This window comes from Macaca nemestrina, chromosome 14, assembly GCF_043159975.1.
Source record: "Macaca nemestrina isolate mMacNem1 chromosome 14, mMacNem.hap1, whole genome shotgun sequence".
In the NCBI taxonomy this organism is placed as follows: Eukaryota; Metazoa; Chordata; class Mammalia; order Primates; family Cercopithecidae; genus Macaca; species Macaca nemestrina.
The window spans coordinates 76,900,038-77,044,216 of record NC_092138.1 but is presented as its reverse complement, the minus strand read 5'-3'; the positions used below and the strand labels follow the sequence as shown (position 1 = coordinate 77,044,216).

Here is a 144,179-nt window from a genome sequence, read left to right as displayed (position 1 = left end):
TTCCATTACATGCATTTACCATGTGCTGGACTCTACATGTAAAACTTCACTGACATATAACTGCTCACGTTGCAGAAGTTTTTGATGTATATATACATGTACATTAATATTTTATAGATATATATGGTGCCTGAACATTTAATATGTAGGTGAACTGAATTGAGCTTAATCTTGAAATGATAGAAATAGTATTTGATTGTGCACATGTACCCTAGAACTTAAAGTATAATAATAAAAAATAAAAAAATAAAAAATTAAAAAAAAATAGTATTTGAACCAAACTTTCTTGACTCCAAACACTGTGGAGTTTCCATCCACTAAATCATTAAATCATTGCTTCTCAACTTTGGTAGCACATTGGAATCACCTGGGAGGTGACAAATTTCTGATTCCTGGGTCAAACACCCAGAGATTCTCACATGATTGCCTGGGGTATGCTCCAGCCTGAGAATTTTTGAAAGCTCCCCGGCTGATTCTAATGTACTCCAAAGTTGAGAACCACAGGTTCACACCATAACTCCACGTATTAGTCTCTTACTGCTGCCATGACAAATAACCACACACTTGTTGGCGCAAAACAACACACAATGATTTTCTTAGTGTCTGTATTCAAAAGTTCCAAATGGGTATCACTGAGCTAAAATCAAGGTGTCAGCAGGGCTGTGTCCCTTTCTGGGGGTTCTGGGGGAAGAATTCATTTCTTGCCCTTTTTGGCTTTGAGAGGCTCTGCTGCATTGCTTGGTGTATTAGTCAATTCTGTTATAAAGAACTACCTGAGACTGAGTAATTTATGAAGAAAAGAGGTTTAATTGACTCACAGTTCTGCTGGCTATACAGGAAGCATGGCTGGGAGATCTCAGGAAACTTACAATCATGGTGGGAAGGCAAAGGGGAAGCAAGCACGTCTTACCATGGCAGAGCAGGAGAGAGAGAACAAAGGGGAAAGTGCTATACACTTTTAAACCACCAGATCTTGTGAGAACTCCATCACGAGAAAAACAAGGGGTAAGTCTGCCCCCATGATTCAGTCACTTCCCACCAGACCCCCTCCTTCAACATGTGGGGACTACAGTTTAACATGAGATTTAGGTAGAGACACAGAGCCATATCACTTGGCTTGTGACTCTCTACCTCTGTCTTCAAAGCCAACAACAGCGGGTCGACTTGTTCTCACATAGCATCACTCTGACCTCTTCTACCTTCCTTCTCCTACCACCCATGTTATACAGGATAATGTCCCTCTTCTAAGGTCAGATGATAAGCAACTTTAATTCTATCTGCTACCCAGTTCCCCTTTGCCATGTAAGGTAACATGTTCACAGGTTCCAGGGATTAGGACATGAACATCTTCAGGGACCATAATTGTGCCTACTACAGTTGCAATTTTAAATTAAAAAAAAAATCAGAATTTCCCTTCTACTGCACCTGCTCACTGTGGGTGAAGCCAGCAAGTGGTGTGTTCTTTTACCGGAGAGTCAAGTCGTAGCTGCTGGGTATATGAAAACATCTCCCTTCTGTTCCTCTCGTGCTCCTTTCCCACTAGTAAGAAGAGCAGTGAGAGCCTGTCATTCTCTGGGCTTCCCACAGCTGCTGTCACACCACTTGAAAATAGAGCCCAGGTGACCAGCGTTCCCAATCCATCCCTAGACAAGGCAATATGTGAGCTGCCATATGCTCCGGTGGGTTCCGGCTGACACTGAGCAGGTGTATGGCATCCGGGCCAAGCATCTGGAGGGCGGCAGACTCACAGAGGGGAGGTACCGTTTTCAATTTACCGAGGGAAGAGCTAGGAAATAACAGAGGGCTGGGTGTATTTGTGTCTCTCTTTCTCTTGTTCCCTCTCTCTTTCCAATCATTTCTTAAGAAAAGAGGCTGGTTCTGGTTTTCATTCTGAAAATCCAGGGAAACACTTTGAATATATTGCTGGTGCTGATTTAAAAATTATTCTCTGAGTTCTCCAACATTCAGAATCCATCAATTATCAAGATGCAGAAGCTTCCAAATATTTATAATGACAGCACTATCATTATGCTAAGCTATTATGACAGGAAGGGGAGGAGAGCAGTTTAACCCCCATCAAGGTGTATGTGTCTAGGTGTGTTTGTTTTCTGTACATTAATTTAGGATTCCCGTAACAAGTTTGTAATGTACAGTTACATCGAAATGACAATTTCTTACTCATGGAGACCATTGTGCTTACGAACCTGAGCATTTTTATTTCTAAACATCTACAAATGACTTTTAAAATTAAATATATCACATACGATGATGCCTGGTCAGGGGAAGAGAGGAAAAGGAAGTTAAATGAATGATTCCCTGTTCACAACCAGAGTTAACTGACACTGGCTCCGAAGAATTCATCTTAATCAATGTTATTGCCTCAGTTCCCATAAAAATGAGTGATTGGGACACATAAAATACACTATCAACTTTTACCAAAACTAAGCAGTTTAGACCATTTATTTCCATAAAACAGCACTGTGTATCATATGTCAAGCCAATGCATTTTCTGTGTGACTGACTTCGGAGACTGTGTGGGTTGACAATCTAAGTTCTAATTATTTGCACCCTCCTGTCTGTTCTTGCACGACACGGGGCTCTCCCAGAGGAGTGTCAGAAAGGACGTTACGTGGGCTGATGGGAAGCAGCTGAAAAAGATCCACTGGGCTTTTTCATGCAGATGATGCACAGAGCAGAGAGGAGCCAAAGGGGATCGAAGAACCCTGATTGGAAGGTTCGAGTGTGTTCCATCTGTTACTGCTCTAGTCTTTTCATTAATGCTGTGTAAAGGCAAGCAGAGTCACAGCTGGTGAAAAGATATCTGCTTGACAGGCCTAAAACCTGCATCTCCTTTCCCCTGGCAGGACCAGATATTTGTAGGGACCTTGCAACTGTCCACCTCAATTTCAGGTCAAAAGGTATAGTTAAGCTCTCTTGTGTGGTAGGGGAATAAGCATAACCTTGGCTGATCCAATGGCCTTGGGTTTCTATCACAGCCCTTCCACTTTTTCACAGTGGGTTCATCAGAACATTAGCTAAACTAAAGGTCAGCATCATCATCTGTAAAAAATGGAAATATAATAATGTTAAATTCTAGTGCTATAGTGAGGCATACCTATGAGACCTCAGTAAATACTGCTTCTTTCTTCTTTTTTCTTTCACATTCTCTTTGCTTCATATGGATAAAGCAGTAAAAATTGAAAAAGAAATTTAATGAAGCAGCCAGTTTTATACTTCTGATGATTAAAAAAATGAAACTTGCAAACAAGAGTTGGACTAGAGCCTTCCAATGGTTTCAATCTTGAATCCACATGTCTTTTTTCATGGTTTAGAGAGCACCAATCTAGAGGCAGAACGTCTGGATTGGTATTCTAGTTCTAGCACTTACCAGTTGTCTAATCTTTTTTTTTTTTTTTTTTTTTTTTGAGACGGAGTCTCGCTCTGTCACCCAGGCTGGAGTGCAGTGGCTGGATCTCAGCTCACTGCAAGCTCCGCCTCCCGGGTTCACACCATTCTCCTGCCTCAGCCTCCCGAGTAGCTGGGACTACAGGCGCCTGCCACCTCGCCCGGCTAAGTTTTTTGTATTTTTAATAGAGACGGGGTTTCACTGTATTACCCAGGATGGTCTCGATCTCCTGACCTCGTGATCCGCCCGTCTCGGCCTCCCAAAGTGCTGGGATTACAGGCTTGAGCCACCGCGCCCGGCCTAGTTGTCTAATCTTGAATGAGTAATTGAAACCTCAGTTTCATGGTCCATATCATGAAGATAATTGTTCCCACTTCATAGGGTTGTTATGAGGATCAGGCAGGTTAATATATGCAAAGCATTTAGAATAGTGCTTGCCACATAGTGTTTGTTTGTTCAAGTATTTTAGTGTTACTGTCCTCACCTTTGCTCCTCATTTGGGCAGTTCATTCATTCCCATTGAAAGGTGACTGTTAGGAGCAAGAAGATAAAAGAAGAATCTCTTCCTGGCTTTTGGGTTTCTAATGCCTTCTTCTTAGGGAAATAGAAATAACTCAGGATGAGTACAATTATGAATCTGAATGACACTTCCTGCCTCTGAGACTAGAACAGAGTTCTGCGGCTGGGAATAAGGTGCAGGTAAGTACAATATGTTGGCAGTCACCTAAAATATGTCCCACTGGCTGACTTCACTGACCCGGTGTGGGGCTGAAGCCCAGTGGGGAAAGGGATGATACAGACCCCTAGATGTGTTTGTGAAATGCAGGAGCAGAGGAGACTTGTGCTTCCTTTACAAGCAGAGTCCCTGGGAGGACCACACACCCCTAAAATAATGATCGTGCTGTACATTCAGGTGGACAGAGCTTGGAGAGCCTCACAGAAATTTTCCATACTACAGCCTCATGTGGGCAGAATGATTTGCTTGCACCCAAGAGGGAGACACTGTTATCAGCTGGAAAAGCCAGAAGTGAAGAAGGCTTAAGGACTGGAAAAAGGGACAACTTTGGTGATCCCTATGCACTAAAGATCATGGATCAAATGGCATGATGGATGTTTCAACAGATGTCAGCAATGGACAGATGACACTGAAGACCAGATGCCTCCTAATCCCAGAGGAGAGCAACACGGCAACTCCCCTGAACTTGGATGCCCCCCAGGAAAAGGGTGGTAATGCTCAATGGACTGAGATTAAGTTTCTGCATATCTCTACTATTGGGGAAATGGGGTTTTTAAATATTACTAGGTTCAATTTCAGAAAAGTTTTGAAAAACTTCTTTCCCTTACACGTTGAAGTTTATAGAGCAAGACTCATACACATTACATGTAAAAAGATTTATGAAAATATTTTTAAATTAATAACTGGATAAACTTTTAAAAATATTTAAGAACTATGCACATGTAGAATTTAGTAATCCCACAGATTGGAACACATTTTTAAATATCATGTTATGTAATAGTTCAAATACATAGTACAAAGAAATAGAATGAATCCCCACATACCCATCTCCTGTCATCAATAATTATCAATTCAGGCCCAATCTTATTTTATCAATCCTCCCCAATAACTCCAAACCCAAATATCTAGATTATTTTGAACCATCCCAGACATCATATTGTTTCATTAGTTCAGTAAGTACCCCTAAAAATAAGGATTTTTGAAAGAACATAACCATAATACTGTCATTAATTCCCATAAACATTTATATTAATCCCCATAAATATTTGACACTGCCTGGATATTTAATATCATCAAATATCCAGGCAGTGTCAAATATTTAATATTGTCAAATATCCAGGCAGTGTCAACTATTCCTGATTTTTAATACATTTGTTTTTATTAAATTTTTAAAACTTTTTCTTCAAATCAGGATCCAAAAAATTTTCACATATTGCATTTTTACAGTTTCTTAGGTCTCCTTTAATCTAAAGCTTCTCCCTCTTTTTTTTTTTTTTAATAGTTGAAGAAATCAAGTCACTGGGGCTGATTTTGCTGTTTACATTCTGGATTTTGTTGATTGTGACCCTATGGTAATATTTAATATGTCCTTCTGCACCTAGGTGTCCCATAATCTAATAATTACACCCAGAACTGGATCTGACTTAGGTCAGTGTTTTAGTTTAAAAAACCTTCACAGATGGTGTTTCATAATTCCAACAGGAGACCATAGTGTCCACTTTTCTTTTTGTGAAGTTAGGAGTTATTTATTATCATTATCTAGATCCACCGTTTTACTAGGGGCTTGAAAAATGGTATCTTCTAATGCTTTTCACCTTCATCTGTTACTTGGGATACTTTTATAAAAATAAGCTTTCTTTCATCAAATATTTGGTTAACCTGAGATTGTATAGAAAAGCAAGTGGAATTCTTGATTCTCTGTTTACCAGGGTATTAGTCTATTTTCATGCTACTGACAAAGACATACCCGAGACTAGGCAATTTACAAAAGAAAGAGCTTTAATTGGACTTATAGTTCCACATGGCTGGGGCGGCCTCACGATTATGGCAGAAGGCAAGGAGGAGCAGGTCACATCTTACGTGGATGGCAGCAGGCGAAAAAAAGCTTGTGCAGGGAAACCCCACCTTATAAAGCCATCAGATCTCATGAGACTTATTCACTATCATGAGAACTGGGCAAGAAAGACCCACCCCCATAATTCGATCACCTCTGACCGGTCCGTCCCACAAAATGTGGGAATTCAAAATGAGATTTGGGTGGGGACACAGCCAAACCATATCAATCAGTTTTCAGAAAAATGAAAAATTGTTTTTTTTAGCATTCTCCAAAGATTACCAATGACTTTTTTCTCTTTAAATATAGTTGTAGTGTCATTGATTTTTCACTTTTGATGTATTTCTATTTATACATGTATTACTTCTATAGATGCTCAAATTGCCTCATCTTCGTCCAATGGTAATCACTTTACATTGGCCTCTTAGTCTTTCATGGCCCCAGTAGTTTCTGAGAGCTTCTTTACTTCCTGGTATGATACAGTGTTGCCAGCACATTTTGTACCTTTCTTGTCATGGAGCTGGAATCAGTTATTTCTTCCAGCAGCCCTGGCTCCTCTAGGAAGACAAGATATTTAGAGAACATAATTTGGGTACTGGTAGTGTCTCCAGCTACTGGATTGGTTATTATTTTTGTCTTTTCAGTGTACAAAGCTATATGTCATGAATACAACTGATATTTCCAGTTCAAATTGCAACTTACAGAGGCTTTATTTAACTTCTTTGATTTTATAATTATATGTCTTTTTGTCCTATGCTAAAAGTCTTGGGTCCTAATGACAGTAATTATGTTAAAGTACTATTGCTTTATTGTATTATATTGTATTAAATATATATCATAAATTATATGCATAATAGTTTTAGAATAACAATGTCAACATTATTGGTCACAATATAATCCTACAAAATAGTTCAAGATTTTCTTTTTGCAGTTTTTTTTTTTTTTTGTCCTTAGGATACTTCCTGCTAAAGTTGTACACAGAGAGGTTAACTCTGTTTTAAATCACTTGAGAATATTCTTTTCTTTAGGTTTTACCAACATATTAATACCAAGTTTTTTGTCCTTCTGTTTTTGGGAAATATTTTTTTCATTTTAAAATTTTACTTTGTTTTATAATTGTGGAAACAAAGTTTATTTCCAAAATTCTAGCTTCTATGCCTATCCTTTTTACCTGATCAGCTCTCTTTCTATGTATTTCACTTTCCAGTTTCATTGTCATTAAGTTGATATGAGGATGAATTGAGTGCACAGAAAGTAAACAGCCTATTTCTTAAATATTCAGTAAATGGTAGCTATCATTATGGCAAGGCATATGACTAGTTATTGTCTTTGAAGTTTCCAAACTTGAGTACTCTCTTCCATATTCCCTTGAGTGGTAATTTTTAGTTTTGATCGATCACTTGTTTGTACATCTGAGTCATCCAAAACTGCATCTTCAGAAACATTAAGCTTCTACTTCAGTACAAATGTGTTATGGCATTCTTCTGGTCACATATAAATAAAGTTGGCAGGAAAACTGCAAAGGTGAAGAAGTCCAGTCTTTCATGTCAGAAAACCCTGGATTCAAATCTCAGATCTCATATTTAGTAGCTTTTTGTGAGATCAATCACTTGGCCTATGTGAGCCTTAATTCTTCACATGTATAATGGTAAAAATGATATCTGCTATTATAATTGCAAGAATTAGATGCACTGATGCCTGGAAAGCAACCCACATGGTACCTGGAACATAACTGGTGTTTTAAAAAAGTTTCTTTCACTTTTTTAGCTTAATCTATACTAACCTTTTTAAAGCTTAATCTATACTAATCATCCCAGCTATAATTGAGAACAGATAGGTCTGCCTTTGATTTACCAAATGCCTGCTTTGTTTCCTTCTTCCAGAGAATTTATTCCTGTACCAACTTCCATTCATTTTTGTGCTGCTGTACACCTCCAGATCTGTTCTCCATTTTTCTCTACCATGCTCTGTGCCCTTAGACACAGACCTGTATGGAATGTATTCTATCAAAGGGCTCCCATATCCTCTACCTTTCTGTTGAATTTGATCAATGGGAGCACCAGCAGGAGACTGGAGAGTTCATCAGGGAAAGTATTCCTCTAGCTCCCTTCCTGTAGGGGTGCTTCTCCTTGACTAGCTCCTCTTCTCTCTGGAAGTCCTGCACTGGCCCTTGTTGATTTCGCTAACTCTATCTACTCCTTTGTAAGTAGTCCCTTTATTAAACTCACTTCAATTTTCCCATTTGAGTGGTGCCATCTGTTTCCTGCTAAGACCTTGACTGGAAATTGATACAATTTCCAATCAAGAAAATAATTATGGGATTGTTAGTCTAATGGGTACACTTTGCCTCAATTCCTTCAGTTTTTCTAAAATCTTAAACTTACATTTAAATAACTGGAAAGCAAAATACCTAGACCACAGTAAATTATCCCTAAACAGCAAGTCACTCAGTGAGTTTTGCTTTAACTTCTATACACTCAGCTTTTAACCAAGGGTCAACACAGGAATGGTTATATGCTATCTCCATTCCTGTATCTTCAATAAATGCACTGTTAAAAACAGCATCCATTATCATGACCAGTGTCCCTGATGTGATGACATGGGAGGGGCACAAGATTTGGAGTGAAAAGGTACAGGCTGGGGCTCCTGCTGTGTAATTTATTAGTCACAAAATCATATTTCTCTTAACTTCAATCTATCCTTCTGTAAAATAAGGCAAATATAGATTTGTGAGTAGTAATGGGAAAAAAGAGTTTTTAAACCAAAGAGCTTTATAAATATTCATGCATAGTATGAATATATTAAATTTATTTAAAAATTTAGCACAGGTAAAAGGTGGATGTTTTTGCTTGTTTTGCTAAATAATTGCTGAGCTTCGTTTATCCCGCTGAAAAGGAGAATATGACTCATTGTGATTTTACATATATTTCTGGTTTAATTTATAAGAAATGCATGATTAACTGTAGTATTTTATTATATTTTACTCGTGTTTTCATATATTTTTTACTTTCTATTTTATTTTCATTTATTCATATTTTGATAAAATTATGGTACATGTATGTTTTATTTTAAGGCATGTAAAATTATTTTTTGGAAGAAGATGGAATCTAAACAAACAAGGCAACACATTTTTAACACAAAAGAGAATTTGTTCATGATCATACTTCCTTCTATTTGCAGATTTATTTGTCTTTCCGCAATATTCCTCTTTAATTCTATACTCAAATAATGTTCAGAGTAACAGTTCCAACCTCCTATATTCATGATGCATTATTTGGAAATCAGCAAGATTCACATTTATCTACCTATTAAAAATAGAGAAAAGATGTTTTATATATGTAAAACACATATAAAGATCTGTAAGGTATATACCTATATCTAGATATAAATATAAATACCTTACAGTTTATTAACACCAGAAGAATGGGAAAAAGAAGAGAAAGAGAAGAAAGAAAAGAAGGAAGAGGAGGAGAATGTATGTGGGAAGAGGGAAATTGCCATCTTCTCAGGAGTTCAAGTGAGCATTTTAACCTTTTCTCAATGTTATTTCCCAGGAAATGGTACAGAATTATTACCATCAGTACACACATTTCTGCCCATTAACATTTTTTTATTGGTTCTTGTCTACCATGTGACTCTGTTCATAAATATTATATTCTTATTCTACAGAGAGAAGAGCTCAATTCAGATCTCTCTCGGCCAATCACCACTACTTTCGGGAGACCATAGCCTTTCTCCAAGTCAAATCTGTGGCTGTGAAACTCCATCTCTTAATTTGTAAAGCAACAGGACAGGTGCTAGAAAACAAGCCTTATCTGTTAGAATAAAGTGCAATTACTGACCTATAGAACTATCACTTTGTGGTAGGCAAAAGAAAGATATTAAGTAAAGAAAAAGTGTAAATGTGTCTACTGTCAAAAAGAAATATACTACTATCTGAGATAGTATACCTTCAAGTGGAGATGGAAGATTTTTACATATACTCCCCAGGCTAAACAAAGATCTTATTTGTGCATGGTCAAGTATGATTTACCAAGGAAGGGGGCTCACTGTCCTATCTGAAACATCCTTTTGAAAGACACCTGCAGTACTATTATGCTACAAAAAGCACCAGGTCATTAGGGGCTCTGTCAATCAACTGACTGATTCCTCCAGATATGACTGGTGAATAAAGAAGGCACTTTTCAGTTTCAGACTGAAAGTCACACTCCACCTGCTCCAAACCCTGGGGTTTTGAGAAAATGAAAAGTTAACCTAATCTACTTCCATGCTAACAGAAACATTTGGTTCTCAAAGCCAGACTTAGGAATTCTTTTGTCCAAGCAGAAGTCAATTCTCAGGAATGTCTGAAAACTCTTCTGGATTCCTTTATCATTTCATCATAGTTGGTTTAGAAAATATTGGTAGAGAAATATAGTAGCTAGTGCTCTATTTAAAAATTAGTAAATAAAACGCTTACCTTTCTGAACAACTACAACTAAATCACCAAACTCTGAAAAATTTGATTACTTGCTCATCTTTTTAGTTTTTTCCTCCTAACCTGTATCATTCGAAGTTTCACAGACAGCAGAATTGAAAAATTCTACCATGAACACCAGAATGCCAATCATCTAGATTCTATCATTTACCTTTACTAGACTTGTTTTTATCACATTATCTATTTACTTATCCTTATATACATCCATCATTTTACCTTATTTTTAAGGCATTTTGAAGCAAATTGCAGACATCTGACTATTTCCCTCCAAATACTGTACCACGCACATCATTAACTGGAGTTTAATATTTGTTTGATAGTTATTTTCTCTGGATCTAAAATTTACATACACTGAAATGCACAAATCTTAACTGTACTTTTGCTGAGTTTTGAGAATCCATATATCTGTTGTAACTCAAGCCCCCATGAAGATATAGAACATAATAATCCAGAAAGTTCTCTTTCCTCGCTTTTAGTCAATTGCAACCCATGCTGCTTTCTAGGAAGTTACTCTTGTTCTAATTTTTTTTCAGCATACGTTACATTTGTCTGTTCTAGAATATTATATAAATGGAATTATGCAACATGCATACTTTGTATAAGGCATCTTTCACTTAGCAGAGTGTTCTGGAAATTCATCCAATTGATGCATGTACATATCAGTTACTTTTTCCATATTGTTTAGTAGTGTGCTATCATACGCCTATACCAATTTGTTATCCGTTTTCACAGCGTTTAACATCTGGGGTCTCCAGTTTGTGCTATTATGAATAAAGCCACTATAAACATTCTTGTACAAGTTACTTTTACTTTGTCTTAGGTAAATAACTAAGGTTGGAATTGCTGGGTCTTTGAGTACTTGGAAATTTCATTTTATAAGAAACTTATAAGACCATTTTATACTCCCACAAGCATTGTATGAGGGTGCCTCTTGTTCCGAATATTCTCTAATAATTGTTACTACCAGTCATTGTAATTGAAACCATTCTCATGTGAATGGAGTGGTATCTCATTGTGGTTTCAATTCGCATTTCCCACTTGACTAATGATGTTGATCAATTGTTCATGTGCTTCTTTTGTGAAATGTATATTAAATTATTTTTCCCATTTTTTATTGGGTACTTTATGTTTTATTACTGAATTGTAGGAATTCTTCGTTTTGGAGACCTTTTGTCAGTTTTTTGCTTTGCAAACATTTTCTCTTAACAATTTACTTTCCTAATATCTTTTATTCAATGTGGAATACACATAAGAGTAGATATCCTTGAATTATTCGTGATCTAAGGGAATGCATCTCATATTAAATGTAATGTTGGCTGTAGGCTTTTTAATGTGACCATTATACTGAGGAAATTCCTTCTATTCCTAATTCAAGGCAAGATTTTTTTCTTTAATCATAAGTGGATAATAAATTTTGAGTGCTTTTAAAAATAATTATTGAAAAGATAACTTTCTCTTTTATTCTGTAAATATAGTAAATTATATTCTTGATCATCAAATGATAAAAGTAATCTTTCATTTTTGAGATAAACTCTACTTGATTGTGGTGTATTTTTTTTTAAGATAATCATGATTAGATTTACTAATATTTTGTTCAGTGTTTTTGGCTTAATTCCCAAGAGGGATCGTTAATGGTAATTTACTTTTTCTATAATATTTCTGTCAGATATTGGCAATGGGGCTATACTTACCACGTAAGACTAATGGGAAGTATTTTCTTCTTTATTTTAATATAGTGTTACTTTTTAAAGTTTGATGCAATTCACAAGCACAAACATCTGGGCCTAGAATCTATTTTATGGGAAGGATATTGATAATAGCTTAATTTTTTAACAAAAATGGGGATATTCAGATTCTGTTTCATTTACTGTCAGTTTTGGTAAGTTTAATTTTTTTCAAGAAAGCAATCCATTTCATCTAAGTTTTAAAATCTTTAGCATAATAATGACTATCAGATATGTATTGCTATTCTTATATTACTGATGTTAGTAATTTGTGTCCTTTTTCTTTTTCCTGATCAATCTAGCTACGAGGTTATCAATTTTGATGCTCCTTTAAATACTCAATTTTTCTCTATATTAATTTATTCTTTCCTCTTTCACTAATTTTCACTCTCTAATTTCTTGGAATATTTATGATTTCTGTAGAGATCATTAAACTTTCCTCCTTTTCTAATGTTGGCATCTTTTACAGTTATACATTTCCATCTAAGTATTGCTTTAACTGCATTTCACAAATTTCCTGTTGTATTTTCAATACTATATTTAGTTCAAACTATTTTCAAATTGCCCGTGATTTCTCCCTTAATTCATGAACTATTAAATGCTGTGTTGTGAATTTTTAAACATCTAAAATTTTCCTGGTGTGAATGTTTTATAATGTCAACTTGGCTAGGCTCAACTGCATTTCCCAGAATTTCCTTTTTTGTATGTTCCTAGTTATGGCGTGCTACAAGGGAGATTCTTAGGGGTAATTAGAAGGCTATAAGGAAAGCAACAGTTATTTTGCAGCTCACACAAGCTGTTACTAATCCACTGATTGACTTCATTGGTATGAAGCAGTAGCTGGACCTGCAGTTGTTCTCCTGGATCTTCCTCCAGCTTCTCTGACTTATAGGTCAGGTTCGTGTGTTTAGTTCAGTGATAAACAATCCTGGCTTCTGTAGTATTCTTTCATCACTATGTCAGAGGCAACAAGAATGGTCATAGGTTCTAGTCCATCTTTGTGGGGTTCCAGCTTGTGCTTGTCTGATTCAGCCTGTTTGTGATTCTCCCTTCCTGGCTGCCTGATCTTGTGGACCGTAAGCTCCACCATTGGTTACAGAGATATTAACCTTACTGTGACCACTTAGCCAACTCTCACAATTATATTAGCCAATTCCCTGTAACAAATATGGTTGTGTGTATACGTAATGTTTGTGTGTATGTACATGTGTATGCTATATGATTTCCTATTGCTTGAACTGCAATTGATAACATCTAGATATTAATAATTTTTAATTCAATTCCATTGTTATTAGATAATATATGATATTCACGCTTTTACATTTGTTGAGACATTTTCTGGCTCCAAATTTGGTCCACTTTTGTGAATGTACCATGAACCGTTGAAAAGACCATGTATTCATCAGGTGTTCAGTGTTGTGTATTATGAACATCAAGTATGTTAAGGGATTTGATTATATTGTACAGATCATTGATATCTTTACTGATTTTTTTGTTTGTTTAGTTGTTCTATTAGTTTCTCACAGTAGAGTGTTAAAATCTTTACTGTAGAATTGTTTATTTGTCCATATACATATGTTAATTTTTGCTTTACGTATTTTGAAAATTTGTTTTTAAATAGAAACAGATTATCCTTATATCTTCTACTTATTAGTTAATATATGTGACCAATAAAAAAATTAAAATGACAGGCTCCATATGATCCCACAGAAACATCCTTCTGCTAGCGCTGCTTCCAAATATTTGAAGACTTGGTTTCAATAGGATACAGTAATTACATCTCTCTTTGACGGTTAGTTTTATGTGTCAACTTGGTTAGGCTGTATTCAGTACCTAGTTATTCATTTAAACACTTATCTAGGTGTGGCTGTAAAGGTGTTTTATGGATGTTGTTAAAATCTACAGATAACTGACTCTAAGTAAAGAAGATTATCGTAAATAATCTAGGTGGGCCTCATCAATCAGTTGAAAGGCATTAAGAGTAAAACTGAAGCTTCTCTGAAGAAGAACTTCTACCTGTAGACTGCAACTTCAGCTGCTACCCAAGATTTGCCAGCCTGCCAGCCTGCCCTAAAAATTTGTCCACACTCAAATAGACATGAGTAGAAAGAACATATAGGATGGAGCCATTGTCTTTGGCTGTAGACATTTGGGAAAACTTCCAGGAGAGCTTAAGTTGGAACCTGATGGACTTTGAAGGTTGTGGTGCTGTTTTTCAGGCAAGAGATGGTAGAAGGCAATTTACAATTAGACACTTACATATGCAAGACAAAGGGATGTGAAAAACCCTCTGTGGTGAGGGAAAGAACACTACAATGAGGCTGGAACCTAAGGACAGGATTAAAAGTGGCAAGAGATGGGAACAGAATGGTAGATTAAAGCTTGATCATAAATGGCCTTGAAGGCACTGCAAAGAATTCTAAATTTTTTTCCCATGGTTTTTAGCAAACCTTAGGTTTTGGAATAGGGTGTGGAATGATCAAATATATATAAATGGGTAATTTATGCAGATCTGGTCATATCATTCTGTTGCTTATGTAATTAGGTAACGGTTTGGCAGGGGAAGGTTAAGAGGTAAGGTTATCAATTAGGAGTCACACTGTTCATCACAGCATACTGGTTTGCAGTTTTGTCTGGATTTGTTTCCTTTAGATTCACTCTCAAGCCCTTTTGACCAGTGTGGTCTTCAACCAAAGCCCATCTACTCCATTTCTTAGAAATGCAGGACAATAGGTTGAGCCCAGAGCAACCAACAAGGCTAGATGAATACTATTCAGGTTAAGTTCAAATAGTAAACAGAGACAGTTCACGTCAAGTAAGTCCCAATGGTAGGTCTGTGCAAGGAAATTCCAGCGTTTGGACAGGTCAAGGCAGGAGAGATAATGATGTTTGAGAGCAAGGCACACAAAAGCAACCTTTGATTCTAGAGCAAAGGCAGTTCATTGTCTGCCCTCTGTTATGCTCCCAGCTCTGCATGGTGAGAGCAAGGTTCAGGGGAATGTGTCTGCAGTTAGAATTTCTAAGTTGCACTTTGCCTTTTATTAAGAAAGGTGTCGAGTTGCCAGGCTTTCCAGGTCATTCTTACATTATTCATGTTTACACCGCATCCTCAATGATTCCAAGGCAGTGGAAATTATGCCTGTGAAAAAAGCTAAAGATAAAAATACATAATCTTTCAACAATTATCAACAATTATTACATAACCCAAATTAGAGTTAGTGTAAAGTGGGAAAACAAGAACACTTTGGAAGTGGGAAGGCACGGGAGGAAATTAAATAGCATTATGTGAAAAGTGGCCATGTTTAAATACTGTTGCTCAATGAGAGGAATGAAGAATGTATCATTTTTTACTTTGAGTCTCAATGATAAAATTATTCTACACATTGAAAGCAGTGGAGCTTCTCAAGGAGAGATTCAAAAGAGACCTGCCTTATCGAGTAAATAGCAGATATTTTCAGAGTATGTTGTGAATTAAAAACCTGCATATAAGTCAATTGATAAAGTGCCCAAAGTGAACATTGAATGAGGATTTAAAGATTGATAAAGAGATTGACATTCCATGGCTGAATGGCTAGGGAGAAGAACACCAAGGAACACATTGAAAAAAATAAGAAAGTTGACTATGTAAGGAAAAGAGGACCCACTGTGTATACATGAAGCCTCCTGCTACCCTCTCCTGTCTCTATGCCAGCATCACAGTCTTTCAAGGCCAGTGGAGTCATTGACCTTGAAGGTTTATTCCTATACCAGTCATCAGAATAGGCTGCCAAAATGCAAACATCAATGGGCTCAATATCTACTGCTTTATGTCAATGTTCTCTGTAAATCTTTGTAGCCAGAACATTCTACCTACTTCCTTCCTGTGGTTGTTGCCCAAAATATAAAGCCTCATAGTTATATTTCCTTACTCCTATTTGCATCCTTTTACTGCTCAGATTTTCTTTGAATTGGTCCCAACCTTACTACTCCTCTGTCTTTCAAATGTTCCTAGTAACTTCTGGAACCCTTCATTATAAGCAAATCTTCCCATGGTAACCTCATCATATATTAGTTTTTCTACCTGACCATCCCCTCCCAAATATATGGTTCATCCACCTTCTTATGAAAACTCTTATGCCTACAGTCTCTATCCTCACTCATCACTGTCCCCTACAGGTTTCATGGTCCCTCCCCTTCATTCATTATGAATTCTGGTCTTGCATAAACTTCTATGCCATAAGAATTACTGTAATTTCCATGTTGATGAGCCATCCTGCATCTAATATCATTAGCCCTTGTGGCCTTCACCTTCACTTCATTTCATTCCCACCCAGTCCTTCACTTCTATGATCATTTTCTAGACCTTGTCATCACCTTGAATGTTTCTTTTTCTGGAATATTAATCCCTTGTGATTTCTCTAATGGACCACCTTTCAGGCCCCTCAATATCTTGCTCCCCTTTTAACTGTCTTTCAATCTTCTTGGTACCTTGAATATTTCATTTATTCCCAGTCTGTCAGCTGTATTCTAGCCTCTCAGCTTTTCCTATCCAATCTGGACCCCATAATGAATCATTGAACTACTCTCTTGCTAGCACCCGCAGTGCTTTCACCCCATCTTTTCACTTTGTCACTTAATATAAATGCAACTTTGGCTTACTATTTAAGTTTTAAATTTTCTTTCCACTTTTACACCTGAATGTTGACTGCTTCTTTCTACAAAAGTGTGCAACCATAGATTGGCAACTCTAGAAACTCATTCTCTCCAAATTGAACAAAGTGTGGTTCATCAGTCTGTTTACCGACTCTTGATCATCCCCTTTTTCTATTTCTCACTTAAGCCCTTCCAAACCTTGCCTACTTTTAAATATCCTACCCAACACCCACCCTCTTTACTCTCAGCAACTGCCTCTTAATTGTTGTAGAAGACGGAGGTTTTTCAATCCCTGTAACCCTGTAACTACCTTATCTACATTCACACTAACTGCCCTCCTGCAGTCTCAGAGATTGAGTTGTCTTTCCTATTTTTTTTTTTTTTTCTGAGACAGAGTCTCACTCTGTTGCCCAGGCTGGAGTGCAATGGCACGATCTTGGCTCACTGCAACCTCCGCCTCCCGGGTTCAAGCAATTCTCCTGCCTCAGCTTCCTGAGTAGCTGGGACTATAGGACTACAGGCACCTGCCACAACACCTGGATACTTTTTTGTATTTTTAGTAGAAACAGGGTTTCACCATGTTAGCCAGGACGGTCTCAATCTCCTGACCTCGTGATCTGCCCGCCTCAGCCTCCCAAAGTTCTGGTATTACAGGTGCCAGCCACCGCACCCGGCCTCCTTCCTTTTGATCACAGCCAGCCACTCATCTGAGTCCTTGAGTATGTTCTATCCCTGTCTCCATTTGAACCTGACTTTTTCAATCATCTAACTCCCCTCCTGAATTACTCTTTTATTCCTTCTCCTGAGCCAATAAACATTTTCAAGTTTCTCCCATCCTAAAAGAAAGGAGAATATCTCATGAATCTTACATATCCCTGTAGTGACTGTCCAATCTCACTCCTCCTCTTCTAAATTCAGGCCTCTCAAACATCTCCAGAATAGTCTACACTCACTACTTCTGCTTCTTCACCTTCCACTCATTCTTCAAGACATTGCCGCCATGCTAATAAAACTAGCAAGAGTTAAAGTTATCAGTATCTCTGAATTGTCAAATACCTTGGGTATTCTTAAATAATTCCAGAATATATATACACACACACACACACATACACATATACACATATATACATATATATTATATATACGTGTGTGTATATATATACGTTTATGTATATATATACGTGTGTGTGTATATATATATATTCTATGCACAAAACTTCAAATCAATACCCAGGGATCTACTAGATAATTTTTCATACCTATTCATAAAAATTCAAATCACTACCCAGCTTTCTACTGGAAAATTTCATTAGCATGTCCCACAAACACCCTAATGTCAACAGGTGCAAAACTGAGCTTACTAATTCTCTACTTGAGCTGGCTCCTCATCTAGTTTTACCCATCACAGATACTGGCACTGCCATTCACCCAGTCACAGAAGGCTAAAAGTTAGGAGGCATCATGGCTAATCAATAAAGACATGCCAATTTAGCTCCTCAGTATTTTCTAGGATATGTTCTCTCTTTTCTATCTCAAATAGCTATCCATCTGTATCTTCATTATGTTTTATCTATAAAATTTCAGCAACGCATCTATGATTTCCTTGTCTCCAAACTTACCTGACATAGCTCATACTGCAGAGTGTACTTTCTGAAAATATACATGAGACAATGCCACTTCCCTGATTAAACCTTTCAGTGGTTCCCCATTTCTTGCAGATAACATTCACTATATCCTTCATGGTACAGCCCTCTGACAGAACTTTCCCCCATTTCCAACTTAGCATTTTATCCTTCAACATCATATTGTTTATAGCTTCCCCTACATCATATTTCTCTAACTTTGATCTTTTAATTGAACTGAAATCTCTGCTGAAATGCCCTTCTCCGACACTTGTCTTTGCCTGATTACTACACTTTCAATCTTTTACCTTCAAATTCTATATTAGTTCCCTCAGAGTACATTTTCCAGATGATTTCTTCTTTGTGTTTTCATAGTATCCTATACATAGCTCCACTAAAATGGCCATGGTTGAGATTACCAGTGAATTCTACCTGCCAATTCCAGTGATTGTTGTAATTTTCCTTAAACTCTCTACAGCCTTTGGAAAAAACGAACATTTCTCTCCTTTTTTCAAATACTTTCCTGTTTGCTTCTGTGACATCAGTCTTTTTTTTTTTTTTTCCTCCTACAGCTGGCTGATGCTTTTTGGTTTCTTTTTCTCCAGTGCTTCCAGTCTGGATGTTGGAATCGTCACCCCTCTTCCATATCAAAATCTATTCCTGAGCAATATTATCCACAATATAGGTGAATGCCAAGTATACGTGATAACTCTTACATCTGTGTCTCCAGTGTGGACCTCTCTTCTGAGCTTCAGACCTGGATATTTAATTACCATTTCAAACTTAAAATGTTCCTAAAAGCACTCTTGATTTATAATTTCTTTTCTTCCCCAGACTTGCCTATGCAATTTAATGGCAACACCATGCACTGGTAGTTTAGTCCCAAACTTAGAAGCCATCTTTGGGTACTCCAGTTCTCTTACTCTTCACTCCAAATATATCTCAAATCTAACCATTATTCAGTATCTCCACTGCTACAACGTCAGTCCAAATCTCCATCCTCTCTCACCTGCAAGGACCTCTTAACTGTCTCCCTACTTCAGCCTGAGTCCCTCTTGTTCATTCTCTACTATGCATAAAGTTGGATTAAATCATACATTAAGTCATATCAAATCTTTGTGTAAATCCCTCCAATAGCTTCCAAATGCACTTGAGATAAAAACCAAACTCCTTAATGATGACCTGCAAAGCCCTGGTGATCTGGGCCCCTGCGTCTCTTGGACCTCATTTCATTTCACTAATTCCTTCATTTCACTAATTCCTGGCCTTATGTCTCTTTCTTTCCCCCTCTTTTTGATATTTTCCACTTCAACTATGTTTGCATTTGAGTTGCTTTTTCCAGGCAGGCCTTTCTTCTCGTCATGCACCCTTGTCCTAACCACACTTTCTAAAATAGCTCAACCCTGTACTCTATTCATTCTCTATCCAATTATCCTCTATTGTCTGTATAACACCACTTTCTGAAATAATCATATTGTAATCACATGTGTATGTCTTTTTATTATTTTCTGTAAGTCTACATGAGCAGGGACCTTGTCTGTCTTGTCACTGCCATTCCCCATGGTCTAATACAGTGCCTGGACTATTTATTGTAGGCATATGTGCTGTCCCACTGCCCCTTCCCACAATGGATTGTGAGCTTCTTGAGGCTACCCTAGTGCTTTCTAGCTTAATAGTTGGCAAAGGGGTTGCTAAACAAATGTTCATTAAATTAATGAATGAGTAAATAAACATGCCAGTGTGAATAAACTCATGCTAGCTACACTGGCAAAATATTATGATCTGTCCCTTAGGGTAAAAATTGGAAGCTTACGTCAGTACTCAATATGTTATTTATGGTGTATTATATATAAGTATGCCCAAGCCAACTATGAATTAAGCCTTATGTAGTTCTCATGCCAGGGTGAAGATTCAATAATTTTCAACTAATCCCTTGTTATCTGCTATAGAACCCTGAATTAGAAGACTTTTATAGGCATGGGGCTAGAGAGACATCTGGTCTGGGAGATTTAAGCCTTGTCTTGGTTACTCTGGGGCCTGGAGGTAGCTAACGAGATAAACATTCCCCTCACACAAGGGCTGGGTTAGGTCCATTCCCGTCAGGGGTACATGTCATGTAATTTCACTGAAGTTATTTCACAAATCCAGTGAGCCAGTCATTCTTTTCCTCCAGTCATGCTTTTATTTGTTTTCCTCTGGTTGATGTTCTCTGGTCCAAAGACCAACTACGAATAACCACTGTGGTGGTTCCATACCCACCAGAGAGGTTACCCAAGGAGATATAATTTGGAGAAAAAGAAATAATTTGGCATTTAGGTTTATCTCTTGGATAAGGAAAACCAGTGGAAACAAAAGGGAAAATTGCCAGGGAAAAACCATTTTCCATAATTAACAAATTGACCAAGACTTTGGCTTGGTTTTACTAGAATGCTCTAATTTCAATACAAGAATTTGCTTCCTAAATAGCCTAAAGGGAATGAAAGAGAGCCATTTTCAGAGCCCTTGGAGAGTTTTTCATCCACACCGTGCCTGCTCATGAACTTGAGTGAAGTGAATCAATCATTTTGTGGATTTTTGCCTAGGGAAGGAGACAGGGTTGTGGTGCGGTAGAGTCTACCTTTGAGGGTGTGAGGAAGATGCTAACTAGTCCCTTCTTTGGTTCTCTTCTCTCACTTCATTATTGGCAATTCCATTCTTCCAGTTCCAGTTCCAGAAGGCTTGGAGTCATTCTTGGCTTCTCTCTTTCTTTCACACCCTTCATCCCAATTATTTGAAAATGCTGTCAACTCTACCTTTCAAATATATTGCACATTCAACAATTTTTACTCACTTCAACAGCCATTACTTAGGTGTAATTCACCACCTGTATCACCTAGATTATTGTAAAAGCTTTTTAAATAGTCTATCTGCTTTCATTTTTTTCCTTACTTTCCACAGGTGTTGAAGTCTATCTGTTCTCAATAGCCAGAGTGGCCTTTTTCAAATATAAATCAGATCGCATCACTCTTCATAGAATCCCCCCAGTGGCTTCCATCTCATTTAGAATAGAAGCCAACATCTTTACAATGGTCTGCAGACTCCATATGATTAGGACCCTATAATCTCTCTGATCTCATCTCCTGCTAGTCTCTTGCTCACTCACTCCTCTCCAGCCACTCTGTCTCCTTGCTGTTCTTCAAACTTTCCAGCCATATTCCTGTCTCAGGACATTTGTACTTACTATTTGTTTCTGTTTAAAACATTCTTCCTCAGATGTAAACCTGACTGTCTTCCTTACTCCTTTATGTCTTTACTCAAAGTTTCTGCCTCCATGAAACTCTTCCTACTGCATGTAGGCAACTCCCCACTACCCCACCAATATTCCCTCACCCCTTCCTGTGCTTTTGTTTTCCTCTGTGGCACTTCCCTTAATCTGCCACACATACTTTGCTTATTGTTTATATCTCCTGAGAGAATGCGAATTTTCACAAAATCATGTGTTCAGTCTGTTTTGTTTGATCTTGTACCCTCAATACCCAGAACGTCTGAAACACAGGAAGCACCAAATAACCACTTACTGAATGAATAAGTTATCTGAGGATTGAAATTCTAATGTACAATGGAATATGCAGTGTACATGGCAAATGGTAGGTGTCCAACAAATATTAATTTCTAGCCTCACTGTCATATTGATTATCGTCTGCCATAATAATTCTTTGGAATGGCATAGTATTATGGAAACATGAACAGATTCAAAAAGAAGTTCATCTTAACTCATAGATGGATGATGCATACTGCATTATTTATAGAGTCAAAGGGCATCCCAAACATATAAGAATGTACACTTTAGTCAAAATAATAACACATTTGATGATTTTACATTTAACCCAGACTGCGTGAGTGGTAGCATGACAATGACAAATAAACCAAATGACAATGACAAATAAATTAAAAGTTCAAATTTCTAGACTTTACTGAGAATGAGAAGAAATAACTACAGATGCCCCCTCTCACATGGCAAAATAGAAAGTATTAATAGTTGGATTCAAATATTAGCCCATCTCTCCTTAGCTGTATTTCTTGGGCAGGAAATTTAGTTTTCAGCACCTCAGTTTCTTTAACTATAAGATGGGGATATATGTCCCTTATTAGGCTATTTTAGGGATCACAGAAATAATACATATGAAAGGATATATCTCAAAGTTTAGGTGATGGAAAATAACAACAGAAATTAATTTCCACTAATCAAAAGTGTTATCCTGATACTGTTTTCCATTTAGTTGTATACAACAACTAAAGAGAAGTAAGGTTACTTGGAAAAGAGCTTATCTTGTGTGTGTGCATGTTATATCCTCCCTCTACAGTAAAAACAGTGGCTGTGTGTTGAGATTCTGATTCTCTCCTTTGATATGTGTAACAACCATAGGAGGTGTATATAGCAAGCATACTCTAGAGGTAGAAACCAAGGGCCAGCATGATTAAGTTCTTTGACCAACATAGCACAGCTAGTAATAGACTGAGCTCAAGCCTCCTGACACTGTGCCCTGACCTGTCTCCCCTACACCACACAGGGCTTAGTGTAGAAGACTGAATTATCCGGAAGCTTCACATGGCTGTTTTACTTGTAGTTTGGCACTTGGTTTCCTGATTTGTTTCTTTTTAAGACTATAAGTACCTCCAACTAGCAACTCTGAATGATTCATCTCTGTATTCGCAGGACCTACCAATGGGCAAAGCGCATGGTAAGTTCTTGAGACTTGTTTGCTGATTTAGTGAATAAGCACAGGGCCTGAGTAATTCATTAGAAGATGGGGAGCCTGTGCAACATAGTGAGACCCTGTCACGACCCCCCAAAAAATTTTTTTAAATACTGGCTGCGGGTTATGCCACACACACACTTGTAGTTCCAGCTTCTCGGGAGGCTGAGGTGAGGGAATTATTTGAACCCAGGAGGTCAAGGCTGTAGTGAACCATAATCATGCCACTGCACTCCAGCCTGGGTGACAGAGCAAGATCCTGTCTCTTAGAAAATTAAAACATAAAATAAAATTTAAAAAGAAAACAGGGTTATTGAGCTGCTACAATGAGCTCAGGACAAACCTCTCACATCACACAAACACAACCTGGGTATCTGGACACCTGGCTAACTTGAAGGTCCTTCATGACATGGTCTGGGGGGTCACCCTAACGTGGACCTGTCACTTCATCTAGGCCAACTCAGCACTTACTGCCAAGACTGGGCTGTTAATATAAAAATATTGTGTAAATTATCACATCCCTGGTAAACCCAACACACTACTGAATGCAGAAAAAAATGTATTTTAGCTCAGGTTCTAGACACATGATTTATATATGACACCAGTTATTATGGACAATAACCTTAAAAGCTAGCATCTATGTAACAAATTACAGTTTTCAAAATATTTTCACATCTATCCCTTCTTTTCAATCTCACAACAGCCATTCAAGGCAGCTCTGATTCACCTCCTCTCACATTTGGGTGTACCACGGCTCAGAGAGGTTAAGGGCCCTGTCCAAGAACACACAAATAAAAACAGTAACTTTGCTTAATGGGTACCTGCTCTGGGCCATATGCTCTGCTGAGTACATCATTTGTGTTAGCTTTTTTAATCCTCAAAACAGCCTTTGACGAGGTAACATTGGGTTTCATATATTTTACATAAGGAAGGTGAGGTTGAAATTTCCCAAAGTTGCACAATTACTAGGAGACAAAGTCGTGATTAACACTCAGGCCAGAGTCTGCTCTCCTGCCATCCTACTAGGTTGCCCAGTGTGGAGCAGTAAGTGGCAGAAGAAAAAGCTCAACTGTGATGTTCTGACTTTACAAGCAGTGCAAGCCAAGAAACCTGTGAATTTATCTCTAGTACTCCACTCCTAGATTTTCTCCTCTTAGTTGAAACTTCCATTTGAAAATTTCTTGAATTTCAATCTGAGTGGAATTTCTACTGGTGCTTTTCCTTAAAATGAATGCCTTAATTTGGCCTTCTTCTGACCCATCTTATGTCATAATGACAATCTCAACTTCCTAAACACAGTTTTCATTCTGTGGCCATGATTCAAGACAGTAAATGGCTCCTTATTCCCTACTATATGAAGTCTAAATTCCTAACCTGGGCTTTGCCTGGCCATCTCAATGTACTTTTTCCCAACACACACCTTCTTTATCAACAAGCTCCTCCTCCTTCCACGAAGTCTTCTCTCACTGCACCTGACCCACCCACCTCTTTCTGCTTCAAACCAGTGGTTTTCAAGGATCAATGGCATTAAAAGAAGAAGAACGTTTTGGCAACCCCCAATTTTTTTATTTTTCCAAGTATGGACCTTGAAGAAACAGCTACTTTATACCTTCATGATCATTCCACAAAATAAAGACAAAATTAAAGAAAAAAAGCTAAAGAAAAAATAATAGGGGCAAAATAAAGAACAATGTGTCACAAGGAAAGAGAGTCGGATATATTTGTATTTAACAGATATATATAGTATCAGAGGGAAATAAAATATAGTATAATAATCAGATTATATATGTTCTACAACACACATATGTGTACTGACATTAAAACATTGTCCTGATTTTCTCTCCATTTTGAGATGGTTTGATGAATATTTCATCACTGATGAGCATCTGCCAGAGTGTAAGCATTTGGTCTCCAAGTCCACTTAAATTCAGGATCAAGATCACACTGAATATATCTTCTATTATTTCTTAGGTTTTATTCCTCCATTTTTAGCTACACAAGCTCCCTGAGTGCAGAGACCACATCTTGTGCTTTCTCTACATTCCCTACAGGACTTAACTAGAGCAGAACCACTCACAGGGGAGACCACAATGTATGTGGGTTCATATACAATCAAGACAACTTGAAATATTGCAGGCAATGCGTTTTGGGGAAAAATTACCCCTTAAGTGAAATAAGAACAATGCATTTCACTGTATATTAGATCTCTGGAATACTGCCCTCAGGCCTGACCTTTCAGTGATGCCCAACTTCACAGAGCCCATTCACCTGAAGCCTCCTTCACTTATCTTTCCAGTAAGTCATTCACTCACTGTGCCCACCATTCTCTCAGGGAGGGCAGGAGAGATTGTCCTAAAAGAGACACATCAAAGCAAGACACTACTTTGACCTCAATAATCAGTTTGTGTTCTTTAACAGAACAAGAAGGTAGGTTTTCCAGCAAGTAATGAGACTGTGTCTGTGTATAGTGAAAATGGTATTTACAGAAAGAACGAAACACTGCATAAGATTTCTGGCAGTGTGTGGGAATCCACAAAATATTCTCACCCAATTAAACATTTAATGAGGCCATCTTGAAAAAGCTGTTGTCTCTGGTTATAGTTAGTGTTTTCCCCTCCTCAAAGCCTTTATTTAGGTGTCATAATGCCTGGACATATCTTGACCACTCAGCATTCCCCTCTTCTCCTTTGCTCTCTGATACTACATGTTTGGTTAATGGGCTGTGTCTCATAGCTCTCTCCCTCACAACTCTTGCCCCCTCTCTCATACTGACCATCCACTAGTTCCAGTCTTGGTCCATTATTTATCATCTATTTAAATTCTAATATGCGTACCTTCATTGAGATCTAATGCAAATCCAGCTTCAGCTTCTAAGCTGATACAAAGTGTTGTGTATACACAGTCATGTGTTGCTTGATGACAGAAATTTTTTGAGATATTCATCATTAGTCAGTTTCATAATTGTGTGACCATAGTGTACTTACATAAACCTAGATGATATATATGTTTGTTTACATATAAACCATGTAGGTTTATAGCAAAAGCAAATATCTCCAACACCATTACTGAATATTAATCATTTCCCCTACTTGGTCTGCAATGCCAATATCAAGTGCCTTATGTCAGGTTATTATGTATGCTCCATTATAAACTTATGGGACCACCATCATATATATATGTGGTCCATTGTTGACGTCATTATGTGGTGCATGATTGTGTGTGTGTGTGTGTGTGTGTGTGTATTGCAAGCTAAGCACTTCACAATGATCATCTGATTTAACCTTCGCGATATCCCAGTGAGATAGGTTTTGTCATCCTCAGGTTACAGATAAGTACACTGAGCCCCAGAGAAGTAAATTAACTTGCCTAATGCAACACAGGTATGATGAGATGGAGCCAAATCCTGGTCGGTCTGACTCCAAATGTTCTGCACTTTTTCTCTAGCCACTACGTTGTACCAGATGGCCAGTTGTTTTTAAATACATAGAAGATTGCCGTCTGAAAAAGAAACAAGCCAATAACTCTCCATCCCTTAGCTGATCACCAGCGTAAAGCCAGGAGAGATGAGTGGAACTGCCAGTGAAAAATGCTCCACAAGGATCGCTTGTCTTTAAAACTGGCCCACACAGGAACTGCTTCAGAATGATTAGGAGACTAAATTACAGATGGCAATGAAACAGTTCAGTGATGGCTTGAGTTAAGCCAGATCTAGGTTAGTTTTTATTCTACCAACCTCACAGGAGAGTGATTGTGCCAATTAAGAGAAAAACCATGGATACAAGTACACAGCCCAGTGCCTGGCCCATATCTTGGGCCTAATGCATATTTGTTTAATCCCTTTGACATTCAGATACAGTTTCTTACACAAAACTTCATACATTTGTCCTGTTACATATTTCAGACATCATATTGATATCTTGTTGATCTCCATAAAATAATAGCAATTTGAGGGTCTGGAATGGTAGAAAGTCTAAAAAACTAGGAGAAACTTGAATCTACAATAGAGTCATGAGATGGTTCAGAAAATTATGTGAGTCTTCTGCCCTCATCCACGTTGGGACCACATCATCCAGTAAGAGCTGAAAGAAAAATGCCTTCAGTCTTTGGTGGAAATGGTCTGTTACAATTGCACTCCATAAAGTATGTGCTTCCACCACAGAGTGACTCAACGGGCAGCCACTGAACTACGAAGAAACAGGTCTACTGGGATTTATATTCTGGCATTCTAGCATCTTTCAATCAGAGAGCAAACCAACTCACATTTTCCTCCCACATAAATTGCCTTTGTTTTCTTTCTATTGGGAAGCCTGAACCTGTCAGATAATGAGATTTGGAATGTCTGATTGTTTCCCATGAACCTCATGAAGGAAAGCATCATTCCCATAGACAAGTGCCCTGTGCAAGGAATTAATCTGGAAACTTGGAAACTTGGTTGGTAGAAATGGCCTCAATGTGAGAGTTTAAATAGACAGCCACAGTGCCTTATTTTAATAGTGTTTCCTCCTGTTGCTTCTGTGAAAGGGTGACATCCATGACCAGGTGACAAGACATCTGCTGATTCTGCCAGATCACTGGAAGAATTGCATCCTTTAAATGAGAAGCAACATGATCCAGGAAAAAGAATTACAGGAATATAGACGAGAGAAAAGTTGCTGAGAGATGAGAAAGAATGATCAGGAAAGCATAATGGCAAAGTTTTTAGAATGTGGAGCTTGAGGGAAAGTCACAACTCAATTCTCCAAAAGTTAAATGACCTTAGATAAATTACTTGACCTCTCTGGGCCTTGGTTTTGGAATTCCCCTTCTGTAAAAATGAATAGGATAATACCTACAGAAAAACAGTTATGTGGGCTACTATACATATATTTTAAAATCTAACAAAAATTCAGAAATTCAAACATATCAATCTATTTGACCTAAGTAAACTGCTATTTCCAAACACAAAGCCAACAGTTGTTTCATCTCAGACATTTCTGGTTAAAAATTGACTGGAAGGGAGCAGGTAGCATAATCTAACAAAATATAGGCTAGTTTAGGAGACAATACTCAGAGTTTCTCCTTTTAGTTGGTTTGTTTCTATTGTGATTGGAGTGAGGGAGTGTATACAATGTATTTTTATACTATAAGAAAGCAAATAAGAGGGTGGCTTATTTTTCCACAATTTATACAGTTTATTTCCTGTGGTATCTTGCTTTATGCTCTCTCCCATGTTGACAGTAACAAACAACATGATGTTTTTTCCATCCCTCTGAAATAACAGGATACGATAATGGCATGTTAAGGACAGACCTCATGATGGGAGGGTGTTTACATGCTTATATTCTAAGAGAGCTAATTACCATATAAGCATAAAATTATAATCAAATAACATTTAGTACATTTCTAGGGAGCATAGAGAAATGCTTCCATTAACAAGAAATAGTAGATGAAAGCAATTAATGCATCAATGCAGAAGTTCTGGTTACATTTTATTACTTTAGTGTTAAACAAAATATAACGTAAATAGTTCCCCTGACTGTCCTCATCCTCACCAAGAACAGAGATTTTGCAGGAGATGGGACATGGGACAATTTTCTCATGAACATTGGGGACAGTTTTAAATAATGACCCCTGCGACCTCCTATGAGGCTATGTAGTTTTCAAGAGTTTTGCTCGTATCATCTTATTCGATCTTCACCACAAATTGGTAAGAAAGGCAGTTCAATTTAAAGAGATGAAAACTGAGTCACAGGGAAGTTGACATTTGCCCACCTTCACCCAGCCAGCAACTGTCAGTTCCAGGACTGGCATTCCGGTTCCATCCCACTGCCTCCCCAACACCCCAGAAATGGGAAACAAAATACCCATTGGTTGTTTATATAAGATTTGGGGACTACTTTGAAGGAAAATTATGTAGCCAACATAAATGATGGGTTTCCTGGATATCATGTTTAGAAAAGAGGAGATATGTTACAGAAAAATAATCAGCTTCCATTAAAAATATGTATAAACTCTAAGGACCTGTAGGGATTTATAAATCTATGCTCTCATCCAGTTTCCCAATACTACTGGCATGAATCTTATGATAAAGTTGTTACTCCCTTAGTTTTTTTTTCAGTTCTAGACAGAGAAAACTTTCCAAATTTCAGAAGAGAGAATATCATTAATATAGACTCATGCATCACATGGGTTTGCAATGAATTTGAACAAAATCAATTTAAATAACATTTACAGTGTTGTTCGAGTGTCTAGAATTTTAATGTTCTGCTTGGTGCTATCGTTTTAAGTTGGAAGAAAAAAGGAAAAGCAAAAGACAACAGAAAATCATAGGATAACAAACCTTAAAAGTAATAATGAAATTCAATCCCAGTGTGTTTCACTATTAGGTAAGTAAGATAACACAACTGAAATAATGGGTAAAATTATTGCAAGTTGAGTCTATTGGGGATAAAATTATGTGACTCTCAACACATGCTTACAGGGCTGAAGATCCACCTAGGGGCCATGTCCTAACTGAGGCACTTAGGGTGACAGTCACTGCCAAGGGACAGGACCAAGACACACAGCACACATTCATAGACATCTAAATTAAACATTGAATTCTACAACCACAGTGGTACTTACAGATCAGGAAACTCAGGGTCCACCTTTTCAAGAAGAAAAATATCGGTGCTAAAGTGGATAAATGCCAAGCGTAATGTCACTTGGCAACTAAGTGTCAGGGATAGAACTAGAACTTGAACATCCAGATTCTCAGTGAATACCTTGTGACACTAGACCATGTATTGTATACGTGTATACTTACCTCCACTCTCAAAGTCTTATATAGTGAGTATTACTTCCATGATCAGAAAAAAAATTTAATGAAGGAAAAATAGGAGGCACAGAGAAGGTGGTCATGCTAGGCTGTAGGGAGATGAAGGAGATGAGCTTGGAAAGAGAAAACATCGGTAGGAGATATGGTATTGGAGATGGTATTTGAGATGAAGGTGGGTGAGAACAGGTGATGGGAACATAGGAGGCAGTGGCAATGGGAGCAGACTATGTGGAACATATTGTGGAGCTCTGTAGAAGGGTGTAGACTGGACGTCATTGATGGAAGACCTTATTTCCCTTTATGCCTCACTACTTTATGGGGTTTCATATTTTGGAATAAAAGAAGAGAGAGGACAGAGGGAAGAAAAGGAAGGAGGAAGGGAGGAAGAAAGAAAACGGAGACAAATATGAGGACAGGGCAGGCAGGGTAGCTCACACTTGTGATCTCAGCAGTCTGGGAGGCTGAAGCAGGAGAATCACTTGAGCCTAGGAGTTCAAGACCAGCCTGGGTAACCAAGACCCCATCTCTACTATATATATATATACATAAAGAGAGAGAGAGAGAGAGAGACAGGAAGTTGAAATCACATTGTAGAAATTTTGCACTGTCAATTCTTAGAATGTTGCACTGTCAAATTAAATAGCTATTTAATTTATTAAATAGTATAAAGTCATTGAAGGTTTTGTTATGGAAGCTACTGAATTTCAGTTATATTTCAGAAGGAGCATTATATCAACATGAAAAAGATTAACTGGGAGGTGAAAAGACTGAACATATGGAGGTTAAAGATTTCTTATCTTCTTAATTTTAATATTTTGGTTTAAATTTCCAAAACTGAATTAGTGAATTATTTTGAATGTGGTAGGTGCTCAAGAGATATCTAGCTTTTTTCTTAATGTTTTACAAGCCCTGAGTTTATAAATTCTATGAAAACTAGTTTAATTGATTATACTTAAATTTGAATCAAAATTATATACTTAAAAAGCTATGGTTTATTTTAACAAATATAGTCAACAAAATTAAAATAAAAATATTAACTTCTAAATATGATTTAAAATTCATAATCTCCCTGCACAGAATTCTAAAAAACATACTTTTCCAATCAAACTAATGAACACAAAGAACTAAGATCAAATAAGTTCTCACTGTAGCCAGTGACTGGCAATTCTGCTCTCCAACTTTCAGGACACCACACGAGTCTTCACCAAATAGGTCTTCAGAGACAAAATCTATCATAAAGCCAACCCTGAAAATGACCAATGGAGTGTGGAATTGCATAATTCCTAGTCTCTGCTTCAATTAACAAGAGGGGGCATAATGTGCACTATGTAGAGATGAAACCCTAGGCTCTTGGTGGGTAGGATGTAAAGCTCTGAAGCTAAGGAGAAGAATAAAGGATAGCCTGAATCGCAGATGGTAAATAAGGTAGAGAAAAATCTCATGAAATAATTAAGTAACAGAAAAGGAATGAACAGACAAAAGCAAACCAGTGAGAGACAGATCTATAGAAATTACCAAATCAACCATGTGGCCTTTAGAATGAAGGGATCATTCATGTGTTGCAAAAGATTAAGTGAATCTGCAAGAGCTATAAAACCTGGCTTTGCTGGGAAGACAATTCAAAGCTGTACGGAAATTCATCTAACACACCAACAAACATCCGGTGACATTACCAGGAGTTCAAAGATGATCTTTGCCTGGAGTTGGGGCATTTAGGAGAAATGGCTTAGGATCCTTTAGGAGCAAGATACATAACAGCAATCCTATAAAAATTAAAAGGTAAGCAGGTAGTGAAGAACTCACTGAGGGGAAAAACACACCTGACCTAACAACAAGTTATGGAAAAGTCAATTGTCCAGTGTGACTAATGTTGATTTCATACCACCTTATAGAACTATTGAATACTTGGATTCTTCAAAACTGTCAGAGAAGTTCTGCATGTGGTATTTTGCACCCTAAAGGAATAATCTGTTACAGGGTATTTGCCACCCTTTTTTTTTCCCCATTTGATAAGATTTTTCCTTCCTCTACTCATATGAGAATTGTACTGTGAAAATATATTCTATTCATCACTATTCCACAGAATCAAGGGCATTGCTCGCCTCAGAACCCCACATCTTCTGTTTTTGTGCCTGGGCTCCCAGGAATTCCAGAGGGAGACTAGTAACATATCAGGTTTTGCATCAACCACTGGGAAGTACAATAGAAATTGGATGGAGAAAGTAAAACATATGCACACATACACACATACCATATGCCATATACATGCACATACACAGGCATACACGTATACACATATGCACACACACGAACAGAGAAATAGTGTCAAAATTCACTTATGAAACGAAAGGATTTTGATTCTTCTTCTTTTGAAGATTCTGGAATCATCTCTTGAGAAAATTCACACTAAAAACTTATCTGCCAAGGCAAGGACTAATTACATTGGAACACAATGAATATAAACAGAAAGGGTGGAGTTCAGACACAAGAAAGAGAAGATAGGTTACATTCCTAATATCAGTAGTAGGCAAGTAGTAACTTAGCAAAAAAAAAAAAAAAGAAGAAGAAAAGAAAACAAAAACAACGAATAACATAACGGCTGCAATAAGAGAGAGGCCACCCATGATGGCACATCTGGAGAGGAGAAATCAGAAGATATGAATGAAGAGTCCAGTCAAGAAGATGCTAAATGACCGATAAGGTTGTCTTTGAAAAGGATTTAAAGTTAGAGGATGAAGAAGACCCAGGAATCTCTACAACAGTTTCTTCTGTGTCAAAGGCATTGATACTTTTAGTGCATGTAAGACTTTTTCCCAGGTTTCTCTTAGAACTGTCTCCTCAGTAGGAAACACAGGGTACAAACTTATCATGATGATGACCATTTCCTGGAGCAGATGGGGCATGGTGAAGGGAGCAGAGGGTAAAGATCCCATTTTTCAGGTTTCTCCCCAATCGTCTCAGTTTGGTGTCCTTCTCAATTCAGTCATCAAGCAAAATGAGCAGAGACATGTCACGTTCAGGAAATGCACAGAGGTTAAATAGCCTGCTGCCATCTGTCCCCTATTAAGAGCAATCGTTTGGGTGTGGAGCAACTCCGAAACATTTTCCTGGGCTGGGCAGTGAATTCAGTCATTTGACATGGCTAATTGCTGCTCTCCTGCTTGGTTATTGTCCTCGTTCAAGGTCCTTCCATATGGACATTCTTATAGGAAGGAATCTCCCATCCCAGAAGAGATAAACCAGGATAAAATCAGGAATCCTGTTAAAAAGGGTTAAAGGTATTTTTCCAAAGACAGATTGGACTGATGGACAAAAGAGTCACTCAGTCTTGCACACTGCCAGACATTTAATGCTAGGCTGATGGCCTATGTCACAACAAAGAAAGGAGGCAAGTTGGAGTTTCAGCAACAAGAGCCAAAAAACACCAACTGATTGCCATTCTCTCATTCTGAAATGCCCTTCCTGCAAATATTCATTCCTTACGGCCCAGTCATACCTATCCTTTAGAGTCTAGCCCAAGTGCTACCTCCTGCAGGAAGCCTTCCTAGCTTTATGCAGCTGAATGATATTTCTCTGTCCTCTCAATTCCTGCGATGTATGCTTCTGCAATCTGTGCAGCATCTTCATTAAAATCTGTAGTGTTTAAGAGCTCAGGTCTGAAGCCAAGCTTCTTTGGGTTTGTAATCTGATCTCTTTGTTGCAATTTCCTTATTTGTAAAATGGGATAAGATTAGAAACTACCTCACTGGGCTGTTGTGAGGACAACGTGAAGTAACCTTTGTAAAGTGTCTAGGGCATGGTAATAACTATTAATACATAGGTGCTTACAATTACTATCACTAGTGCAAAAAGCTGTATGTCTCAGTCTCAGTCACTTCTAATGGAAGTAGCTCCTTGAGATCAAGATCTGTGCTTGATTAGTCTTTCTTTTCTTTTCTTTTTTTTTTTTTTCTTGGAGACGTAGTCTCGCTCTGTCACCCAGGCTGGAGTGCAGTGGCTCACTGCAACCTCTGCCCCTGAGTTCAAGTGATTCTCCTGCTTCAGCCTCCTGAGTAGCTGGAATTACAGGCACCTGCCACCTTGCCCAGCTAATTTTTGTATTTTTAGTACAGACGGGTTTTCACCATGTTGGTCAGGCTGGTCTCAAACTCCTGACCTCATGATCTGCCTGCCTCGGCCTCCCAAAGTGCTGGGATTACAGGCGTGAACCACTGCGCCTGGCCTTTTTTCTTTTTTGAAACAGGGTCTTGCTCTGTTACCCAAGCTGGAGTGGAGTGGTGCCATCACAACTCACTATGGCCTCAAACTCTTGGGCTCAAGCGATCAGAGTAGCTAGGACTACACATCTGGCTAATTTTTTAACTTTTTGTAAAGATGGGGTTCTCCCTGTGTTGCACAGGCTGGTCTTGAACTCCTGGGCTCAGGCTATCCTCCTGTCTCTGTCTCCCAAAGTACTGGGATTATACACCCAGCCTGATTTGTCTTTTTGTTCCCTAGAAAGTACAGCACAGATCTTAGGACATAATGACAAAAATAAATAATGAATATAGCATTCATTTATTTTCAAATGTTTGCATTTAAGGGTAGAGGTCTTGGGCAACAGGCAGCAAAGAGGGAAGACAGACAAGACCAGTCAGGGGAGACCTCAGAGGACTGACCATTCTCTAGGCTGGCTTCTGCCAAAGTACACAGATGTACCAAGAATGGAGTCAAATGGATTGGCCAAATTCAGAAAAACATCATCATTATGGGAGCTAACCCATTAGAAAGAAGGTGGCAGTGATAAGCCCCTGTAGAAAGAGAGACTCAATGTAAGACAGGAGTAAGTTATTTTGAACCTATTTGTTGAAGGGCAACACAATAGTATGAGAATGATTTGCAGAGACCATAGAGTCAATGATACTCAAAGCAATGTACTAAGTAGACTGAGTTTTATGGTTAGAAAGATTTGAAAGAAAATCTTGTCTGCACATGTGACAAGTTATATGGTATTGGGCTAGTTATTTAAACATATTTGTAAATGCTAATAATGGCACCAAACATTCAGGATTGGTGGAAGGAGTAGTAAGTAGCCAGTCAAATGTTAGGCCCATCACAGACACTCAAAATGGACATTTATTCATGTTACTGTTATTATACTTGGCAGCCTAGAAAGTAGCCTGTGAGCATAAGATTCAATTCCAAGTCCTAGGGATGGTGGGCTTGTCACAACCTGGGATGATGGTGGACTGGCTGGGGATGGACTCAGGATCTGCTGCTGGCAAGGATGGAGAAGGCAGAGGCAGAGGCTTCAGCTCAGCCCTCCATCTTAACATTTTTGCAGACAAATTGACTATATCAATATTCTTTGATCCATTTCCCAAGAACAGCCCTACCTTCATTTATTGGAATCACCCAACTAGAAAGCATAATCCTGTGGTGCTTCTTTTGAAGGTGGGTTAAGCTGGGAGCTGGGGCAAGGACAAAAAAGGAAAAGCCAGTTAAAGAGTAGAGATATTTGGGGGAATGAGAGACTACTTGAGTTGAAGTGATATAATTCCACAACAGCTTGCTGAAAAATGAGAAAATCACTCAATACACATTGCCAAACAGCCGCTTAGATTGATTTTTTAAAAGCCTAAACCAACCAAGTTGTACGGTTGTCAGAATTGTGTAGCTGAAGCCACAGACTGTGTTGCTTTAAGAAATAATGGATGGCTTCAAGCAAATACTTCAAGCAAGCACTTCTAATGGGCCAAAGAATGGCACTGAGAATTCTAAAGGGAAAGGTGGCAGAAATAAAAATAAGCAGATTTGCTGAAGCTGCTTTTACCTATATTTTACTGAAGGAACCCCACGTTCTCTAAGATTTATGTAAAGTTAAATTCATAGTCACATCCAAAAAGGGACCCTAAAAAGCAAAAAAGAATTACAAGTATTTTTTCCAGCAGAGTTGTGGCTATTTAGAAGTACTCAAGTACTCAGGGCAAGTAGTTGAAAGACTATATATATATATATCTTTTTTTTTTCTTTTCTTTTTGAGATGGAGTCTTGCTCTGTCGCCCAAGCTGGAGTGCAGTGGTGTGATCTCGGCTTACTGCAACCTCCACCTCCCAGGTTCAAGCAATTCTCCTGTCTCTGCCTCCTGAGTAGCTGGAATTACAGGCACACACTACCACGAACGGCTAATTTTGGTATTTTTAGTAGAGACGGGGTTTCACGATGTTGGCTGGGCTGATCTCGAACTCCTGATCTCAGATGATCCACCCGCTTTGGCCTCCCAGAGTGCTGGGATTACAGGCGTGAGCCACCGCACCCAGCCAAGATACTATTCTTTTATTTTGGATTTTAGCAGTGGACAGACTTCTGGGCATTTTTTTTTTTTTTTCCCCTTCACATTTTCTTCGAAAATCATGGGGCCATGACAGAAATTAGCTGAAGACAAAAATGACAGCTCATTGCTGACTCTTGTTTTTTTTAAATTTCTCTAAATGTCTTCACCTGCAAATTAAAATACATTCTCGTTTTAACTGGTTGCCAAGAACGGAAACCAAAAAGGGAGACCTAGGAAGGAGGACAAGCCTTAAAGGGCAGGATGGACAACAGAAAACCATTGACTAAACTAGAGCTGCCTCTCCATTCATCTGCCAAGCCCTGAGGCCTCCTCATGCCATAACTTCACATGATTGCATATCCCAGGGACAATTTAAGAATATATAAAATTTATTTTTATCAAAGCAATTCATGTTCACATTTTAAAAATCAAATACTACTAAAAGGTATATAATAAAACATTGCATTCCCCTGGCCCACCCTACAGTCTGGCCCCAGGCAACAACTTTAAACACTAGTTTCTTCTTGTATCTTATCTCTAACAATATACTCACAGTGTTCTTTTTCTTGTTTTAGTTTTTAAAGATATTATTTGTGAATATCCGGAGATTTTAGTGGGTGATTTAGTTCTATTATATTATTTCACCTCTCCTTCCATCCTCCCAATATAGATATTGTTTCAGTTGTCTATGTTGGGGTCACAAATTACCCCAAATGGAGTGGCTCACAAAATAAAATAGTGGTTTATTTGTCATGGTTCTCTGGATTTGCGGGGGGGTTCTTCTGTTGGTCTTACCTTGCTTCAATTATGTGACTGCATTCAGATAGTGGATGGGCTGGGAGCTGGACTTAGCTGGGATTTTGCTCAGAGGTCCTTAGTTCTCTTTTACATTTCTATCTTGGACTTCCTCAGGGCATGGCAGTCTTGAGGCAGCATTCTAAGAGGAATGCAGCATTCTAAGAGGAAACATTCTAAAAACTTAAAAATGGAAGCTGTAGGATCTCTTAAAGTCAGGCCTCAAAGGGCTCCAGCATCACTTCTACCACATAATATCAGTCAAAGCAGGTGACAGGGTAAGCCTGGACTCCAGAGCAAGGAAAGTTTACCTCTTGTTCATTGCAAAAGGCATGCAGAATGGGATAAACTGTTGTAGCCATCTTTATAAATAATTTACCATGGCTCTATCTAAGTGTGTTTCATCAATGTCAGTGTTTAAACTATTATTTAAATATTACACATGGCACAGCCAAGTTTAACAGTTATACTTCTAATTTTTTACAATATATTTATTTTTGCTAGGACTAAGGATTACCTTGTTTTGTTTTTGCCATGAATAGCCTTCTCTATACCTATGCTTAACTTTTTTTAAAATCAGATCAGTCATATGTTCACTTTTCAAATGCTCAAACATAGCAGATATCAGACTGCCAGTAAAGCTCCTTCCCCTGAGTTCTCTATCCTCCACCTTTCTGCTTCAACCTGAATTGGCTACCCTCTATGTCTTCCCAATAAAGACTAGAAGAGATATTAACATTTTGGGTCTTTTCAAAGCTTATTTAATCTCAAAACTAAAAATTTCAGAGTACATAATTTACACAGGAATAAAATTATGACTTTACAAGCATAAGTTTTCACGATGCTGAAGAGTTGGGAGGAGGTTTAGTGAAGACACTCTAACTCTAATGAGTTCAGAGTTTTAGAAGACATGGATAAAAAGGTGAAACAATGAATGTGGCCAACTAGTAAGAAAATAATAACTAGATTTACATGATTCTTGCAGTAAGTGTTAAGGACAAGTGAAAGGGCTTACTTCGTTTTGAAAGATGCAAAACAGATATATTGGAAGTAGTGCCGTAATTTTTAGAAGACATCAAAGAGAAAACGGAACCTTACAATCCATATTGTGTTTCTGTGTTGCTTAAAAAGAGAGAATATTTCAACTCTGAAAATGGAAGACAAAATACGGATGTGAGGAGGAGACAACTCTCTTAGTCTTGGCTTCCTGATTTGTATATTTCAGGTATGATTGCCTAGTTCATATATTTTGGAGGAATTGAATAAGATAATGTAGATCAGGTGGCTAGTCAGTGTTTACACATTGAAAATTTTAATGAATAATTATTCTTATTAAGAGCTTACCAAATAGATTATTAAAATTCTGCCAGAAATCTTTGAAATATGCTACAAATATATGCAATGTGCTTTGTCTATCCCAAGTAGATTTCTGGAACAAATGATAAAAGTGAAAATTTGTGACTCCTTCTCTAAGAGAAGAAAAGATTTGAGAAAAATGATATGCTAATGAAATATAATATACACCTTGTTAAGCTTTCTATGTAAAATAAGATTATCAGAATGGTATATTTGGGAAGAACTACAGATATGGTATATCAGTCCACATCAAAACATTTTATAATGGCTCCCTTTAATAATTGTAGTTAAAGTATAGAAATAAGAATATCTTGGCCGGGTGTGGTGGCTCACACCTGTAATCCCAGCACTTTGGGAGGCCAAGGCGGGCAGATCACAAGGTCAGGAGATAGAGACCATACTGGCCAACATGGTGAAATCCCAACTCTACTAAAAATACAAAAAAATTAGCTGGGTGTGGTGGTGCATGCCTGTAGTCCCAGTTACTCAGGAGGCTGAGGTAGGAGAATTGCTTAAACCCAGGAGGCGGAGGTTGCAGTGAGCTGAGATCGTGCCACTGCACTCCAGTCTGGCAACAGAGTGAGACTCCGTCTCAAAAAAATAAAAGAAAAAAAAAGAATATCCTAGCAATATAATCCAGAGGATATGTAACTGAAAGAACCAATATTACTGTATGCTAATGAAGGCATGCCACAGGGCTCTGTCTTAGCCCTAAATTGCTCTTTCATTCATTAATGCAAAAGTCCTTTATTGAATACCAGCTATGTGCCAGGTGTTGTACTAGGTACTGGGGTATAGCAAGGAGCAAAAAGAAAAAAAAAAAAAGTTAATTTTTTAAAACTGAGAACTTAGCTAAAGGCATAGAATGAATGTTGGAGCCACATCCTCTTTGACACAAAATTGGGCCAGGGAGTAAATGTATTGAAAGGAAGGATTCAGATTTAAAATGATGTCAACAGATTGTAGTTGATCAACTCTATTTCATTGTGTTCCTCTGGAGAACTTATGTAATATCTTTGAGCTTTAGTTTCTTTGTGTATAAAATGGAGGTAATAACATCTGCTGATTGGCTTGTTTTGAGCTTTAAAGATAATGCATGTAAAGAACATAGCACAGTGCCTGAAAATATGCTAGAGGCTTAAAAGATAGTGGCTTTCATTAATACAGGAATTATTTTTCTACAAAGGATCATTTGTTCATGCATGCAAGGATTCTCCGAATGTACCAGAAGGCCAAGAGATGTAAGTCAATTGATTGAAGTTCAAATAATGAGTCGTTAAGAGGATCAGCACTTAAATCCATCTCTCCTTATTTCTGATTTTAAAATTTATATTCTATCCAGAAGTGAACAATGTTTGATATTACAAACTCCTGTCATATAGAATGCAATTATTTAAACGGTTTTAGATATGGTAACTTGAGAGTGTGGGAAGATATTTTGGAGCTCAAAGGAAAATTTCTTTATATCCACATTGGAATTTCTGTGTTTCTGTCATATTAGGCTAGTTAATATTATTGCAAATCAACATTCTTTTTAAAATTTGATCATATTCCTTTCATCACTAAATTGTCCTACCCTGTCAATAAAGGTCTTCTATAACTGAATGAAAGTTAGACGAAGAAGATAAGTCAGTATAGCAGGAGCAGCTTTTCCCCAGCAGTCAAAGGATGAATGGGCTGGATGAAGTCAGGTAAGATTGAGTGTGTACTATCTGATAAGGAATAGACCAAGTATCTCACATGATCCTCATGACAGCCTAATGAAGGAAGTATTTAGTATCTACCATCCTCATCTCTTGAGTGAGGAAATAGGTTCAAAAAGGATGAGTGACTTTTCAAGTGATACAATTAGTAAATGCCACAAACGAGACTCAAATCCAAGTCTTATGATTTCATTTCCAATGTTCTTTCTCCTTCACCACACTGCCTCTGGCACATTGCTCTTTCTGTGATGAGCCATAGGGTCCTTCACATTATTTCAAAATAATCTGCTCACTAAGTACGTTATGCTTGGCTAAGGCCTATTTTCCAGAGGATGGTCTCTTCTATTGGGCTTTTTCTTTAAGTCAATAGAGCAACAATGAAAAGTTTAGGAAATAGGTTTTTAAGCTATTAAAATCTCACCATCTTAGTACTATTTTGATTGTGTTTAAATACATTCATATTTTAAAATAGTTATCCTCCCGTTCTACATACAATTTTGTATCATTTATCTATTTATTCACTAAATGCATATTTATTGAGTGTCTCCTATGTGTCAGGCACCATTCTAGAAGCAGAAACTACAGCAGAAAATAAAAACAAAGTCCCTGATCTTGTTGAGATCACATATGATGGAGGAAACAGACAATAAACAATACAATTAGTAAAATATATTGTATGTTAGATGATAAGTGCTAAAGAGAAAAAAGGCAAGTATAGAGGGTAGAAGTTTAGGGGAGATAGGAATGCAACTAAAATTTTAGATAGTTTCCAAGAAACACTGGTTGAAAAGTCAATAACTTAGTAAAGACCTGAAGGAAGTGAGAGAGTGAGCCTTATGGCTATCTGTATTGTGACAGGGAGATGATCTCATGACTTCACCCCTTTGTTTGATTCCTATGATTGTGTTAAGTTACATGGCAAAAGGGATTTTGTAGATGTGGTTATGGTAACTAATCAGTTGACCTTAAGATAGGGAGACTATGCATGTGGACCTAATCTAATCGCATTAGCCCCATTAAAGCAGAATTTTCTCAAATTGGTACCAAAATTATAATAATTAAAAAAATATTTAAAGTGTGAGAGGAACACAACATGAGGGATATTGTTCCTTGGTTCATTGCTAAGACAGAGGGAGCCACAAGGAAAGTCCTGGAAGAGGTCTCCAGGAGTTGAGAGTGAATCCTAGCTTACAGCCAGGCCAGGATGAAGATGGGAACCTCAGATCTATAATTGCAAAGAACTTAATTATTTTAAAACCAGAATATACCATATTATTCCCAGAGTCTCCAAATAAAAGTCCAGATGTCCTTTGTCTAGATTTCAGTGTTAAGGGATCCTAAGCAGAGAACGCAATCCAGCCCCATCTAGACTTGTGGTATTTATAACTGTGAGACAATAAAGGGGTGCTGTTTTAAGTGGCTATGTTTGTGCTATCATACTGCAACAGAAAACTAATATATAAGGGAATAGAAATAAAAACTCCCTGCCACAGTTTCATGTCAAGCATATTTGAGAAACAGGGCCAGTGTGTATGAAGTCTACTGAGCCAAATATAAAAACTTAGAGAGGTAAGAGCACCAAGTCATACCTGTTTTTCTAATGATAACTAAGTTCTCATTAGCTACACAATAATCTCATATGTACCACAATTTACTTAGACCTTTCACTCTAGTTAATTTTGCTACTTCAAGTGTTATATATTATTCTACAAAGTCATACCTGTTTTTCTAATGATAACTAAGTTCTCATTAGCTACACAATAGTCTCATGTGTACCACAATTTACTTAGAGCTTTCACTCTAGTTAATTTTGTTACTTCAAGTCTTATATATTATTAAAGTATATTAGATACTATTATAATAAATACCTTCATACATATAGCATTTTTCTTTAGTTTGCTCATTTGTGTTTCAAAAGATTGTTATTTTACAATAATATTTGCTCATAATTTTGCTGGACCCTTGCAAGCATTGAGGTGTGTCTTCCTTTTTAGGTTTTCCTACCTTAATAAGTAAAAGAGTAGCAATACTTAACAATGTTTTCTATGAATACCTATAAAAATAAATACTTCTTCCAATTTGTTTCCTCATAGCATTTTTATTAATTGATTTTTGAAAAAGGTAATATTGTTTATTAAGTTACTGATATAGGTGAGGAAATCAGTTGAAAGACGTTTCAGAATTTTTTTGATTATAACTTGCTGTCCTTTAATCCCTGGTGTCTCAAATTTCTCACCTATGAAATAAAGACAGAGTCTGCTGTCATATAAAAAAAAATTTATAAAGCATTTACATCCTTGCATTTCTTCCTATTAACTTACATGTACATATGTACTTTTAAAACAAGAAACAATATTGCATAGTGCAAGGAACTGCATTGGGATTAGGTAGATCTCAACCATTTTAGCATGCTGTATAACCTTGTATAATTTACCTTATTTCGTTGTCACTTAGTTTCTGCATCTATATAATGAGTAACTTGGCATAATGTTTTAGCTAGTTTCTGCGTACCATTGGTGTCTATGTTCTTTTATAACAACGATCTACAAAGTCAGACATGGGATCTGGCAAATTCTACACTCTCTGCACAGACACAAGGAGTCCACAGGTGACCCCAAAGTGAATTGTTATTCATCAACTCTTTCAGATAGTCCCTTTCATCATTCCATATTTCTCCTTCTTTTCTCAGTCACCTCTCCACATAGTTACATCTTACCTTCTTCTTTTACAATAGAAAATTATGCCTAGGTGTCTCTCACTTGTCTGCTAAAAATACTACTGATCAAAAAATTACAGACATTTTAAAATGAATATTTATGCCATTGAAAAGCATTACCCCAATAAATAGCACTCTGAGAAATTTAACCAACGCCCAAGCAGTGAAAACACGAATAAATGAGGAATGAGTGAAAAGAATGATAAAACCACAAACCTAGAAAACACTAAAAATCATAAATAGATAATGAATTCTACTTTATTTCAATGTATTTGATAAGATATATGGATGATTTTCAAGGAAAAAGTTGGTTCTTAAAAAAATAGAAATAAATAGAAAATCATAAAAATAATTGAACAGGTGCCAAAAGAATATTACTAAAGCATACATCTGGCTAATTTTGTCTGTGAATTTTTTCAAACTTTCAAGATGAGAAAAATTACACTGCTTTTAAAAATATGTATTTACATAGAGTTATGAAAAAGTTTCCCAGTCATATCAAAGTTTGCATAATTCAAATAATAAAATCTCAAAAAATCACAGTAAATGAAAACTACATATTGATGCTTTGTTCCTATGAGAATCCTAAATAAAACATTATTCAATTCTATCAAGCAGAATAAAAATAAACCCTCTATTATTACTGAAGTTTATTCTAAGAATTCAAGGATGGTTTAACATGTGAATTACACTAACAAATTGATTTTGATACAATTCAACAGTATCTGTAATTACTGTTTAAAATTTTTTAAACTTTAATTTTAAATTAATAGTACATGTGCAGGATGTGCAGGTTTGTTACATAGGTAAATGTGTGCCATGGTGGTTTGCTGCATAGATCATCCCATCACCCAGTATTAAGCCCAGCATCCATTAGCTATTCTTTCTGATCCCCTCCCTACTTCTACCCTCTACCCTCTGACAGGCCCCAGTGTGTATTATTCCCCACCCATCTGTCCACGTATTCTCATCATTCAGCTCCCACTTACAAGTGAGAACATGTGGTATTTGGTTTTCCGTTCCTGTGTTAGTTTGCTAAGGATAATGGCCTCCAGCTCCATCCATGTCCCTGCAAAGGACATAATCTCATTCCTCTTTATGGCTGCGTAACATTTCATGGTATATGTGTACCATATTTTCTTTATCTGCCCTATCATTGATGTGTATTTAGGTTGATTCCATGTTTCTGCTACTGTGAATAGTGCTGTAGTGAACACATGTGTGCATGGGTCTTTATAATAGAATGGTATATATTCTATTATATACCCAGTAATGGGATTGCTGGGTCAAATGGTATTTTTGCCCCTAGGTCTTTAAGGAATTGCCACACTATCTTCCACAATGGTTGAACTAATTTACACTTCCACAAACCTTTTATAAATAGAATACAGAAACAAAATTCTTCACCAAAGATGAGGCTTCTCCTTACTAGTTTTCAATACTGGATTGGAGACCTTAGTCAATTAATAGGATAATAAATATTGATAAGAATGTATCTTGAAAAGGAAAAACACATGTTATCCTTATTTGAAAATAATATTCTCATCTACCCAAGTGCAGGTACCATGTCTCTTATGCATATGGTTTGGCTCTGTGTTTCCACCCAAATCTCATCTTGAATTGGAAAAATCCCCATGTGTTAAGGGCAGGACCAGGTGGTGATAATTGAATCAAGGGGGTGGTTTTCCCCACGCTGTTCTTGTGATAGTAAGTTCTCACAAGATCTGATGGTTTTACAAGGGACTTCCTCTTTCACTTGGCTCTCACTTCTCTCTTGTCTGCCACCATGTAAGACATGTCTTTCACCTTCTGCCATTATTGTGAGGCCTCCCCAGCCACGTGGAACTGTGACTCCATTAAACTTCTTCCCTTAATGAATTACCCAGTCTCAGATATGTCTTTATTAGCAGTGTGAGAACAGATACAGTTCATTGATACCATAGAGAGTGGGGTGCTGCTACAAGGATACCTAAAGTGTGGAAGCAACTTTGGATCTGGGTAACAGATCCAACCTTCCCTAGGTTGGAACAGTTTGGAGGGCTCAGAAGAAGACAGGAAAATGTGGAAAAGTTTTGAACTTCCTAGAGACTTTAAGGAAGACAGGAAGATGTGAGAAAGTTCTGAACTTCCTGGAGACTTGTTGAATAGCTTTGACCAAAATGCTGATAGTGATATGGACAATGAAGTCCAGGCTGAGGTGGTCTCAGATGGAGATGAGGAACTTGTTGGGAACTGGAGTAAAGGTGATTCTTGCTATGTTTTAGCAAAGAGACTGGCATTTTGCCACTGCCCTAGAGATCTGTGGAATTTTAAACTTGAGAGATATGATTTACAGTATCTGGCATAAGAAATTTCCGAGTGTCAAAGTGTTCAAGAGGAAGCACAGCATAAAAGTTTGGAAAATTTGTAGCCTGACAATCGCATAGAAAAGAAAAACCCATTTTCTGGGAAGAAATTCAAGCCAGCTGTAGAAATTTGCATAAGTAATGAGGAGCCAAATGCTAATCACCAAGACAATGCAGAAAATGTCTCTAGGGCATGTCAGAGACCTTCATGGCAGCCCCTCCCATCACAGGCTGGAGGCCTAGGAGGGAAAAATAGTTTCATGGGATGGGCTCAGGGATCCCCTGCTCTGTGCAGTCTTGGGATATGGTGCCCTGTGTCTCAGCTACTTCAGCTCTAGCCATGGCTAAAAGGGTCCAAGACACAGCTTGGGCCATTGCTCAGAGGGTGCAAGCCCCAAGCCTTGGTGGCTTACACATGGTGTTGAGCCTGCAGATGCACAGAAGTCAAGCAATTGCGGTTTAGGAACTTCTGCCTAGATTTCAGAGGATGTATGGAAATGCCTGGATGCCCGGGCAGAAGTTTGCTGTAGAGGTGGGGCCCTCAGGGAGATCCTCTGTTAGGTTAGGGTGGAAGGGAAATGTGGTGTTAGAGCCCCCACACGGAGTCCCCACTAGGGCACTGCCTAGTGCATCTATGAAAAGAGGGCCACCGTCCTTCAGATGCCAGAATGGTAAATCCACCAACTTGCAATGTGAACCTGAAAAACCCACAATCAACACCAGCCCATGAAAGCACCTGGGCTGGGGGAGCCCACCTCTTGCATCAGCATGACTTGAGACATGGATTCAAAGGAGATCATTTTGGAACTTTAAGGTTTAAATGACTGTCCTATTGGATTTTGGACTTGCATGGGGGGGTCTCTGGCTCCTTTGTTTTGGACAATTTCTCTAATTTGGAATGGGTGTATTTACCCAATACTTGTACCTCCATTGTATCTAGGACGTAACTAACTTGCTTTTGATTTTACTGGCTCATAAATGGAAGAAACTTGCCTTGTCTCAAATGAGACTTTGGATTTGGACTTTTGAGTTAATGTTGGAATGAGTTAAGACTTTGGAGGACTGTTGGAAGAATACGATTGTGTTTTGAAATGTGAGGACATGAGATTTGGGAGGGGCCTGGGTGGAATGATATGGTTTGGCTCTGTGTCCCCACCCAAATCTCACCTTGAATTGGAATAATTTCCATGTGTCAAGGGAAGGACCAGGTGCAGATAATTGAATCATGGGGGTGGTTTCTCCATGCTGCTCTCGTGATAGTAGGTAATCATGAGACCTGATGATTTTATAAGGGCCTTCCCCCTTTTGCTTGGCTCTCACTTCTCTCTTGTCTTCTGCCATGTAAGACATGCCTTTTACTTTCCATCATGATTTTGAGGCCTCCCCAGCCATGTGGAACTGTGAGTCCATTAAACATCTATCCTTTATAAATTACCCAGTCTCAGGTATGTCTTTATTAGCAGCATGAGAACAGACTAATACACTTATTTAACAATATGCACTGAGGATCTAATACTTTTAGGAACACAATAGGAGTTCTGATATTTTTTGAATGTTTTCTCCTTGCCAGCTGGCAAGAAAGTGACTGGCTGCAAGCAAGGAAGAAGAGCCCTCATCAGAACCCAATCATGTTTGCACCCTGATCTCAGACTTCGAGCCTCAGAAACTGTCTGGATCCTAGCACAATTACCTGTCTCATTGCAGAACCTCGATAATCATTTGCTGATTGAATAAACTTCCTGCTGTGGTGAATGTGCCCACACAGACTCATGCATATCTAGAAATAGTATTAAACAAAAAGGAGAAAAAAAAAGGCCTACTATACAAACATTGAGACAGATTTGGCTCTCAGTTGGATAAATATTTATTGTAAAGTTTTCTGAGTACTTTCTGTGCACTACTTTTCTAAGCCCTCTACATGAATTATCTGATTTAATGCTCATGTCAAAACCTATTAGGGCTGGGTGCAGTGGCTCATGCCTGTAATCCCAGCATTTTGGGAGGCCAAGGCAAGTGGATCACTTGAGGCCAGGAGTCCAAGACCAGCCTGGCCAACATGGCGAAACCCCGTATCTACTAAAAATACAAAAAAATTTGCCAGGTGTGGTGGTGTGCACCTGTAGTCCCAGCTGCTTGGGAGGCTGAGGCACAAGAATCACTTGAACCTAGGAGATGAAGGTTTCAGTGAGCCAAGTTCGTACCACTGCACTCCAGCCTGGGTGACAGAGTGCGACTTTGTCTGAAAAAAACACAACAAAACCTATGAGTTAGGTATTATTGTTATCAACCCCTTTGCATCTATACCTGGCAACATACTGACACAGTTAGTAGCAAATTCTGGCAGAATGTCAGCAATATGGCAGAATAGGAGTTTCCAGCATTTACCCCCTGGTAGAAATATCAATTTGAGCAGCCACACATGCACAAAATACCTTCAAAATAGTTAAGAAATCCAGGTGAGAGATTTTGGCACTTAAGTGGAGCACAGAAATAAGACAAGACACAATAAAGTGTAAGAAGGATGTTCCACAATATCAACATCAGCCTCCCCACTTCTGCCAAGCTCACACAGCATGACATAGAGAACTATACCCTCCATATGAAGGAAAGAGACTGAAGTAAGTCCCTGAATTCCCTGAAAATGCCAATACAAAGCCCATTCCAGTGAATTGCAGTGCCAGGGCAGCCCCCATGGACCCAGGCTCCAGACCTCCCCCAGTGGACTCAAGCCCAAGAACAGCCCCAAAGTCAGACCATCATGTCTGGACCCAAGCTCCAGGTCCGCCTCTGTGGATTCAGGTGCCAGCCATACCCACCTACTTACCCAGGCACCAGACACCAGACTAACCGGTAGCAGCAAGCTTGCCCATGGACTACTTGCCATCCCTCACAGAGTCTCTGGACAGACTGACTTTTGAAGGGCTTTCCCTGCCAAAGCCAGTCTATAAAGATGGAAAGAGGTATCTCCTTCTTTAATGGCACAGACACAAACAGAAGGCCACAAGATTCACACACACACACACACACACACACACACACACACACACACACACATCAAGATAATATAACACCACCAAAGGAACAAACTAAGAAATGAAGATTTATAAACTGCCTGACAAATTCAAAATAATCATCTTAAAGAAGTTTAGTGAGATACAAGAGAACACACTTAGACATCTAAATAATATCAGGGAAACAGTACACAAACAAAACAAGCAGTTTACAAAGAAATACAAGTAATTAAAAAATAACCAAACAGAACTTATGGAGTGTAAGAACACAATGCCCTAACTAAAAAATTTAGAGAGACCTTCAACAACAGACTCACATCAAGAAGAAAGAAATCAGTAAGCTTGAAGACAGGCCATTTCAAATTACCCAGTCACAAGAACAAACAAAGACAAAAACAAAAAGATGACACGAAAGAGAAAAGTAAGACTGTAGGACTTCTGGAATACCATATGGCAAACAAATCTATGCATTATGAACATCTTAGAAGCAGCATAGAAAGGGAAAGGGGCAGACAGCTTATTTAAAGAAATTTTAACAGAAAACCTTCTGAATTTGGAGAGAGAAATAAATATCCACATCCATGACGCACAAAGAACCACAAATATATTAAATATAAAGAGATCTTCACAAAGACATATTATAATTAATTTTTTAAGTTAAAGAAAAAGAGAATATTAAAGGCAGAATGAGAAAAGTAACTCATCACATCTAAAGGAACCCTCATAAAACTATTAGTGTATTTCTTAGCAGAAAGATTGTAGGCTAAGAGAGAATGATATGTTTCAAAGTGCTGAAAGAGAGAAAGAAAAAAAAGAAATTACCAACCAAGATTATACCTAGTCAAGCTGTCCTTCAAAAGTGAAACAGAGATAAAGGCTTTCCAGAAAAACAAAAGCTGAAGTTAATCACCATTAGAACTTCCTTGAAAAGAATGATAAAGGGAATTCAAGTAGAAACAAAAGAACAGTAATTAACAACATAAAAACATATGAAAGTATAAAACTCACTGTAAAGTTAAGAATATAGTCAAATTCAGAATACCCTAAATACTGTGATGGTTGTATATCACTTTTAACTCTAATATAAAAGTTAAAAGACTCAAGTATTAGAAATTATCTATAGCTACAATAATTTGTTAATGAATAGACATTTTAAAAATATAAATTTTGGCAACAATAACATAAAAGGTTGAGGAAGGAGAAGTTAAAGTGCAGACTTTTTGTATTCAATCAAAGTTAAGTTGTTATTAGCTTAGACTAGATTGTGTTATAACTATGCAATGTTTTACATAAGCTTCATGGTAACCACAAAGAAGCCTGTGGTAGATATACAAAAGATAAGGAGAAAATAACACTAAAAAAAATCATCAAATTGCAAAAGAAGACAGCAAGATAAAAAGAAAAAAAGTCTAAAAACTATGGAAAATTGTCATTACTAATTACTTATAATAATTACCTTGCATAAAAATGAATTAAAATCTCCAATCAAAAACAGAGTTGATAAATGCATTTTTTAAAAAACAGATTCAACTATATGCTGCCTACAAGAGATTCACTTTAGCTTTAAAGACACACATAAGCTGAAGGTGAAGAAATGGAAGAAGATACTCCATACAAATGGTAATTAAAAGAGAGTAGGGGTAGCTATTCTCACATCAGACACATAGATATAAGTCAAACATTGTCACAAGAGACAAAGTCAATCATTATGTAATGATAAATGGTTAATTCATCAAAAAGACTACAACAATGGAAAAAAAATATATGTAACCAATATTGAAACACCTAAATTTATTAAGCAAATAGTAACACAACTAAAGGGAGAAATAGCAATACAATAATAGTTAGGGATGAAAATTTACCACTTTCAACAATGGGTAGATCATTCTGAAAGAAAATCAATAAGAAAACAGTGGACTCAAACAGTACTGTAGACTAAATATATCTAACAGACATATACAGAACATTCCATCCAACAGCAACAGCATATATCTTGTTTTCAAGTGCACACAAAACATTCTCCCAGATAGATAATATGTTAGGCCACAAAACAAGTCTTAAAAATTGAAGAAGACTGAAATCATATCAAGCATCTTTTCTAGCCACTATGCTATAAAACTAAAAATCAACAGAAGCAAAATTTAAAACTTTACATATATATGAAAATTAAACAACACATTTTTGAGCATCCAATGAGTCAAAGAATAAAAACAGAATCCCCAAAATGTCTGAGACCAAGAAAAATGGAAATACAACAGACTAAAACTTAAGAGATGCTCCAAAAGCAGTTATAAGAGGAAAGCTTATAGAAGAAAATAAAAAAGGCTTCAAATCAAACCTCAAGAAATCAAAGTTTGCAAAAAGAAAAAAAAGGGTCTGAAATCAAACCTACATTAAAAAAATAAAAAAGGCTTCAAATCAAAAACCTAACTTTACACCTCAAGGAACTAGAAAAAGAACAAGTTAAGCCAAAGGTTAGCAGAATAAAAGAAATAACAAAGATCATAGCAGAAATAAATGAAATAGAGATCAGAAAAACATAGAGAAGATCAAGGAAACTAAGAGTTGTCCTTTGAAAAGATAAAATTGACAAACCTTTACCTAGACTAAGAAAAAGAGAGATGAGACTCAAATATATAAGATTAAAACTTAAAGAAGTGTGCAATGGTTTGAATGATGATGCCTTCTCCAAAATTCATGTGGAAACATAATCCCCAATGCAACAGTATTACAAGTATTATGGTTTGAATCTGTGTCCCTACCCAAATCTCATGTTCATTTGTAATCCCCAGTGTTGGAGTTGAGGCCTGGTGGGAGGTGATTGGATCATGGGGGTAGCTTCCAATGGTTTAGTACCATTCTCCGTTGGTACTGTATAGTAAGTAAATTCTCAGGAGATTTGGTTGTTTAAAAGTGTGTAGTACTTCTCCCCTCTCTCTATTCCTCCTGCTCTGACCATGTGAAGAGCAGCTTTGTCTTCTGCCATGAGTAAAAGTTTCCTGAGCCCCCAACCCTCAGCCATACTTCCTGCACAGCCTGTGGAACCATGAGCCAAGTAAACCTCTTTTCTTTATAAATTACCCAGTCTCAAGCATTTCTTTATAGCAGTGAGAGAATAAACAAATGCAGAAAATATATGACCTATAGAAGGTCCATCTTCATGAATGGAATTAGGTGCCCTCATAAAAGGGCCTGATGGACAGATTTCTCCCCTTTTCATCTATTCTGTCCAACTCCCTTATGGTGAAATAGCATCCCTCACCTTAGGAATACACAGCAACAAGCCCCGTCTTGGAAGCAGAAAGCAGCCCTCAATCCTGCCAGTGCCTTGATCTTGGACTTCCCAGCTTCCGCAATCATGATAAATTAATTTCTATTGTTTATAAATTAACCAGTTTGTGGTATTTTTATAGAAGCATAAATGGACTAAAACAGAAATTGGTACCAGAGAAGTGGACTGTTGTTACTGTGTGTTACTGTTGCTGTAAAAAATACCTGAAAAATATAGAAGCAGCTTTGGAACTGGGTAAGGGGTAGAGGCTGGAACAGTTGTGAACTGCATGGTAGAAAAAACCTAGCTTGCCATGAATGGAGCATAAAAGGGGATTCTTGAGAGAGCTCAGGAGAACTGTAGGAAAAAAAAACACAGTTTGAGAGATTATTTAACTGGTCATAAACAGAATGTTGGTAGAAATACAGACAGTAAGGCCATTCTTATGAGGTCTTAGATGAAAATAAGAACTATATTACTGGAAACTGGAGGAAAGACCATTCTTGTTACAAAGTGGCAAAGAACTTGGCTGAATCGTGTCTGTGTTCTGCTTTGCAGAGGGCAGAATTTAAGAGTGATGGACTAGGATATTCGGTGGAACGACTCTCTAAGCAGAGCATTAAGGGTGCTTTGTGGCTTTCTTAACTGTTTGTAGTAAAATCTGAGAAGAGAAAAGCAAGTTAAATATGGAATTTATAACCAAAGGGAAACAGGATGTAAAGACTCAGAAAATTCTCAGCCTAGTCATGTACAAAAAAAGGTATGTTTAGGAGAGAAAATCCAGGGTCTTATCAAGCAACCACATAATAAAGAGATTAGCATAGGTAGAAGGAAACCAGGTGCTCTTCATGAAGACAATGGGAAAACAATACCAAAGGCACTTCAAAGATTCTCAAGGCTGCCACTACCTTTAGAGGCCCGGAGTTCTAGGACTTTGAGGGCAGAATGATTTCAAGGGAGAGATTCAGGGAACCCTTGGGAACTTTGGGCTCATTGTCCAGGATTACCTCAATTCTCTGCTCCCTGCATTCTGCTCCAGTGCTCCTTGGCTACTCTAACTGTGGCTCAAGCAGGACCAGGTGCAGGTTGGGCCACCACACCTGAAAGCACAAGCCATAGCCTTGGCATTGTCCACTCTGTGGATGTGCATAGTGTAGAAGCTGAGGAGGCAGGGCTACCTCCACCTAGATTACAATGGATGTCTTGGACAGCCTCAGGGACCAGGCAGAGACATGCCCTAGGGATGGGGCCACTGCAGAAAGTCCTCACTAAGTGAATGTTTAGAGGATTCAGAGGGGCAGAGCCATTCCCCAGACTACATACCTATAGAGCCACTAGCATGCAATACCAAACTGGGAAAGCCACAGGCTCCTGAGTCTAACCCATGAGAACAGTGGTATGGGCTGTGTCTAGCGAAGCCTGAAGGCAGAGTTCCCTGTAGCCTTGTAAACTCATCTCCTTCCAATGTGTCTGGCACGTGGGACATGGAGTCAAAGAAGATTATTCTCCAGCCTTAAGATTTAATGTTGCTTTAGCAAAAGAAACAATCAGCAGAGTAAATAGGCAACCCACAGAATGGGAGAAAATCTTCACAATCTATACATCTGACAAATGGCTAATATCAAGAATCTACAAGAAACTCAAATCAGCAAGAGAAAAGCAAACAATCCCATCAAAAAGTGGGCTAAGGACATGAATAGACAATTCTCAAAAGAAGATAAACACATGAAAAAAAATGCTCAACATCACTAATTATCAGGGAAATACAAAGCAAAACCACAATGGTGATACCGCCTAACTCCTGCAAGAATGGTAATTAATAATAATAATAATAAGAAGAAGAATAATAAGAATAGATGTTGGCATGGGGATATGTTGAAAAGGGAACATTTTTACACCTTTGGTGGGAATGTAAACTAGTACAACCACTATGGAAAACTGTGTAAATACCTTAAATAATTAAAAGCATATTAACCATTTGATTCAGCAATCCAACTTCTATATATCTACCCACAGGAAAAGAAATCATTATACTAAAAAGATACCTGCACACACATGTTTTTAGCAGCACAATTCATAATTGCAAAAATATGAAACTAGCCCAAATGCCCATCAATCAATGAGTGGATAAATAAAATGTGGTATATCAATACCATGGAATGCTACTCAGTCATAAAAAGGAATGAAATAATGGCATTTACAGCAACCTGGATGGAATTCAAATCGTTATTCTAAGTGAAGTAACTCAGGAATGGAAAACTAAACATTGTATGTTCTCACTCATAAGTGGGAGCTATGAGGATACAAAGGTATAAGAATGATACAATGGACGTTGGGGAATCGGAGGAAATGGTGGGAGGGGGTGAGGTATAAAAGACTACACATTGGGTACAGTGTACACTGCTCAGGTGATGGGTACATCAAAATCTCAGAAATCACCATTAAAGAACTTATTCATGTAACAAACACCATCTGTTCCCCAAAAATCTATTATATTAAAAATATAAAAATACATAAAAATAAATTTAATGTTGCTCGCCCTGTGGGGTTTTGAACTTAATTAGGACCTGTTACTCTTTCTTTTTTCCTTTTTCTCCCTTTTAGAATGGAAATGTCTATTCTATGCCAGCCTCACCACTCTATTTTGGAAGTATATAACTTGTTTGATTTTACAGGAAAACTTGGAAGAAAAATTGCTTAAAGAAAGGAAGCTAGAAGGAAATTTGCCTTCAGGTCAATGTGAGTCTCACCCTTATGTGATTTAGATGATATTTATGTGAGATTCTGGACTTAGACTTTAGAGTTAATGGTCACATGAGTTAAGACTTTGGGGTCTATTGAGATAGAATAAATGTATTTTGTATGTGAGAAGGACATAAATTTTAGAGGACTGGGGGCAGAATGATATTGTTTGAATGATGATGTCCCTTCCAAAATTCATGTTGAAACATAATTCCCAATGCAACAATATTAACAAGTGTGGCCTTTAGGAAGTGATTGAGTTATAAGGGCTCTGCTCTCATGAATGGAATTAGATGCCCTTACAAATGGGCTTGATGGAAGGAGTTCTCCTCTTTTCACCCCTTCTGTCCCTTCCTCCATGTGAGAATACAGCATTCCTCTTCTATGAAGGGTGCAGCAACAAGTCACCATCTTGGAAGCAGATGGCAGCCCAAACCAGACATCAGATTTCCCAGTGCCTTGATTTTGGACTTCCATGCCTTCATAACCATGAGAAAGAAATGTATATTATTTATAAACTACCCAGTCCATGGTAATTTATCATGGTAGCAAAAACTAAGACATGGAGACATTACAACTGATATAACAGAAATACGAAGGATCACAAAAGGATACTATGAACAATTATACAATAACAAACTAGATAAACTAGAAGAAATGGATAAATTCCTAGAAACATATAACTTGCCAAGACTAAACCATAAAGAAATAAAAAAATCTGAAAGGATCAATAATAAACAAGATTGAATCAGTAATCAAATACTTCCTCCATCCACAAAACAAAACAAAACAAAAAACCCAAGATCTCATGGCCACTAAGCACCTGAGAAGAATTAATGCAAATTTTTATCAATTTTTAAAAAAAATTGAAGAGGAGGGAATACTTCCAAACTGATTTTTTCAGCACAGCATTATCCTATTATCGAAGCCAGACAAGGATACTACAAACAATGAAAATTACAGGCTTGTTTGCCTAATTAACACTAACGCAAAAAAAAAAAAAAAAAATCCTCAACAAAATACCAGGAAATAAAATTTAATAGTGTGTTAAATTATATATACCACGATCAAATGGGATTTATTCCTGGCATGTAAAAAAGGTTCAACATACTTAAATCAATCACTATATTAACAGAATAAGGGATTAAAAATATATAACTATTTCAATAGATGCAGAAAAGGGCATTTGACAAAATTCAAAATTCATTTGTAATAAAAAGTTATTTAAAAATTAGCTATAGAAGAAACATATCTTAACACAATAAAGGCCATGTATGATAAGCCCACAGCTAATATAATACTCAACAGTTAAGAGCTTAAACCTTTTCTCTTGAAGATTATAAACAAGACAAAAATATCCACTCTTGCCACTTCTGTAAAACATAGTATTGGAAGTCCTAACCAGAGAAGCTAAACAAAACAAAAAACAAAAAGAAAATTCATCCACGTTGTAAAAGAAGTAAAATTGTCTGCAGATGACATGATCTTATACATGAAAAACCATAAAGATGCTGCCAGAAAACCATTCAAACTAATAAATAAATTCAGAAAAGTCACAGAACACAAATTCAACATATAATAATCAAGTGCATTTCTATACACTAATGACAAACTACACAAAAAATACATTGAAATAACAATCCCATTTACAACAGCATCAAAAATATTTAGGAATTAATTTACCCAAGGAGGTGAAAAACCTTGTACTAAAAACTATAAAACATTGATGGAAGTAATTGAACATCACCCAAATGAACAGAAAGATATTCTGTGGTCATGGATTGGAAGAATTAATATTGTTAGACTGTCCATAACCCAAAGCAATGTACAGATTTAGTGCAATCCTTATCAAAATTAAAATGGCATTTTTCATAGGTTTAGATAAAACAATCTTATAATTCATTTGGAACCACAAATTGCTAACGCAATTTTGAGCAAGAAGAACATAGCTGGAAGAATCATATTTCCTGATTTCAAAATATATTATAAAGTTACAGTAATCAAAAGAGTATAGTACTGGTATAAAAACAGATATATGACCAATGGAACATAATGGTGAACCCAGAAGTAAATCCACACATATACAGTCAACTGGTCTTTGGCAAGGGTATCAAGAACACACAATGGGGAACGGATAATCTCTTCAACATATGATGTTGGGAAAACTGGATATCCATATTCAGCAGAATGAAATTGGCCACTTATCCTACACCATATACAAAAAACGACTCAAAATGGACTAAAGACTTAAATGTAAGCCCTGAAGCTGCAAAACTATCAGAAGAAAACAGGGTAAAAGCTTATTGACGTAGCTCTGGGCAATTATATTTTAGGTCTGACCCCAAAAAGCACAGGCTAAAAAAGCAAAAACAGACCAATGGGATTGCATAAAACTAAAAAGTGGCGGTTCCAAGATGGCCAAATAGAAACCACTCCAGGCTACAGCTCCCAGCATGAGCAACACAGAAGACGAGTGATTTCTGAATTTCCAACTGAGCTTTGAAGAGAGTAGTGGTTCTCCCAGCACAGAGTTTGAGATCTGAGAATGGACCGACTACCTCTTCAAGTGGGTCCCTGACCCCCAAGTAGCCTAACTGGGAGGCACCCTCCAGTAGGGGCAGACTGACAACTCACACGGCCGGGTAACCCTCTGAGATGAAGCTTCCAGAGGAACGATCAGGTAGCAACAGTTGCTGTTCAGCAATATTCACTCTTCTGCAGCCTCCGCTGCTGATACCCAGGCAAACAGTGTCTGGAGTGGACCTCCAGCAAACTCCAACAGACCTGCAGCTGAGGGTCCTGACAGTTAGAAGGAAAACTAACAAACAGTAAAGGACATGTACACTAAAACTCCATCTGTACATCACCATCATCAAAGACCAAAGGTAGATAAAACCACAAAGATGGGTAAAAAACAGACCAGAAAAGCTGAAAATTCTAAAAATCAGAGCGACTCTCCCCCTCCAAAGGAACGCAGCTCCTCGCCAGCAACGGAACAAACCTGGATGGAGAATGACTTTGACGAGTTGAGAGAAGAAGGCTTCAGATGATCAAACTACTCTGAGCTAAAGGAGGAAGTTCAAACGAATTGCAAAGAAGCTAAAAACCTTGAAGAAAGATTAGGTGAATGGCTAACTAGAATAACCAATGTAGAGAAGTCCTTAAATGATCTGATACAACTGAAAACCATGGCACAAGAACTATGTGACAAATGTATAAGCTTCAGTAACTGATTCAATCAACTGGAAGAAAGGATATCAGTGATTGAAGATCAAATCAATGAAATGAAGTGAGAAGAGAAGTTTAGAGAAAAAAGAGTAAAAAGAAATGAACAAAGCCTCCAAGAAGTATGGGACTATGTGAAAAGACCAAATCTACGTCTGATTGGGGTGCCTGAAAGTGACGGGAAGAATGGAACCAAGTTGGAAAACACTCTGCAGGATATTATCAAGGAGAACTTCCCCAACCTAGCAAGGCAGGCCAACATTCAAATTCAGGAAATACAGAGAACGCCACAAAGATACTTCTTGAGAAGAGCAACTCCAAGACACCAAAGTTGAAACAAAGGGAAAAATGTTAAGGGCAGCTAGAGAGAAAGGTCAGGTTACCCAGAAAGGGAAGCCCATCAGACTAACAGCAGATTTCTCAGCAGAAACTCTACAAGTCAGAAGAGAGTGGGGGCCAATATTCAACATTCTTAAAGAAATGAATTTTCAATCCAGAACTTCATATCCAGCCAAACTAAGTTTCACAAGTGAAGGAGAAATAAAATCCTTTACAGACAAGCAAATGCTGAGAGATTTTTTCACCACCAGGCCTGCCCTACAAGAGTTCCTGAAGGAAGCACTAAACATGGAAAGGAACAACCGGTACCAGCCACTGAAAAACATGCCAAAATGTAAAGACCACCGATATCAGGAAGAAACTGCATCAACTAACAAGCAAAGTTACCAGCTAACATCATAATGACAGGATCAAATTCACACATAACAATATTAAACTTAAATGTAAATGGGCTAAATGCTCCAGTGAAAAGACACAGGCTGGCAAATTGCATAAAAAGTCAAGACCCATCAGTGTGCTGTATTCAGGAGACCCATCTCACATTCAGAGACACACATAGGCTCAACATAAAGGGATGGAAGAAGATCTACCGAGCAAATGGAAAACAAAAAAAGGCAGGAGTTGCAATCCTAGTCTCTGATAAAACAGACTTTAAACCAACAAAGATCAAAAGAGATAAAGAAGGCCATTACATAATGGTAAAGGGATCAATTCAACAAGAAGAGCTAACTATCCTAAATACATATGCACCCAATATAGGAGCACCCATATTCATAAAGTGAGTCCTTAGAGACCTAGAAAGAGACTTAGACTCCCACACAATCATAATGGGAGACTTTAACACCCCACTGTCAACATTAGACAGATCAACGAGACAGAAAGTTAACAAAGATAACCAGGAATTGAACTCGGCTCTGCACCAAGTGGACCTAATAGACATCTACAGAACTCTCCACCCCAAATCAACAGAATGTACATTCTTCTCAGCACCACATTGTACTTATTCCAAAATTGACCACATAGTTGGAAATAAAGCATTCCTCCGCAAATGTAAAAGAACAGTAATTATAACAAACTGTCTCTCAGACCACAGTGCAAGCAAACTAGAACTCAGGATTAAGAAACTCACTCAAAACTGCTCAACTACATGGAAACTGAACAACCTGCTCCTGAATGACTACTGGGTACATAACGAAATGAAGGCAGAAATGAAGATGTTCTTTGAAACCAATGAGAACAAAGACACAATATACCAGAATCTCTGGGACACATTTAAAGCAGTGTGTAGAGGGAAATTTATAGCACTAAATGCCCACATGAGAAAGCAGGAAAGATCTAAAATTGATAACCTAACATCACAATTAAAAGAACTAGAGAAGTAAGAGCAAACACATTCAAAAGCTAGCAGAAGGCAAGAAATAACTAAGATCAGAGCAGAACTGAAGGAGATAGAGACACAAAAAACCCTTCCAAAAAAATCAACGAATCCAGGAGCTGGTTTATTGAAAAGATCAACAAAATTGATAGACTGCTAGCAAGACTAATAAAGAAGAAAAGAGATGAATCGAATAGACGTAATAAAAAATGATAAAGGGGATATCACCACCAACCCCACAGAAATACAAACTACCATCAGAGAATACTATAAACACCTCTATACAAATAAACTAGAAAACCTAGAAGAAATGGATAAATTCTTGGACACATACACTCTTCCAAGACTAAACCGGGAAAAATTTGAATCCCTGAATAGATCAATAACAGGCTCTGATATTGAAGCAATAATTAATAGCCTACCAACCAAAAAAAGTCCAGGACCAGACAGATTCACAGCTGAATTCTACCACAGGTACAAGGAGGAGCTGGTACCATTTTTTCTGAAACTATTCCAATCAATACAAAAGAGGGAATACTCCCTAACTCATTTTACCAGGCCAACATCATCCTGATACCAAAGCCTGGCAGAGGCACAACAAATAAAAGAGAATTTTAGACTAATATCCCTGATGAACATCGATGCAAAAATCCTCAATAAAATACTGGCAAACCGAATCCAGCAGCACATCAAAAAGCTTATCCACTATGATCAAGTGGGCTTCATCCCTGGGATGCAAGGCTGGTTCAACATACGCAAATCAATAAACGTAATCCAGCATATGAACAGAACCAAAGACAAAAACCACATGATTATCTCAATAGATGCAGAAAAGGCCTTTGACAAAATTCAACAGCCCTTCATGCTAAAAACTCTCAATAAATTCGGTATTGATGGAATGTATCTCAAAATAATAAGAGCTATTTATGACAAACCCACAGCCAATATCATACTGAATAGGCAAAAACTGGAAGCATTCCCTTTGAAAACTGGCACAAGATAGGGATGCCCTCTCTCACTACTCCTATTCAACATAGTGTTGGAAGTTCTGGCCAGGACAATCAGGCAGGAGAAAGAAATAAAGGGTATTCAAGTAGGAAAAGAGGAAGTCAAATTGTCTGTGTTTGCAGATGACATGATTGTATATTTAGAAAGCCCCATTGTCTCAGCCCAAAATCTCATTAAGCTGATGAGTAACTTCAGCAAAGTCTCAGGATACAAAATCAATGTGCAAAAATCACAAGCATTCTTATACACCAATAACAGACAAACAGAGAGCCAAATCATGAGTGAATTCTCATTCACAATTGCTTCAAACAGAATAAAATACCTAGGAATCTAACTTACAAGGGATATAAAGGACCTCTTCAGGGAGAACTACAAACCACTGCTCAATGAAATAAAAGAGGACACAAACAAATGGAAGAACATTCCATGCTCATGGACAGGAAGAATCAATATTGTGAAAATGGCCATACTGGCCAAGGTAATTTATAGATTCAATGCCATCTCCATTAAGCTACCAAGGACTTTCTTCACAGAACTGGAAAAAACTGCTTTAAAGTTCATATGGGACTAGAAAAGAGCCTGCATTGCCAAGACAATCCTAAGCCAAAAGAACAAAGCTGGATGCATCATGCTACCCGACATCAAACTATACTACAAGGCTACAGTAACCACAACAGCATGGTACTGGTACCAAAACAGAGATGTAGAACAATGGAACAGAACAGAGCCCTCAGAAATAATACCACACATCTACAACCATCTGATCTTTGACAAACCTGAGGAAAACAAGAAATGGGGAAAGGATTCCCTATTTAATAAATGGTGCTGGGGAAACTGACCAGCCATATGTAGAAAGCTGAAACTGGATCCCTTCCTTACACCTTATACAAAAATTAATTTGAGATGGATTCGAGACTTAAATATTAGACCTAAAACCATAAAATCCCTAGAAGAAAACCTAGGCAATACCATTCAGGACATAGGCATGGGCAAGGACTTCATGAGTAAAACACAAAAAGCAATGGCAACAAAAGCCAAAATTGACAAATGGGATCTCATTAAACTAAAGAGCTTCTGCACAGCAAAAGAAACTACCATCAGAGTGAACAGGCAACCTACAGAATGGGAGAAAATTTTTGCAATCTACTCATCTGACAAAGGGCTAATATCCAGAACCTACAAAGAACTCAAACACATTTACATGAAAAAAACAAACAGCCCCATCAAAAAGTGGGCAAAGGATATGAACAGACATTTCTCAAAAGAAGATATATATGTAGCCAACAGACACATGAAAAAATGCTCATCATCAGTGGTCATCAGAGAAATGCAAATCAAAACCACAAGGAGATACCATCTCACACCAGTTAGAATGGCGATCATTAAAAAGTCAGGAAACAACAGGTGCTGGAGAGGATGTGGAGAAATAGGAACACTTTTACACTGGTGGTACTGTAAAGTAGTTCAACTATTGTGGAAGACAGTGTGGCGATTCCTCAAGGATCTAGAACTAGAAATATCATTTGACCCAGCCATCCCATTACTGGGGATATACCCAAAGGATTATAAATCATGCTGTTACAAAGACACATGCACACGTATGTTCACTGCGGCACTATTCACAATAGCAAAGACTTGGAATCAACCCAAATGTCCATCAGTGACAGACTGGATTAAGAAAATGTGGCACATATACACCATGGAATACTACGCAGCCATAAAAAAGGATGAGTTTGTATCCTTTGTAGGGACATGGATGCAGCTGGAAGCCATCATTCTCAGCAAACTATCGAAAGAACAGAAAAGCAAACACCGCATGTTCTCACTCATAGGTGGGAATTGAACAATGAGAACACTTGGACACAAGAAGGGGAACATTGCACACTGGGGCCTGTGGTGGTGTGAGGGGAGAGGTGAGGGGGGAGAGATAGTATTAGGAGACATACCTAATGTACATGACGAGTTAATGGGTGTAGCACACCAACTTGGCTCATGTATACATAGGCAGCAAACCTGCACGTTGTGCACATGTACCCTAGAACTTAAAGTATAATAATACATAAATAAAACAAAAATAAAAAGCTTCTTCACAGCAAACAAAACAATCAACAGAGAAAATAAACAACCTAAGGAATTGGAAAAAATATGTGGTTAATATCCAAAATACATAAGAAATTCAAACAACTAAATAGAAAAAAACCCAATAACCCAAATTTAAAAATGGGCAAAAGACTTTAATGGACATTTCTCAAAAGAAGACACCTAAATAGCCAAGAGGTAAGTAAAAAGATGCTCAACATCACTGATCATTAGGAAAATGCAAATGAAACCCACAAGAAGCTGTTACCTCACACATATTAGAATGATTATTATTTTAAAAAAAATCAAGTGTTGGTGTGGATGTGGAGAAAAGGAAATCTCACACACTGTTGATGGGAATATAAATTGGTACAGCCATTACGGAAAATAGTATGGAGGTTCCTCAAAAAGTCATAGAACTATCATATGATTAAGCATTCTCACTTTTGGGTAAGGAATTAAAATCAGTTAGGTCAAAGAGATACTTACACTCCCATGTTCATTGCAGCATTATTAACAATAGCCAAGTGTCTATCAAAGGTTGAATTGATAAAGGAAATAATTTGTTGAAAAATGGTAAAAGTTCTTAAAAAGAGATTGCCTTCTCCAATTCATGAAGCTGAAGAGTCATCCTTCTTCTATCTTAGACATCAGGAAGTATACTTTCAATTTTCTCAGAAAATGATAAGGGTTAGAAACCCTCCTGCAAACATAAGAATTAAGTGGAAGATGTTTACTGTACTGTGAAACCCACTTGCCCAGCCCTCAGAAGGCTGGCACCCCACCCTCTAGTTTGTAGAGCTCAATGCCCGAAAAGATTTTGTCCATGAGTAACATTTCACAGGTTCTGACATTTAGAGAACCACAATGAAGAAAAACAAAAAGTCCACCACGCAATAGAAACACGCACTGTCTATAAGTATAATAACCTCCTGATTCCACATAAGGCTTTCAATTAGTTTTCTAGTGCCTGATTCCAAAACACAATTAGACAAGGATTAGAAGATATATAAGCAAAGGTTCCAATATGAAAGACAGAAACAAAAATTAACATAAAAGAAAAACTATAACACTAGGAGCGGAGGAAAGCTCAAAAATAGAATGTCTTCATAACAATAAGAGAAGACATTGCATTCATGAAGAAAGAATGGAACATGACAAAAAGAGAGCATACAGGGAATAAGAAAATAATATGATAGGGAAAAATAAAATATCCAGTGGAAATTGGAAGCTCTCAGAGTCTAGAAAAGTCTAGAAAAATATTTAGAAAACAGAGCATAAGGAAATAAGAGAAAATGGGAGCTAAAATATGATAAATTAGAGGACTAATTCAAGAGGTCCAACCAATAGGAGTTACAGAAAGAGAGAACAAAAGTGCATGAATGAGAGTTAGCAAGTGTGTATGCCTGAGAAAGAGAGACAGAAGCATTATCAAAGAAGTAATATAAAACATTTCTTAAGGCCAGCATACACAAATCTACTTAAAAACTACTCCCACCAGTCAGCACAAGTGATGGAAAAGAACTTACAAGTATATTGTCATGAAATTTCAGTATCTTAAGAATAAAGAAAACATTCTAAAAACTTCCAGAAAGACAGAAAAAAACCACAAGAGATCAAAAATCAGAATAGCACTGGACTTTTTACAGCAACATCATGGAAGGAGAAACAATGGGAAAAAATGCCTTCAATATTTTGAGAGGAAATAGTTTCCAATCTAGAATTACATATATAAGCAAATTATCAATCAAGTATATGAGTAGAAAAATATATTTTTAGACATTCAAATTCTCAAAAATGAAATAGTTCCCATGTACTCTTTCAGTATCCAATTGTACTGAAGTAATGCACTACAGCAAAATTAAGAAAAATGATAAAATGACGTCCAATTAATAGGTGTTTAAACACAAGGAACCTGAAGAAGGAATTTCAGGAAATTCTGAAAGAAAGTGAAAGGATGATATTTGCATGGTGGGCCCAAATATGAACCAATTGAGATTGCAGCAAGATGATGAAGACATTTTTTAGAAAAAAATTATAGCTTACCTAGTGTGTTTAATCTATGAAAAGAAGTTTTATTACTCTATCATAGAATCTGATGATTAAAAAAGTTTGTGTGGTGAGAAGAGTCAAGATGGCTGACTAGACAAAACCAGGAAGAGCATCTCCACCAAGAGACCGGACTATCAAGAAGACTGGCACATTCTGAGCAGATCTTTGGAATAAAGGCATTGAGAGTGGATGTAGGGAAGACACAGACCCTGGGCTGAAAGCAGAGGAGGCTGGGAACCCTGCATGCGGCTGCAGAGCACTAGGATTCATTCCTAGCCCTCAGCAGCACCTGGGGAAGGAGTGAATTAAAGAGGTGAGGAATGGCCAGCTTTCACCATGGACCCATAAAATCCTAGCTGCAGGACACCCCATGACCCCCACAGACATTTGATCTGACAGGGAGAGCTGCTTGGGGAGGTAGCACAAAAAGATTCCATCCTGTGCCAAGCCCAGAAGGTATGACACAGGAATGGCTGCAGTAGAGCACAGCCACGGATGTCTGTCCCCCAAGGCTTGCCACACTCCTTTAGGTGGCTTTGGCCTTTGTTGACTGCCACACTTGGACAGAGCAAGGTGGTCTTGCCTGTGGGAGGGAGCCAGTGTGATCTGAGTGACTCCCTGTCTGCCGGCCTCCTTGGAGTCCTTGCCAGGCTGTACCTGCTTGCAGAACAGCCTCAGATGCCCAACAAGGGTGCTTACTGGTGGCTGCTGCCATAGTTCTTTCAATAGCAGAACTTGTTTAACCATCAGAGAGTTTCAGCAGATGGGCCCCACCAATGTCCACTTACCTGTAGCTTCTCCCCACTGCTTTGCCAACATGCAAGCATGCAGACCGCACTGCCCCACTGCCACTGACACACACAGATGTGGACCTTGCCACCACTACCCTGCCCCAGCTGGCACACAAGTGTATATACCCCACTACCCCACAACTGCCAGCACACACATGAACACCACTGCATCACTGCCATTGGTACATGCATGTGTGCACAAACCCACTGCTACTGGCCTGATGAAGCACCTTTGGTAGTACCCCCCATCAGAAGGTTGTTGCCAGTGGACTGGGAACACCACACATTGTCCCCTCCAGTGCAGTAGGTGCTTAACCTAGAGGGGCCGGAGAACAAAATAGTTGTCCTGGTACCAGCCTCCTAGGATTAGAGCATGCAGCCTAGAAGTACTGAGCTGAGGCTTGGCCCCCTGAAATCATCCAGAAACAAAGTCAGTCACCTGAACCCAATTTGTACCACACTCAAATGCTCAAGGGCAAAGAATATAAAAGCAACACTCCCCATCCAAAGAACAGCAACCTCAAAGATTAAAGGAACATCATCAGCTTACAAAAATGAGAAAGAACCAGTGCAAGAATTCTGACAACTCAAAAAGCCAGAGCATCTTCTAACCTTCAAATGACCACACTAGCTCCCAAGGAATGGTTCTTAACCAGGCTAAAACACCTGAAGTGACAGACAAAGGATTCAGAGTCTGGATAGCAATGAAGGTCATTAAGATTCAGGAGAAAGTCAAAAGTCAATCCAAGGAATCTAAGGAATCCAATAAAATGATGTAAGAGCTGGAATTTCAAATAGTCTATTTAATAAAGAACCAAACTAATCTGATAGAGCTGAAAAACTTACTACAAGAATTTCATAATAGAATTAGAAGTATTAACTGCAGAAAAGACCAAACTGAGGCAAGAATCTTAGGACTCAAAGACCAATTCTTCAAAACAAATCAGTCAGACAAAAATAAAGAAATGAAAAAGGATGATCAAAACCTTCAAGAAATATGGGGATTATGTAAAGAAATATGGGATTATGTCAAGAGATCAAATCTACAACTCATTGGCATCCCTGAAAGAGAAAAAAGGGGAGCAAGCAACTTGGAGAAGATATTTGAGGATATTGTCCATAAAAATTTCCCCATCCTGGTTAGAGAGGCTGACATTCAAATTCTGAAAATTCAGAGAACCCCTGTGAGACACTATACAAGATGACCATCCCCATGACAGAGAGTCTTCAGATTCTCCAACATCAACATTAAAGAAAAAAATATTACAGGCAGGGGCAGGTCATCTAGAAAGAGAATCGCATCAGACTAACACCAGACATTTCATTGGAACAATATTTGGGCCTATATTCAGCATTATTAAATAAAAGGAATTCCACCTCAAAATTTTATATTTAGTCAAACTAAGCTTCATACATGAAGGAGAAAAAAAATCCTTTTTAGATATGCAAATACTAAGGAAACTTGTTATCACCAGACCTACCTTACAGGAAGTCCTTAAGGGAGTGTTAAATATGGCAACAAAATACCATTACCAGACACCCCATAAACACACTTAAAGACATAGACTATTGAAACTATGAAGCAACTACACAATCAAGTCTGTATAACAACCAGCTAAAAACATGACAGGATCAAATCCACACTTACCAATATTAACCTTGAATGTTAATAGGTTAAACACCCCATTTAAAAGGCACAGAGTGGCAAGCTGGATAAATACGAAAGACCCAACTGTATGATGTCTTCAAGAAACCTATCTCACTTGCAATGGCACCTATAGGCTCAGAGTAAAGGGATGAAGAAAAATCTACAAAACAGAAAACAAGAAAGAGCAGCGGTTGCTATTCTAATTTTGGACAAAACACTTTAAACCAACAATAGTCAAAAAAGACAAAGAAGGGCATTATATAATGATAAACAGTTCAATTCAACAAGAAGATGTAGCTATCCTAAATATATATGCAATAAACACTGGAATAAGATTCATAAAACAAATTCTTAGAGACCTATGAAGAGACTTAGATAACCACACAGTAATAGTGGAAGACTTCAACACCCCACTGATAGTATGAGACAGATCATCAAGGTAGAAAACTAACAAAGATATTTGGAACCTAAAAACAGACATCTATAGACCACTCCACCCCAAAACAACAGATTATATATCCTTCTTTTCTTCACATGGCACATACTCTAAAATCAACTACATGTTTGGCCATAAAACAATTCTCAAATAATTCAAAAAAAAAACCAAAATTATATCAACCGCTTTTTAAACAACAGCACAATGAAAATGGAAATCAATACAAAGAATTCTCACAACCATACAATTACATGGAAATGAAACAATCTGCCTTTGAATGATTTTGGGTAAACAATGAAATTAATGCAGAAATCAAGAAATTATTTGAAACTAATGAAAACAAAGTTACAACATGCCAGAATCTCTCAGACACAGCTAAAGCAGCGTTAAGAGGAAAGTTTAAAGTACTAAACACCCACATGGAAAAGTTAGGAAGATCTCATAGTAACAACCTAACATTTCACCTAGAGGAACTGGAAATACAAGAACAAACCAACCTCAAAGCTATTAGAAGAAAAGAAATAAACAGAAACATCCTGAAGTGAATGAAATTGAAATGTAAAAAACAAACAAACAAAAAACAAAAGAAAAACAAAAACAAAAGTTAGCTGTTTGAAAGAATAAATATGATTGATAGGCTGCTAGCTAGATTAATTTAAGAAACAGAGAAGATCCAAATATACAATCAGAAATCCCAAAGGGGACATTACCACTGACCACACAGAAATAAAAAAAAATCCCTTAGAGACTATTATGAACACCTCTATGTACACAATCTAGAAAACCTAGAAGATATAGAGAAATTTCTAGACACATACAACCTCTCAAGATTGACCTAGGAATAAATTGAAACCCTGAACAGATCAATAACATGTACTGAAATTGAATCAGTAATACCAAGTGTACCAATCAGAAAAGGCCCTGGACCAGAAGGATTCACAACTGGATTCTACCAGACATACAAGGAAGAGCTGGTACCAATCCTACTGAAACTATTCCAAAAAATTGAGGAGGAGGAACTCTTCTCTAACTCATTATGTGAGGCCAGCATTATTCTTATACCAAAACCTTGCAAAGACACAACAGAAAAGGAAAACTTCAGGCCAATATCCCCGATGAACATAGATGCAAAAATCCTCAATAAAATACCAGCAAACTTAATTCAACAGTACATCAAAAAGCTATTCTACTACAATCAAGTTGACTTTATTTCTGGGATGCAAAGTTGGTTCAACATAGAAAATCAGTAAGTTTAACTCATCACACAGAACTAAAAACAAAAACCACAGAATCATCTCAATAGACACATAAAAGGCTTTCAATAAAATTCAACATCTTTCCATGCTAAAAACTTCAACAGAGTAGGCATTAAAGAAATATACCTTAAAATCATAAGAGCCATGCATGACAAACCCATAGTCACTGAACAGACACAAGCTAGAAGCATTCCTTTTGAGAACCAGAACAAGACAAGTATGCCCTCTCTCACCACTCCTATTTATTGGATGTCCTAACCAGAGCAGTCAGGCAAGAGAAATAAAAGGCAACCATATAGGAAGAGAGGAAGTCAAATTATCTTGGCAGATGACATAATTTTATATCTAGAAAATCCTATAGTCTCTGCTCAAACGCTCTTAGGTCTGATAAACAACTTTATGAAAGTTTTACCATACAAAATCAATGTACCAAAAATTAATACCATTTTTATACACCAACAATGTCCAAGCTGAGAGCCAAATCAAGAATGCAATTTCATTCACAAGAGCCACAAAAAATAATACCTAAGAGTATAGCTAACAGGGAGTTGAAACATCTCTACAATGAGAATTACAAAACACTGCTTAAATAAATCAGAGACACTAAAAACAAGTGAGAAAACATTCCATGCTCATGGAGAGGAAGAATTAATATTGTTAAAATGGCCACACTACCCAAAGCAATTTACAGATTCAATGCTATTACTCTTTCACAGAATTAGAAAGAAACCATTCTAAAATTCATATGGAACCAAAAACAGAGCGTGAACAACCAAGGCAATCTTAAGCAAAACAACAACAAAAACAAACAAACAAACCAAAAACCAAAAAACAAACTCAGAGCCATCACATTACCCAACTTGAAATTATACTATAAGGCTACATTTTTCAAAACAGCAAGATACTGGTAAACAAAACAAAACAAAACAAAACAAAACAAACAAAAAACTATATACTAATGAAACAGCCTAAAGAATCCAGAAATAAAACTCCACACCTACATCCATCTGATCGTATACAAAGTCAACAAAACAAGCTATGGAGAAAGGATTCCCTATTTAATAAAAGGTGCCAGGGTAACTGACTAGCCAATATGCAGATGATTAAAACTGGATCTCTTTTTTTCACCATATACAAAGATCAAGTCAAGATGGATTAAAGACTTAAATGCAAAATCTAACATTATAAAAAAAAAAAAAACCTCATGAGTAAGTCTAGGAAATATCATTCTGGACATAAGCCCTGGCAAAGATTTCATTAGGAAGACTCCAAAAGCAATTGCAACAAAAACAAAAAATGACAAATGGGTCCTAATTAAACTGAAAAGCTTCTGCACAGCAAAACAAACTATCAGCAGAATAAACAGACAACCTACAGAATGGGAGAAAATATTTGCAAACCATGCATCTGACAAAGGTCTAATATTCAAAACAAACTTAAATTTACAAGCAAAACAAAAACAAAGACAAAACCTCATTGAAAAGTGGGCAGAGGACATTAACAGACACTTCTCAAAAAGAAGACATAGGAAAAAATGCTTGGCCGGGTGCAGTGGCTTACACCTGTAATCCCAGCACTTTGGGAGGCTGAGGCAGGTGGATCAACTGAGGTCGGGAGTTCGAGACCAGCCTGACCAATGTGGCGAAACCCTGTCTCTACTAAAAATACAAAAATTAGCCAGGTGTGATGGCGGGCACCTGTAATCCTACCCACTCAGGAGGCCGGAGCAGGAGAATTGCTTCAACTCAGGAAGGGGAGGTTGCAGTGTGCTGAGATCTTGCCGTCGCACTCCAGCCTGGGCGACAAGAGCAAGACTCCGTCTCAAAAAGAAAACAAACAAGCAAACAAAAAACTCACCATTACTAATCATTAGAGAAATGTAAATCAAAACCACAATGAGATCCCACCTGACACCAGCCAGAAGGGCTATTATTATTAAGATGTCAAAAAATAAAAGATTCTGATGAGGTTGCAGAGAAAAGGGAACACTTATACACTGCTGGTGGGAATGGAAATTAGTTCAGCCACTGTAGAAAGCAGTGTGGAGATTTTTCAAAGAAATTAAAACAGAACTACAATTTGACCCAGCAATCCCATTATTGGGTGCATACCCAAAGGCATATAAATGACTCTACCACACATAGACGTGTATTTTCATCATAGCACTATTCACAATAGCAAAGACATGGACTCGATCTAAACGCCCATCAATGGTGGAGTGGATAATGAAAATGTGGTATGTATACACCACGGAATACTATCCAGCCACAGAAAAGATTGAAATCGGGTTCTTAGCAACAACGTGGATGGAGCTGGAGGTCATTATCCTAAGTGAATCAATGCAGCAACACAAAATCAAGTACCACATGTTCTCACTTATAAGTGGGAGCTACACATTGAGTACATATGAACACAAGGAAGGTAACAATAGACACTGGGGTCTACTGGGGTAAAGGTTGGGAGGGTGATGATTGAAAAACTACCTGTTGTGTGTTATGCTTATTACCTGCGTGAAGAAATAATCTGTATACCAAATTCCTGAGACACTCAATTTATCCATGTAACAAACCTGCTGTTATATCCCCTGAACCTAAAACAAAATCTGGAAAGAAGAAAAACATTTGTGTACAAAGAAAATTAAGTAAACCCAAAATAAGATAATTACTAATTCCAGGGAAAGCAGAAAATTGAACCAGATAGCAAACTTAAACTACCTACAATACTTACCAAGCAGTCAACATTTATGTAATAACGATGAAATGAGTGAACGTAAATTTAGTCCAAAATTATAATAAATCTACATTTAAAAGATTATTGAAGAGAATTGAATGTGTTCATAGGGACAGGGTGGGATAGGAGGAATGTCGAAAGAGAGTTAAATTTTCCTCTTACCTGGTAGTAAATCAATACCTAACATCTGAATTTGAAAAATCAACAAGAAGCAAAAAAGTACATTAGTTACAAACATGATATTAAATTAATTAAATATCAGAATAAACTATTTAATAAGTTAAACAGGCTATCATTGGGTAGCAGGATTGGGAGGACAATGGGAGGGAAAACAAAACAGGCAGGGAAACGCTATTCTTTGCTAATAATCCTTATCCTAGTGTAACCTTTAAACCATGCACATGTATTATTTTGCTGAAAATTGAAGTAAATAGCCCAAATATATGACTAGAAAATCAAAAGAAATGTAAAAGATTGAGTATATAAAAAGACGCATATCTTCAATAAATATGCACTCCAATTTAAACTAGAATTTTTTTTTACCTGTTAAAATAGCAACAATTTACAAGGTTTATAATATCAAAAGTTAGTAAAAATGTAGAAAAATGATCACTGTCACAAGATGCTGGCAGAAATATATTAATTAGCCCACTTCTTTTGAAGGGAAAACTGGAAATTCATATCCAAACCTAAAACATGACTCTGTTCTGGCAAATCTACTTCTATATTTTTTCTAAAAGAATTAAAAGAAATCTTTTAAGTGTGTATAAGAGGACATTTAAGTATTGTTTATAATGTTAAAATATGAGAAACAAGCTAATATTCATACTATAGAGCATTTTAAAAACTAGTGGATCATTTGTAAAGTAAAACGGCACAAATAAGGTGGTCATATTGATTCATATTTATTGTCATGGAAAGCATTACAATACGTGTGTTGGCAATATACTAAATTATAAGAAAAATGCAGTAATAATCAGGCAATACTTCAATATTTAAACTGATTGCAATTCATTTCAGTTTCTGGAAGGCAGCGTCCCCTTCCATTATATGTTATTTTAAAAGTGTTTTCTAACTGTTCTGTTTGTTCTACCAGATTAATTTTGGAACCACATTTGTCATGGTCACTAGCTGTAATGTGTGGTTCCTTTTATCCCAAAACTAGCTATCCATCAATCCACACACCCATACATACATCAATTCATCCTCAACCCATGCTCACACAAAGACGTCCATCTTTCTACCAACCAATCTATCCATTTACTAAAGAGACAAGAGATTATTGTTATTTTCTAACCTCTACATTGTCTTATTTTACAATAAAAATTTTATTTTTGTAAACTTCTCAAGAAAAAAGCCATTTCTATAAACAAAACACAACAGATATTTTAAAAAATATTTTTCATAGACCAGTGATTCACGTTAGACCGTCTTTGTTCCATTGCCCATTTGCAATGAGCAAAGAGCCTGAAGATAGCTGAATAGGCCAGATAACTAAGAAACTGAAGCAAAAATGTGGTGGGGGAAGTTTGAGCCTAGACATAGTCACTGGCTTTGAACAAGAAGTGAGACCTGTGAGAGAGAGAAGGATGAGAATAAGTGAACACTAGTTAAAAGTATGGGGTGGAAAGTCGGGGAGGACGAGGAAGCTGGAACAAGTGCAGGCAGGTAAGCCAAATGAGCAACTTTGCAAATGTTTTGTTATTCCTAGTAGATACATGTTCTAAAAATTTTCTTTCTTAATATAAAGAACATTCATGCTCCTTGTAGATACTCTGGGAAACATAAGAAAACATAAAGAAGAAAATTGAAATTACCCATACCACTGTTAAAAGTGTCATACAAAAATAGATATCAATAGATACTTATATTTTCTTTTAAGTAAGACATTTCCCCTTCATATCCCACTTAAGGTTATAACCTGAACATTTTACTATGTCTTTAATATTTATTCAAATCATAATGTAATGTTCATAAAGTATTGCATTATATTTAACTGTTTAATCATTCCCTTATTGTCAGATATTTAGATTATCTTTTTTTATTCTTTTATAAATATTTTTAGCATTATTCTTATACAATACTCTTTGCACAGCTGATCATCTCTTTGGAATTGATTTATACCAGTGGAATTACTGGGTCAAAGGGCATAAACTCTTTTAGGCATTGTAATATACCTAGCCTAATTAGTCTTTTCTTTTTTTTTCTTTTCTTTTCTTTTTTTTTTTTGAGATGGAGTCTCACTTTGTCATCCATGCTAGAGCGCAGTGGCGTAATCTCAGCTCACTGCAACCTCTGCCTCCTGGGTTCAAGCAATTCTCTGTCTCAGTCTCCTGAGTAGCTGGGATTATAGACACCCACCACCAAGCCTGGCTAATTTTTGTCTTTTTAGTAGAGATGGGGTTTCACGATGTTGGCCAGGCTGGTCTCAAACTCCTGATCTCAGATGATCTACCCACTTCGGCCTCCCAAAGTGCTGGGATTACAGGCATGAGCCCCCCCCGCCCCATGCGGCCACCTAATTGGTTTTTAAACTATTTATACCTGTTTGGCTGGATGTGGTGGCTCACGCCTGTAATCCCAGCACTTTGGGAGGCAGAGGCAGGTGGATCACCTGAGGTTAGGAGTTCAAGACCAGCCTGGCCAACCTGGTATAACCCCATCTCTACTAAAAATACAAAAACTAGCTGGGCATGGTGGCGCGTGCCTGTAATACCAGCTACTCAGGAGGCTGAGGCAGGAGAATCACTTGAACCCAAGAGGCGGAGGTTGCAATGAGCTGAGATCGCGCCATTGCACTCAAGCCTGGGCAACACAGACTCCGTCTAAAAACGAAAAAAAAAGAAATTTATACCTGTTTATATTCCAAATAGCATCATAGTTATAGTCCAAAGAGTACCATCTGATAACTTTAACATAGTTATTTTTCATATTTGATAACATTAAATTAATTATTCATTTTGGCTTTCTTTGATTGCCAGTGAGGATAAATTTGTTTTTATACTTTTGTTGGTCATCTGTATTTCCTCAACTGTGAATTATTTCCATGCCCTTTATTCAATTCTTACTTTTCTATTGAGGGTACTATAATTGATTTATAAGTACTCTTTAAAAATAATTTTGAATATCACTTAATCCTGCAAAAATGGCCATTGTTAAAAAGTCAAAAAACAATAGACGTTGCCATGTATGTGGGGAAAAGGACTTCTACACAGCTGGTGGGAATGTAAACTAGCACAACCTCTGTCGAAAACAGGATGGAGATTCCTTAAAGAGCTAAAAGTAGACTTACCATTCAATCCAGCAATCCCACTGAGGGATATACCAAAGGAAAAATAAGTCATTACATGAAAAAGACACTTGAACACGTATGTTTATGGCAGCACAATTCACAATTACAAAGATACGGAACCAACCTAAGTGCCCATCAACAAAGTGTATAAAGAAAATGTGGTACATATATACACCATGGAATAGTATTCTACCATTAAAAGTAATAAAATAATTTCTTTTGCAGCAACTTGGATGGAGCTGGAGGCCATTATTCTAAGTGAAGTAACACAGGAGTGAAAAACCAAAAACCGTATGTTCTCTCTTATAAGTGGAAGCTAAGCTGTGAGTCCACAAAGGCATGCTGAGTTATACAATGGACTTTAAAGAGTTAGAAGTAGGCTGGGCGCGGAGTTATACAATGGACTTTAAAGAGTTAGAAGTAGGCTGGGCGCGGTGGCCCAAGCCTGTAATCCCAGCACTTTGGGAGGCCGAGACGGGCGGATCACGAGGTCAGGAGATCGAGACCATCCTGGCTAACACGGTGAAACCCCGTCTCTACTAAAAATACAAAAAATTAGCCGGGCGTGGTGGTGCATGCCTGTAGTCCCAGCTACTCGGAGGCTGAGGCAGGAGAATAGCGTGAACCCAGGAGGCGGAGCTTGCAGTGAGCCAAGATGGTGCCACTGCACTCCAGCCTGGGTGACAAAGTGAGACTCCGTCTCAAAAAAAAAAAAAAAAAAAAAAAAAAAAGAGAAGTGGGAGGGTGGGATGGCACCTAGGGACAAAAAACTACACACTGGGTACAGTGTACACCTCTCGGGTGACAGGTCCACTGAAATCTCAGAATTCGCCACAGTACAATCCATCCATGTAACAAAAAAACACTTGTACCCCAAAAGCTATTGAAATAAAAACTAATACAAAAATTTAAAATAAAATAAAAAGATGTAAGATAAAACAATTAAAAAGTAAAAATAATTTTGAGATAATTTTAGGTTCACATCAGTTGTAATAAATAATACAGAGAGATATACCCTTCACCCAGTTTTCCCTAATGTCAACGTCTTGCATAAAAATAGTATATAACAAACAGAAAAATGATATTGATACAATATATGGGTCTTATTCAAATTTCATACCCTGGGGTGTATGTGTGTGTGTGTGTGTCTGTGTGTGTGGTTACATGCACTGCAATCATATATGTAGGTTTTTGTATCTATCACCACAGTCAAAATACATAACAGTTCCATCACAGGGATCCTCATGTTACCATTTCATACTCATCATTACCTCCCTCCACATGCCCCTCTCTAGTCCCTGGTAGTGATTAATCTGCCCTCTATTTCAATAATTCCATTAACTCAAGAATGTTATATAAACAGGATCTATGTGGCCTTTCAAGCTTGGCTTTCTGAAGTCAGGACCATTTCCTTGAGAGTCTTCCAATTTGTTTCGTGTATTAGTGCTTTATTATTTTTATTGCTGAGTAGTATTCCATGGTATGGATGCATCATTATGCTTATTCACCTGATGAAGAAAATTTGGGTTGTTTCTAGTTTAGGACTATTACAAATAAAGGTGGTGTAAACATTTGTTTACACATTTTAGTGTGAATGTAAGTTTTGATTTCCCTGGGACAAATATCCAAGAGTATAATTATGGGATATTATGGTAGAGTAGCACATCAATTTTTTTTAAGAAACTATCAAACTGACTTCCAGAGTGACTATACCATTTTACATTCTCACCAGGCCTATATGAATCACACAGTTGCTCTATGTCCTCACTGGAATTTAGTGTTGTCACTATTATTTTGTCCATTCTGATAGGTACATGTTAACATCTCATTGTGGCTTTAGCTTGTGTTTAACAGTTAATCGTGCTGAACATCTTTTCATGTTTTTATTTGCCATCCATATGCTCTCTTCAGTGAAATGTCTTTTAATGTCTTTTGTCCAGTTGAAATTGGATCTTTCTACTGTTGAGTTCTGAAAGTTCGTTATATGTTATACATACAAATCCTTTTTCAGAAATGGAGTCTGCAAGTATTATTTCTGGTCTAGTTTGCAGCTTGTGTTTACATGCTCTTCACAGGATCCACTGCAAAGAAAGAGTTCTTAATTTTTATGGTCTAATTTATCAAATTTTCTTTATAGATTATGCTTTTGGTGCCAAGTCTAAAAACTTAACTGTAGGTCTTCAAAAATGTATCCTATATATTTTTTTTTCTAGAAGTTTTGTGATTTTACATTTCTATTTAAGGCTATGATCCACTTTAATTTTTGTATAATGTAAGGTATACATCAAGCTTCATTTTTTTTTTCTTTTGCCTCTGAATGTCCAATTTTTCCAATACTATTTGTTAAAAATACTATTCTTCTTAAATTGCTTTGAAATCTTTGTCAAAAATTGGTTGCACATAGCCAGGTATGGTGGTGTGCACCTGTTGTAATCCCAACTACTTGGGAGGCTGAGGCACAAGAATCCCTTGAACCTGGGAGGTGGAGGTTGCAGTGAGCAGAGATTGTGCCACTGCACTCCAGTCTGGGTAACAAAGCAAGACTCCATCTCGAAAAATACATGAATAGATAAATTGCACATATTTTTGTGTATCTATTTCAGGGTTCTATTTTGTTGATCTATGTCTATCTCTCCACCAACTTTTTTTTGAGACAGTCTCTCATCCTGTTGCCCAGGCTGGAGTGCAGTGGCATGATCTCAGCTCATTGCAATCTCCACCTACCAGGCTCAGGTGATCATCCTGTCTCACCCTCCCACCTCACCCTCCCAAGTAGCTGCAACTACAAGCAGGTGCCACCATGCCTAGCTAATTTTTATATATATATATATTTTAGTAGAGATGGGGTTTCACGTTGGTCTGAACTCCTGACCCCAAGTCCCCTTGCCTTGGCCTCCCAAAGTGCTGGGATAAGAGGCATGAGCCACCCCATCCAGCCCAATATCACATTTACTATTTCTGTAGCTATATTGTAGCATTAACATAGGGCAGAATAATTCTTCCTACTTTCTACCTTTCAAAATATTTTAGCTATATTATATTCTGTATGTCTTCAAATAAATTTTAGTATGAGCTGGTGTTTATCTATAAAAAAAAAAACTTTTCTGAGATTTTGGTAGGTATTGTATTAAAACTGTAAATCAATTTGGGGAGAATGAACATCTTTCCCATACTGAGTCTTCCAGTTCATGAACATGGAATATTTCTTCCTGTATTTCGGTCTTTTTGAACCCTTTCATTAGCATTGTGTAATTTTTGTGATACGTATGTTGTACATGTTCTGATAGATTTATTCCTCAGTAGTAAATTTTCTTTCAAGTAATTGTAAAGGGTGGTGTGCTTTTTACTTTTGGTTTATTCCTGTTTGTTATTAGTATAAGTATGCAGATGAGAAATTGGTAACTGTGCATTGACCTTGTATTCTGCATCCCTGCAGAACTGACTAGTGCTAGGAACGTTGTTTTTTGTTTTTTGGTTTTTTTTGGTAGTTTTGAGATTTTCTACGTAGGCAATCATGTGATGATGTGACCTGCAAATAGGGTTGACTTTATTTCTTCTTTCCCAACTTGCATGTCTTTACTTTCTTGTCTTATTGCAGTGACCAGAACTTCTAGTACTATGTTTAATAAGGAAGGCAAGACTAGATATGTTTGCCTTGTTCCTGAAGGGAACATACCTTTGGGGAAAAACATTCAGTCTTTCACAATTAAGTATAATAGTAACTGCATCTTTTTCATAAATGCTCTTGATCAAACAGGAAGTTCTCTCTACTCCTAGTTTCCTGAGACTTATCAAGGACGGTAGTTGGATTTTGCCAAATGCTTTTTCTGCATCAGTTGATACAATCATATGCTTTTTCTTCTTAACCAATTGATATAATGGATTCCAATAAAAGATTGTTAGTGTTCAACCAGCCTTGCATACCTGGAGTAAATCCCACTTGGTCACGGTACATATTAATTTTTATGCATTCTTGGGTTAGATTATCTAATATTGTTTTGAAAATTTTGTACTTAAAGTCACAAGAGATATTGTATATAGGTTGCTTTTTTTCTGCATGTCTTTGTCTGGTTTTGGTATCAGGGTAATACCAGCCTGATACAATGTGTTTAGAAGTGTTTCCCTCTTTTATTTTGTGGAAGAGAGTATGTAAAATTGGTTATTAATTTTCCTGAAAAATATTTAGTAGTATTCTCTGTGGTCTTGAAGATTTTTGCCAATTAATAATTCATTTTTAAACATAATTATATAACTATTTAGGTTATCTATTTCACTTTGAGTTTTTGACATTTGTATTTTTCAAGGAATCGATCCACGTCTTTGAAGTTGTGAAATTTATGAATGTAAAGTTTTTCGTAGCATTCCTTTATTATCTTTTAATAGCTGAATGATTTGTAGCGATATACCTTGTTTCTTTTCTGATATTGGTGATTTGTCGCTCCATTTTTAAAAAATTCATTCTATTAGAGGCCTATCAATTTTATTGATTTAAGAACCAATTTTTTGTTCCATTGATTTTTCTGTATTCCATTTCTTGTTTTCACTTTCATTTGCTTTTTCTCTTATCTTCATCATTTCTTTTTTTTTTTTTTTTTTTTTTTTTTTTAATTTATTTATTATTATTATACTTTAAGTTGTAGGGTACATGTGCATAACGTGCAGGTTTGTTACATATGTATACTTGTGCCATGTTGGTGTGCTGCACCCATCAACTCATCATTTACATCAGGTATAACTCCCAATGCAATCCCTCCCCCCTCCCCCCTCCCCATGATAGGCCCCTGTGTGTGATGTTCCCCTTCCTGAGTCCAAGTGATCTCATTGTTCAGTTCCCACCTATGAGTGAGAACATGCGGTGTTTGGTTTTCTGTTCCTGTGACAGTTTGCTAAGAATGATGGTATCCAGCTGCATCCATGTCCCTACAAAGGACGCAAACTCATCCTTTTTGATGGCTGCATAGTATTCCATGGTGTATATGTGCCACATTTTCTTAATCCAATCTGTCACTGATGGACATTTGGGTTGATTCCAAGTCTTTGCTATTGTGAATAGTGCTGCAATAAACATACGTGTGCATGTGTCTTTATAGCAGCATAATTTATAATCCTTTGGGTATATACCCAGTAATGGGATGGCTGGGTCATATGGTACATCTAGTTCTAGATCCTTGAGGAATCGCCATACTGTTTTCCATAATGGTTGAACTAGTTTACAATCCCACCAACAGTGTAAAAGTGTTCCTATTTCTCCACATCCTCTCCAGCACCTGTTGTTTCCTGACTTTTTAATGATCGCCATTCTAACTGGTGTGAAATGGTATCTCATTGTGGTTTTGATTTGCATTTCTCTGATGGACAGTGATGATGAGCATTTTTTCATGTGTCTGTTGGCTGTATGAATGTCTTCTTTTGAGAAATGTCTGTTCATATCCTTTGCCCACTTTTTGATGGGGTTGTTTGTTTTTTTCTTGTAAATGTGTTTGAGTTCTTTGTAGGTTCTGGATATTAGCCCTTTGTCAGATGAGTAGATTGCAAAAATTTTCTCCCATTCTGTAGGTTGCCTGTTCACTCTGATGGTAGTTTCTTTTGCTGTGCAGAAGCTCTTTAGTTTAATGAGATCCCATTTGTCAATTTTGGCTTTTGCTGCTGTTGCTTTTGGTGTTTTAGACATGAAGTCTTTGCCCATGCCTATGTCCTGAATGGTACTACCTAGGTTTTCCTCTAGGATTTTTATGGTATTAGGTCTAACATTTAAGTCTCTAATCCATCTTGAATTAATTTTCGTATAAGGAGTAAGGAAAGGATCCAGTTTCAGCTTTCTACTTATGGCTAGCCAATTTTCCCAGCACCATTTATTAAATAGGGAATCCTTTCCCCATTTCTTGTTTCTCTCAGGTTTGTCAAAGATCAGATGGCTGTAGATGTGTGGTATTATTTCTGAGGACTCTGTTCTGTTCCATTGGTCTATATCTCTGTTTTGGTACCAGTACCATGCTGTTTTGGTTACTGTAGCCTTGTAGTATAGTTTGAAGTCAGGTAGCGTGATGCCTCCAGCTTTGTTCTTTTGACTTAGGATTGTCTTGCAGATGCGGGCTCTTTTTTGGTTCCATATGAACTTTAAAGCAGTTTTTTCCAATTCTGTGAAGAAACTCATTGGTAGCTTGATGGGGATGGCATTGAATCTATAAATTACCTTGGGCAGTATGGCCATTTTCACGATATTGATTCTTCCTATCCATGAGCATGGTATGTTCTTCCATTTGTTTGTGTCCTCTTTTATTTCACTGAGCAGTGGTTTGTAGTTCTCCTTGAAGAGGTCCTTTACATCCCTTGTCAGTTGGATTCCTAGGTATTTGATTCTCTTTGAAGCAATTGTGAATGGAAGTTCATTCCTGATTTGGCTCTCTGTTTGTCTGTTACTGGTGTATAAGAATGCTTGTGATTTTTGCACATTAATTTTGTATCCTGAGACTTTGCTGAAGTTGCTTATCAGCTTAAGGAGATTTTGGGCTGAGACAATGGGGTTTTCTAAATATACAATCATGTCATCTGCAAACAGTGACAGTTTGACTTCTTCTTTTCCTAACTGAATACCCTTGATTTCTTTCTCTTGCCTGATTGCCCTAGCCAGAACTTCCAACACTATGTTGAATAGGAGTGGTGAGAGAGGGCATCCCTGTCTTGTGCCAGTTTTCAAAGGGAATTTTTCCAGTTTTTGCCCATTCAGTATGATATTGGCTGTGGGTTTGTCATAAATAGCTCTTATTATTTTGAGGTACGTTCCATCAATACCGAATTTATTGAGCGTTTTTAGCATGAAGGGCTGTTGAATTTTGTCAAAAGCCTTTTCTGCATCAATTGAGATAATCATGTGGTTCTTGTCTTTGGTTCTGTTTATATGCTGGATTATGTTTATTGATTTGCGAATGTTGAACCAGCCTTGCATCCCAGGGATGAAGCCCACTTGATCATGGTGGATAAGCTTTTTGATGTGTTGCTGAATCCGGTTTGCCAGTATTTTATTGAGGATTTTTGCATCGATGTTCATCAGGGATATTGGTCTAAAATTCTCTTTTTTTGTTGTGTCTCTGCCAGGTTTTGGTATCAGGATGATGTTAGCCTCATAAAATGAGTTAGGGAGGATTCCCTCTTTTTCTATGGATTGGAATAGTTTCAGAAGGAATGGTACCAACTCCTCCTTGTACCTCTGGTAGAATTCAGCTGTGAATCCATCTGGTCCTGGACTTTTTTTGGTTGGTAGGCTATTAATTATTGCCTCAATTTCAGAGCCTGCTATTGGTCTATTCAGGGATTCAACTTCTTCCTGGTTTAGTCTTGGAAGAGTGTAAGTGTCCAGGAAATTATCCATTTCTTCTAGATTTTCCAGTTTATTTGCGTAGAGGTGTTTATAGTATTCTCTGATGGTACTTTGTATTTCTGTGGGGTCGGTGGTGATATCCCCTTTATCATTTTTAATTGCGTCGATTTGATTCTTCTCTCTTTTCTTCTTTATTAGTCTTGCTAGTGGTCTGTCAATTTTGTTGATCTTTTCAAAAAACCAACTCCTGGATTCATTGATTTTTTGGAGAGTTTTTTGTGTCTCTATCTCCTTCAGTTCTGCTCTGATCTTAGTTATTTCTTGCCTTCTGCTAGCTTTCGAATGTGTTTGCTCTTGCTTCTCTAGTTCTTTTAATTGTGATGTTAGAGTGTCAATTTTAGATCTTTCCTGCTTTCTCTTGTGGGCATTTAGTGCTATAAATTTCCCTCTACACACTGCTTTAAATGTGTCCCAGAGATTCTGGTATGTTGTATCTTTGTTCTCATTGGTTTCAAAGAACATCTTTATTTCTGCCTTCATTTCGTTATGTACCGAGTAGTCATTCAGGAGCAGGTTGTTCAGTTTCCATGTAGTTGAGTGGTTTTGATTGAGTTTCTTAGTCCTGAGTAGTAGTTTGATTGCACTGTGGTCTGAGAGACAGTTTGTTATAATTTCTGTTCTTGTACATTTGCTGAGGAGTGCTTTACTTCCAATTACGTGGTCGATTTTGGAGTAAGTACGATGTGGTGCTGAGAAGAATGTATATTCTGTTGATTTGGGGTGGAGAGTTCTATAGATGTCTATTAGGTCTGCTTGCTGCAGAGATGAGTTCAATTCCTGGATATCCTTGTTAACTTTCTGTCTCGTTGATCTGTCTAATGTTGACAGTGGAGTGTTGAAGTCTCCCATTATTATTGTATGGGAGTCTAAGTCTCTTTGTAAGTCTCTAAGGACTTGCTTGATGAATCTGGGTGCTCCTGTATTGGGTGCATATATGTTTAGGATAGTTAGCTCTTCCTGTTGAATTGATCCCTTTACCATTATGTAATGGCCTTCTTTGTCTCTTTTGATCTTTGATGGTTTAAAGTCTGTTTTATCAGAGACTAGTATTGCAACCCCCGCTTTTTTTTGTTCTCCATTTGCTTGGTAAATCTTCCTCCATCCCTTTATTTTGAGCCTATGTATGTCTCTGCGTGTGAGATGGGTCTCCTGAATACAGCAGACTGATGGGTCTTGACTCTTTATCCAGTTTGCCAGTCTGTGTCTTTTAATTGGAGCATTTAGTCCATTTACATTTAAGGTTAAGATTGTTATGTGTGAACTTGATCCTGTCATTATGATATTAACTGGTTATTTTGCTCGTTAGTTGATGCAGTTTCTTCCTAGCCTCGATGGTCTTTACATTTTGGTATGTTTTTGCAATGGCTGGTACTGGTTGTTCCTTTCCATGTTGAGTGCTTCCTTCAGGGTCTCTTGTAAGGCAGGCCTAGTGGTGACAAAATCTCTAAGCATTTGCTTATCTGTAAAGGATTTTATTTCTCCTTCACTTATGAAACTTAGTTTGGCTGGATATGAAATTCTGGGTTGAAAATTCTTTTCTTTAAGAATGTTGAATATTGGCCCCCACTCTCTTCTGGCTTGGAGAGTTTCTGCCGAGAGATCTGCTGTTAGTCTGATGGGCTTCCCTTTGTGGGTAACCCGACCTTTCTCTCTGGCTGCCCTTAAGATTTTTTCCTTCATTTCAACTTTGGTGAATCTGGCAATTATGTGTCTTGGAGTTGCTCTTCTCGAGGAGTATCTTTGTGGCGTTCTCTGTATTTCCTGGATTTGAATGTTGGCCTGCCCTACTAGGTTGGGGAAGTTCTCCTGGATGATATCCTGAAGAGTGTTTTCCAACTTGTTTCCATTTTCCCCCTCACTTTCAGGCACCCCAATCAGACGTAGATTTGGTCTTTTTACATAATCCCATACTTCTTGCAGGCTTTGTTCATTTCTTTTTCTTCTTTTTTCTTTTGGTTTCTCTTCTCGCTTCATTTCATTCATTTGATCCTCAATCGCAGATACTCTTTCTTCCAGTTGATCAAGTTGGTTACTGAAGCTTGTGCATTTGTCACGTATTTCTCGTGTCATGGTTTTCATCTCTTTCATTTCGTTTATGACCTTCTCTGCATTAATTACTCTAGCCATCAATTCTTCCACTTTTTTTTCAAGATTTTTAGTTTCTTTGCGCTGGGTACGTAATTCCTCCTTTAGCTCTGAGAAGTTTGATGGACTGAAGCCTTCTTCTCTCATCTCGTCAAAGTCATTCTCCGTCCAGCTTTGATCCGTTGCTGGCGATGAGCTGCGCTCCTTTGCCGGGGGAGATGCGCTCTTATTTTTTGAATTTCCAGCTTTTCTGCCCTGCTTTTTCCCCATCTTTGTGGTTTTATCTGCCTCTGGTCTTTGATGATGGTGATGGACTGATGGGGTTTTGGTGTAGGTGTCCTTCCTGTTTGATAGTTTTCCTTCTAACAGTCAGGACCCTCAGCTGTAGGTCTGTTGGAGATTGCTTGAGGTCCACTCCAGACCCTGTTTGCCTGGGTATCAGCAGCAGAGGCTGCAGAAGATAGAATATTTCTGAACAGCGAGTGTACCTGTCTGATTCTTGCTTTGGAAGCTTCCTCTCAGGGGTGTACTCCACCCTGTGAGGTGTGGGGTGTCAGACTGCCCCTAGTGGGGGATGTCTCCCAGTTAGGCTACTCAGGGGTCAGGGACCCACTTGAGCAGGGAGTCTGTCCCTTCTCAGATCTCAACCTCCGTGTTGGGAGATCCACTGCTCTCTTCAAAGCTGTCAGACAGAGTCGTTTGCGTCTGCAGAGGTTTCGGCTATGTTTGTTATTGCCCTGTCCCCAGAGGTGGAGTCTACAGAGACAGGCAGGTTTCCTTGAGCTGCTGTGAGCTCCACCCAGTTTGAGCTTCCCAGCAGCTTTGTTTACCTACTTAAGCCTCAGCAATGGCGGGCGCCCCTCCCCCAGCCTCGCTGCTGCCTTGCTGGTAGATCACAGACTGCTGTGCTAGCAATGAGGGAGGCTCCGTGGGTGTGGGACCCTCCCGGCCAGGTGTGGGATATGATCTCCTGGTGTGCCTGTTTGCTTAAAGCGCAGTATTGGGGTGGGAGTTACCCGATTTTCCAGGTGTTGTGTGTCTCAGTTCCCCTGGCTAGGAAAAGGGATTCCCTTCCCCCTTGCGCTTCCCAGGTGAGGCAATGCCTCGCCCTGCTTCAGCTCTCCCTGGTCGGGCTGCAGCAGCTGACCAGCACTGATCGTCCAGCACTCCCCAGTGAGATGAACCCAGTACCTCAGTTGAAAATGCAGAAATCACCGGTCTTCTGTGTCGCTCGCGCTGGGAGTTGGAGACTGGAGCTGTTCCTATGCGGCCATCTTGCTCCGCCCCCCCTATCTTCATCATTTCTTTCTCTACTTAGTTCAGTTTATTTTGCTCCCTTTTCTTTGCATAAATTTAAGGAGTACAAGTACAGTTTTGTTATATTGATATATTGCATAGTGATGAAGTCTGAGCCTTCAAGGTAACTATCACCTGAATAATGTACATTGTACCCATTAAGTAATTTCTAATTCCTCACCCCTCTCCTATTCTCCTATCTTTCCAAGTCTCCAATGCCTATTATTCCACACTCTGTGTCCATGTGTACCCCTACTTATAACTGAGAACACGCAGTATGTGGCTCTGAGTTGTTTCACATAAGATAATGGCCTCCATTTCCATCCATGTTGCCGCAAAATACATGATTTCATTCTTTTTTATTGACGAATACTATTCCATTGTGTCTATATGCACCACATATTCTTTATCCAATCATCTGTTGATGAACCCCTAGGTTGATTCCATATCTTTGCTATTGTGAAGAGTATTGCAGTAAACATAAGAGTACAGATATTTTTGTGTCACAATGATATCTTTTCCTTTGGGTAGATACCCAGTAACAGGATTCCTGGCTTTAACATCAGTTCAAGTTTTCTTTGTTTTGTTTTGTTTTTTTAACAGCACTTTTTAAATTATCATTATACTTTAAGTTCTAGGGTACATGTGCACAATGCGCAGGTTTGTTACATATGTATACATGTGCCATGTAGGTTTGCTGCACCCATTAACTCGTCATTTACATTAGGTATATCTCCTAATGCTATCCCTCCCCATCCCTCCACCCCATGACAGGTCCTGGTGTGTGATGTTCCCCGTCCTGTGTCCAAGTGTTCTCATTGTTCAATTCCCACCTATAAGTGAGAACGTGGTGTTTGGTTTTCTGTTCTTGTGATAGTTTGCTCAGAGTGATGGTTTCCAGCTTCATCCATGTCCCTAAAAAGGACATGAACTCATCCTTTTATATGGCTGCATAGTATTCCATGGTGTATATGTGCCACATTTCTTAATCCAGTCTATCATTGATGGACATTTGGGTTGGTTCCAAGTCTTTGCTATTGTGAATACTGCCACAATAAACATACGTGTGCATTATGACAAACCCACAACCAATATCATACTGAATGGGCAAAAACTGGAAGCATTCCCTTTAAAAACTGACACAAGACAGGGAAGCAGTTGTAGTTTTAGTTCTTTGAGAGATCACCATACTTTCTTCCATAGAGGTTGCACTAATTTACATTCCCAACAATAGCGTTTAAGCATTCCTTTTTCTCCACATCCTCACCTGCATCTGTTGTTTTTTGACCTTTTAATAACAGCCATTCTAACTGGTGTAAGGTGATATTATATTGTGATTTTAATTTGCATTTATCTGATTAGTGATATTGAGCATATTTTCATATGCTTTCCTATGATTAGTGATGTTGAGCATTTTTTCATATGCTTGGCCATTTATATGTCTTACTTTGAAAAGTATCCTTTGCCCACTTTTTAATTCATTTTTGTTGTTGTTGTTGAGTTGTTCAGTTTTTTCGTAATTTCTGGATGTTAGCCCCATTTTGGATGCATAGCTTGCAAATATTTTATTCCATTCCAAAGGCTGTCTGTTCACTCTGTTCTTTTGCTGGTCAGAAGCTTTTTAGTTTAATTCCGTTTTTTTTTTTCCAGGTAGAAATTTAGAAGTTTTTTGAGACATTTTTCCTTGGCTAAATGTAGTAAGCCTTTAGTGCTGTAATATTCCTTTCTAGCATTGCTTTAGCTGCATTATGCATGTTTTGGTATGTTGTACTTTCAGCTTTATTGAGTTTCATATATATTTTGCTTCATTTGAGACATCCTGTTTGACCTAAAGATCATCTATAAGGGTTTTATTTAATTTCCAAGTTCTTGAAGAGTTTCCTTTTGCTGTTATTGATTTGTAGTTTGATTCCATTATGGTCAGAGTATATGCCATGTATGATTTCACCTTTTTATATTTTTTGAGATTTGTTTTATGGCCAAGGATATAATCTTTCTTAAGGAATATTCCATGAGTGTTTGCATAAAAACTGTGTTCTTTCATATTCTATATATCCTAATTAGATCCTGTTGTCTTTTTTTTTTTCTATGTCTTTGCTGTTTCATGTCTGTTAGTACCATCAATTGCTGAGAATGGGATGTTGAAGTTCCCATCTAATAATTGTGGATTTATCCATTTTAGCTCTGTCAGTGTTTACTTCATATATTTTGAGGCTCTGTTATTTGATGTGCATGCACTTAGGATTGTTGCACCTTCCTGATGAATTGATCTTTGTATTAATCTGTAGTGAAATTCTCTATTTCCGATAATTTCCTTTGCTCCAAAATCTACACTAATATTACTATAATAACTTCTGCTTTTAAAAAGAAATGATGTTTATATATTTTTTTACTCTTTTACCTTGAACATACCCATGTCATTGCATTGAAGTGAGTTTTGTTTTAGATATATAGTTGGGTCATATTTTTAAATCTGTACTGACAATGCTTTTAACTTGTGTAGTTAGACTATTTGCATTTAAGGTAACTATTGATATTGCAGAGCTTAAGTCTGCCATTTTGTTATTATTTTCTGATTCACCTCTAACCAATGATAGACATGGAGACAGTCTACAATCTATATTGAATAAAAAATAGACTGAATGAACCTTCTACATTCTGACATAAAACAAATAATGAGAAGTAAATGTATACATGGTTGGTGATACACAAAAAGAGTTGCCCTTAAAATTCAACAAAGACTCTTTGCACATATGGACCTCAGTTAGAAGCAGTATTACAGAAATAATGCAAGTTCTGAAATCAGACAACTACGGTTCAAGTTTCATCTTTAGTATTCACTAGCTGTGCATCCTTGGGCAGAAAAGTAATTCTCTGAATGTTAGTTTTCTCATTTTTAAAGGAGATAATGCTTTGTCACACTGAATAAGATAATGATGCTAGGAGACTTCACTCTGTTAATTATTTCTTTGCTGTTCAGAATCTCCTTCATTTGATGTAATCTTATTTGTTCATTTTTGCTATGTTTTTGAGATCTTATCCAAAATATCCTTGGCCATATTGATACTGTGAAGCATTTCTCCTATGCTTTCATTTAGTACTGCCACAGCTTAAGGTCTTACATTTGTCTTCAGTTCAATTTGAGTTGGTTTTTGTATATGGTGAGAGATAGGAGTCTAGTTTCATTCTTCTGCATATGGATAGCTAATTTTCCCAGCACCTGTTGATTGTCTTTAATAGCAGGTTACACTTTCTTCTTTTTTCATATGCTGAGTAATTTTCAGTTATATTTTGGATATTGGAAATGTTATAATGTAGACTCTGGATTCTTTTATATTTCTCCAAAGAGTATTGAGTTCTTTAAGCAGGCAATTAACTTGGCCTCAGACAGTAAACTTTGTTTCTTGGGCAACACCTCAAATATCAGTTCAGTTATTTAGCCTTAGCTAGGCTGATTGTGGTCTGCTTTGTGCATGCATGGTTCTAGGGTCAACCAGAGATTTATATAGAGTTATGCAGAGAATTTATGGCTCCCCTTTTTAGTTCTCATTTTTTTCCAGTACTCCTCTCACCTCTCACTCTCTAACAACTATAATTATCCTGAGCTCAACATAGTAGATAGTTCTTTAGAGATCAATTGCAGCTTTTATATTGGAATTTAAGCCAACCTGAATGCAGACTACAGCTTCTCTTCTAGCTAAAAACCACACACACACACACACACACACACACACACACACACACACACACACACTCAGGAGAAAATCAAATGTTACTTCCTTTTTCCAAATACGGACTTTCCTTTAGAATGTCCCTGTGTTTGTTCCCTCTTTAGCCTTCAGTTAGTTATTTTTATATTTTTATTTTGGAGTTTATAGTTGTTATCTGCAGAACAGTTAGTCTGATATGAGCTTACTTGGCCATTAACAGAAGCAGAACTTCCAGGGCTATAGATAACAAGTTTTTATTTCTACATTTTTTCTTAATGTATTCTGCTTCTCAAGCATATCTCAAGAAAGCTAAGTTTCTCAGAATGCCAATCCTTCTCTCTGAACACAGTTGGGGAATGTTTTGACAAAAGATACTCCTAGTAACTAGGCCTATCTAGTTTGCTTCACACATACACAGATAATTGCCCCTGAGCTCATACTGAATAAGGTAACAATGACAGTAGGGGATTACAGGGCCCCAACCCCTTAAGTCAGAGGAAAGAAAGGGATTTTCTTCAATTGGTTGGTGGCGACCATAAACAGAGGCCACATATTACAGCTAGTTTAATGCTGTCCCCACATTTTCTTAAATTTGAATAAAGATCAATGGCTGAAAGGACTAATCTAATATCAGCCCTGGGTGGCTTTTCTATTTGCACTACTTCATGCTTAGCAACAATCTCTCATCTATGATTCCCTGGCACAAAGAAATATAATACTTTGCAGCTAACAAGTATTTGTTAACAGCACCATATTTCTTTTGATCTTGAAAGGATGTTAGAACTTACCTAGTTTAAGTCATCATTTTACTTATCAGAAACCCAGTCCAAAATGGGGAAGACTCACCTGAGATAACATAGGAAAGGGCAGAGCTGCAACTAGAATGCAGTTGAGCTGATTCCTATTCTTGAAATCTGACTCTCAGCTACACATTCAGTATTTCAGGGACACTGTGCTATACAGAGCATCGTCAACTTTTCTCAAGGTTAGGCTCTGAAGTGTTCGGTGTGGAAGAAAACAGTCTGCTTAGTGATATGATCACAATCTTCTGTATTCAGTAATATGACCATGTGATCATTGCATTGAATGGTTGGCTGTTCTCCAAAATCTGGTGAGCAAATAAGGGCGTGTTGCCCTTGTGAATTTACTATCCTTACTCCCTGCCCACTCCCCTTACTGTTGCCACTCCATGTGTATGCCATAGGATTCAGATACAAAAAGACTAGTCAAGGTGTAAGTGAAATAGCCAAAGGAACGGCCAGGCCAGACTTAGGTCAAGCTTGCCTTATAAACTTCCTTCCCTGTGTAGTGTTTGGTCTTTCATATATAATAATTTGTATCATTCACTTGCTATCTAAAAAGACAAGAACATGTTCTTACTCAATTATGCTACAGGAAATGGAACCAACCCATTCAATTTGAAGAGAAAGCTTCTTCATGCTTAGAAATCTCTCCTTAAGACTCAGCTGCCAGCTCAGGCAAATCTGGTGGAACTTCCAAGTCCTCAGTATGGAATAAGTCAGAGTAGATGCCGTTTCACATTTTAGGACTTTGGGAAAAAACAAAACCTGCCTGTCTTCAGTAGCCTGTAAGATCTCTCTTGTCGCTAGGCAGGAGAGATTCCTCAGGTGTTACCCACTTTATCATAGCATTCCACATCTCTCATTTTATCTTGTGCCCTTCTCTTCTTTCCAAGATCATAAATCAACAAAGACAGGTCTTCATTCTTCTTTGAAAGAAAGGGAGGGGTAAGTCTAGACTTCTATTCCCTGGCAAAGTGAACAACCCGATAAATTTAACTATCTGCTTCTCAGATGAAAACTGGAAAATTTCAAAGGCTTGAGTGGACAATCTGTAGCCAGGAACCTTTGCAGCCTTATTCCAAAGTCTTTTGGACATTCCTTTCCATTGCAACACCAGGAAGGAAGCCCATGTGGGAAATGGCAGATTGGTCCAGGAAACTTCAGATTCCACATAGAGGTCAGAGTCAAATGCAAGAGTGTGTGACAGCTGAAATTGTCCATGATTTTCTAATTGCTAAAGGCAGTGACCTGGTCATAAAGAGCAAAGGCCAAAGGGAAGCCTTGGTGCCCGTTGCTGGCATTAGGTTTCTGTCTAGAGAAGGAGAAGACAGCCAAAAACCAAAGAACATTTGGAACTAATTATGGAGAATAAGAAAGCTTGAGGCTAAGCGGTGGGGGTGGGATGAAGGCTGTGCTATTCCTTAAAATAAGTAATAGCTGGTCAACTTCACCACAGGCTCTGCTTCCTTATCTTTCTTGTCCTCAACACAACTTACACATAGCGAATTAAAGTACAGTGTCATCTTTCAACTTCCTGCAATATTAGGAATAACACAGCTTTAAAAAAATAAAAGGAATTAGCAGGTATTGTGATGTTTTTCAAGTATGGTATGGACCTAGGTAAGAGAGATGCCAGGTTATCCTTTTTGGAGTCAGATAGACATGGTATTCAAACCTTCACTCCACTGTTGACAGGCTATGTGACGCTGAGAAAGTTAACTCTCTCCACTGAGCTTCTGTCTCCTCATCTGTAAGATCAGCTAATATCACTTCCTTCATATAGGTAACATGAGCATAATATGAGATAAAATGTGAAAAGGTCTTCCACCCACCTTGCTCAGCACACAGCTGTTCTCATTAATTAGAAGCCCCTTTATGCCTTATACATGAGCATTACAAATACAATAAAAGCCACTTTTATCATTCCAGAAATTAAGGCACCCAAAAAAACAAACAAAAACTACAGTACTTAAAATGGTGTGGTGCTATTTCAAGAATTGGTATATAGATCAATGGTATAGGCTGAGACTCCTAAACATTGTTTTATTCACAGGCAGAAATAAATTCAAGTTGAATTAAAGACCCATATTTGGAGAAATAAAACTAATTTTATGTGAAGATAATGAAAGAAAATAAAATAACCCTGGAGGCAAGAAGACTTTTAAAAAATCAGATATGTAGCAAAAATAAAAAGGAAAAAATCAAAATTTGATTATTCTAAATTTAAAACTACTCTATGGCAAGCAAAGATACCATAAACAAAGGTAAAACAAAACAAAACTAAATGAAAAATGAGAAATAATCTGGGAGGAAATACTTACAGCTATAAAATATTCAGATACAAAACAGACCAGGGTGAGTATCTGAAATTTTTAACTAATTCACATATATCTAAACTTATAAAAGTCAATGAAAATATAGTTTAAAATACATGAATGGGTAGGTAATCACAAAAGATAATGTCAGAATCACTCTATAAAAATGGTTCTGCCTCAAAAGCAATCAAAAATTGTAAATTATAATAATGAACTACCATTCTGCTACCAGTTTGACAAAGATAAAAAGTTTGATAACATCAAAAGTAGACAAAGAGTAAAATTAAGTGTAGCTACTCATGGTCTTTAAATTAGCACAATCTAACTGAAGGGCAAGATGGTAGTATCAAATTATTTATCCAAGGCTCCAGAAATTTCTTTCTACATACCATTCTGGAGAAAAACTTGCATATAGAAATGAAATACTTGAGGAAGTATTGTATTGTTTCCCATATGGAAAAAAAAACTAAAAACAATTTTAATATGTATTTATAGAGGAATGGGTGAATACAATTCTACAAACAGAAATAATTACTATAAAGTATTCAAAGGAATAAAGCAGATTTGCACATATTAACATGAATCAATCATAAGCAAACACTAGCCAATAGTTAATATTTCTCCCAATATCTAGTATGTGTGAAAAACAAAGAAATTGAGAATTATTTCATCAGACAAATTTATCATGGAGGATGCCCTTAATATTGGTAAGAAGATGTCAGTACCGGCACAGAGCTTTTGGGAGACTATGATTTAATCTGTAATGGGCTAAATGCCTTTAATTATAACTGCCTTATTTATTGTTTGTATAAATTTAAAAGTAAACGTTGGTAAATATTTTAAAAAGATAATCAAATATGTCAAAAAATGTTGAAAATGATTGATTTGGAGAGGGAGGTATGGGTGATTATTGTTTCTTCTTTGTATACTCTGCATAATTTCAAAATTTTTTCCTAACAGAAAAAGTCCAATGATAATAATAAAATAATGATAAAATGATAATCATAAAATGATAAAAATGATAATCATAAAATCCCAGGCTATGATACTAGTTACCAAGTTAAACTGGTTCTTAAAAAATAGTATTTACCCAGATCTTTCAAATTATATTTGTGCAGACAGGGATGCCCTCTCTCACCACTCCTATTCAACATAGTGTTGGAAGTTCTGGTCAGGGAAATCAGGCAAAAGAAAGAAATAAAGGGTATTCAATTTGGAAAAGAGGAAGTCAAATTGTCTCTGTTTGCAGATGACAAGATTGTATATTTAGAAAACCTCATCGTCTCAGTCCAAAATCTCCTTAGGCTGATAAGCAACTTCATCAAAGCCTCAGGATACAAAGTCAACGTGCAAAAATCACAAGCATTCCTACACACCAGTAACAGACAAACAGAGAGCCAAATCATGAGTGAACTCCCATTCACAATTGCTACAAAGAGAATAAAATACTTAGGAATCCAACTTACAAGGGATGTAAAGGACCTCTTCATGGAGTACTACAAACCACTGCTCAAGAAAATGAAAGAGGACACAAACAAATGGAAAATCATTCCATGCTCATGGATAGGAAGAATCAATATCATGAAAATGGCCATACTGCCCAAGGTAATTTATAGATTCAATGCCATCCCCATCAAGCTACCAATGACTTTCTTCACAGAATTGGAAAAAACTAAAGTTCACATGGAACTGAAAAAGAGTCCACATTGCCGAGGCAATCCTAAGCAAAAAGAACAAAGCTGGAGGCATCGCGCTGACTTCAAATTATACCACAAGGCTACAGTAACCAAAACAGCATGGTACTGATACCAAAACTGATATGTACACCAATGGATCAGAACAGAGACCTCAGAAATAACACTATACATCTACAACCATCTGATCTTTGACAAACCTGACAAAAACAAGAAATGGGGAAAGGATTCTCTATTTAATAAACGGTGCTGGGGAAACTGACCAGCCATATGTAGAAAGCTAAAACTGCATCCCTTCCTTACACCTTATACAAAAATTAATTCAAGATGGATTAAAGACTTACATGTTAGACCTAAAGCCATAAAAACCCTAGAAGAAAACCTAGGCAATACCATTCAGGGCATAGGCATAGGCAAGGACTTCATGACTAAAACACAAAAAGCAATGGCAACAAAAGCCAAAATTGACAAATGGGATCTATCAAACTAAAGAGCTTCTGCACAGCAAAAGAAACTACCATCAGAGTGAACAGGCAACCTACAGAATGGGAGAAAATTTTTGCCATCTACACATCTGACAAAGGGCTAATATCCAGAATCTACAAAGAACTTACACAAATTCACAAGAAAAAAACAAACAACAAAAAGTGGGCAAAGGATATGAACAGACACTTCTCAAAAGAAGACATTTATGCAGCCAACAGACACATGAAAAAATGCTCATCATCAGTGGTCATCAGAGAAATGCAAATCAAAACAACAATGAGATACCATCTCACACCAGTTAGAATGGCGATCATTGAAAAGTCAGGAAACAACAGGTGCTGAGAAATAGGAACACTTTTACACTGTTGGTGGGAGTGTAAATTAGTTCAACCATTGTGGAAGACAGTGTGGCGATTCCTCAAGGATCTAGAACTAGAAATAGCATTTGACCTGGTGATACCATTACTGGGTATATACCCAAAGCATTATAAATCATGCTACTATAAAGACACATGCACATGTATGTTTATTGCGGCACTATTCACAACTGGAAAGACTTGGAATCAACTCAAATGTCCATCAATGGTAGACTGGATTGAGAAAATGTGGCACATATACACCATGGAATACTATGCAGCCATAAAAAAGGATGAGTTCATGTCCTTTGCAGGGACATGGATGAAACTAGAAACCATCATTCTCAGCAAACTATCACAAGGATAGAAAACAAAACACTGCATGTTCTCACTCATAGGTGGGAACTGAACAATGAGAACTCTTGGACACAGGGTGGGGAACATCACACACCAGGTTCTGTCGTGGGGTTGGGTGTTGGCGGAGGGATAATATTAGGAGAAATACCTAATGTAAATGACGAGTTGATGGGTGCAGCAAACCTACAAGGCACATATATACCTATGTAACAAATCTGCACGTTCTGCACATGTACCCTAGACCTTAAAGTATAATAAAAGAAAAAAATATTTGTGCATGCCTACTTTGCATTGTATGTTATATTCCAAGTCAATGCATTATCATTCATAGAATATTACTGTTTTGTAAGCACAATCTTATTTAACTCTTGTATTAACCCTGTGAAGTAGGTCTTATTATATCCATTTATAAATAAGGAAACTTAGGTTCCACGAAGCTAGACTATTTGTCCAAGTTCACACAGCTGCAAAGTAACAGAGCTGGTAGCTCAACATATATCTTCAGGGATCAAAGTTAGTGTTTCCCCTAAAAAGTTAGCTACAGTTTATTAAAAACAAAACAAAACAAAACTAGAAACCATACTAGAGCTATCTCAATGCAAGTATTTTATTTTACATAAACTATAAAGCTGCTTCACTGCTAAATGAAATTGGAATCTAAGGAGGAAATCAATAAAATCATTTAAAAAATATATAGACATTTTATGGACTTATATGCATCTAAATATAGGAGTTATACCAACTTATTTAGGAGAATATTAGTGACTCCAAATAAGGCTAGTGTGTAGAAAAGCCTTTTGCACAGAAGAAAAATCCTTTGTTCTAACCATACATTCTTAAATTGTGTGACAAAGGCGAATGGAGTTCTACAGGTCCAATTGTGTTGGCTAGAACTGTATTAGCAGGGTACTCAATTCAATGTAGCCTGAGACAGTGATAATCTATTACTTTATCTAACTAGTTTCAGGCACATCTACATCTCAGGGTTCAAAAGATGTTATCAGATCTCTTTCTTTTCTTTCATCTGTGGAATCTTCATTTTTAAGTATGCTTGAGGTGAGTGGCAATATGTATAATGTTCAAGTTCTCCAGGTTTCCATGGATATACTTTCTTGCAATTTCAAGGAGAAAAGAAGCCCTTTTTCTATCGATGTGAGTTCTTCAGAAATAAGTTAGCCATGCCGCAAAAATCTCTGTAGCTAGTAGGACTGGTCAGTCCTAGGTCTTTATTACCATCCCTTTAGCCCCAGGAGGGATAAATTCAGTCGTATTCAAACCAAAGGGATTAAACTGGATTATTAAGAATGAGTGAAGAGAGGTTAACCAAAACAATTCTGAGAAGGAAAAACAAAAAAACAAAAAACAAAACAAAACAAAACAAAAACGTGTGTCCACAAAACACTCAGAGCTTTGACAATATTAGGTGTGTGACCACTGGAAAGCCAGTAGGCTAACCTGTGGAAGAGGGACAACATTCACAAAAGCTACTTCATAGTATTCTCCTGGGGCTTAAATAATCACTGGAGAGAAAATGAACCTAAGATGGCATCTGGCAGATAGAAAGTATCTTATAAAGTTTGGTTTCTAATTGAGTAATCAAAGGTGGAATGGTTCTGAGCTAATCATATCACCTTATCTCAGAGACTTTACCAATTAATTACTGAGTCAGACTCAAGAATATGGCAATTCTATTGAATGTGGAAAATTGTTAGCCTGTCTCACAATCATTGTCCTTTTTAAGTCTATTGAAAGCCAGGACTTTTCAGTAGAGGCTGTATGATGTGGGAGTAGTAACAACCACAATAACAGAAACTGTAATAACTAACACTTATTGCATGCTGACCATGTGCCAATAGTCTGGTAGGTAACATAGATTTTCTCATGTAATCTTCACCATAAGGAATAAAGTAGATATTATCATTTCCATTTTACAGATGAAGAAACAAATGTAGCAAGGTCCAGTAATTTACCCAAGGTCAAGTAATTCACAAAGTTTGGACTCCCATTCAAGTGTGTTTCACTCCAGAGCCTGAGTTCTTAACCATGCATTGTTCTTTTCCATACTGCCCTGCATGGCCCCATAATACCCTGAGGAGAAGACGCAACATGAAATAGCATTTGGCTGCATTCCAATCAGTCAACATATTCATCACTAGATACACAAAGAAAGCATAGGTTGGATTCCCTATGCTGAACAAAACAATACAGGCAAATACATGTACTGACCTCTAACTTGATTTGGAGATTTAGCAACTGTATCATGAAAGCTTTCCTAACATCTCAGCTGCTGTATTTAACGGGACTTCTTGTTGATAAAGTCAAGATGGATTGAAGAGAATTTATCTGATTTTCATTTTGAAAAAAAAAAACTTTGTTTAACCATCATGATTCTGCAGCTATTTCTTATGGGAAAAACTATGGAGCTGTACACTGATTCTGAGAAGTGTTGAGATGCTGGGCACAGATGGCTTTAATTATTTGGGCAGCCATTGACAGATGTGATGGTCTAGGTTTCTGCTGCCTTGGACAGGTGTAAGCTATAGGATTTACCCAGAGGGAATTGTGGAGAGCCAGAATTGGATAGAGCCCTGTGATGGCCCCTTATTTTGTCTTAATCCACCCCTAGGTACATGGTTATCATATTTCTTTGCCTCAAGGCATGGTCAAGTCAGTCAAACCTATCAAACCAAGTTTGTGTGCAGAAAAGAAAATCTCAAAGAGAAGAACATGCTGTTAGCAATTGGTCTCAAACTCTGCTCAGTGTTTTTACTCAGAAGCCTTTCTTCCCATTAAACGATGCCCTCATAATCCAAAAGATGTATGTTTATGTTCCTCCTGGATCAAAATAAGCATGCTAATTTCTCCAATTGTAGTCCACACAAATAATTTCAAAGAACTGAATGTCAACCGGTAAAAACCTTCATTATTTTGTTCAACAAAGATGTGTTAAGCAAGCAATGGAGGGTAGGCAGACACACTTTCTGCTCTTAAGGAGCTACTGAATATTGGACCTCACAGCTGATAAGAATAGGAAAATCAGTACTTACTGTTGTCAAAGCTATGTTCTAGGCTTGGGAATGCAGTGGTGATCAAAGTAGTGCTTTTCTCCATAGAGCTTTCATTCTAGCTGGGGAAATTGATTAAAAAAAAAAAAAACCATCTCTTTCTCTATCCATATATGTTTATATGTGTACATATATATACATACATTTGTGTATATTTACACATGTATCTGTATTAGATGGAGTAGATGTAATATACTAATTGCAATAATAGATTATATCCAAGGAATTGCAACTAGCTATGTATGTGAGTTCAACAGAAACTCTGCAGAGGAAATAGTTTCATAAGCTGGGCTAAATGAATATAAGAGAGAGATCATCAAGTGGAAAGATAGAGGAACACATTCCAGGCTCTGCAACTCTTCGTTTCAAACAGCAGAGTTATGACTTGTTACCCACAAAAAGCTGAATTGTGTCTCTTCCAAAATTCATATGTTGAAGCCCTAACTCCCAGTCCCACAGAATGCAGCCACATTTGGAGATAAGGTCCTTAAAGAGGTAATTAATTTAAAATCAGGCCATTAGGGTGAGCCCTAATCCAATTTCACTGGTGTCCTCATAAGAAGAGGAAGAAACCAGGGATATCCTTGCACAGAGAAAAGGCCATGTAGGGACACAGAGAGAAGGTGCCATCTGTAAGTCAAGGACAGAGGCCTCACCAGAAACCAACACTGTCAACACCCTGACCTTGGATTTCCAGCCTCCAGAACTGTGAGAAAGTAAATTTCTATTGTTTAAGCCACCTGGTCTGTGGTAATTTGTTACGATTGCCTTAGAAAACTAATACAATGTCTCATATGCAAACTGAAAGGACAATAGTCTATACCTAGTGCACAGAAAGCTTTCAATAAATATTTACTGAATTAAAATGTCTGTGAGTTGCACAGCTGACCATACTGAGCACTTAAGACACATCATACGCAATTATCTAATAGAATCCTCAGTCCCATGATGTAGATATTATTTCTATGTTATTTATGAGGAAACCCAGAGTTGGTGAAGTTAACTGGGTTGCCCAATGTCACGTAGCTTGCAAATGAGCATGTATTTGAACCCAGTCAGATCTGACAGCACATACTCTTAGCTCCAGCAATCTGGGGAGTGTAGGAGATGGTATGGAAGGAGAGCCAATTCATGAAGGACCTTGGATTATAGCTATGGAGGCTGAATTATCAAGGAGTCAAAACCTAAGTCAGTAACTAGAAAACCTGTTATGCAATTAACTTATTTATTCAGACTGGCTCTAAAGTTATTCACAATCCATACACACAACTCACCCCACCACCCCCATACCTCACATAGATACAGCCCTCCCAACCACTAATCTCCACCCTTGTGTAACACACATACACACAGAGACACACACACACACACTGACTCACACACTCTCCCCAAACTCCTCAGACAATACAACTTTTTAAGAAGTCCTTTGAAGAATGCCTTAAAGGATTTGAATCAATAATCTCCTCAGATCCTAAACGGGAGCTCCCCAGTTTGCTTTTTAATGATATCTCCCAACTCGGCAATCACAACTTTTTCTTACTGTTCACTCCTAGCTAGTCTGGTCTATTCTTCGCCCAGCCCGTAGAGTATGTGTTTTTTAAATAAAGAAACAGACATGGAATTAAGTCTCCGTGTCCCATGTGCTTCATTATCCTGGCTTGTTGGGAATGTGTTAAACATACAGTGTGAGTTTTCATAAGTAGCAGAAAAGGATCAAAGGAACTTACTTTACCAAAGGTTTTTCTTTTCTCTCTCTTTCTCTCTCTCTTCCTTAAGCTGAGGTTCGGGTGATTCAAATCACACTAGGTAGTTGAGCTGATAAGATATGGGAGGAGAGATCTCCAGCAGTAGTTTTTATTTCAAGAAAAGAAAACTTTCTAAGTCATAAAATGTTCTTAGGTGTCTTTGATTTTTTTTCAGTTGAATTGCAAACCTGGAATTAGAAGACGTTTTGAAAAAATATGCTTGATGTTAACCCTAGGTAGTTATATAAATAGAGTGAATTGAATGAAGTTACATAGCCCAAAGATTACACTTTGCTATGCTGCTGAGATTTTTACATACCAAAAACTTTAAAACTTTAAATGGACTACTTAAAATTACTTTCTCTACTGTATATATTCTCCTTAATAATAAAGTTTTCGTATGCTCTTCTATAAAACTTGGAAATGCTTGTTCGTAGGAGAAGACTATGCAGCAGTGCTTGGATTGGGAGAATTTCAATAAATCACCCTGAGATGAGATGTAATGTGAAGTTCAGGGGGAAACAAACTTGCTCATTTAATCCTATTTTTGCGACACAGAGGGATCTTGTTTCTTAACTTTTGGATTTCCCTAGACTAACTGAGTTTCCAAAGATAAGACTAGACTCTAGACGATCTCAAACTCAGTCTAGAGTACAAGTTTGTAATGACAAGTCCCTGGGCTCTGGCTTATGTACAGGATTTAGACATTTTTCTAGGTAATACTGTATTTTAAAACACTGCTTTTCAAAATCTAGTTTTGCTAAATAAAAATCTATTACTTCTCTCCTTTAATTTTGTAGCTACTATTGAAGTATCATTTTACCAAAAATGGTTCTGAATAGTTGCAAATTCATATATCTTTGATGTGTTTCAGAAGATACATTTTATTTGTGTGACATCAGTGAAATGGTTAAAATTTCACATGAAAGCTCAATGAAAAATATTTGAGTGTGAAATAGGTCATGGCTAATCATGATCCTGAACAGAATTTTGCTGAATTTTCAATTATTATTTTATGCATACTTTAGTAAGTTATAATCAGACTGCCCACAATTTTTGTATCTTGCTTTCGTCAAAGTGATTAAAGATTTTTTTACATTATAATCATAGCAAAATATTTCACTTTCTAAATCTTCATTAAGGTGTAACTTAGACACAATAAGACTCACCCATTTTAACTGTACAAAGATTTTTTGACAAATGTATACAGTCATATCAATACCATCCAAGAGGTGGAATGTTTCTATCAACCTCAAAAATTACCTTGCGCCTCTTTATAGTAAATCCTTGTTCCCAAATCCAATTAATACTTGGGCTAATTCCTTCTGTAAGTATATATTAGTTTTTGCCTTTTCTAGAATTTTATATGAATGGAACCATGCATTATGGATGTGTCTGGTTTCTGTCTGGCTTGTTTCATCAGCATATTAGTTTTAAGATTTATCTTTATTGTTTTATCAGAATTATACATACATTTGTTTATTCATTCACCTATTGATAAACAGTTGGGTTGTTTCCAGTATGTGGCTATCATTAATAAAGCTGCTATGGACATTTTTCTACAAGTCTTTTTGTAGACATATGTTTCCATTTCTCTTGGGTAAATACCTAGGAGTGGAATTGTTGGGTGGTAAAGTGAATTTTAACTTTTCAAGAAACTGTCAAATTGTTTTCTAAAGTGGCTATACTATTTTATACTCCCTCCAACAATGTATTAGAGGTTAATTGTTCCACATTCCAGCCAACATTTGGTATTAACAGTCCTCTTAATTTTAGTCATTCGGGATGTGTAGTAATCTGTTGTTTTGGTTTTACTTACATTCCTGATGATTAGCAATCTTAAGCATATTTTCACACGCTTTCATGGATATTTATGTATCTTATTTTTGTGTCCAAATATTTTGTCCTTTTTAATTGGGTTATTTATCTCCTATTACTGCTTCATACAAGTTCTTTTCATAGTCTGGAAACAAGTTTATTGTGAACTATACGTATATAGAACTACGCTGAACTATGGCGTGCCTTTTTTGTTTGTTTGTTTGTTTTTTGAGACTGAGGAGTCTCACTCTATCACCTAGGCTGGAGTGCAACGGTGCGATCTTGGTTCACCACAATCTCCACCTCCCCAGCCCCTGCCTCCCAGGTTCAAGAGATGCTCCTGCCTCAGCTTCCCGAGTAGCTGGGATTACAGGTGCCCACCAAAAGCCCAGCTAATTTTTGTATTTTTAGTAGAGACGAAGTTTCGCCATGTTGGCCAGGCTGGTCTCAATCTCCTGACCTCAAGTGATCCACCCGTGTCAGCCTCCCAAAGTACTGGGAATACAGATGTGAGCCACCACACCCTACCCTGGCTTGTCTTTTCATAGTCCCTACAGTGACTTTGAGGGGTTTGGATTTTTTTGGAGACATAGTCTCGCTCTGTCACCCAGGCTGGAATGCAGTGGCATGATCTTGGCTCACTGCGATCTCCACCTCCCGGGTTCAAGTGATTCTTGTTCCTCACCCTCCCTAGTAGATGGGACTACAGGCCTGCACCAGCACACCTGGCTAATTTTTGTATTTTTACTAGAGATGAGGTTTCACCATGTTGGCCAGGCTGGTCTTGAACTCCTGGCCTCAAGTGTCCCACCTGCCTCAGCCTCCCAAAGTGCTGGGATTACAGTCGTGAGCCACCATGTCCAGTTTACAGTGACTTTAAAAGAGCAAAAACATTTTTGTTTATAATGTCAAACATTTTTTTTTATATATTTATTGCATTTTGTGACCTAAGAAATTCCTGCCTTCAAGAACGTAAAGATTTTTCTTCTAGGTTTTCTTCTCGAAATTATATCATATATCATACATGTCAAATATCATATATCATATATCATATATATCAAAATTCATTTCTTCCCATATCCATATCCAATTGTTCCTATCTAGCTTGTTAAAAAAATTATTCTTTTCCCATTGAATTACCTTGTCATATTTTTGAGTCTGTTCTAGACAATTTATTGTTTCCCTGAGCTCTATGGATACTCTTATGTTAATACTATGCTGTTTTGATTACTGTAACTTTATATTGCATCCTGAAATCAGGTAGTATAAGCCCTTCAATGTCTTTTTCCAAACTGCTTTCACTATTGTATTTTCTGCCTTTCCATTTAAATGTTAGAATCATCTTACTGAACACAGTCATTATTATATAATCTCTGAGAGAGGAAGGGAGAATAAATCCCTTTGTAAAGAGAAATAAAACACACGCATTTTTCTCTCATATTGCTATACAGGTGAATGTAAGATCAAGCTAAGTTGTTGAAGATGATTTGTTTATACATTAGAGTAGATGAATTCATTCTAGTAACTCTTCCTAGGCCTCAGTTTCCTTGTTTACAAAGTGAGATTGTTAGTATCACCAGTGGTTTTCAAAACCTGCTCTACAAAACCTCAGGGTTGAGGAGGAGAAACTTTATGTTAAAAGTCTGAGCTGGCAGCTTCCAGGGCTCTCAGCATCTCTCCACGTAGAGAAGATCTTGTTGGTCAGTTTTGTATAATGCAGTTCTTTATCAGACTTGTTTTAAAAATAAGCATTTGCTAATAAAAACAATTTGGAAAACCACTGAATTAAATGGACCCTAAGTCTTTCAGTGAAGTGTTTCATTTGAAGCTATGTCATCTTCTAGTGGATTTGTCTACATAAGCAGCCCTGGGAAAACTGGGATTCCATGCTGCCAAATATGACACAAAATGCCCTGAATATAACTTATGTTTCCAGGACATAGCCAGTTCTGGGCTGATCCCAGAAGATATTGGAATCAGAATTCAGATTCAAATTCAGTGTTCTGAGCACCTTCTACTATGGGCCAGGTGCCTTGACTGCATTCTAACACATCTTTCCTTACTGAATCTTCACAGGAGATCCATGTTACTATCACTATTTTGCAAATGAGAGCATTAGAACTCAGCTTAGTAAGCCATGAAGTTGAGATCTGAACTTAGCTTTCCTGACTCTATCACCTCTCACCCCCATCCCCAGTATTTTCGATTCATGAGCAGAGCCTAGGCAGAGTCTGGGAAACTGATGTGCATTGCTAAATAGGTCAAGAAACAGGTGAAAAGCTCGGAGACTCAAAGGAAGAAACCAGAACCAGAACCCGCCTTCGTGACTACTTCATCTCAAGAAAACCAAAGTCAAAGCAGACCATTTGAAACCTGACTCTGCTATTTATTAGTTTTGTGACCTTGGGATAATGCTTTCACTTCTCTGAAACTCAGTTTCCTTGGACATGAAATGAGAGCAGTAAACCTCATAAGGTTTCCGTGAGAGAATTAAATGAGATAATGAATATGAATATGTCTAGCTCAAAGTCTACAGATAGAAAGTGCTCACCTCCACAGTGCCACATGGGCAGACCACAGACACATCTGCAGCTGCAGCACTTCTGAATCAGACCCTCAACATGCACAAGAGAAAAGAAAAGAGGGCGGGCCAGGGAAATAAGATTATGGTTTCCAGGCAACCATGGAAAGGGAATAATATAAGGGGCATTTCTCTTAAGGGTGCTACATTGGCTACTTCACACAAAGATGCCCTGTCAGAAATAAAAGTAGGATACAACCATCAATGTATATAGAGAGCCTTTTAATAATTTACAAGTCTTCAAAATTCCTCCCAACCATTCTCATTCTCATATTCTCTCTCTCTCTCTCTCTCTCCCCCCCCCCCGTGCCCCCCTTCCCTCTCTCCTTTCCTCCCTTCTTCTCCCTCCTGCCTCCCTCTTTCTTGATTCTCAAAGTAGCCAGGGAGGAAGATATGAGAAATACTTTCATTCCAATTTTATAAATGATCAATCTGAGAAAGCTGAGAAAATTAAGCAGCACACTCATGCACTTGGGGCTCATCTCTTTGAAGACAAGATCTAGGCTGTCATCTCTTTGAAGACAAGATCTATACCTTCTTCTTTTTTTTTAATCACACTTTATGTTCTAGGGTACATATGCACAACGTACAGGTTTGTTACATATGTATACATGTGCTATGTTGGTGTGCTGCACCCATCAACTCATCATTTACATTAGGTATATCTCCTAATGCTATGGAGAAATAGGAACACTTTTACAATATTCTTCTTACATATCTTCCAGAAAGGTCCTCAAAAAAAAAAAAAAAACAAAAAACAAAAACTCAGTAGAAGGCACTAGTATAAGGCTTGCTCAATCAGGAAGCTCAGTCATTTTTTTTCTGAAGCAGAATCTCAGGCTAAATTTCAAGGTCGCAGATGCTGTGGAAAGCTTCTTCATTTGGCATGAATCCATTTAGGAATAACTTATTTTAAATGTCTTGGTACATTGTCAGGTCCCACTGCTAATCCATTCTTCATTTTTTTTCTAATTTTTGAATAATGCATATACTTTTTTTGCAAGTGAGAAACAGCCCAGAAAAGAAAAAGAAAACACTGATTAAAGATAAATTTTCATTTTGCAAAAGAATCTTGATGCTAGCTCATCCTTCTGATTGGCTGTAAGTTGCAAGCAATTAATTGACCTTGGACATGACATGTTTTAAAGCCAGAATGGGTGAAATTTCATGGGGGCATATTTATCTTCAGCTGAAATGCAACTTGCTGTCTCTGAATATCATCTCAGTCTGGTATTATCTCTGATTGAAGGCAGGAAGTGTTGTCCTGCCTATTAAAAATGTACTTCGTTTGGACCCAAAATAAAAATATGTCAAATGCTAAGAGACCCATATTTGAACCTTGACTCTTCAGATTTACAATGTTCCATTATGAATATCACTAAAACTGCTCTGTGTGTCCAGATAAAATAACTACTCATCCTCCTTCCCCAGCTTGTAAGAATTAAGAGAATACAGCAGAATACTGACTTCCTTAGAAGAAAGGGCTTGCTAGGTAAAGGTTGAGACGCCCCTGAATCGTTAGTACCACTGATCCTCATATTCAAGTCATAAAAATAATACCAAGAAGACATGTTTTTCTTCGAAAAATTTGAGGACTGGATTTTCTAACCACCTTTGAACTCTTTAATGTTCAAATTCCTCAGTGGCAAGCATTCCAAAGCCTTGCAGGACTCCTGAAATCTGAGAAGTCTCTTCACCCAGAGACACGTTGAGCCTGAGCCAAGCTGAAGGCTCACAGATGTGGCTGCAGCCTGGTTCCCAGAATTGAATGGGGAGAACAGAACTACAGTAAATTATTTAGATGATGCTCCCTCTCTTTTCTGCCCACTCCACAGCTTCCTTCTGTGCCAGTGCCCCTTTTTTACCACTTTGGGGATAGGGCTTGTCAATCAAGGGGGTTCTCTCACCTCCGGCCTATTCTGATGGAGGGGACATCTTTCCAGCCTCAGCCCCACCATGGGGGTGGCACTGACAGGCTTTCTTTGACTGTGTCACTCACAGCTGGAGGAGAGTCCAGCCTGGAGATAAATCTCTCACAGCTTGCTCATTCTTCTTCATGAGGCTGTGGGGAGAATGATCAATGCCGTGCTACAAGGCTAGTTTGCTCAGTGAACCACAGAGAGAGAGAGAGATTACAAAGAGCCCATTTAAATACCTAAGACCCCTCCACTCCCTCCTCCTAAGTCATAGACTTGCTCTTAAAATTTCAACGGATGTATCTACAAATGGTAGCCTCAGAGGGATGCCTAGCAAAGCCGAAAATACAATTTCAAGAACTAACCCAGGCAAGCTTCCTGAAAATAAAGCCCTGTATATATTTTGAAGAGGGTGCCTCTCCACCGTAATTGCCTGAGCTGCCAGTTGTTCCATCCGATGGAAAGCAAGCCCTGGGACAAATGAGACTGAGAGATTAGCAGGACATTACTGGGGCACCGACAGGTGCAAGAAGACAAAAATTCATTTGCTAAGATGCCGAACTCCCGCTGCAGCCTCCAGGCTGGCAACAATTCCTCTCTCCAAGAACCCAAAGGTATTTCTGGAGTGGCGGGTCATTTTACACAAGCCAGAAGTCTTTGTTGGGCTTTTTGTGTTGTGCCCTGCATTCACTGTGCATTCCAGGAGTTAGCCTGTCTCTACGGCAACTGATCACTAATCTGGCCTGCCTTTATTTTTTGTTAATAGACAGTCTGGAAGTAAGGATGCAAGCTATGTCCTCTCCATGGCCTACTGGATGTATCATGCTGGAAACAATATTCGATAATACCATTATTACATATCCTGTTCATAACACTTGGTACATACCTTCTAATTGGTTCCCCTGCTACCAATTTCTTCCTTTGCAATTCATGTTCCTTCCACCCTAGCATCAGAATGATCATTTCAACTTAGTAATGTTATTCTCCTCTTAAAAACACTAGGTGCCTTCCGGTCAACTATAGGATGGATCCAATTCTTCTTTGGTATGCTCCAGAGAAGGGCTGCTCCATCCTGAGTCTTGCTGTGAAAAGGACATGGAACCATAGCCAACCCATGATGGACATGTAAGCTAGTGATAAACTTTTATTGTTGTAAACCCCTGAGACTGGGGATCATCTGTTACCTCAGCCAAACTTAGCCTAAATTGACTGAAAAAGTAAGGTTTCTCAGAAGGCAACTTGTTTGATACATAAAATGACATTAGGGGAACTCTTAAGGACAAATTTTGATTTAAAGAAGACAGGTTTTGAAACAGTACACCTTAAAGTTGAAGTCTATTCCATTCCTCTGTAGAACTAGTATTTAGAGTTATTGAGACCTTCTGATTCCTTCATTGTGATTGGAAACACTTTAATTTGGAAATTCACTTATATCTAAAGAAAAAAATAAAATGAAAATCTGAGAAACAACCCACAGTCCCAATGTATGATTTGTTTCCAGAACAAGGAAAGAGATCTACCCTTAAAAATTTCTACTCTGCATCAAATGCTATAGAAGCTTTATGTGTGTAACTGGGGTCTCAGCATGAGCCTAAGCAGGGATTCAGACATGTCTGGAGATGTCTGACAAGTATGGGACATGTCTGCGACATGTCTGCCAGATGCCTTTTTGCATAAGAGCATGAGGAGTTTCCTGGGAGCAAACTCAGGGAAGAGGAAGCCAGGCCAGTGGAGACAGCACTATCATTCTAAGATAGGTGTGGTGGCTGCTGGATTTTTCTCTAAGCATAGGCCCTGTGGGATTAATCATATCCAGTCCTCTGGAATGAGGAGGCAAAAGGAGACACCCAATGATTGTCATCATAAGGCTCAGCCCTGCAACAGGACCCCTGTGATGGAATGTGCCCTTAAGCAGAGAGAGGGACTTTCTTCTCTGCTTTTCCTCAGAATGTCTCTGAAGCCTCAGGACCTGTTTGCTTTCAGGAATTGTTTGCCTGTTGTTAGTGGCACTCAACAAATGCCCTGCTGGAGACAGAATAGTAATAATGGTGCCAGGAAGGAGACACCCCGAAGACGGCCATAAACCCTTGAAAATTCATTACATGGAGATGAGGTCATGTGTACACAAGAGGCCCAAAGCTATAGAACCACAATTGCTACTGCGGATGTAACCTCATCAATTTCTACCCAGTAAATCAACAATGATATTTCCGGCATCCCATCTGTGCAAAATATCTCTGTTACATTCTGAGCACTATTCATGAGCAATACTCCTCGACCTTAAGGGGCTAGTCTGCCAACCACAGGCGACAATGCTGGAGAAATTCCACCTAATCTTAAATTATCTCATATATTCATAGTAACTCCCTGAGGGAGATCCTTATCTTCTTTAAAAAAGAAAAGGAACTGAGGCCCAGAGAGGTTAGGTAAATTGCAGAAGATAACACAGCTTATAAGTGGTAAACAAGAAAAACAAGTCAGATAAAACACAAACAATTAATTTTCAATGCAAGACAGCACTCCTGCGTATTACAAACAAAACAGAAAGATGAAGAAACAAACAAAAGCAGCTCTGCAGACCTTTTTTCTATGTTTCTGTGGTGGGGCTATGTCACCAGCTCTTACGCCCGAGGGAGAAAATAGCAGCTGTCAGAGGCTGCCCACCTTGCTTTGCCTCTAGCTTGTTCTCTAGTAGCTTCTGCAATTTTTCCCCATGCCAACCCAAGCCTCAGGAGTAATCAAATCAGTAACTGATATTCAGAAAGTAGGTATAGGCTTAGCTGAAGTGGATTTTGTATGTTAATTAAGTGTTTTATGGAACCTCTGAGATCTCAGATGACACTCGGTAAATATTCCTTACTGAATCCACAGAATCTGTGAGCGGGTTCTGTATAATAAAGCAATTTCAATGTCCTGACAGATGGGCCATAGAAATTGGCTGTGTGGCTGTGATTCCAAAAGATTATACACAATGAAAACTCTGGACAATCAGTGCTTTCTCTGATTGTCGTCTACGAACTGGTTACTTTCTAGATGAGAAGAACTCGACTGGTTTCAGCTTATATTACAGGCAGAAGAGGGGTTCTGAGATGTTTGCAGTTCTTTTGTCCTGGCATTAAGTTAAAAAAAAAATGTACCTCCCAGTCTGCTCCCTGGTTCTTGTATGAAATATTCAGCCCACTAAGTGCTATTTGTAAAGCATTTATCAAAAGGCTAGGAGTGATGGATTCCCTCCTCTCCTCTCGAGCTTACAGCCTTCTTTTACCCTATGATTTCTCTGTAAGAGAGAATGATTTATGTTCTGTTGTACCTTCAGCTCTTTCAGACCAGGATTACAAATTCTTGGAATGAGTTCACATGCATAATCCCCCAACATGAGCATGGACAGACAGACAGACACACACACACACACACACACACAAAATCAATTCAGGAATTCTAAATGTTTATTTAGATAGATACCCATTATGCAAAATATTTTAGAACTATCTACATAGAGACATTTAAAAATTCAAGACTTTTAATCTGTATATTTAATCTAATTTGGACAACTGCGTTAGAGCATAAAATTTTTACATTTTCTTTTTACTACTTTACCTTCATCAAAAGTCATCCTCCTCTGCCCATACGGGCTGGTATATGCTCAAATGATGAAAGGAAGCTTGTGCAGTCCCACAATTAGATAAAGGCAAAATTGCCTATGGAAATGACCAAACCCTTAATTAGCTAATTGCAGGTGCAATCGGCCACTTGCACCATCAGATGAAGGGCAAGTGGTTAATTGAGCCCACAAGTGACCTACTCAATCAGAACTAACAAATGGCTCATCAGATGAGGTCTCAGCCAAAATGTGTCTGTAAACAATAGCATGTGCAAAAAAATGCTCAAATCAGAGGCAGCAGTTGGGCTAAAAATAAAACCCCCAAAACATGAGATAATTAGAAAAATAATCAAAATCAGAAAAATTCAATAATGAACCATGATCATGGGGGAAGTGAGAAAGATGGGTGATGCAGCCATTTGAGGAATCAAAGGCCATAGATGCTGGAAAGAGCACCGGCTTTGGGTCACCCTTATTCATTCTTACTCAGAAATTTTAGAAAATTCTGCCACTTTCTTCCATGGTGGGTTCTTGTTCATAGAGGGATTCCAAAGAGCTCATCACAAAATCTTGTAAAGAACAGGGGATTGGGAAATGTAAATGAATGACTGAATGGATGATACTACATTTGCATATAGAGGACTAAGAACACAAGTACAGCTACCTCATTACATTCATGGTACTGAAGAGTTTGTTGGATTTCCCTTCTACCGAACATTTTTGGTTTGACTGTGTTGCTACTATGTACAATTTAGGATGTATTTTTCTTGCAAAATCCATTCTAGGTATGCCTCTGGTTTATTTCTCCTCACCAATAAACATTCTTTCACTCTGTGATTCAGCTATCCTGACAAAGGACTTAGCCTTCACCCCTCAAGAGGGAAGAAGAGCAAAGACCTGTGCAATGAAGTAGGGCTTTTCACTGACTCAGCTTGTACATGTCTTCTGCTCACACTTTATTGGCCACAATTAGTCTTGTGTTCTTGTCTAACTTCAAGTGTTGCAGAGTACAAGCTTCCACCTGCCCAGAAAAGAAGAGACCTGAAATGGGGTTGGGTAAACTCGTGGCGTTTTCTCTGACAATCCAAAAACAAAGAAGAATAAATAATCTGTCTATTTGGAAATTTAAGCATACATTTTGATAGAATGCTAGGTTAAAGAAGTAATCAAAATTTAATGTGAAAATAATTCAGAAATAATAAAAAGGAGAGCCTTTCATAATAAAACAAGTGGACAGAAGCCAAAGGGGTACACAAAAGGAAGTGCAAAGCCATAGAACTCTGTATAACAAAAAACGTAGACTGAAAATAAATGAGTCAGACCTTCACTCAAGAATCTTAAAGGAGAAACAAAATAATGCAAAAGAAATGTGACCTGGGAATTATTGAAGATTTTTAAAGGATAAAATAATAAAATCTATTTTAAAAAATAGATCACACTGATAAGAATTTTTAATGTGTTATTTTTAAAGACTGATAAAGTAGACAGATTTTTGGCCAGTATTATCAGAGGGGGAAAAACAGATTTCCATGAACAGTCTTATGAACAATACAGGAGACATGAAAATAGATATTGAAAGCTAGTAAATGTCATAAGAGACTACACTCAACAATTTCAACTAATAAATTTGAAACTCTAGAAAAGCGATGAAGATACAGAAAAACAGTAATTATCAAACCTAGAAAAATCACTTTACTTAAAATTTTTCCTCTTCCTTACTTTTTTTCCTTAAATATTAATTACTTGCTCCAGAGTTTGTGTCGTGCTCTGGGATATCAGTAGCAGGATTCAAATTCTGACTCTATCACTATTAGCAATGTCACTTTGGCCAAATTGTTTAACCTGTCTATGATCTAGGTTCCCAATCTATTCACAAGACTATTGCAAGAATATGGCAACAGTTTACTAGTTGCCATATTTACTAGTTGCTATTACTTACTAGTTTACTAGTTGCTATTATTCTTTAAATAGGACCTCAAGACATGGCTTTTAAGTGAGTTGGAAAAACAGATAAACAATATTTAACAGATAATATTTACATTAGTTAAATATTGTTTAACTAATATGGTTAAAAAACAGATAAACAATATTTACGTTATTTATTACAAAATACAGAACATATTATAGAATGTCATAATAATTTTTAAACTGGGCATAGGAATAGACACCCAGATCAATCACAAATTCAGATATCTAAAGAGGTAAACAGAAATATAAATGAGAGAAGCAGGCTTGATGTGAGACAAACCACAAATGCGTTTTTTTTTTTTGGTTGATCTTTGACATTTTCAGTTTTGATAGAGACACAGGACCAAGAAGTAGCTCTCTCCTATAAGGAAAACAAATAGGCAATCATGGCTAAAATACCAACAGCATACGAGCGGTGATAGGTAGCAAAGGGAGTCATGACAGCTATGGAACAGAGGCCCCAGTTAAATGGGGCATTGGTCTCTGAGCTGCAGCCAAATGATAACACTCAGAATTAAATTCTCAGTGTAACCTGATCATTTCATTTTTCCAAATTTTTACTTAGGCAACTATTCAAAGCAAGTCAGGCCAACAACGAGGCCAATAAAAAAATTAACATATTAGGCTACATAAAATTAAAAATATTTGCATTACAAAAGACACCAACCATCTTAAAAGGCAAGCAACAGTCTTGAAGAAATACATGTAAAGTACAAAATAAAAGATTAATATCTAGAAGAGTACCATCAAGTAGAACTTTTTGTGACGAAGGAAATGTTAGCAATTTGGTGTATATTCTTTTGGATATTTCTATCTACATTTATGTTCCTATGCAAGTACACACAAATATGTGTAATAATAATGCCAATAGTAATAGTAATATTAGTACTGTTCATTATGTGCCATACCCTCTTCTAATGGTTTTTTTATATGTTAACTTATTTGATCTTCATTATAACTTCATGAAGTAGGCACTATTGTTATGCCCATTTTGTAGATGAAGAGATTAATGCATAGATTGGCTTTGCAATTTTTCCAAGGAAATATAGTTAGTGAGTTTCAGAGATACAGTTCCATCTTAGTTTGGTTCCACAGCCCATACTCTTAAACTTTATCCTACATTTTCTCATATATAATTTTGTTTTGTTTTGTTGTTTTGAATGTCATTGTTTTGTTAAATATAAGTGGTATTTTATTGCACAATCTACAAGTGATATTCTTTGGTACAGTCTAGGTTGCATATGTCCACACAAGTACATATAACTCTACTCCATTATTTTTACTATCTAATATTCTATAGTGTAGAAGAGATGTACTATAACTCATTTAACTTTTCTGACATTGTTAGAGATATCAGGGCTTTCAGAGTGTATCACATAAAAGTTGCCACCCATACAGATTACAGGGTGAAGAATGTCCCTTGGAGTTGTCCAATGTCTTGCTCATGTGGTCTCACATTTAAGAATTTTCAACTTTTTTCCAATAACACAAATGGTGTTGCAATGAACTTTCTTGTTCATCTTTATGCCAGTATTTCTGTAAGCTGGATACCCAGAATTGGAATTTTAGAGAAAAGAATATGGACAGTTAAAATGGTGATAAATACTTCCAGAGTGACTCTGAAGATCCTATTATTACCCTCCCACCAAGAGAGTATGAGAGAATCCGTTTTCTCCCACCTTAACTATATTGCCAATCTTGTTTTTTGTCAATTGCAAAGGGAAAACTGATATCTGAGTGATCAGATGTTTACTGGCCTTTTGAATTTATTCTTCCATTGATTGTTTTATATTAATAATTTATAAAAGCATGTATTATTCTATAGCTCCACTGTCTAACATGGTAGACACTAGCCACATGTGGCTATTTCCATTTAAATTAAATTAAAGTTAAATATTAAGTTCCTCAGTAGGACTTGCCACGTTTCAAATGTGCATATTCTCTGATAGAAAGAAGGCAGTGGAGAAGACTAAAAATAAATGAGCAAAGAGAATTAGAAACTTCAGAGAAAAAGGAGAAAGTAATACGATCACAGTAAAATAGCCATAAACAGAAAGTTGGGACTGGAAAGAAACTTGGAAATTATCTGATTTTATAGTTTTCGAATTCTGTTTTGTGAAGTACTGAAATTCGCTTGGTCCCATTTTCTGTTGATGTGTCTACATGAGAGTGAAACTTTTAATATCCAAAATACAGAAAGGATTAGTAAAAGCAGCCACTTTGTGAACTTTGGTGGGCTTTACTACTAATAGTGTGACTTTCAGTATGATTCTTATTTTTCTATACTGGGTTCATGCAGATGAAAATAAAGCAGACATTTTACCTTAAACTGGCCAAAGAGTAATTGATGTGAAAGTAATGTCTGGGAAAAGCATGGATGTAATGGCTTACTTTAAAGCTACTATCCAATGTGTCCAAGTAGTCTAATGACTGTTTGATGGCATTGTATAGCCAAACACTAGGTGTTAACTTCCTACAAACATGCAAGCATCTTTCTAAACAGTGGTGGATCGGGTCATATAAATAATCAGTTATATTAACATGTAACCTTAAAACTGCAGTTCAGAGTTGCTGGTAATTACATTGGCAGTATGTTCCAGAATTGCCTTCTTTACAGATAGGTTTTATGATGAACTAAAGGCAAAGTGCTAGTATAAATATTTCAAAGATTTTAAGGAAGAAAAAAATGTGTGTATCAGTGAAGGAACTCCATTTATTAAGTAGCTAGCAAAAATACAACAGCTTCTCCGAATCCTGGTGTTTTCCTGCTTATAATCGCAAATAAGGTGTCAGGAAGGAAACTGAAACTTGAAATTTCTACTGAATGGAAAACAAAGTAGATTTTTACAGCCTTGAAATATGACAGACAGAGGTGCTAAGGCATTTGAGTTTTTTTAAATAAAATAACTGAGAAATCTTATATTGTTATCAAATATATTTAAAAAGTATTTCCTTCCAAAGACATTTCAACCAATTCTGTAGAAGCCAGTTTATTACTGCTCCCCAAATGAAACACTTACCAAGTAACACAAAGTGAGTAGCTATTTGATGTTGGTGAGTTCACCTTGAGAAAAAAGATTTTATTATTTCTTTTTATCTTGACTAATTGTTAATGGAAGAATAAGTTTAACCACCGAAAAACTTATCTTTTGTAAATAACTTCTCTATCTGAATCAGGATTCAGACACTAATTATCCCTCATAACCCCTGATTTCAAAATTATATGTTAATTTTGAAATCAGATTCAAGTTATATGTAACTTGAATCTTTCTCAGTACATTCTCGAGCTGAGGGATATTCTTCCTGCTAATTTATTGGTTGAATGAGGTTCTTCCATCTGCACTCTGGAAATCATTCCCTATACCTTTTCCAAGAAAGTTGTTCTATAAATCAAAATTATATGTTAATATAATTTTGAAATATTTTGGCTGACTTTATAATAGGTATACATTAAATAAATATATATGTAAATCTATAAAATAAGTACATTTTTGAACTCAGAAATACTCTAAACACTGCCTTTTCTCCTTATATATTTTGGGTCCCTCATATCTTTTTTTTTTAAAGAAACATCACTAGAAATAAAATAAAGTTGATTGAACCAACTCTTTCAACTTATAGAAAAGGATTTTGGGGAAGGGAAGCCACAGATTAGAGCATTCAATAGGTTCTGACAGATTTGGGGATAAACTGTGACTCTATCATTTACTCTCTGTGTGCATACTAGCTAAATTTCTTAATCTCTCAAAGTTTCAGTTTCATATATGATACACATAACAATATATTCCATATAACAATAGCACCTAACTCAAGGGTGTTATTATAGTTAAATCAGATATAGTGAATTCTCTCTAAAAAGAAAAAAAAACAAACAAACAAAATTGCCCTGCATGGGAAAGTGACCCTATATTATCAGAAACCAGCAGTAGAGCCTGGACTCCTGGGCAGTGGTCCTAATTCCACAAGTGTTCTCTCCATTATACTCGTCTGAGTCAAACCCAGTAGAGAAGTTCACCTTACGATGAAGACACATGGCCTCTTTTGAAAGAAGGAGAAGGGACAGAAGTCCAGGGTGAGTAAAGGAAGATAAATTCTGAGATGGAATGTGGGCAATGGCTATAAATCATTTTTTTAAGTGGGAGTTTGTTTATTTGTTGAAATCTGAGCTTTTGAGTGACATTGGAAAAGATGGAAGCAGCTTTTGTAGACAGAGTCAATTAAGTATGAGAATAAGAAATTTATTGAGCTGAATTTTCAGCTAAGTTTAGAGACTTTGGAAAAATATGAAACTTTACATTTCAGTAGAATTACTACAAGTTCAGGCTTTGCTATCCAGTAACTGTGTGGCTTTTGGCAAGTCTTCAATCTCTACATACCTTTCTTGCAAGGTTACTGTCAAGATTACATTAAATACATTAGATGAAGTTCTGGGCTGGTTGCTGAGGTCCCTAGGCCAAAAAGCAGACATGTGACCCAGGTCCCTCTAGATCATGAGCTCCTTGAGACTAGACACCATGTCATCCTCATGTCATCCTCATGTTTTACTGAGTGTTGATGAACCCTAAACTTTTGATTCTTGTATTTTTTTATTGGAATATTTGAACTTTTGTCCTACTAGTGGTGGCCCAATTTATGGGACCTGCTGCTTCACACCTTGGTCTACGTTACTACTCTGAGCTTCCTGGAATAAAATGAAAATGATAACCACTTTTTATAGGTATTATAGGATCTAGAAGTAAAGCATGCAAAATCTTTAACATAGTCTCAGCACAAAGAGGAAAATTCAAGTTTTAGTATCTATTGTTTTCTGATTGTCTTCCCTTGTGAAATGGGATAATAGTGAAGTTTTTCTGAAGTCTAAATAAAATGTTTAAAATATGAAAATACTTTTCAAATTATAAAGGTCTAAACATTAACATAACCAGTAGACAATAATTTATGTATCTTTAATAGAAGATAAAACAGAAACAGTAAGTACTAGAACTTGAATCTTTCTCAGTACATTCTCAAGCTGAGGGATATTCTTCCTACTAATTTATTGGTTGAATGAGGTTCTTCCACCTGCACTCTGGAAATCATTCGCTATACCTTTTCCAAGAAAGTTTTTCTATAAATCAGTAATTTGTAGCCTCTATAAGATCAAGCAGCAGCTAGTAATACGTACATTTAACAAATATATACTCATTTTCCAAGGATGCTAAGGAGAAAATTCCTATGCTGGGTGGAAGATAGGACTAAGGTGATAGAAATGTTGAATTGGAAAGCTCCTGCCCACAGCAATCCACCCAAGAGGGCATTTATCTAACCTTCTTTTTAAGCACTTACAGTAACAGGAGAAACATCGTTCCATCAGGCATCTCATTCAACTTTCAGAGCACCTCCATATTTGGAAAGATATTTGTATAATGAGCTAAAACCTCTTTCCTCTGAAGCCATCAAAAACAGTTTTTTCCATCTTCGGTGTGAGTATGTCAAATGTTTTGAGATAGAGACCAAGCCTTTCACCATTTAAGTATGCCATTTGCCATCACGCGAAGCAGCTGGAGAGAAAAGTGGTCACTGGGTTTAAGGAGCGTCTCAGGCAGGGTTTTGCCTCTAACCACAGCCTGTTGATTGGCCATATCAGGTCCAGAGGAAGCCACAGGATATTACAAACCACCCAAATCCGCCTCTTCTCTAGAAATTCTCTTGCATACTTGTAAACTTTTGTCATTTTCTAGGGAGTATGACTGGAGACTAAACAAAGACTTTGTAAAAGACTTGATTTTTGTGGGGAAAAATCCTCCTATATATTTAATAGCTACAGGGATTATGATTCTATCTCATTTTTTTCTGCCTCAGGTTCAAGTGTCTTTTTGTCAACTTTTTGGTATTCATCTCCAATCCCTTCTCATTCTTCATTTTCTCATTGTATAATTTCTTCCTTTTCAATAATCCATTTGTGAGGTTCCCTCAAATCATTTTATCTTAGCCTCAAATACGGTAAGAAATTGGCATGGAACCTACCTGTAGTCAGGATGACCTCCAGTAGGAAGAAAATCATAACAGGACAGTAGAACACCACACCTTCTATGCCTCTTGATGACTGAAAGGCTAGGGTTGGATTTTGCGTGGACACAGTCCTGTTGTCTAATCCCAAATACTCCTAACTGCTACAAAGGTGGGGACCTGGGTTTCCTGTTACTGCTAAACCAATGCATCTATTACTTTGTCATCTCACTTTTAGTTGCCCAGGTATGAAACATAAGTCATTTCCACAGCTCTCTGCAGACCTAGTTCCAGATGCTCAGCAAGACCTTTGTTTAGTCTCCAGGTATTCTTCATTGGTATCTGTAAACCAGTCTCAGTCATACACTTCATGTTAATGTCATTTTATCAGTGTTTTTATATACATCACGGGGATCCTTATAACACTTCTGTGACATATACAAAATAGATATGATTAATAATTACTCTTTTGCAGATGGAGGAGTCAAGGGTCTGAAAGAGTGTGTTTTCCTGCATGATTGTAAGTGTTAGAGCAAAGACTCCCATGCAGGTCTTGAACCCAAAGTTTCAATTTAACTCACACTGTATTACTGATACTATTTATTCCTAAAAATAAACAGACAAAATAACCTACTATGGAAATTATGACTTTCTAAGTACAAAGAGTTTTTACCTAAATTCTTCAATCTTGGCTTAAAAGAGCAACTTCATGAAGTATTCCTAGAATACTTTAATCCAAAGCTTGCCCTCTTCTCCTAAATCCAAGTTAAATCTCTTATCACTTCCACTTTGACTTTAAATTATATTCATTCATTCAATATATTTCCCTTGTACCAGAGAGCCAGACATTGGGAATTCAAGGTCAAGTAGGATATGGTCTTTGTTTTGGAAGAGTTTTACTGTGTAGTACAGGAAACAGGGAAATAAAACACAAATTTCAACATGATTTTAAAATACAATAAACATAATAGTGTTTATAATAACAATGGCTAACATCTACTGAGTACTTATTATGCCTCAGGTACCACTTAAACACTACATATATGGTAAAAGAATACATAGAGTGTATTATGATTTACATTTTCATAAGAATACTCACTCCTTGCCCAATTTGTTTGCAAATTTGTCAAAAACAAGAACTTTCCTGATTTATCTTGTTTGTGTCCTCAAGTAAACCAAAACAAACCAGTTTGTGGTAGCAGCCTGAAGATTGTTAATAAACTAAACTGGGATGCAATTTTTAAAAAATCCTAACTTGTTTTAATGACAACTGTTGCCAAGAGACACTTTTATTATGAGAAACTATTTTGTCTAGGTTGAGAAGAGATCATGAAAGGACAAATTTTAATAGCATTTGAAATGAATGATAGCTTTAAATGCACAAAAAGTCAAAAATTGTTAAGATATAAAACATAATGTCTCACAGATCAAAAGTGTATATGAAGAATTAACCTTACAAGAGAGGGAGCAAAAGATAAAAGCAAGGAATTGGAGTATGTGCCAGTCCTAGCCAGGTTATACCACTGAAATGAACAAAAATCTTGGTGACTCAAAACAGTGGTTTTCAACTAGGAGCTATTTTCCCCATGGCCTCATTTGGCAATGTCTGAAGGCAGTTTTGGTTGTCACAACTGGGGAAGTAGGTGCTACTGACAAGTGAGAAACTGCCAAGGTTACTGCCCAACATCCTATACACAAAAGAGCTCTTTCATGTCACTCCACCCCTGTATTCGTCTGTTTTCACACTGCTATAAAGAACTTCCCTGAGACAGGGTAATTTATAAAGAAAAGAGGTGTAATTGACTCGTATCTCCAATGGCTGGGAAGGCCTCAGGAAACTTACAATCATGGTGGAAGGGGAAGCAGGCACATTTATATGGCAGCAGGCAAGAGAGAATGACAGCGCAGGAAAAACTGCCATTTATAGAACCATCAGATCTCATGAGAATTCACTAATTATCACGAGAACCGCATGGGTGAAATTGCCCCCATATTCCAACTACTTCCATCCCACCTCACATGGGGATTATGGGTCCCTCCTGTAGCACGTGAGGATTACAATTCAAGCTGAGATTTGGGTGGGGTCACAGAATCAAACCACATCAATCCCCTAAGAAAAAATTATCTAGCCCTCAATGTGATTAGCTGGATTGAGACTGAGAAACTCTAAATTAAGATAACCAAGGGTTAATACTCACTCATACAACATGTCCACTGTGGATCAGCTTAGAGCTTTGCTCTAGTGTCATTATCCTCCTCACAACTCAGGATAACAGGGCAATGTGACTGAGAAGAGAGCTGTGGAGTATCTCTCAGTGGCAAGTAAATGATCCAGTTCTGAAGTAACATGAATTATGACTTCCACTCAAACCCATTGGCTAGAACTAGTCCTGTGGTTCTACCCAAGCAAAAAGGAGCAAGAGAGTGCAATTCTACCATGTGTCCCCCAAATGGGAGAGCTGATATGTATGATGAATAACACAGATGAATGGTTTGAGGTGTGGAGGCAGGGAATAAGAACAACAATGAGCAGAATTGTTGCTGTTCTAATGACATTCCAAAGTTCTGAACTCAGTGGTTTCACTTTGAGAATATCTTCACACAAAAGGACAAATATTCACAACCAATGTGGTTCAGGGACTTTTCAGCTGAAAATGGTTAGAAACAATGCCTATTTCACAATGTTATTAACATGTAAGAGCAATTGTCATAGTGCTTAATTGCTAAGAAATACTCTTTAAACCCCTGTCCCTCCTTCCTTTACAGAGTAGATTAACAGCAATAACATAGCTAAAGAATGAGCTCATCAAAAATGGGCTATTTGTTTTCCATTATGTAAGAGAAGAAAATATAAGTTTATATTTAACATATGATACTGGAGACCTTTCCTCTTTCTTGCAAGAACTGCATCAATTACCTTATGGATTCCATAACTCAACCATCTCTTCTCACTTCTTTCTCCAAACTTTTGTTACATGGAGTTTTAAAAATTGGATATTAGTTCATGTGGTTTCCTTAATACTTTAAATAACTTCTCATGACCTTCAGTTTAAAACCCTAACTCTGCAACTTTATGATTTCATTTCTTACTTCTCTGTTTCTCATGTTTTTCTCTATGGCCCAAACACTGACACTTTTCTGAACACAATATTGATCTCTCAAGCTTCAAGCCTTATTGCAAGCTGACTTCCTCTTTCCACTGGCCTTGGCAAACCATACTTTGGCCATAAAAAGTGCTCAGCCATAACTCTCTTCAGGAATATTTTCCCTGAGTTTTCTCATCCCTATATTCATTTCTATGATAATATTTATATATTACTTGACTGTTTATGTATCTGTTTTATGTAAACTGCTTCTAATGGGGCCACATTTATAGAATGGTATCTCAGTAAATGTTTTCTGAATCAATTACTAAAATATAAATTTTATTTTGCTATGTCTTCATAGTGATCATTGCAATAACTTTATATTAGTCAAGCAATCTCCAACTTTAAAAAATTAAGATACCATTTTACTTTAATAAATTAGAAAAGAAAATCATATAAAGAAAAAAATATCAAATAGATTCTTTTTCTACAGCACTATAGAAAACCAAAATTGTTGCCTTCCTTTATTAGACGTAGCTCTTAGGAAGGGATTGAATGGAGGTATGAATGACTGAATAAAGTTAAATAAATGGGCAAAAAATGGTTTTCACATTTTTTCTTTCCCAGGAGTAGTTTACAACTCTTTCACAACAAAATTCTACTTTTGTAATTAATTATCTTAGGGTCAGACCTGGAGTTGAATCCCAAGTTGGTCTCCATCATCTCTTCTGGAGACTCTTTCAGCAATAAGGGTCTCCCAGCAGAGCACCATTAGGTTAGTGCAGATCTCTCATTTTACACAATCCTGAGATGGGTCCTACTATAATCCCATTTTATAGATGATAAAATGGAGGCATCAACAGGCTAAAATCAGCTAGTACATCAGATCAGGCAGTATGATTCAGAGACCACATTTACAGTCCTTACACTACAGCATCTTCTATACCAAAACGTATGTATTGCAATGGCTTGAAAAGTTTCATCCCTGGAAAAATGGCTCTCATAAAACAGGCTTGAAAAATAATATGGAAGGTAGAAGAGCATCAGTGGAACATATGTTTATTATTTTGTTCACTGTCCATCTGAGCCCTCATTTTTTTTTATTATTTACTTAAGAAATTAGGTGGGAGGCAAAGATTGCCTTCCACTGTAGTGAAAATATTTCATATTTATTCTGGGAAAGATGGAGGGCACAAAATGGAACAAGAAGATTCACTCTGAGATACTTATCTGTATAATTTTCCAGGGATTTATGTTTTCTTATTTTATATACAGAGAGAAAAAGTCATAACTGACCTCAAGAGAGGTCACTCCTTTGCAACAATGACTCATATGCCATCCAAACCATAAGTTATGAAGTTGAAATCTAAAAGGAAGGGGCCAATTTGTCAGCTGTACCTGAACAAGAACTTCTTTTCAGTAGGAACCATCCTTATGTGCTTATTATTGAAGTGAATCTACTCTAAGGACATGGCCTCTTTCTGAAACAGATTCAGGAAGGACTGTTATTTAAAGATGATCATGGCTTTGACAAGGTGATAACTCTTACCTAACTCTTGTATATAGATGCTAGCAACTATCTAATCCTGCAGGAGAAGACAGCAGAAGAATAATAAAGATAACTTTGGCTACCATTGTTTCAGTGTCTTTTCCCTGTTCTCAAATTGGGGGAAAGACATACACCCTGGTGCTGGCAGCACTGAATAACAATGAAGACAAAGCATGATGCAACTTCCTAGAGGGACCATTTGACACAAAGATTATTTTGAACAGTATGTTTTATTTAAAACAGGTATTAAAAGAGGTATATTATGAAAAAGAATTTTAAAATTAGCATATTTAAAATTTCATTTATTTATTCAACAAATATTCACTGAGCATTTGTACAAAGCCTTGGTGCTCCTATCATGGGCAGAATCAAATGGACCCTGATCTCAGGAAATTTAGAACCTGATGAGGGAGGTAGAGGAATTAGTTGCAAAAGCTGGGATGAGTGCTCTGATGAAAATACCACAGTTCTTAAAGAGCCTAGCACAAAGACAAGGAAAGCATGAGCTGAGAGCTGAAGGATGAGAAGGAGCTGAGTAGGTAAAAGGCTGGAGAGGTGGTGGTGGTGGGAGATGCAGATGGGGCAGTATGAGCCCAAAGCCTTGATGCGGGCAGGGATTAGGAAGAAGGCCAGTGACACTGAAGCTCACAGGGTAAGGGAGAAAGTAGTGGATCAGGCTGGAGATGTTGCTGGGGCCAGACAGTGCAAGGACTTGTGAGCATGTTAGAATTGTAGAAAAAAATGAAACTAAGTTCTGGCTTGAGGGCACTTTCCAGGTAACTGTCTGAACCTTCCAGAGGAAATAGGCACCTTCTTCTCTGTTATTGAGGGTATGTGGATGGAATATATGGAACACAGGAAGCATGAATTTATTATATATCTTGAGGGGTCAGTTGTACTGCTCCTAACCATCACTCTACTCCTAATTTGCAGATGATAAAACTGAGGCTCAGAGAGGTGAAGTGACCAAGGCAGAATAAATTGTAACGAACTGGGTTGGGGTTCAACTTTGATCTACTAGACTTGTCTCAGTAGGGAGATTCTGAAGCTAACTTTGTTTTCTCCAAATTTTGCTTGTGACAAGTCAGGGCTAGGTATATTCTTTGGGCAATAGTTTCCATTTTTATTGCTTTTAAAATTATCTTCAGTATGATTTCTTCTAGGCCAGGACATTTTGTGGAGCTCCAAACCAACACCAAAACAAATTTGCATGGTTGACTTTAAATGATCCTCTTTTTGTCACCCTATCAGTCACAGGTATATCCGACACTCAAATGCAGACAGCTTTCTTTTTGCCCATCTGAGATGTGAATCACTGGTCAGTGCCAATCACATGCTGCACAATAAATTCATTGCTCTATCCTCAACAGGTCATTCTCATTCTACCTCACTTGTCTGGAATTTATAGGGAATCCAGAATTTGTCAGAGTTGAAACTGACTAGTGCAAAATTCTCACTAAAAGAGATTCAGTAAAGACGAATCCTTGACACATCCAAGGTCTTAGTGAATCAGCACATTTACAAATACCACTTTAATATAATTTCTCCCAGTAAAAGAGATCATGAAAGACTGAAACATTTAAGTTGTGCTTTAATAATTTACTTAATGAGCAGTATTTTCACAGAGTAGAGTGCTGCCTGAAGTGGAATCACAAATATCTTTTTCTTTATGCTGTAGAGAGCATCTGGTGGACTCGTTTGTGTCATAGAACCAGAGTACTGCCAAGTGCGACATTCCACTCCTTAATGAATCCAAGGGTTCAGCTTCCTGGCAAGGGACCATCACTTAGGCTTCTTATTTTCTATTCCCTTTCAGCACCAGCTCTGGCAGTTGATGTTCTTCCCTTAGCTAGTTGTTATTTTTGTTTGGTTTTTACAAAGAAACAATTTATCACATTATGAGAATTGAGAATTACTAAGTTCTCCTCAAAAAGTGTGGAACCACAAAACTAAACCCAAAAGCTGGGTGGCTGGCTACATTCACAGATTCAGTGGCTTAGTCAAAATGCAAGCCTTACAAACCCATGAGACTCAAAGTGCTATTGCAGCAAAATGATAAATCACCCATATCCTGGTCTTGCAAGGTCCCTTGTGAATAGCTGAATCCCTGGATGCTGAATTCACGACAGCTAATGCTCTACTCTGTTTTCTTCAGTTTTCACCTAACTTGCATTTTGCTTTTTATGTGTTAATATCCACAGCTCTAAATCCTTTGTGTATACTATGTCCTCAGCCTGTCTTGGGTCTCTCTTTGACCTTCTACCTTTGACTGTGAACTTGCCACATGACTTTAATCAATTTATCATTGACATTGACCTTGACTAGCACCTCCCAAGGCCATTTCTGATTATTCTGTTAATCTGTTTCTACCAAAGTTCATCAACCAAGCATATAAACCAACCCAGACTGTCTAAAGCTCTAGTTTATACTATTCTGAGTGAAAGAAATGCTGACTAAAATATATTTTTTAATTGTTTCAAGTGACAAAGTCATAAATTCAATAAAGCACTATATGTTCACAAATATTATAAATAGTGATACAGGAAATGATTGTGATCTAATATTAAGTGACCAAACACAATATAAAATTGCAAGTAGAGTGTGATTTCAATTGTATAAAACATGTACTAAAAATACTAAAATTCAATATACAACAGATTAATAGCAATCATCTGGGAGGATTGTAAATAATTTTAATGTCTTCATATTAATCTGGATCTCCAATTTTTAAAGACTCAATAAACAAGATTATTCAAAACATCAATAGTACCTATGAGGTATCTTAGTCTGAAAAAATTGTAGACCAACCCCTTAAAGCACTGCTCAAATTCCTCCACAGTTTCAAAGGCTAAAAATCAGGGCCAGCAACTTGAGGAATTTAATAAAGAACAAGTTCAATTCCCAACTTCAATTCCCCTGAAAATATGACAGGATTTTAAAATGTGCCTGGAAAACTGCATCTGGGGTTTTGCCAATCCCATAACGTTTGGGACGTTTGCTGAACCCAAAACACAGCCGGGCCCACCCATCCATAATTAAAGCCCTCCCCCCAAATGAATTCATTGCTTTGTGGCACCATCTGTCTCATTCCCTTATTTACATAATAGGGAACCCTGCTCTGACTGCAGCAAATGAGAAGCCACAAAAGAATGGCGAGTGAAGATGAAATGTATACATGGAGACATCAGATTATGTATAATATGGTCAAATCCCCTCAATTTAAAATTTCTAAAAAATCTCAAAACCCATCACGACGTTCACCTCGGCCTCGTTCCAGCTCTCAGAACCTCCTTCCTCCTTATGCTGCATCTGCAACTCTCACTAATCTGGCTTGTTTCACTCAAAGAGTTCATTTGTCACATTTTATTTTATTAAATATTTTATTTTCCTCTTGTGGACCCATTAGAACGCCACATTAGAGAAAGTAGCAAAAATCAGTCACGGTTTATATTCACTGAGGATGCAGAGGAAATAAGCAGGTTCATGTTAACCTGAAATTTAAAAAGAAAAAAAAAAACCTGTCCCCAATATAGAGCTTCCATGAATCCTTCTCATTTTCCTTCTGTTTCTCTCCTGGGAAGTTTCTGTCGTAATAAGGGAAGCGCGAGCAGAGGATGTGTTCAAAGACAGACAAAGGGCTGATTTTTAATATGCAGCAGTCACTCTAATCCCATGTTTTGTGTCCCTTCCTACAGGATCTGAGGCAGGGACAGCCTTCTCAATCCCCATGGCAGTCACAGGCGGTAGAGGAGTAACCACCGGTCTACGAGTCAAGTGACTTGGACTCATATTTGGACTCTGCCACTAGCTTTTGGTGACCGTGGCAAGTCCACTTCTTAGAACTTCAGTTTTCCAATCAGCACTCTGCTAACCCATAAACACCTGAGATGATGCTCTTCCCTGGGGACCTGGGGTCCCCATTTACATGCCTGCAGACACAGATGCAGTCCCAGCTGCTCACACTGAGGACAGAGGATTGGGGACCTGAGCTCCTTCAACCCCAAGGCTCACCTTTCACCATGACCAAGTACCCTCAGGCCAGACGAGAAAAAATGCCAAGGTTTAGAGGCATACGTTGTCTTCTATACTAAGTCAGAGATCAGGAGGATGCCTCCTCAGCCCAGCACTGACAGCAGAAGGAGTAGCCACACCTTAGGTTAAAATTATTAGAGGTTAATGGTGATAACAGTAGTTTAATTTGTGCACCGCGAAGAGACTAGGTAGCCAGCTGTCAACAATGAACAGATTCTTCATCCCCTCTCTGGTCTCTCAATCAGAATTTCTAGGGATAGAATGCAGGAATCAGTACATTTATTATATTCCGTGGATAGTTCTGATTCATAGCCCACACTTGGGAAGTATTGGATTCCATAACTCTTACCGTGATAAAAGCAAGGTTAGCACATCTTTAGGAGAAATGCTTATTTGGTTCTAAACTCCAGAAGGAATCTGTGACGTATTTGCCTTAATTCAGAGGTCACTGAACAGCAGAATAGATAACATCAGAAGTGATTTTATTTCTTAGGTGCAGAAATGTCCATGCAGACACATCTTATAGCCATTTGCATTCAACCTGAGACCAGAACCCTTAGCATTTACCTAGTGAAAACATTTCTGCTAGAGCAAAATTTATAAGGTTTAGGCTGGGCTTCTCATCTATGCCTGGTAATCCACTAAGGGTTGTAGTAGCCCCCACCAAAGAAGCTCCTCACAATTTCCAAACAGTCCTTAAAACTCCCTTTCCAAAAAATAATGACCATAATAATGATAATGTATTTTTGATATAGACTACTAAGATTTTCTCAATCCTATATGATGTGTGAATAAAAGTAGCTTCAGAAAACATGACTTTTTAAAATGATGTATAACACAATCCAAATATAACCTCTGTTCTTGCCTTGAAAATACAGTTTGAAGGCAAATCTGCTAGACTGCCATTCTGACCAGATGCCCTCTGCTAAGCCCCTCCTGTTTTCATGGCATGGACCACTGCTAGTGTTGCAAACAGTAAAGAAGTGTATTAGCAAACAATGTGTGGCCATGGGGACACCTGGTGTGGACCTCCAGGCCTTCCACTTACTAACTGCACAATCTTGAAACATGAGGTAAACCTGATTAGTGTCTCCAGAATGGGATAATAGCAACTGTCTGATGGGGTTGGAGGATCAATGAGATAAGGAACACAAAATCTAAGTAAGACATGATGCTGTGTTCCTCTGAACTGGCGGTCTGATAGAGAAGATTAAAAAATTAAGTGAAGTTCGAGTCCCTGTGGAGGTCCAAACGTGGAAGCGCTTAGTCCTGCCTGAAGAGATTTCAAGGCACTTTCCTTAGGAATGTATATTTGAACTAAGTCTTTGGGATTGGACAGAAGTGTTGTAGAAGGAGACAGAATAGCATATGTGGGGATTTTAGAAAGGATGATTTCAGGAAATAGGTAAGTCTATGGACATGATTGGTTTATAGAAGGCATTTTGAGGGATAGGAAGTATAATTATAAAAATGGGGATGGGAATAAGTATTCATTAGCATGAATCCTTTTGTTATTCTGTGCTGAAAGGGAAGGCCTTTCCACTGAACACAGTGAAGGACCAATGGAGACCTTTATAGAGGAAAGAGATATGATCAGACTTGGATGTAGAAAGCTCACTATGGAAGTACTGATTACGGTGGGCTGGAACAGGGTCAGACTGAAGACAAAAAGATCCCAGTTAGAGGAGGTGTTGTAGGATCCAGTAAAGAAAGGCTGAGGCAGTGAGAATGGAGTGGGCATTACTGATTTGAAAGATTCTAGGAAGAAATGGGAAAACTTAGTGACTGATTGGATGGGGAAGGTAAAGGAGAATGAAGAGTCAACAATGTCTCTCAGGTAACAAATCCTGGCAAATGGGTAAACATTGAGGTTGATTTGTACATTGACCAAGAGAGAAAGAGAAGAAGATGAGCAAATTTAAGACGAAGTAGATGTGGGACATAGTGAATGACATTCAAGACATGTTGAATTTAAAAGTATCTGCAAAAATCCAGATGGAAAAATTGACTATGTATACGTATGTTGCTAGTTCATAGGGTAAAAACTCAGGGGGAAAGAATCTGATCATGTGCAAGCTACGAGTAGCTACTTAACATTAGGATGTTTTAAGAAGGAGCCTGTTAATAGAAAATACCTTGGTTATTTGCAGAAATTGATTTAGTTGCTTTGAGGACCATGCTTTTTTTCCTCCTTAAGCAAGCTCTGTGTTTAGATCTATATATCCAATTGTGCTCAACAATATTATTGAGGCTGCAAACACAACTCAAGAACATTTCAGATACGGCATGTTCAAGTGAGATGACTCTGTTCCATGGTGAAAAATATAGACAGTCAAATAAGACAATGTTCATGAAATTGTTTTGAAGTCACTCAAGAAATGGCAGTTTCTTTTCTCCTTACCAAGGGGCAGCTGACAATGATAGGATTAAAAGCTGAGGAATTCACAGTTGGGCCCAGTACACTGTGTGACATACAGTAGTTATACAATTAATGTTTGGTGAGTAAATTGCCAAATGAAGGTACATATACATTAAAGAGAATAAACACTCTAACAGAACTCTAGGAGATTGAGATTTTTTTTTTTTTTCCCTAGGTAGCCGTGATTTTCAAAGGTGGATCTTTCAGATTATGCAGACTGGTCACAGTTCACAGGGTGACTACTAGGGAGGCTGAAATTAGGGACTTGAAATTTCCTTTCTTTCAAGGAGGAAACTAAATGTTCAAAGAACGAGTGGGTAAGGTTTCTTTTAAATCAGCAAAATGCTTCATCAGGCCATAAACCTGTGGTATAGTTTAGTGATTCTGTTTAAATGGATGCTTCCAATTGCCTTATGAGATCTGGAAAAGCCATAAAAATTCATGGCCTACTTGTGGCTGAGCTCTAATAAAGGAATAATCGGTGCTTTAAGTGAGGGGGTAATGGGAGGTACAGTGGGAGATTTACTGGAGCAATAAGGGCTGCAGAAGGAGAGTAGGTTTTTCATGCCAATTACACTGACAGACTACAGAGCAAGACTTTCCTGACACACACTTGCAATCCTGTTCTGCTAAGTGACAAGATGGGGTTCTCAATTCTTCCTTCTCCTGCACTTTCAGGAGTCAAAGCCTTGGAGTTTTACTCAAGGCTCCTGTCACCAAAGTTAATAAACCTCCAGTGGGATTCCCATAGTAGACCATTTGCTACAGTGGAAAGAACATGGAATCTGGGTAAAGAAGAAATTCGGTTTTCATCCCAGCTCTGCAACTCATTAGGTAATTTTATGAATGCCCCTAATTATTTTTTCCCAATTATTCATTCCTGTTCATTGATATGAGGCTTGAGGTACCTCTCTATGGAAGAAGCACACACTCCTACCTGCTTAACTTCAAGCTTGGCCATATGGCTTGTTTTGGCCAATGGACTGTGAGTTGACATAACATGTGTCACAACACAGAAGAGCTTTAAGAGTCTGTGGTAGGTCAATCACTATTCTTTTCTCTCTGTCATGAGAATGATAAATTCCAAATTAGGACTGCTTTTCAGGCTGGTTTCTAAAATAAAGACACATGGGGCAGAGCCGCAGCCAACCTCAGACACTGCACTAGACTCATAATAAGAGCAAGAATTAAAGTCTTTTTGTTCCAAGACACTGAAACATTGGGGTTGTTTGTTACTGCAGTATAATACAGTGATAGCTGATACACTGGGCGGTTCTGGAGAAACCACTTAAACTGAGCCTCGTGTTTCCTAAAATGCTGACAATACATCCAGTTGTAGGATTTTGTGAAGGTCAAATGATATTCTGGCACTATGTATGACATAGAGAAGTTGTTCAATTAACGGTGGTTGTTATTTCTAATTTGTTACTCAATCAGGATGATAAAATAGGTTAAGTTGCTCTCTCAACATGTGCACTCTGGTTAGCTGTTTCAATAACTTGTTGCTGTGGATTCCCTGGGCCAGTGTGGCAATCAGTGGTAAATTGGACATTTATGACACTCTCTTCCAGGACCAGGGAGAAAAAGTCTCTCAGATCTTTTTATTACAGCCTTCATAAGCTGTGAAAGAAATAGCAGTAGGCTAACTTTCACCCCATTACACATCCAGTCAATGGAATGCTGCCTCTTCCTTACCTAGGGTGACAGTCAGGCAGCTAAAAGCTGGCTCCTATGGCCCTTTGCACATGGCCACATCGCTATGTGAGTCAGGAGGACTGTGCTCATTGCAATCACAGTAATACTCTCTCACCCAGGCCCAGCCATTCATAGTTCACAAAGCTTCCATAGCTTTTAGGTTTTCACAACAGCTCTAAATGACTGTCATTCATTCAGTCATTCATTCAGAGTGCCAGCTACATGGTCTCCGCCTTTGTAGAGGTAGGTATTATTGTATGATTGCCAATTTACTGGCCAGTTACTGCATTTACTCAGCAAACATTATTTTGCATCTTGTTTGTGCTAGACACTGTTGCTGGGCTCTTTACAAGTCAAAGAAAATACCAGAATAAACAAAGCCTGGTCCCTGTCCTCAAGGAATTATAGTTACAAAGAGGATTTATATGCAGACATATAAATCATCATGTCTGAAAAGTTATAGCAGAAGTGCCACCCTAGAGATATGAAACAACTGTGTGGAAGCACAAAGAAGAGAGACACAAATCCTGCCTAGAGAATCCAAGAACCCTGCCGATAGGCAGATGTATCTGGGCTACGTTTTAAGAAATGACTGGAATTGTAAGGCAGATGAAAGTAGGGCAGAAGGAACAGCAGTGGAAGCAATGCAGAGGCTGGGAAGAGTATTTCTGTATAGCCAGAGCCTACAGTTTCTTGAGGCAATAGGGAAAGACAAAACTCAATAGGTAAGAAAGTAGGTGCAAAGGAGTTTGTCTTTATTCTATAGGTAATGGTGAAGTTTCACAAAAAGCGTTATAAGCAGAAGACTTTTACGGTCACATTTTTTTCAAAGAGATCACTCTGGCAACAATATAGAGAATCTATTGGAAATAAGTAAGACCAGAATAATAGAAACCATTCAAGAGGCTAATTTCTGAGTCCAGACTTCTGCAGTAAGTCATGGGAGCTCACTTTAAAGTCTTGGATGCACTGTTACTACTAAGGACTTGCCTTTATAGAACATCACTCCTGTGTCACATCATCTCTGCCCTTCCTTCGGGAAAATAAAACACTTAACAAATGATCCATCCATTTCTTTAATTACATTCTTGTATCGGAAGGAAATCACTTCCCAGATTTCTCAGATACGCTCTCTGGATGGTGATCCCAAGATCGTGACCGGGGCTAGATTACCCACGGCAGATTAACGTGCTCTCTGAGAATCAGGAAAGCAGGAATGTTTTTTAAAATAGTATTCACTGACACATTTTTAAATCATACGGAAAAATTAGAATGATCAGAACTTCACTGGACATGGCTATATTTCTTTTATAGTTTGATTTTGTTTTTAATTACATATAATTTAAGAAACAGTGGTGCGAGTAAGATACTAATTTTTAGCACTTAACTCTTCTGAAGTTTGGATCTTGTCCTGACCATGCCCTCTTTTCTTTGGCTACATTGCTGGTTGCCATTTCTTTCCTTGGAAACCCTTTTAGGAGTTTCTAAACACCAGCAAATGGGAGATATGCAATGAGTTAAATTTACTATTCACAGCAATGCTGAGGACAGCCCCTCTGCCCTTAGTAAGGCTGCAGCAGGTAGACATGGTTAGTAACTCTCACAAGCTAATTTGGGTTTGAATCAAGTGTAAGTTTATTTGCACAACAGAATTAGAACCACAGTATATCAGACTCTGATTACTCAGCAGGAGTATTAAGTTGGGATCCTCTATGTTTTTGATGCCTAAAGGTCTGGATGATTAATGCAAGGCAGGCTCCTTAAGCTACAGGCAAAGTACCCCATACTAGAGCAATTCCAACACTCTTCTAAGGGGTCCTGATTGAAGCTCTATCTATTCCAGGGGTGGTGAACTCCATAAAGAGAGACTCAGAGGAATGAGCATTTCTGGTAACAAAATAAGTCGTTGCTGATCCCAAAATCTTTCCCAAACACTTGGCCAACCTAGTAGTCTGTACTCTACTATAGAACAGAAATTTGGAAGGCCTGTTCAGGGTGTCTAAGCCAGAAGAGTTCCAAATCACACTCCAAGATTTCTCTGCTAATTTAATCCTTATTCTCTGGTCACAAGTTTTGAGCTTTCCAGCAGAGTTATCTGAGATAACAAAGACAGATACTGAGTATTTGCTATGTGCAAAGCATATCCAGTCTTTCCATGCATTCTTTCCTTATCCTTCTCACATCTCTAAGGCTTAGACTATCATTATTATTATTATTATTTCTATTTAGCTGACGAGGAAACCAAGATACAACGACCTTGGGTAACTAGGCCAAAGTCATACAGCAAGCAAGTTTCAGAGTCGTGTTGAAACTTCAAAAGTCCAATTCCAAAGCCAACCCTCTTGACTATCCTGCAAATCTGTCTTTTTTTTCTAAGAGTTAAACATGCCCTTTTATTCTGATTTAAAATTTTAAAGAAGTTTAAAGTTTAAACTTCAATCTTCACCTTCAATTTGTTAGTGAGAAAATGGAGGTGACAGAGGTTAAGAGACTTACCCCAGTTCACATAGCAAGAAGTGGCAGAACTTAAACTGGCATAAAATTGTTATAATAATAATAAAAATTATTACCTCCTCAGTTTCTTAACTTGAACTCTTCATTTAACCTCAACTAGGCCTCAGCTTATTTTATCCCCGCAAGGGGAATGAAAAAGGGTGGCACCAGGGAACAAAAACCATTTCTCAAGCTCTTTGTAAGCCTCAGGGAATCTGCTGGGCATTTTACATCCAATATTCATTGATTCAAGTGACAACCTGGTAAGGTGGTGGTGTTTCCATTTTTTAAATGAGAAAACAAAGGCTTAAAGAAAACCTCAGTCTTAAACCCCTGCCTGGGGCTACCTAGCTCATAAGCTATGAAGCTGGGACTCCAGACAAGGTCTGTGTGAATGTAACTCCCACGCTTCTCTGCCAAGAATTTAACAGTGGGATCGGTCCTTGAAGGTGTGGATTTTACTCCGTACCCTCTTTTACTAGGCCCTCAATAGGATTAAGGAGTGAATGGGTATTGAATCAACACAGACAATCTTTCGTCATAAGATCTAGGCCACTGTGATTCAAACTGAATTTTTAAGCAGTTTTCACCAAGGACCTGTGTCAAATGGCTTCTGATGTTCTGGAAAGATTCCTTTCCCTACTTCTATTCCCTGACTCTTCTCACCTGGACACAGCAATGAGAAGCCTCACAATTTATTTATTTAAAAGTCACTCACAAGAGATAACATCTTCTAGACCTTGATTTGAAATAGCTGGGTGAGCCAGGTCGTATTTTAGGTACAGTGAATGTGTTAAATTACTTCCCAAGTATTTGGGGTTTAATTCAGTACCAGGAGTCTCACCGGAAACCTTTTCCCCAACGTTGAAATGTATGCGTACTACAGAGACAGTTTTTCTGGTTTGATGCCCTCACACAAATTGTCAACATACTGTGTCTTTTTTCACAGTTCTTTGATGTACTCCAAGGGGTTTTCTTCCTTGAACAAGAAGCCACAACTCCAAATGTGTTTAAAACAGAAGCCCCTAAACATTTGAAGTTCAGTTCAGAATTCCTAAGCAGAAACTTGGCAAGAAGTTCTAACTTAAAAAGAAAAAAAAGGAAAAAAAAAAAAAGAAAGAAAAACTTCTCCCATCGTGAAATATCAAATGTATACTTCCCAATAGAAAACAGACTTCATATTCGTCTTCTGCTCGTCTACCATTATTATTCATTGCTTTTTCCCTACAGAACATAGATTTTTCAATTCATTCAAAAGCACAGTAAGACCATTTAGATGTATTGTTCTCATCTCAAATTCAGCAAGCCTAAGTCTTAACCTCTAGTCTTTCCTCTGCCCGATGCCCTTTGTTTTTTTTTCTTTCTCTGCTGGCAGCACCAATCACATAGGCTCAAAACCTAGACAAGGACTCCCACAAGGGCAGGAAGCACGCCGTAATTATCTTTATATTCTTAGTGCCTACAGCAATGCTGGTATGTTGAAGATGCTCAATAAGTACTTTTTTTTTCAATAAATAGATTTAAAGGTCATCTTCTCATCTTCTCTCTCCTCCATCCATGTATCAGATCTCTTCAAAACTTTGTTCATTCATGTTTGATAATATGACTGCCCAAGGGCTAGGGATGACCCATTTGACCAGGAATGCAGCCTATTTAATATTTTTATCAAAAAAACCCAAACAAACAAACAAAAAGAACAACTCACATAAAATCAGCTGGAACAGAAGCTGCGGCCCAGTGCTTTCAACTCACTCTGTATTTGAGTTGAGGTAAGGGTAATTCTAACAGAAGCAAACCAAGTATTATCATGCAATCTAAATAGAATTTAATATATACATATTAAATTCCTAATATCAAGATAAAATTTGAAGGCTCTCTTATCAAAGAGTAAATATAAACTTTATGTTAGCCTAAACTTCTTTAGAACCCATAAAGCTACAAAGTTCTTAAGATGCTTTGTTCATGGAAACTACTTACTACATCTTCCATATATACTTGAATCTCATCTGAGTCATGTGTCCAAGCTAAACACAGGTCATTAACCCTCTTTTAAGCTAAAATTTACTATCAATAAAAAAGCATGGGGCTTCATTTAAATATATTTCTGATTATGAGATACTCTGTAGAAAAAAAACACATATCTTTATTTTTTTTCTTTATCCTTCTCCCTTCCTTTAATATAGATCATTAATTCTATGAATACCACTCCAGTTCAGACCTTGCACTTCCACTAGATCAGAGGTTCTTAAGCTGAGATCTACAATATGAAGGAGAGACTGGATTTTCCACTAGAGATCAGGGCCTGGAAACAAGATAGTAACATTGATTACTAGCTGCCGTGCGTCTAGAGAAGCCCAGACACATTAATGAGAATAAGGAGATACTGAACGAAGACATGCAAAACTTACTATGCACCAGGCATGGTTCTAGGCATTAGAGATAAAACCATGAACAAAGACCTTGTTTTTCTGTACCTTCCATTCTGTTGGAGGAAACAAATGGCTAGCAAACAAAAGAATACTTAGTATGTCAGATGGTCATGAATGCTACGGAGAAAAATGAGACAGGTAAGGGATCAGGAGTTCTGTAAAACTGTCATTTTAAATAGAGAAAGTCTCAGGGAGGGCTTTGCTGAGCAGAGATCTGATGAAAGTGAGGGAATGGGGCATGATGTTGGCTGGAGAAGAGCACTCTAGGTGGAAAACAACCGATTCAAATTCCCTAAGATAGGAAGAGACTTGGAACTGTTCCAGGAGCAGAGAACAGACCATGTAGTTGGAGCAGAGAGTGAAGAGGACCATGTAGAGCCTTGCACTGATGAAAGAGCTTAGGCTTTCACTCTGTATGAGTGTCCATTGTAAAATACCAGTATTCCCCTCATTCTGTTCCACAGGCATAAACTGATTGTCCATCACATTCCATGAACTCTGCTAAGCTCTGGGAGCACAGGCATTAATAAGATCCAGTTCCTCTTAAATAACAAAACAGATATTTGGACAAACAAACCTAACACAAGGTAGCAAGTGAGCAAGTATTACAGGACAGACAATCAGAAAAGTGGCTCGTGAGTTCCTTTATGATGGACCTTGAAGGATGGGCTGAATTTGAATACAGAGATCTCTGAGCTATAGAACTTTCTGCAAGCACAAGTTAAGGGGTGGGGACAACAATATGCTTGACATTTTCAGAGAAATGTAAGAATTTACTGAGTTGGAATACGCTAGAAGGTGAATAATTGAAGATACATTTAGACAAGAAGATTAAATTTAGATGTTTGAGTTTCATGGATGTAAGACAGAATTAGTGAATCTGTATTAGCTGTAGGGTACAATATACCTTCTACATCATTTCTAGGTAGGTTTACATTCAGATATATGAAAGAGTTTGTAAAACTATGCAATTTGTAGGAACCAAATTGAATTGTCTTTTGGCCACTCAATTAAAAATTTAAAATTGGATAGGCTCTTAGGGTTAATCCATTACAAACCTGTTGCTCCTCCCCACAATACTGCGCTGATGAGGAAAGTAAGTCCTAGAGATTTAATAGGCAAAAAAATGTCATGCTATTAGAAGTGGTGAGGTAGACTGATGTCTCATTATCTTTCCAGCATTTCTGTCTGCCCACCTTGACCAGGTCTTTCTACTCCTCTACCAAAGTAAGTTGAGGGAGACCCTCAATTAGCGCTTCAAATTCAGATCCTTGTCTATTTTGATTGCAATATACAGATGATATTAATAATTCAATTGATATTCCTTCCCCTACATCTGGAGTGTAATCTACTGCCCCAGAATTCCTCTCATACTGTGAGTAGGACATAGCTACATGGCTACAGGCAAAGTTTTTCAAGTACCTGAAATTAGGCCATCCTCTACTCCACCTGCTTCTCTGCAGGACAGAAAATGTAGCTTCCTCCACCAAGAGAGAGTTACATCCACTGCACCATTAGAATGTTTTCCCCCTTCATTTATTTTCCCAATAGTCTACATGAGAAGATCCTGGCTTTTCCTTTTTTAACAATTGAGTTTAACAACCAGCTCAACTTGCTTTTGGATTTTTCAAATTCATTTCTAATAGAAAGCAAAGTTGATAGAGAGCAAGGGGGGATAATACAACTTTGCCACAAGATACAATCTTAGTCCTCTCCCTCCATTCTTAAAAGACTGGAAAGTATAGAAATTTTCTCCTATGGCTTGAATTTCATTCAAATTCTGAAAATAAGAAACTAGCTTCAAGACTCAACCTAGTCACTACTTCTTTCAGAAAATCCTTTGTGACCACATCCATCCACTCCAACTCAGGGCCACCTTGAAATCCCATACATGCCTTTAAGATAGCACTGATCATATTGTGTTCTGGTAAATGCTTTACCTGTCTCTTCTTTTTCACCAGGTTTTTAACACCCATCACAGTAGGTAGAAGGGAAGAAAGAAAAGAAAGAAAAGTGGAAGGGAAGGAGGGATGAAATGTTTGCCGTTTTCAAACCTAACTCAAGGCACATTGTCTAGTAAATAATTTCTTTGCTACTAATTGGTTAAGAGTAATTTGAAGAGAAATAATTTTGACGTCAATACTAGGATTCTATGTACATTGATGGTTTATGACAATACCAGGAAAATGGTGTTCTAAGTTGAGACTAAAAATCTTAAGATTTACTATAGCACATATTATACCTCAAGCCTGGAAAAATGAAAATACATATCCCATGGATGTACAACTGTTTTTATAAGGCATATACAGGCTGTTCTTGGTTTCTGTATATTTGTGTTATACATATTTGAAATACCACATAATTTAGCTTAGACTTTTTAGTGATATAATGTGGTGATGCAATGAAATGTGGGGCAAGTACCATGGTAGGTGGCCCCCCATAGTCTGGGAGCCTTAACTGCCAGGGAATGACAATGTCCAGTATCTATCCTTTACCCCCATAGTTTCTTGATTGCCTTCTAAATAAGATGCATTTGTGCTGTGTTTGTGTTGTTCTGCATTGAAGTTTTCTTTCTTTATATTAATTGCTTATGATTCTACAGCTACACAGAGTAATGATGGCACTCATTTCACTGTTAACTATTTTCCATTTATTTAAGCATAGAAAGAAAATTTTAAGATTAAATATAACCCATTGCCATCAACTCTGTGGCCACATTGCAGATGCTGATTTGTCATCTATAATTCTTTCTCTGTTTACTCCACCTCTCACTTTATATAATTATCGAGTAAGTCTAGCTTTATGTAACTATAAATTAAATAGAGACAGTGGTATTCTTCAAAAGTGGTGAAAATACCCTAACTTCCTTCCATGCCATTACTTGATTGAAAAATTATTTAAGATGTATTTATTTTTGTCTCGCATCTGTTTTAAAGAATTTAGCCACTAGTTATACCAAGGAATGTCTTCACACTTGAGTTTTTGATCTCCAACACATAGGAGATTGGAATCAAATGTATACCCTTGAAGAACACTAATTGATGATAAGCCTCACCCTGACCAAATGGCTTAAAGATACTTACTATATAAAACAATTAACATCAGAAGTTCAACTTAGGATATGAATTCTCACTTGTATTTTACAAGGACATTGAAAGGTTTCTGCAAATGAAGGTACAAAGAAGGCATGTCCCAGGTCAAAGTGCCCATGATGAAGGCAGCATAGGCTACATAAAGGAACAATGAAACAAATAATTTTGCAATCTAATCTATAAATATTTTTGAGCACTAATTATCTGCTGGAACACATGCATATATAAAATTATATATTGATATATATAAATTTAGGGTACAATTATGAGATCTTTTGGAATAATTTAAAAGAAGGTATGGGAGATCCAAAGGAATGACTAACCACATCTTTGAAGAGATGGACTTGAGCTGAACATCATCTTCTAGGAAACTTTTAGTGGCAGCAGGAGCAGAATAATCAGGAACTTCTCACATTGACTGGGTTTACCCAAATTTTCTGTTTTTCACATATAAAGTTTTAAGTTTCACACCGAGCCATACTTCTAATAAGAAGTATTGGACTTCCCATTATCCAGGTTAAATTTCATTGATCTACTTTGTTAACATTTTTTGATACCCACATTTTTATTATTGTTGTTGTTTATCAGCCAACTGAAGAACCATGTTCTTTTTTCCTATTGTGGTAAAATATGCATCACATGAAATTTATCACCTCAACCATTTTTAAGTATACAGTTCAATGGCATGAAGCATATTCACGTTGTGGTGCACCCATTACCACCACCCATAGCCATAACTTTTGTATCTTCCCAAACTGAAATTCTATACCACTAAACACTAGCTCCCTATTCCCTCCTATCTCCAGTCCCTGTAAATCATCTATTTTTCCTCTGTCTCACTCCCTCTTTTGTAAAGACTTAATTTTTTTAGAGTAGTTTTACGTTCACAGTAAAATTTTGAGGAAGGTACAGAGATTGCCCACATACCCTTGTCCCCACACATGCACAGTCTCCCCTATTATCAACATCCCCACCAGAGTGGCACATTTGTTAAAATTGATGAACCTATGGTAACCTACCATTCTCAATGAAAGTCCATAATTTACATTTGGGTTTACTCTTGCTATTGCACATTCTTTGGGTTTGGACAAATGTATAGTGATATGTATGCATCAGTGTAGTGTCATACAGAGTATTTTCACTGCTCTAAAAGCCGATAACCTAATTTTGACATAAAACATATTCTTTATTATTTCCTCCAGTTTCATGTCATCTGCATCCTTAACGAAAAGTATTTACCTCAGTCTGATAAAATTACTGGCCTGGGCAGGACCAAGGCCCTTAAGGTTTACTGAGTCCCCAGGAATCTCACCCCAATAGCTATTGCAACACTTATTGAGTACTAACCATTATACATCCACCAAATAGAAAACTGTCAAGCCCTGTTTTCATCTTTAAGATTTTACAAAGCTGAAACATGCTACTAGGTAAGAAATATATTTCACCTAGCTTACATATACTACTCTTGTAACTATAGGATTTCATAAATGGCGAAGATTCTACTCACAAGATGGAAGGAAGGTGATAGGTCTTAATTTGTTCTTAAGGATGGTGAGCTAACTCTCAAAGATCAGTGTATCTTTTTTAATTGCTCAAACATTTTCTTTTTTTATTTACCGATGTAAGAATCAAAAGCTTCTTCAAGTGTTGTAAAGCTTTTGGAAGTCAAGCTATTGGCTCAGCCACCTGCTAGCCCTGGCTCTCCACACTCCTCAAACATGGCTGACAGTGCCATAGCCATCTAATCCGCAGCCTCTCTCAGCTGTCAAGCAGGCCTGACATTCCATCTGGACAGAGGGCTCCATCTCCTTTACAGAAAGGTAACACTCCCTGGGAATCATGTTGCCTTGATTGGATTTCCATATCTTCCCCTTCATGTTAGTTCTTCTCTTTCCTGCCTGTTTTGGGGCTGATTTGAGGAGAAGTTGAAAGAGGCATTTTATAATTTATTCAGTTGACAATGGACACCTTGCTCTTTAAAAAACAAACAAACAAACAAAAGGCTGAGGCAAAAGAATCACTTGAACCCAGGAGATGGAATTGTGGCGAGCCAAGACTATGCCAATGTACTCCAGACTGGGTGACAGAGTGAGACTACGTCTCAAAACAAACAAAAGAATAAATGGCACCAAATGTAATGTAAGGCCCATCAACTCATGGAGCCTAGAGGAACTTATGTGAGTGAGAAGACAGAAAGGGGAACATATTTTTATAGAGAGTACTTTCATTTGCAGGAAATTCCCTCTACACAGTTGATGAAACTGCCAGTGTAACAAGAAGGGTGGAGGTTGTCCCTCTCAAGATGATCTGAGGGATAATGGTGAGCAACCAGGTAGCTGACGCAGTAAGAGGAGACTGTCTTCCATGCCACTGCCTGATCAGAAGAGTCTGCCCGGTTCATCTGTCAGTTCAGCAGCGGCTCTGTCTGTGATGGCCAGACGCCTGGCGGTAAGTCAATACGTTCCCCCTGAGACAAGGAAAATTCCGCAGGTCAGACTTGCTAAGCAAGTAGACTACAAAAAGCACCGACTGCATACAAATGCTGTAGTAAATTAAGATAATGATATTGGCTGTTTATGGTAGATAAAACATAAATCTGTAATAGAAGCATCTAGGAGATCCCAGCACCCAGTGTATCAACATCAGAAAGAGCAGTTATGATTGTTGTCAAGGAAAAAAAAAAAAAAAGTCCAGGGCCTGACTAACATTTAGAGATATAAAGCTTTCATATCCTTCAGTCTTCTTTCCTTTGTGATTTCCACAGGATTTTCATTTCCAGAGATATTATACTACTTGCTTTCAAAGGAATTCAATATTTTCATTCAGAAAAGTAATTTCACAGGAAAGTAACACAGAGTGATGTCCTGGGTATTCATTTTCAGAGCCAATCTTACAAAGCCAATTTGTGCTGCAAGGAGCTGGGGTGACATGAAAAGGTGCAGATCCTGTGTATTTGGGTTTCTTCCTTCCCATTCCCCACTTGCAGGATGCTTGGACACCCCATAAGCATTTGAAAAGAATTGTCTGGCATTAAAAACAAAACACGCTGCCAACTCCCTTAATAACATCACCTGGTATAAACCAAAGACATGGCTTCTAAGCCCGGGACTAGATTGTGGCTTCATCCCTTCTGCCCTGTAGTAAAAGTCCTATTGCTGTAACCATCACAATTTCTCTGTTTATTTTCTGCACGTTGTTTGAGAAATTGGAGGAGAGAGCAGCAAGTCTACGGTGAAAGATGAGATGAGTTACTTGCTTAGGTACTTCTGTGCAGATAAAAAGCTAATCCTGATAAAAACCAAAGCTGAAATCCTTCCAACCCACATAAAGTCAAGGTCAGACAACATTAGCCAATCAAGTTGGACGCTGACCGATTTTTTGTAGTGAATCAAAGACCGACAGAGAGACAGAGGTAGCCAGAGAAAGGATCCAAGGGGAAAGGAGTGGAGAAAGGAGAAAAGCACCCAGATAGAGATGCACAGATGGACTGACAGAGCGAAGGAGAGACAGAGACGGGGGGGTGGCTGGGAAGAAGTAGCTCCTTTTTCTATTCCTGTTCCTCGACAAATTTCAGGATCAAAAGGCATAAAAAATCTTCAAGTTTTTCATCAGGCATTTGGGGTGACTGAAGAACAAGGTCCAGCTGCCAATGGGTGTTTTCTCTAGGGTTTCTGAATCAGCCGCATGCCCTAACCTTGAGGACAACATTGTTTATTCCTGGTGGAAAGATAAGCCAGCCAGCCCTTGGCCCCACCTCCCCAGCAAAGCAGAGTGGGCATTGCCGGTGAACAAAGAAGGAGTGCTGTACAGCAACAAGCATTTGGTTTTGATTAGAGGATATTCAGGGACTGTGCAAGTTCTATTAAAATAAGCACAAAACCATTTTAAAGGGCTTTTTCTTTTCTTTCTCTTTTCCCCCTCGGTTTATATTGTTAATCTTTCTTCCTGGACGGCTCCTCACAAATGCCTTTTGTTTTCTTGTGTGATTCTACGTGCCAGGACTCTAAGAAGGGAAGACGAGGTCCTGTTCTGGCATGCTTTCAAGTCTCTTCCATAGGAGATGAAGGCTTGTTGCTGTGCCTTCAAGGGTATAAATTTAGAGGCCGCCAAACCGTCCGGAGGTAATTCAAATGCTGGTAAATGTTGGAATCCACCCTGGCCCCTGCTCATGTGAATACCCTGGCACTAACCCCACTCAGAGGAAACGAAACCAATTTGAGAAAGCGAAGAGAGAATAAACATGCAATTAAAATGGCCACTTCTCCTGGTTTCTTCCTTTAGTTCTTTTTTTAACTCTGCATCCCATTCTATAATCTGATGATGAAACGGGCCTGGTTAATTATAACAACATACAAAAGATTGCTGTCTTTTCCCCACAGTGACTATGCTAGCTTTGAATTTTTTTTTTTTTTTTTTTTTTTTTTGGTGAGGGGTATGAGCAAGGGAGAGAGAGGTGGATAAACTTCAAGTAAAGCCGTCATTTTGGAAGAGCCACTATTTTTATACTGTTTGCAAACCCTTCACCAGAGTGAACATTACAGAAATGGCACTTCCCTTTCCATTTATCTATCTTCCTCCTTTATACATAGATAGACAAATAAAAATGAATCTTTCCAGAGGCAGCATGCATGCCACTTCTATATATTCTTCAGATGGCTTATTTTTATTCAGCTTAAAGCATAACCTATCATTTTTATTCAAGATTCCATCCAGCCTCTCTCTCTCTCTCTCTCCAAGCAAGTCTTCAAGAAGCCCTGCTGCCCTGCTTTGTTCCAGAGACTCTGCTAAAGGCCAGAAGATGGAGATAGCACACCCATCTGGTTTGTTTTCACATCCTCAGAGAAGGGGTTGAGAGAGCCCCCTCCAGTGGAAGGAACAAGGTGATTGGGAATCAGCATTGCCAGTCTTCTCTTTGTTTGTTTGTGATTAGCTTCTTGTGCTCATCTCAGAAAGACTCTCAATACCCATGGGGAAATAATACCACAAAAGGAAGCTCACCCAGCAAACAGGAGAATGGTTGTCAGTGCTTTGAAAGATTCAATTTTGGTGTCAAAAGGAAACATAAGTGTCTCACTTCTCCCTTCATCCTTTTTTCCTATTCCCCTTTCCCCCCTACTTAATTCTACACAGTGTGTGAATTTTATATGCATCAACCTGAAAGCATCTGCTAGAAAATAACAGCCAACCTGTATATGAAATAGGAATAGATTCCATGTCAGAGCAAAATTAAGACCTTGACGCCTCATCGTTTACATAATCTTACCATCATGTTTGGTGAATAAATACCACAGGAATACGAAATAGCAGTTGAGAAAAAAAATGAATATTGAAATTTTTTAAATGGCCAGTGTCCAAAATAGTAATATTCACAGGGAAGTGTTTTGACATCTGAGATCACCTCCATTTTCTTTAGAGCTGAGCATGCTTGATTTGGTAGGACTGATTTGAACAGACACATTATTACAATGGATTTCAAATGGCTCTCCTCTTTTTTACCCCCTCAATTTTTACAATTACCCATCACTCCAATTTCAGAAGAAAAGCTTAAGGCACAAAATTTAAAGTCAGATGATCTGGGGTTAGAATCCTTGTTTTGTCACTCTCCAAATGAGTAGATTTGGGAACCTGAATTAATCTTTCTGAGCTTCTATTGACAGCTATAAAGTCGAGGGATACTAACAGACCCATTCTTACAGAGTAGTAGTCAGGGTTTAATAATAATATATATTTTTAGATGACTTATAAAGTCATGATAATTATTAAAGCTAATACTTAC

The 144,179-nt window shown here is 37.7% G+C and overlaps 1 long non-coding RNA gene across 1 annotated transcript; it reads right to left on the bottom strand.

Moving 5' to 3' along the window:
* Positions 1 to 42,230: 42,230 nt before the first annotated feature.
* On the bottom strand, positions 42,231 to 100,031 carry LOC139358321 (uncharacterized). The gene is made up of 3 exons (XR_011613086.1): positions 99,719 to 100,031; positions 97,974 to 98,053; positions 42,231 to 42,366 (listed from the first exon to the last, which is right to left on the bottom strand). It is a non-coding gene; the product is annotated as an uncharacterized lncRNA (long non-coding RNA).
* Positions 100,032 to 144,179: the final 44,148 nt, after the last annotated feature.